Below are 115,238 nucleotides of genomic sequence, written 5' to 3'. Positions count from 1 at the left end.
GAAACTATCGGCCGACCTATACCGAATATACCAGAGAAGGGGAGAGCCATTGAGAGAATATGTCAGCAGATTCAATAAGGAAAAGATCTCTATCCCCTCCTGTAACCCTGAGACTGTTGTGGATGCTTTCAGGAAGGGCCTCCTCCCAGACGGAGAACTGTACAAAGAACTTGCAAAGCTGGGTTGCACCACAATGGAAGATGCTCTGGCCCGGGCGGTTATCCAGATAAGATGGGAGGAAGATGAGATGAACCGAGCTACCCATTCTAGATACGAATCAAGACGGAGCGACAAGAAGCCAGAGTCTAGACCGGTAGAGCACCGCTACCAACCCCCAGCACGCAATATGAGCAGAGTCAAGAAGCCTTATGATCGCCAACACACGAGAAATGATAACAGGCAGTTCGGATCGAACCAACACAAAATACCAGAGTACAACCTCAATGTCGAGCCAATCTAGGTCGTAGCAATAATGAAAGGATTGGGATCCACCGTCAGATGGCCTGGCAAGCTCAATCCCGAGGCAAGGAGAGACACAACCAAGTGGTGCGAGTTCCACAGTGACCATGGGCACAACACCGGAGACTATATTGCCTTGCGGCTCGAGGTTGCCGCACTTCTGAAAAGGGGACATCTCCGTGATCTGCTTACTGACAAGGGGCAGAACACAATTAGCCAGAAAAGCTCCAAAGAACCATCACCCCCTCCGCGGGAACCCATACCGAAAGGCTTCTGTTTGCTCATTTCTGGAGGATCAGAGATCAGTGGAGTAAGTTACTCATCAGCCAAGCGATATGCTTGTTAGTGTATATTAGTGTATGCCCTAGAAACCATTCGTGTTGTCGGTTTCAGAGCATTTTGTCTTGTATCTATATATATCATAAATAATAGAAGAAAGAGTTCTTCAATTCATATATGTAAATTGCTTCCTTTATTCAGTCATGCATTTAAAATAAAGTATGTATATGAATTGTCCAGATGATTCATTTAATAGGTAAATGAATTATCGAAAAGGGTTCCCTACGGAAGCAATATAAATTTGGGCAACTATATTGTACAGTAGGCATACCGGATGCTTCCGAAAGATATCATGAGTTGATATAAGTACGGATGACGATGATAGTCATGTCACTAGGGCATTGGTATGGATTAACGGTTGGTGAACTGTTTTTCGAACGTGACCGAATAACGACAAATCACTTGGAAAAGCATGTAGTCAATGATTTATCGTTTGGTTATATCAGTGCACGATGTAGTCCTTTGACCTGAGACATTGTAGTCGGATCCGATATGGATGCGTATGGTTCATACGGTGTATAAGTACGAGACTAATCATGTTTCGTACAATAAAGCCTATTTGGTCATGCGTTGTTCATATGCGGAAACGAACGATGGTCAAGAGGGGATCCATTGACTCGGAAATATAGGATCGGGAGTACCGCTGACTCCATCCGGATTCGAGTTCCTAGACGAACATCGATAAATGTCAGAAAATTGAATCTCTGGCCAGAGTCTATTATTAGTCATACAAAAGTAAGTTTGTGATGACAAGTTCCGGACATATTGATCGACAATTCGGTAGAAGATCGAGTTTAGGATTTTGACGTTCCATGAATCCATACTCGATTAGGATATCTCAATGGAGGGACTTTACCTGCATGGTACGTATGATCTGAAATGGGTTCGATGAAGTATTTCTTCATCGTGGTTTAGGGACTATGGCACATTGCTAGATGTTTACCATAGTCGTTGGGCCTCCGGACAGGTTTCCGGATTCATCCAGAACCGGCTCACGGCTAATCCACGGTGGACCTACATGGTCACACCAATAGCCTTGAGAAGTTAGAGAAGGATGAGAGAGAGAAATGATTATCCGAAGAGGGCTAGCACCTTCCGAGGGTAATAACGGGATTTCTATAGTAATAGTTACATAGAAAACAATTTGTGACATTTTAAGGGTTAAAATGGTCAAGCAATAATTAATTATATTTAATTATTATATCTTAAAGTGTTAAGATTAATGAGATGAACAAAAATAACCTTTTAATAGTTAAAGGGTAAAAAGGGTAAATTTATGGGTTGTTAATGTAAACTAGTTTAGTTTACATGGGCCCTTGAATAATATTGATTATTCAAAGGGTAGCATATTAAATTCGTGGGGTCCCTTTATAAAATAAGATTTTATTGGGCTTGGAAGTGAAAAATAAATAATTGCAAAATAGCCCAAGTATATATAAGTGCAAAAGGTTGCATTTTTGTTCATTATTCACTTGTTCACTCAAACACAAACTAAAAGCTCTCTCTCCCTAGCCAAGGCCACTCTCTAATCCTCTCAAGGTGGTGTTAAAGTGTGGAGGTTTCATCCTTTTGAAGCTAATCTTCATCAATCCAAAGCAAAGGAGTAGGTATAATCTCATATCCAAGCTTTGCATGTAAACCGTTTTTTTTATCCATGCTTTCATGCTTTCATTCTCCATCTCCACCACTCATGCATGCATGCTGATCTTTCAATGCTAGAGCCAGCCACCACCATGAAGTAGAGTCCATCCATCCGGTCTCGCGATCACACTCTCATCAGGTAATTCAGTTTAAAGATGACGAACCGGTCACCCTGGCCGCTCCTCATCACAACGCTTTAGTCGTCTCCCTGCAGACTGCCAACATCCTAGTGAAAAGGGTGTTTGTAGATAGAGGTTCGTCAGCAAACATCCTATTCCTCGAAGCAGTCAAGGCGATGGGACTAGAAGAAGCAAACATCAACAGGCAACCGACACTGCTGGTTGGGTTCAGCTTGGAGCAAAAATACTCTGTCGGAGAGATCATCCTTCCCATCTACGTCGACGGAATAAACAAATAGACCATCTTCCTGGTGATCGATTGCCCATCTCCCTATAACGTTATTTTGGGCCGTCCCTGGATCTATGACATGCGGGCAGTCCCATCTACCTTCCACCAGACGATCAGGTTTCCAACCAAGTGGGGAGTACGGGAGATCAAGGGCAACCCTAAAGCTTCCAGGGACTGCTATAAGAACTCCTTCAAAGGCAAAAGAAACTCTTCATAGCAATTACAGTCTCATCCAACCCCTCGAACCGAGCCTGACCAACCGACTATTAAGGAGATAGATGAAATGCAGATACATCTGGATGACCCAGAGAGAAAGACATATATAGGCTCCTGCGTCGAACCCGAGACAAGAGAGAAGCTGATAGAATTTCTCAAACGGAATGAAGACTGCTTCGCCTGGTCCCACGCTGACATGACCGAAATCAATCCAGACGCAATAGTCCACCAGCTCAAGGCAGATCCAGATCACCCACCAGTCAAGCAGAGGAGAAGAAAATTCACACCTGAGCGAAACCGGATCATCAATGAAGAGATTGAAAAGCTCCTAAGCAACGGCATGATCAGAGAGGTCCACTACCCCGAATGGCTGGCAAACGTCGTAGTCGTAAAGAAAAAGAACGGGAAGTGGAGAGTTGCATCGACTTCACTGACTTGAACAAAGCCTGCCCCAAGGATTCTTTCCCACTCCCACATATCGACATGATGGTAGATGCGACCGCAGGGCACGAACTCCTCAGTTTCATGGATGCTTTCTTGGGATATAACCAGATTCTGATGCATACGGATGACCAGGAGAAGACATCCTTCATCACAGAGAGGGGAACCTACTGTTACAAAGTAATGTCGTTTGGACTGAAGAACGCCAGGGCCACCTACCAACGTCTGGTCAACAAAATGTTCTCTGACCACTTAGGAAAGACCATGGAGGTGTACATCGATGACATGCTCGTCAAGTCCCTGATTGCCGAACAACACCTTGACCACCTTAGCCAGGCATTCGCCGTTCTCCGAAAGTACAACATGAAGTTGAACCCAGACAAGTGCTCATTCGGTGTCTCATCAGGTAAATTCTTGGGCTATATGGTTACTCAGCGAGGGATAGAAGCGAACCCCGACCAGATCAGAGCGGTCCTTAACATACCATCCTCGACTTGCATCAGCGATGTCCAGCGCCTTGCAGGACGAGTAGCCGCCCTGAGCCATTTCATCTCCAGATCAGCTGATAAATGCCACCTATTCTTCCATGCCCTCAAGAAGTCCAAGAAGTTCGACTGGAGCCTTTCCTGCGAATAAGCCTTACAACAGCTGAAAAGGTATCTAACCACACCCCCACTTCTTTCCAAACCTGTGGACGGGGAGAAGCTCTACTCTTACCTAACGGTCTCAGAGACAGCCATCTCGGCAGTGCTAGTTCGAGAAGAAGAATCAAAGCAATTACCAGTCTACTATGTGAGCAAGTCGCTCCTCGACGCAGAAACCCGGTACAGTCAACTGGAGAAACTGGCCCTCGCCCTTGTCCATGCATCCAGGAAGCTCAGGCCGTTCTTCTAGTGCCACCCCATTGTTGTAATCACCTCCTTCCCACTCAAGAAGATACTACACAAACCAGAACTATCAGGCCGACTCATGCAATGGACAGTAGAGCTTAGTGAGTTCGATATAGCCTATCAATCCCGTACCGCCGTCAAGTCCCAGGCACTAGCAGACTTCATTACCGACTTCACACCAAGCGCCACCACCCAGGCCAAAAGAGAATTACTATGCATGAACGGCGTACCACCCTCAAAGTGGACTCTCCTAGTAGACGGATCAATTAATGTCAATGGGAGCGGACTCGGAATAGTACTGATCGCACCAGAGGGAGACATCATCCAGCGAGCAATCCGGTGTAGGTTCAAGTGCATGAATAACGAGGCCGAATATGAAGCCCTCCTAGCTGGACTTTCCTTGGCCAGAGAAATTGGAGCCAAGAGACTACAAGTGAAGTCGGACTCCCAACTCGTAGTCAATCAACTACAAGGCAATTATCAAGCACGTGATTCAAAGATGACATCCTATTTGAGCATGGTCAAAGAGCTGTAGGCCGAATTCGAAGAGTTCTCAATCGTACAGATCCCCAGAGCCGAGAACTACCATGCTGACGCCCTCGCCAACCTTGGCTCGGCACTCCCATGTTCCTCCCAGTCATCCATTCCCCTCTTATTCATGCAGTGGCCAACCAACTGGAAGGAACCACCACCAAACAAGTCTCCCGTAGAGGCCATGGGCATTGAACAAGCCGACCACTGGATGACCCCGATAATAAGATACCTGGAAGACGATGAGCTCCTGGCTCACAAGAACGAAGCTCGCCGACTGAAAGCAAGAGCCGCCAGATTCACCATACATGAGGGCCAACTCCTCAGAAAGTCATTCTCGGGCCTTATTTGAAATGCATAAGCCCAGAAGAAGCCCAAAATGTTCTAGCCGAACTCCATGAAGGCGAATGCGGCAACCACGCGGGGGGGCGCAGTCTGGCATACCGAGTGATCACCGCGGGATACTACTGGCCGACCATACGCACCGATTCGACCGCTTACGTGAAGAAATGCGACAGCTGTCAGAGGTTTGCTCACGTCTCACACCTCCCACCAGAACGACTCTATTCCATTCTCACACCGTGGCCATTCATGATGTGGGGAATGGATATCGTGGGAAAGCTACCTACTGCACGGGGGCAACGAGTCTTCATGTTGGCTGTGACAGACTACTTCACCAAGTGGATCGAAGCCGAAGCCTTCACTCAAGTCAGAGACCGAGAGGTAAAAGCTTTCATCTGGAAGAATGTGATCTACAGGTTCGGAATACCAAAGGAGATTGTCACCGATAATGGGTCCCAGTTCATTAGTTCAGGCTTCAGGGATTTCTGTGACATGTGGGGAATAAAGTTGAGTTTCTCAACATCCCGCAACCCCCAGTCTAATGGCCAAGCCGAGTCATCAAACAAGACCAATACACAGACATTGAAGAAACGATTGCAGAAAGCTAAAGGCGCATGGGCAGATGAGCTACCCGAAGTCCTCTAGTCATACCGAATCACGGCTCGATCATCAACCGGTGAAACCCCGTTCTCCCTGACATACGGTTCCGAAGCAGTCATTCCAGCTGAAGTGTCAGTTCCGTCCACTAGGCTTCAATGGGCGGACGAGGAATCAAACAGTCTCAACCTTTGTCAGAACTTAGACACTATGGACGAGCTACGGGAACGGGCGAGCATCCACAACGCAGTTTACCAGCAACAGGCCGCCCGACATTATAACCGCAACGTGAGGATCCGTACTTTCAAGATAGGCGACTGGGTCCTCCGCAAGGTCTTCCAAAACACCAAGGAGATCAACTCTGGCAAACTCGGTCCCACCTAGGAAGATCCCTACAAGATAATCAAAGCAGTAGGGAAGGGCGCTTACAAACTCCAGACCCCCGAGAGCAAAGACATCAACAACAGTTGGAATGCCGTTCACCTCAAACGCTACTACTTCTAGGTGAACCTTGTCTTTTTTGAGGATTTGTTTTTCGTTTCTTTTAATTTTTAAAAGGATGAGTGGGCCTATCCACCTCCTCTTAGACAGTCGGCCTCATGGCCAAATATTTAATGAAGTATTATTCAGAAGTTCTCATCTTCAAATCGACCCTGGTCAACAAATTGCTTACACCTTCAAATCGGCCCTGCCCGATAAACGTACGGACACCTTCAAATCGGCCTTGCCCGATGAACGTACGGACACCTTCAAATCGGCCCTGCCCGATGAACGTACGGACACCTTCAAATCGGCCCTGCCCGATGAACGTACAAACACCTTCAAATCGGCCCTGCCCGATACATACGGATACCTCTCAAATCGACCCCGGTCGATGAATTACTCACCTTCGAATCGACACCGCTCGACTCACGACAACACCTTCAGATCGGCCTTGCCCGATCCAAGACTTGGCACCTTGGGACCGGCCCCATTCGACCTAAGAACTGAACTGAAGATGCAACACCATTCATCCAAGGGACTACACACTCGGTCGGCCAGACCGAATGAATGATTCCTACACTATTGACAAGCAAAGCATCAACCCAGCCCAACATAAGGCCTACATGCCTTAGCCATTGGGCCACGCGGAGGTAACATACACAAACATAATGCACATACAAGAAGAGAAATAAAAGAATAGTTTATTCATCCAAGGAGACAACACTAGAAATTAGAACAGTCAAAGGTGGTATATATGGCATCAAGCGCCCCAGTTCAGAATACAAAAAATGGCACAGACGCCAGACAAAAGGGCGTCGCAGGCCCTAAAATACAAAAATAAAAGGAAGCGCTAAACATCCTCAACATAAGCCTCATCCTCCATCACCAAATCAGTCGCAATGTCCGCACCGCTAGTGCTCGGCCCCGCAGCCTGGTCGCTCACGTCCCCAACACCCGACTGCCCTGGTTGACCGAAGTCAGGCGCCTGCTCCTCGTCCTGCCCCCCCCGGATGACCAGTTTCTTCTTCCAACAACTCCTGCATGAGCAGAATGTCTTCATTTGGATCCCAATGAGAGGTCCGCCCTTCTTTGAACTCCAGCATGAGCTCGCCTCGGGCCTTAATGATGGCGTCATCAGCAATGGAGATGCACTGCTCCCTGAGGGACTCGACCTCCGCGGTCCTCTCGGCCAACTCGTGCCGTAACCTCTTGACCTCGGCCTCACTATCCCTGAGGCGCTGCTGACTCTCCTGCTCAGCCTTCCGGGATGCTGCCTCCCTCTGGCGTAAACCAGTGTTGGCCTTGGATACATCATGTATCCGCTTCTTCTGCGCCACGACAGACTTCCTCAGATGAAGACTGCTAGTGAGTACCTGCACAACAAAACTCAGCAATGAGAACAAAGTCAAAAATAGGGAAAATGAACAAGTACTGCCATACCTGAACGGTGCGGGATACACCCCAATCGGCGGCGCAACTACACCTATCTGGTTCAGGCGCGCCTCGTCCGCCGGGAACAAGAAAGAGTCGGCCAGCTTACTCATAGATGTCGCGTCGGAATAAGTCAATGTAGTAGCCGGAATCGTGATAGTAATAGTCCCGACCTCCTCATCCACAACGGTAGCCTGGGACGACCCGGCTCCTGCTGAGGGCTGCTGGCTCGGCGGCTGCTGACTGGGCGACGTCGCCAATACGTCCTTAACCCTCACGTCGGCCCTGGCCACCGACTCCCTCCTCCTTTTCTCTCGACGCCTGGCGATGGACTCGCTCGCACTTGGGACGCTCAACTTCTTCATAAGCGACTCTGCAAGTGCAAACTCTCCAACGGTTAGTGGGTTCAGCCCGGACTCATCAAAAATCAGCTGATTGTAGTATCGACTTAGGAGAACATCCCAAGTCTGCTTCAGCGAGGGGAAGGGAGTACCTCTCTGTATCACCTCTACTCCAACCCAAAGAATGCTGGTCCTAAAGTTGGACTCCGCTAGCACTACCCGCTAATCCCTCTGCTCTAATGGGATAGCTAACACCATCTGAGTCGCTACGTCCAAGCCATCTCCGCTCTGCCCAGCCCGATTGAACTCAAGCTCTGCAAACAAAAAATACAATCAAGATTTAGTAATCAAAAGAACGAAAGAAACAAGTTCTCACCAGTAGCTCGCCAGCCGATCGGGATCTCGCCCGGGCCCCTCTCTCCGAAAACGGTCTGACCCCTCAAGAAGAAGTAGCGGTCTTTCCAGTTCTTATCACTGGACCACAGGTCGGTCACCAGGTGAGACCGGTCGTGCCTCAAGTTCAGCAAATATCGGCCCTTCTCCTTATCGTTCTCCTTCAGGAAGTGCGAGTACAGCAGCTCGTGCAACCCGAACATAACTTGGTGCCGAACACACAGATCCTCCAGGGCCATTAGCAATCTCCAAGCGTTCGGCATAAGCTGGAAAAGGGCAATCATGAAGTGGTTCAGCACCTCCCAGACAAGGTGAGGCATAGGCAACTTCAACCCGTCATGAAACCACTTCTCATAAACACAGACCCAGCCCTCAGCTTCCCAATCAACCCGCTCATACGACCGCGGGGTCCGGATGTCGACCGAACCAGGGATATGATACAATGTACGGATGCGCCATACGTCACCATCCTTCAGCACGGGCGGATAATGCCTGGTCAGAATCCCACTGCCCTGCTGGCTCGGCTCTTCCTCGGAGCTACTGCTGGACGAGGATGGACTGCCAGCCCCTCCGGAGTATTCCCCACTCCTCTCATGCCTGCCCGAGCCACTCGGCCCAGCCTGACTCGCCCCTGGAGCGACTACACTAACTCCAGTCGGTACGCCCACCGGAACGCTCTCTTCAGGCATCATCACAATAGTCGGGGCATGCTCATACTCATCCCCAACATCCACCACATCTCGACTCGAACCTGCTGACGTATCGTTTGACATATCGGATCACTCGCCCGTCCCAACCGACCGACTCATTCCTTATTATGGAACTCAAACTGAAAGAACCACTCAAGTATCAACCTAGCTATCGGTCGCCCTTCAACACTACACGATGTCCCCCAAAATCAGCCTCTTCAATCTCAGTCGACCCGTCCTATCGAGAGATGGAACCTTAGATAGCCAGTCGCCCTACCTAATCGACCGACCGAAGGAAGAAGCTCGCTACTAGTCGACCTGTCCGACAATGAGATCGTCCTTACCCTTGGTCGACCCCTCCAACCGACCGACCCTGGAGCCAGATTCAGTAGAGCACTAACTCGCTCGCCCCAGACGACCGACCCACCTCCAAGCTCAAACCTAGTTACCTACTCGCCCTGATCACCAATCCACCAACCTAAAGACTCCCACTCGCCCTAGATGACCGATCGCCTATTCAGTCCACGCCACACGCCTCCTCACCACTCGATCAGACGTACCGACCGAACCAAACAATGCCTAAGTCGACTTCGACTTCCAGGTTCTACCCAAAATATCCAGAGAAACACCAAAAAAACCAGCCAGCTTGCCGGAAAACCACCAGGAATACCAAAAATTCACGCCTATTCTAAAAATCGGTACTCCAAACCCCTCAGAACAAGTCAAAAATATCCAAAACTTAAAAACTTCACCCTATGCTCCCAAAACAAACGCAAAGAAGAAACAAAAAGACGCCTTAAAGGAAGAAAGTTTACCGTGAAAAAGCCGGAGTCTACCGAGAGAAGCTGCCAACGTGAAAGTGAAACCGAAAACGAAAAAGAAAAAGAAAAAAAAATTTGGCTGAAGAAAAACAGAGGAAAACTGCAAACCGGAGGCGAAACTGCAAATGGGAGACGAACGGCCTGTTCACTCAATTTTAAAAGAAAAATTGACAGGTTAGAATGTGTGGCAGCCCACGATTGGCCAGGAGTCAGAGCGCCTTTTCGTTTTCCCTCCTCGAAAACCAGGATTTGATATCTACCGAACACGTGGCAAGCATCCACGGTACCTAGGAATTTGCACAATCAATTTCGATCGTCCTACCTCCCTGACCGATCCAGCCCGCGACCGTCAGTTTAGGACCTAACAGGAGCCCATGATCCTCGAGTTCAGACAAGCATCCCGACCGGTCGAGCAGCTTAGGAATAACCCGGCCCAACCTCTCTTGAGGTAAAAAGATAGGGCACGACCTATTCGTCCTTCCAGAGTGGACGAACCAACATCCAACCGTTAAAGCTCGTATATCCTTTTACTCGATCGCCCGAACACACTGACCGAGCAAGCATCCGGTTTAACCCTCGTGTTCAGTCGACCTAGCCGGCCGAGCGGATGCCTCGACAGTTGAAGCATCTCGCCCCTCCATTCGACACGACGTACCGAACAAACCTATGAGCCAACCCAGTCTCTTTGTCCATTCATTAGGCCCTTCATACCGATCGGGCGTAGCACTCCAATGATGGTATACTCCAGATCGGCAATGGATACCGAACAACCCCGGGACAATCATCTGCAGGATCAGCTACACCAACAACCGGCCATCCCGGAAGGACAACCGAGCACCCATCGATCGCTTCCTACTCTCTGACTCAAGAAACTCTTAACTCAGAGAGTGGGTGGCAAACTGTTAGGGCCAAAAATCGTCCTTGGCCCAAATAGGAAAATAGGCGCGACACTGAAGAAGAAGCCAAGCCCAATCCTGATATGACCCTACCGGGTTAGGCCCATTCGATACAATGTGTAGCCGGCACAGACCACGTGGGCACGAGCCTCCTAATCCCAGCCCATTTTCCAAGTCATGGGTGAGTATAGAGCCCACGATCTCCTCAGAATACTTCCTATTCCTGATCACTTTCCTGCTCGAAGTTACTCTCCTAATCAAAATCACCTTCCTATTCGGACACTAGTAAGACAGCTTAACACGGCCCTAATTCTTCTAGGGTTTGCATTAGAGTCATACTAGGACTCCTACTTCTACCAGGATTGGGAGACCAGACAGTCACTATATAAGAAGAGGCTAGCCCTCTCACAAAGGACATTCAACCTTCACACCGAAAGCTCTGACTTGAGAGCTTCACATCACCGCCGTAGTCACAGTCCCTGACTAGACTTCCGGTAACCTTTTATTCCCTAGCCCTCACTATATTTGCCCTTCAGCCTTGCTGACTTGAGCGTCGGAGTGCCTACGGCAAACACCACACCGGTGTTTCCCGTTCACTTCACACGTGTGTTTCCTACGTGTGCAGGTACAACAGATCGCTAGTGGCCTCAACCTCGCGGGATCAGACCCCCCTTTCCGTACAGGTAGATTTTTACGTCTACAAAGGTTACACAATCTTATTTGTAAATTCAACTAATTAGATAATAATCAATAAACATAAAGAAAAGTGAGTCAAAGAACAATATAAAATATCATATTTCTAAGAGTAAACGACTTTAACCCACTCAAGGTTTGTCTTAATGACCTCTCTCACCCAAAAAATTTCAAAACACCACTGTCTCACCCAAAGTTTATATTCTGTTTACTATCCAGAATATACTTTTCAATTGACGGCTAACGGAGAGCAAACTTAGTCCAAACTATTGAGGTTTTTGAAGAGGGAATGCTGGTGAGTCTTTTGGTGGTGGTAGGTTAGATTTTGGTGGTCGAGATTGGTCGGAATCTGACTTGTGGGGGGTGGCTGCGCGTTTTACAAATCGCTCGATTGCTAGTGATTAACAAGATGTGCGGGAGCAAGATTTGACAAGTTTTGGTGAGTGATGATTGGGAAAGAGAATTGTGGTGTTTTAGGGTCGCAAAGATGCTATAACTGGTCGCCGATTGGTCGGAATATAAACATTGGGTGGAAAAGTGGTATTTTGAAACTTTTAGGGTGGAAAAGCGATATTTTGAAACTTTTTTGGGTGGAAAAGTAGTATTTTGAAACTTTTTGAGTGGAAAATTGTTAAGGCAAACCTTGGGGGGGAAAAGGTTGTTTTCTCTATTTCTAAATATTAAAAATAATTTATAAAAAAAGACATTCCATATTATTACTCTACGTGTCAAGAGTCGGGGCGCGTAGGGCGAAATTTCAGTGCCCCAGGCCCCCAACCTTCCGTTTCTCCTCACACTGCAAAAACCACCCTCTTCAAAACCTCTGCAAACTCTACTACCAACTTAGCAGCTCCTACTGTCGAAAATATTCTCTCTCTCTTTTTTTTTTCTTTTTTTTTTTTTTTACCGAAAATGTCCAGCTCTTTGGACCTGTCTCTGGATGAAATCATCCGTAAAAACAAGAGATCCGGAGGACACGAACGTAATTCCCGCGGAAAAGTTTCCGTTTCCGTTTCTGTCCTCGGCCCTAGCACTGGCCCGAACCGTCGAGCTCACCCTCGCAACTTGACTAGAACGATGCCGTATCCAGCAGCTCAAGTGAGGCTTCTGTTTCAACCAAGAGTTGACGTTTAACTGCTGTGTGAAATTTATGGCTGTTTTTTCTTCTTGGTCACCGTGTTTGTTTGCTTCTCTAAAGCGAAACTGAAAAACAGATCAAATAAAGAAAAAACCGGTTTTCTTTTTTCGTTAGCCAAACACGGTCGTTAAGATTTGGTTTGTTTTCTTTTCCATGACTTTCTATACCACCAAACACGTCTATATTTATTTTTCCCCATTTTATCCACATATTTTCACTGTTTTTGATGGAGTTCTTTTAAGCTACTCAAAAGTGCTTTTTACTTGTGGGTTTTTTATTTTATTTTAATCCGTATATAAATCTCGTTTCTCTGACGTGTTTTTATGACATTCAAAATAATATTTGATAAAAGTTTACTGTGAAGTGATTTATATATGTAGCTCTTTCATAAAACGAACTAATGTCTAAATGCCTATGGGCTGTATTGAAATGCGTTTTTGTTTTGTTTGTTATTCTGAATACAATGAAGCAAATGCAAGCAATGACGGTGCAGAAGCAAATGATGCCAGGTGGAGTGATTAACATAGAAACAGGGACGAAACTTTATTATCAAACTTACACTATGGTGTTACTAATGATGATATTCTGGTGGGTATCAAAATATTGGGTTATATTATGGTATTTTTATTGTCATATTATTATTAATCTATATGCTCTTTTGTGTAACTTTTTGTTTCTTCACTTGTGCGTGTTTTTAATTGTTATACTGTGATGCATTTCTGCCTTGTGTTGTTAGTTTAAATTACAGTGGAAATGGCAACTTTGACGTACCTAGAAAATGTTTTGGTAGAAAATATTCAGTATTGGAAATAATTTATGTAGAAGCATTTAAAAGGTCATTTATTGATCATCCATCTACATTTAAAAGCATTTAATGCTTTTGTATAGAAGTCTCTGTTGAAAATAAATTTGTTGGAACTATTTTAAATTTTTTGTTGTACATAATTTCTCATGGCTGCCCCTTTAATATGATCACCTCATCATGTTTCATACCCAGGAAGTGAGTTTAAGAGCAGCATTGCATCTTCTGTGATTATCCATCTACATGTAATGATTTCATTTTGTTATTTTGTTACAATTTTCATGGCAATAGTTGAAGTCATGTGATTTGCAAGAGTAAACCACCGTGGATACATGATTAACTTGTGTTCTGCTATTTGCAGTTACTCTTCTCTGAAGTTGGTGAGTTGAAAAAGCATTCAATCCATTATGACAAGAGTGGAAGATCAAAGGTACATTCTCAGTTTTAGGTTCTAGCCTCTTTGAAATTTCATGTCTCTGGCATCGCTTTGAATTGGTGCTTCTTTTAGGGAACCGCGGAAGTTGTGTATTGTCGCCAGGCAGATGCTCTAGCAGCTATCAAAAGGTACAACAACAATTTCCTTGACGGGAAGCCAATCAAAATTGAGCTTATGGGAGTTCATATGGTTGCTTCTGATCCTGTGGTTCCAACTAATCCTCGCATTTTGGAAAATCTTAATCGTGGCTTTATAAGGTATAAAATATTAATGGTGTCTTCTGGATTCATCTAGTGATTGGATGATAACTATTTTCCAATCACCATCGTATTTATTTTGAGTGTGTAGTATATGCTATGATTTGTTTTTTCTTTTTCATTTAAAATTTTCATAGCTGCTTTGTCTGTGTCTTTGAATGTTGCATTTTAAAACCTCTGCAGAATAGCAAAAGGTTAACTATAATTACGCAAGTAAATTTGCAAGATATACCTATGTTGGCATGCCTACATTGATGCATGAGTAGCCAACCAATGTTGCAATTTTGATCCATAAGGTGTTTAGGATTACATAGTGCAGAGCTTCCAATAACCTGATGGAAAGAGGAAAAGAATATGAATGTTAGAAAGAGCTCTATCACGTTCCTTGGTAAAGCTGGGGTCGTACTGGATGAGAATTATAACTGTTTTTTTTTTTTTAAAAAAGAGAGAAATGTTATTTATATTGTGTTTTATACACCTTATCTAGGGAACATTTGTTTTGCTCGGTTTCTAAGCTTATGTCCTTCATCTGGTATCATTCACTTTTATAACCATACTTACCAGTTTTATAATCGTTTTATGGACAATGGTCAAACAGTGTTGGTGGGAAGGAAAGGGTATATGGTGCTTATGGTACTGGCGGAGGTCGAGGACCTGCTGCTAGCCGTGGTGGACAAGGGAATAACCATGGTAAGATGGTAACTAAAGAAGATCTTGATGCTGAGTTGGACAAATACCACTTAGAAGCTATGAGAGTAAAGTGATGTCACTTGTTCTTGCAAATTTGTCAGCGTAATTAGTTTTATCAATGTATACGGGGCTATATGTTTAGACAAGGCGAATACAGAGGAGTAAGCCTCCTGGTTATTTGCTATAATCTTAGCAGCACACTTTTTAGAGTGGACACGTAATCGACATAGTATAACTCTACATTTGGGCTGCTGATTTTCCCCTTTAGATAGTTTTTGCATGTATAATTTTGGCCGAGCTATTGATGAATTCCTTAGTTCTGGCATTTTGTTTAACAATCTGGATTCTCTCTCTCTCTCTCTCTCTCTACATATATATATATATATGATCCGAAAAGCAATGTTTTAGTAACCAACCCAGGTTGAAACCTAGCAAAGTGGTCGGATCCCAGGTTGACCGGTGGGTCAAACCGATGTTCAAATGTTTGAAATTCAACAAAGATACCCTTGAAACTTACATAGAAGTCCTTACAAGTTTGAAATCTTGTAAAAACACCTTAAACACCACGTTGTTGTGGACAACCCAAGCCAAATAGAGTCGATTTTTGGTGACGACAACATTCCCCATCACCATGAAAACACTCTTCTCAGCCTCCTGACCAAAAAGCATCTCATCCCTCCCCCGTTTGCTTCGCCAATCGTCGAAAACAGATCATTGTTTTGGTCGATTGATTTTTGCCTTTTTTGGTCGATTCACTTATCAGAAATCACTCCCTTCATCGCCATCAGAAATCACTCCCTTCATCGCCTTTGGATTCATCGACACTTCCTCTCTAAAAACCCCAACATAATTGCCATCGTATGTTCGCCGAGTTCCATAATTCTAAGGTTTAAGGTGAATAGTTGAAAGTAATACCCCGCTTGACAAAGGCCCTAGGTCTCACTTGAATCAGTTCAACCAACCGAATCGGGTCGGGTATCAAAACACAGTCGAAAAGTATATAGTATCTTTAGAGTTGCTACAGTTTGTACCTTGAGGGTTAGGGGATAAAAAGTTCGCTGTAGCTGTAAGGTGTGGAGGTAGAATAAAATTTAAAACATGTTTTGAGCGAGTTGATTCCTTTATTAAAACTAATGAGGGCATTTACAGTTAAATCTTAAAAGGGAGACACGAACTGTTCTTGAATGAAATATTCGTCTCCTGTAGTCTTAAGTTGCAAAAAGTATATATACGTCCTGCTACCAGCACCTGTTTAAAACTTTAAGGTTCAAATAGATGTACATGGACATTGTGGAATCAGTATGGCCACAAATTAATCCTGCGAGCGTAATTTATTAAATCGAACAAATTGAAATTAGGCGTAAAAGCGCACCCACCCATAAAGATCAAGAATTTTATGTCAGAAAACGCGAGATCCATCTGTATCAGCGAACGTTATATGTGCTGATCCTCATAATGCCGAAATAAACCTTCCCATACTAGATACAAAAAATTAAAAGAGAAAAAAAATGTGTTCTCCACTCATTGAAAGAATAATATTACACTAATAACCACTTCTCACAAGTTTTCTCTAACAATTCTAACGTAACAAATCGTAATTAGTCAGTTCGCAATTGATTAATAGGACCTATACAAGACCCATGTAAAACCTATTGTAAACTGATTAATTACGAATTACCACATCAGAATTATAAAATAAAATTTGTGAGAGAAAGTTGTTAGTGTAATATAACCGGCTGTATATAAAGAAGATATTTCGTCAGCAATTTACAACGGAAGAGAAGACAGGTAAAATTACGTTTACACATTTACAAGGAGAAAAAAATAATGAACATAAAGACCAAAAAAACACATACCAGGCACACTTTGAGGATGCCACTAAAATCAGACACCCCCGCTTGCTTGCCCTAACGATGAAGTCCTATCCGCTAAACATACGTAATCCTCAGTCTGTTTTCATCACAAACATGAAACTGAACAGCCTTTGAGTACACAAAAATCTCGAGGTTTTTTTATTATTGAAGGATGGCCATGACAAAAAAGAGCCAGCATTAACGTCCCTCAAAAATTACAGAACTAATAGAAGGTTAAGAGCAAATCTGATTCTGTACAGGTTAAGGGTTTTCCGTGGTTGCCCAAAATGTCTTCTGTCAATGTAATGCACACCTGATTACTGCTTCCACACGAAGGACAAAAAATTTAAAAAAAAAAAAAAAAATATTAGTAAAACGAAAGCATAGCATGAATTGTTTTTCACTAGCAGGTCCTTATAACAAAATGGTGAAAAAACAATTGTATTTCTTAAATTTTAATGAGATTTATTTATGGCCGTAAGGTGTAAGAAGGATTTTAGAGCATAACTTTAGACCTTGGCACGGATAATATTTGACCATTCAAAATGTTTTACAAGCATTAAACACATACATCTTTAAATATTCACCCACAAACTAATAAAGGCAGTGACTTGGTACTAACAAGAAAATATGTTAACAATAAGATGTCACAAGCACAGATAGATAGATGTCTAGCCCAAGAAGAAAAAGAAACAATTACCTTAAGATACATGAATTGCCTTGATCTGCAATGTATAGCATGACGATCGAAGCTAACCAATTACTCCAAAAAGTTCGGAGATGTCTACTACACTGGCTAACCTTTAAATAACAAGCCTTCAACCTGAAAGCTTCAGATGAAAAGCCAAACTTGATATCTTTTAACAAATAAAAGAGTACTGCAATGATCTACTTCAATGTAAAGAGGATGAGGGAAGCAAACATCTATCTGATCGCTTCCATTATCCTGCTGGAACTATAGAGAGGCACTGACAGCTGATTTGCTGCACCTATGGCACAGAGAATTTTTGCTAGCATCACCCATATATGCACCTCATCTTACAACCTTGGCTTCTTTGGGAGATGGGGATCTGAACCACACACTTTTTGGACTTCAATTCAGTATTTTTCCTTCAAGAATCAGATTCCACACTGTCTAATTAAGCATGCTTGCAAACTTAAGCAGATTCCACCAAGGTTTTATCAAAATTTGGCCAAATGTTGCCAGCCACGGGATAGGTCACAACTGTTGGAGTGATAGACTCTGAATTACCCATTGCAGTGTTTCCACATCAAGAACAAAGTACTTACAAAATTGAAAATCAGATTGCAACCGAGCTCAGATATCATTTGACAGGTGAAGTATGCCACGCATCTGAAGATACGGATTCTCTAACAGTTTTTCATTGTTGCTCTGTTAAAAAGCACAAAGTAATCACATGTTAGTGACATGTAATTCTGTTATCACATCTGTGATGGATAAACTTGGGAACTTCATTAGATAAAACAAATTCAAACTGATGTTCCTGTACTTTATGCATGGGCACTTCGTACAGTGTTCTCTTAGAAATCTTAATGGTGTAATAGTAGCCAACCATATGGCAACATAATACACTTAATTAGAGAAACACTAGTAAAGATGCTGACCATTATTGACTATTTCTTAACACGTGAGCTCAAAGAAATTGAACCACAACCATATGGCAATATAGATGTTCATAATACACCTAAGTAGAAAAACACTAATATAGATGCTGACCATTACTGACTATTTCTTAACATGTGAGCTCAAAGAAAGTGAACCACAACCACCTGAAATCTCCCTAAACCATGCAATCTCTGTAAAATGGCGGATCCAGAGCCTCAAACTTTTTTCAAACTCATATTGCACATGCAGGATTTATACAAGTATGACAAAATATACGCACAGACATGCATTCATCTCTGTAAGATGTTAGAAAATGCATTCATTTCTCAGCGTTCCATCATTACAATTTCGTAAACTTGCACAACCCAGTAAATAAGGGCGTACCTGCTGAGCCTTAAAGACGAGATTCTGCAGCATGTGCTGGTACTTCTCAGGTTTCTCTGTCATCATTCTCTGCAACATTCAACGCTTGAATGAGGTAAGCAAGTGATTGAAATTGGAACCATGTTAAAAATAATAATTGGATGAGGGAAAATTGGAAAGCATTCTTGCCTTCAATAGAAAAGCTGAAGAATAATATGCCACCCTCGAATCAGTATCATCTAAAAGTTCCCTGCCAAAGCAGAAAGTGTACAGATGTTTGACATGTTTGCACATAATCACAAGGCAAATTCATTATTAGGAAGCAAACAACCATAAGCTCACCTAAAAAATTCTTCTCCACCAACTTCTTGAAAAGCAGCAGGATCTGCAGTGCATTTACCAATTAGAAGCAACAGAAGGGTAGCCCGAATATCTGACGTGGCACCAGGAAGGTTCCCTCTTCCTTTGCTTCCAACGGCGACACCCAATGCAATATTATCTGTTGCTGCACCAGCAAGTTGAATCAATGGCCAATAAAACAAAGCAGCAGGTACACGTGCAACTAATTGCATAGGAACAACTGCTTGTCCCTGAAGCAGCTGTGCCGCCATTGACGCTGTTTCAAAAATTGGACGGTTCATATTATAACCGGATCTGATCTCAGTTTCCTTGAGGAATTCATCCCAGCGGCCACTCTCTTTTTGAGAGAGACGCTCAGCAGCATCATTTTTTTTATTCTCATCTACAGCGCCAAGAACTTTACTCTGATGCATTCCATCTCCAAATGCCTTTGCAGCTGCAGGGAAAACTTTGAGGCACAATTGAGAGAACAGAATGTCACACATCTGTTTAGAAACAGCAAAAAGATACTAGTAAGGTTGGTGGTTATCCAATAGATCATAAGTTTAACGCAAAAAAGGATGGGGACATATGGTACCATTCAGTCTGTAAACCTTTCTACAAACCCTTTTGGGGAGTAAATGTGTGAGATTAAACATGACTACACTATTTAGAGTGTCCTCCAAATAGTATATTCTACCCATGAAATTATAATAAATGGTTGCATCATGATCTGGAAATAATAATTGATGTCCTTTAAATGGTTAATCAGTTGTCTGAGAACATACCTTCAAGATGTTGATGCGGTCTGTTTCATTAATTTGAGCAACCAAAGACAAAGCACTACTCATGATATCAATCACAGCATTTGCTTTTTCAAGTCGGCTATCTTCGTGTTCATTAGCAACATCACTCATTGGATGTTGCTCCTTCTCATCCAACAAAAACTTACATCGCATAAGAAGTCTTTCTAGAATATTTAGGAAGCCCCATCTGATTAGATTGTTTCTTGACTTCAGGAGCCCACACATAAGCCAAATGGACAAAGGCACATCTGAAGCAACAGAGGAATCATGACAACCAGCATGGGCAATTTTACGTTGCAAGTTTTTAATATTTGACCATACACTTGCCCCCCGTTCCTCACTAATTTCTGCAATAAGCAAATCACCTAACCATATATGCCCATTCTGACGATAAGCAATTCTTTCTGAATGAAGAAGAGAATGTAAAGTGGCCCATGAGAGCTTTACTTTCATGAAAACACCATTTCTCACATCCTCGAAGCTTTCCATAAACTTGAAAGTTTTAGTTATCTGTTGCAGATGGGAAAACTCTTTATCTAAATGAGTAAATGAACTAATTATTATATCAAATTTCTCTGCCACATTCTCCAACAGCTGCAAAGATAAAAAAAGAAAATCAGAATACAGCAGTACTGACTTGAAATTAATGTGTATATAAAGCTCAATTGGCAACCAAATGCTAAATCCAAAAATGAATTTAATAAATTGAAGTACATTAAAAAAAATCATGTACGCCAAACAAAAATCAAAACAGAAACTGAAAAAAGTAGATGTCCTTAACGGGTTATATGTGTTTTTTGTGTAAAAAGCAAATGCACATATTTCCTCCCAAGTCAATACTAAAAACACCACACAGATGCACATGTTCTCACATTCCCAAACACAATTCCAAGACATTACCATATTAAGTCTCTCACTGTTAGGATATCTAGACAATGCAACCGCAATAGATCTTCTCAAAAGCCCCCCAATGCCTTCTACCCCAAGTTTAACAGAGATATAAAAAGCTTCAGGTGCATCTGCAAGACCAAGCAGGGAAGCAACGGGTTGAATCTCATCATCAGTATATTCGGAAACTCCAGCAGCTATACACGTGTTATTTATTTGATACAACACATAGTCAAAAAGCACCACATATAGATTCCGCCTTTCTTCCCTTGAGTTAGCCAGCGCATACTGCAATGACAAGGAGCAAGAAGAAAAGATATTGTTAATACAGCTAGGCTTTTAATTGAACTTAGAGATGAATCTTGGTAATAAAAATATAACGAACATTACAACTTTGAAAATGGATGTGTCATCATAAAATTCAATAAAGAGTAACATGTTGAATATGTTTTAATGTACTTAAGATATATATACAAACTAGAGAAAGGTTCAATAGTTTACAATGCACAATAAACCACCGCACCAAACATTCAAAACAATCTATCAAATTAACCATAATTCCCCAACAGAGACTGAAGTCCACGAAAGGTTTGCTGAAATTTTACAACAGAATGAAGGAATTTAGTCCTCAAAGTTCTATGACTCCAACAAAATACGAAGTCCTTTTGCTTTTGCTTTGGCATCATATATATGTATTAAACCTTATTTCTTTATAAGCATTTATTCAAGCTATCAAGATTTTCTTTCTCTTCAATGCTGATACTATAACAAATAATTTTCATACTCCAAGAAAATATACTCAATTCCACCAATCTGGTCAAGCCATTTCCTTACAAGGTTACCGTATTGAACCCTTATTTCTTTATATGCATTTATTCAAGCTATTAAGATTCTCTCAATCCTTAATTCTGATGCTATAATATAATTTGCATACCTCCAAGAAAATAAACTCAATTCCACCAATCAGGTCAAGCTGGTCTACAAGAAAACTTGGAGTACTTGAGCCACCCTTAGCAGGTCCATCAGGAACATTGTACAGCATGTTTGTTAATAAACAAATAAGTTTGCAATGAACTACTTCTGCCCAAGAATTCTTCCTGCAAGTCTCTAGAAGTGCCTTAATAACCTGAGGATAGACATAGTGGAAAATATATCAATTCCCTAACTAATAAATATAATTGTCATCAAGAATTAAATATTGACAACTAGATCAAATCTCATCAATTAAAAAAATTCACCACACAGAGCTATGTAGTAGAAGTTGCATTCCATGATAACTTAATAAAAAAGTGAGTCCAAGAAGGAAAATCAACTCACCCTTATGTCAAGACCGTTTAATCGATTTCTCCAAATTTTGCCCCTGTCACAGACAAAATAAAGCAAACAGCTTAGAGCAGATGCCCAGACAGATTCTTCCTTCTCTTCAATCTGCAGAGAACATTGAAGGCATGAGATTATTGAGAGCAACAAATACAGTGCAATACCAACAAGGGGGTTAATGAAGGCAAAACCATAGTGGGAAGGTCTTGCAGTATAAATTAATTGATTATATATGTATGTTTTCCAGATCCTATAACCATATGTACATGCCACCAACTCATATATTTGTTTCTAGTTTAAGTTCATTCCTGGTGCTGGAACAGAATTCTACATCTTGTTGCCCTTATGAGTTCTGATTTCAACTCCTAGATAGTTTTGCAAATAATTCACTGTAAACAAACATCCATTTGCAAGTTGCTATTTCCAATTAATTAATTTATCAAAATCACCATTTCTGAGTAACAACTGTGTCCAATAACTACAAATTGAAATTCTTAAGTACCAGAAGCAGAAAAGCACATTGTCTGAAGCCAATTTCAAAATCTTAAAGGATCAAATAATCATGTGATCAGTGCTTCCATCAGTAGAAAGCAACTCTAAAAACCACCCCTCAGACCCACTCCTTGGAAGCCATTAGTGCAACTGTGCCATGAAGCCATTAGTGCAACTGTGCCATGAAGCCATTGGCAACTTGCTGCTCCTTTAAAACCTTTAAAGCATAATTCTAACAATTTATGAAGCTTCTCACAACGAAAGCAATAGGTACCAAGGTGTTTCCCAATAAACGTAGTTCCAATGTCAACTAGAAAGGTCATAACATGTTGCATAACTAGATAGAAAATGATGTAAAGACATTGTACACTTAAATATTATTAGTTCCTTCAATCATTTAAAAAATTCCCCATGGTTTAAGAACAAAAATAAGGAAAAGAAAATTATATCAACACCATTGAAATTTACTTGAATAATGAATGCTAACTGAAAAGGCAAATGTTGATAGATAAGTTGTACCTGAACAAGAAGGAGGAGTATCTCATATAAAATGTTCAAAATCCAAGACTCAAAATTATCAATAGCTGATGAACTGGACTTTTTAATAGAATCGGTTTTTCTCTTCCCTTGTGACATAAGCTGGTCTTCATTCTCAAAAAAAGAGTCTTCAGAATACTCGTCTTCAATTGTAGAAGTATCATCAGTCATCATTGGCTCCAACAAGTGAGCATGGACCCCAAGGTTCAGAACTAAATCAAAAGCACGAACTCTACAAGCTGTTCTTGGAGAACTAAGCATTTCCTGAAAAATAATCCCTAAGAATAAGAAGCTTTCACCAGGTTCTCATCATGAAAAATCAATATCTAACTGATACAGCACCTGAAGCATTGACAGAGTGAGAGGAGCCGCAGTCCCAGAACCCAAAACATACCTATACAACAGCAAATTTACTGATCTTATACGTACAAGAAATTATATGCCAGTAATAAGAAATTGAATTACAAGTAGATAGTTAAAGTTCAGGTTCATTCAACCTCGGACATGTGAAACCCTATTTTCTTTTCCTTGGCAAGCAGAACCAGTAACCAAATTATCATACAAGTTAGAAAAAGGATTAGGTTCTTGGCCCTTTATTCTGTAGCTTTCGAGGTCCACAAACCCATTGAACCCAAAAAAAAAAAAAAATGTTCATTGTCTTGAATATCGACTTTAGTTATTTACAGAAATACAGCACATTAGCATTATCTAATAATCCTTATCTCCAGAATATCAACTAATTTTAAGGATGAAAAGTGGTAGATACCCATTTTAAGATAAATCAGAAATATCCACCACATTTTGAAGTAGTTTAATATTCAATTGGGACACTAGGTAAAAAACAGTGTTATCCAAAGTCTAAAGTATCCAATATGCTCTTGCTCGAACAGAACATCATAAAAGACCATTCAACGGAACTCTTTCACAAGAAACCAGCCATTTCAAGTCAGATGAATCTCAATTCAGCATATGGATGATGTTCACAATAAAGTTTGTACATATATTACCGGATGTGTATGAAATCAGTATATCAAGTCAACCCAGACACAATCATGAGTGTGCATATTTTTATTGGTGTTTGTGAAGCGAGAGAGAGAAGACATGAAGCATACAACACAAAACAATGTACCAATATAATACTAGCAAAAATAGCATTGAAACATACATGTCGATAACAAGTTTAATAAGCACGCTAACAGCCACATCTATCAACGGCTTTCCTCTGTTGTTGCTTAATCTAGATGATACTGTCATGGAATTAGCATTTGGTGAAGATGTCTCAGAGCAAACTGCAGCAATAACTTCACACACCTCGGCAGGATTCAATCGCAAAGGTTGTTGTTCACTGATTCACATAAAATAATTTGATGAAATAAGATAGTATGCAAATTAAAGAATTAAACTTCCATTTCATAAAGCAGTAGAACTAATTAGAAATTTGAACTCGTGACAAGCCATTAGAACTACACTAACTCATCAGAGACTATGGGAATATAATGACAGTTCATATTTAATACTCTTCCACCCACATGAAAAGTGGAACTTAGGTCTTAGAGTTGATGCAAAAACTAAAAACAGATTTAAATTCGTAAGGGAGGAGGGGAAAGATATAATACAGAGCTGCTGTTGTCGTCAAATTGTCAAATTGAACATTAAAAATATAAAGGCCATTATTTCACAAAAAAAAAAAAGATCATAGTTCAGCCACAAGTTCAAAAGATTTATACATCTATCGAACACAAGAAATACTAATAAAGGAAGAAAGAAAGGTCCTTGAAGACATAGGGAAAAGAAATAAAAAATATGTCTGTAATATCAACCACGTAGTCATGTCACTGAAACATAAAGCAAAACCAATTCCAGTGACCAATAAGTCAAAATTTAAGCACAACATATGTATACCTGGTAGCCATACATAACATATAAAGAATTTTGGGGCAAGAATTGGATCTCTTGTTGAGTACCTGTAGTGACGATATTGAAAAAGTGGACGAGCACGTGGACGGAATGTGTTCACAGGAGAATCCTCCCTGCAAAACAGGAAGTACAATGCTCAGTAATCCATTCAGCTTATTGTAGACAAAGTTGGTTTTCAACTATGCAAAATTAAGTTCTCCATAAATTTTGCGACATCTGAAAATCATTTGAAACAAGACTCCACCGAGTAGCTTCACTTCCAAAAATATAGCAAAACAGTGATTTGAGAGAGAAGCACATGCCAAATCTGGCGAGGTCCGGCTTTAGTCCGCTTAGATGCCGTTATTGCTCTCAAGTGAGACAGAGCAGAAGCTGAATTTGTTACAGTTGTTACTGAAGAAGGTTGCAGCAGTTGGTCAAGATAAGGCATGTCTCTGGTACCAAAATATTTCCAAGGTTGGCCCTTCATTTTAGCTTCCATGTCTCCTACAAGGAGAGCAGCAGCACCTACTTCTACGAAAGTATGTGTACTCATTTCTTGAAGAGTTATGGCACGATCACTATATTGAATAAAAAAAATATATGTCAAGCAACAAAGTTATTATTTGAAGAAAAATATAACAGAAGGAAAAATCTATAGCAAAAAAAAAAAAAGGAAGAAAGAAAGAAAAGAAATAAACACGCAAACTCAAGATACGTGAAAAAATCAACTACCTTTCTGTTGACATAGATGATGACTGATGTTCTTCTAGCCAGCGCCATTTTAGAACATCACTTGCAATATATTCAAGATCTTCCATTCCATCAACTTCTTCAATATTGGATAGATTGGAAACAGATAAAGTTGTCGAATCTTTGTTCTCCGAAGATTCTACAACATTTGCAGGGCTTATTTGGGAATTGAAGGATCTACTCAACAGTGACGACAATGTTGGAAGGGATTGTCTTGATGCAGGGGGAGCTCCAGCAAAAGCAGCTGGTTGGAATGACCGCTTTGGAATATGTTGAACCACTAGGGAACGGACATAATTCAAAGATTTTACCAGTGCTCCAGAAGCAAAACTAGAAACAGGCAACGAAGGAGAAGCATTTGCAGATACTGTTGATGCACCAGATTGTTGGGTTAAAGATCGTGACCATGGAGACACTCTTCGATTTGGATTAATATCACACTCGGCAATTGTGTTCAAACAAAAGCGATCTATCTGCAACAAAGTCTCCTCACCAGGCTTATATCTGCAGCAGTAGAATGATGTAACTCCAGAAATTAAGAGAAATAAACTCATAAAGATGGCTAATTTATTGACAGAAATTCTATGATGGAAAATTCCATCAGGCTATCATAAATTCTAGAGACCTCACAAACCTAGAATTTTTTATTGTATTGAACCGATGAGGAATCACAAACCTCAAATTTCTTTAAGACAAAATCTTCTTCTATAACACAGGTCAAAATGGCTAAATGAGTAACCAATAAGGAGACAATTCATGGATTAAATCAATGTTTTCTCCCTATATGCCAAAATATTGAGAAGCTAGGTTGAATAGGCCGTCATCTGACTGTAATCTAAATGAAGGATTTCATGGTGGAACAACAAATGGAAACCAAAACACAACTTGAAAAGCAGACACTAGTACCAACCAAAATTACATGGTCTTTGTCTTCCCTAATTACAAACAAAGTTGAATGCGAAAATACTCCTAAGTTTTGGAGCAGTAACACATAAGGATCTACTTGCCCTATTTTAGACCAAAATCCAAATAAATCCAAAGAATATTGACCTGGAAATAACTCTACAGAAGCAAGAATATAACTCTGTCCCACAAGACAACCCTACTATTCTATGGAAGCTATTATAATAATGATCCAGAAGATCATGGACCGGAAGATGTCAATAGCAGGTTCAAACTTTGAGCAAAACAGCAAAAAGTTGGAAGGCTGTTATATACAATGCTAGAATGTCAACTGTAGTTCACAAATCAAATGAGTTTACCATTTGATACTCGGACAATCACAATCAACAAAAGCTAATAAAGAAAACATGTTTATGCTCGGAATAACGAACCTTAGAAGGTATCGTTTCAAAAGTGCCACACACCTTGCAACTACTGCTGGGCTGTTACAAATTGAAGTGCAATTATCAGGAAAAGAGTTACCACAAACATAACTGTTCAAAATATACTTACAGAGATAACTAGCAGACAATTCATTGCATACTATGTATCACAAACTCAAAACATAATAGCAATATCTTTTACTCTCTTTTTTCTCCATCACAAGCTTTTTACCAGCTAGACCATTTTTTTTCAAAATGGAAGGGGCCAGTCCATCAAAGGCTACACTGATTTTTATTAATATCATTTTCCATCAAAGATTACAAGAAATGGTAAGTATTAAACTAAAAATCCTAGTGTCCTATAGCAACACAAACAAATTGGAAAGTGTTAAAAATATAAGAAAACAATACTAACACCACGATAATCACAACATTACCACCATCAATAATAATTGTATGTACAGTTACCTCCGCTCCCTCTCTGCAATTGTATGCTCTATAATCACACAGTAAGCCATGTCAGTTGTTCCAGGGGTTGCCAAATAGTCCTGTCATTAAGGTTCAAACATGAGATTTTCTTTCCCATCAACTATGTTCTAACGATATAAATGCAAATTCAGCAATAGAACGATAACTCAAGGAATTACTAGGCCATTAGTAACAACACAAAAGGAATAGATTATTATTATTATTATTTTAATATTAAACTTTAGCATTGCTTGAATATTCCTTTATCTTTTCTCCTTGTTTCCAATATTTTAATAAAGGGCAAGTGTACGTTTATACAATAATGCATCAACTTAGACACCAACCATGATATTAATAGTTACAACTTGAGAAGGAAAATAAACATTCAGCACATACAAAAGACTCTCAGCCAGTGTATGCCAAATCAATTAATTTGACCTCTAATAATGAGTCACTACATGGGCAAAAGAAACTATAAAGATACTTGCTGTATGTACTCGAGTTCTATAGGAGTGGTTGACCAGATGATGTGGCAATTTAACATAAGTGTCATGTGACAGCATACTGCACATGCCAACTTCAATTGCCAAATTTAAATGGTAAACTTAAGAATGCAAGAGAAGATATAGTTCTATGTTAAATTCTTCCCTTAAACCAGAAAAAGAAAAAACAATAGATACAAGAACTAATTATGCTTAGACTTACATGAGGTATAATCATTCAAATAATTAATCAGCATTAGGCAAACAAAGAAAAAAACACATCAAGTTCATGGAAAAGTCTAACGTGAGACTGCATAATCGTCTATATGCCACCCCAATAAAACTCCACCACATACGTGTTCAGTTTTTCCCCTACCTAACAGCTAGCATAATAGTAGTTTTTCAAAGTGAGTGAAAATATTGTGAGATTTTATTGGATTGGTGGATCACGGAAGGCTTTCTTTACATTCAAAACTAGCTAGTAACTAACGAAGAATCCCAACCTCAAACGTTGGAACAGGAATTACATAATGTATCACAAATCTCACTAAAAAGAGCACAGAACAGTATTGGATTGAAGATGTTCAACAAAATTATGGAATATATGCATTTGTTATCTTTTTCAACTACATAATCGTTAGTTTTTAAAATGAGAAATGTGGTAGAGTTTTATTCAACAAACATAGAACATAGTATTCTATTCCTAAACCTCATTTCCATGTTAATTTTCTAATAAATTGATTAACTAAACCAAATTAAGCCAAAACTGCACCATCACTTTAGCTCATTCAGCTCAGTTATTCACAATTTGAATTAAAAAAAAAAAAAAAAAAATAAATCGCTCCTTTCTTCAAATTCAAATCCAAACCACGAGATCCAAACAAAATTGACCAAAACGCTCACCCGAAGAGTCCTGGACGCCTCAAAAACGACACCAGAGGGACTGCCAGGGTGGAGCAAGGTAGGCGCGGCGGCTGTAGACGAGGAGGACAAACAATCAGCGACGGCGCGGCGCAGAGGCTCGGGCGGCTTCTTCATTGATGAAGATCTCAATCTGGAGACCCCACCAAAGCCACCACCGAATCCGAGTTGCTGTAGCCGGTTGCTCCCCGGGCTCCGCCCCGGACTGTAATTAGAGGACATGAGTAAGTGAAGTGAGCGCAACGAATTTCTGTGCAACTGCAAGTGAGATTATAATTATTGTTGTTATGATTATTAGGTTTGAGTGAGTGAGTGTTGAACTTGAGGTTATGGTGTGTGTTCTGGTAATCTACATTTGGAGAAGGAATATAATGAAATTATGAAATTGAAAAGAGGGAGAGAGGAGATTGTGATGTGGAATTGGGAATTTTTCTTTGCTGATTGTTCTTGAATTACGGTAATATATGCGGACTTTTATGAGGGTATAATTAGCTGGCACCCGCTAAATCTTGTCACTTTCACTGAGGAAATTATAAGTGTGACAGTGCAACTGTGCAAGTATCAACTATCAAAGAAATTTCTCTCTTTATTATTTTATACAGTAAATTTTCATAAAAACCCCTCTTTTCTTATAATATTAAATTTGTCCTTAACGGGGTACATTTATTATTTTGAGTAAATTTCTGGGATGATTTGTAATTTATCTTTTCATATAATAGTTCATGAAATTTTTAGACTTCGATATTTTAGATAATATATTTTTAAAAAAAAGCTGTAAAACATTCACGACAACAATATTAAGAATTAAGCTTCATTTGCAATAATTATTGTCACACCTTATTTGCTCTAATTGCTCACAGCCAAACATGAACATAATAAAACAATATTGATCCTCTCGATTTGACCCAACATGATCCGACCCGACCGTCCGTCCCAAGTGTCCCAACTCCCAATACAAGCCAAACGGTTTCTTAAGCTCAGCCTCAGCCTGGTCAGATAACGACAATCACATCACGATTAGCCGGCCTTCTCTTTGAAACGTTTTGTTCGTTTGATCAAAGTGTGTTCTGGTTTGATAAATTTTAATCAACTTTCTTTTTTAACGAGAAAAAGAGAAAATGTGTACGCTAGAGAAGCGAGGAAGTGTCTACATTCTAACTCTAGCCGGCCCAGGCGAGCACCGGCTCAGCCCCGCAATGATCGATTCGATTCAATCCACTGTGCGTCGAATCAAACTGGACCCCACCACCTCGTCATCGGCTCTCATCACTACCGCCCAAGGCAAGTTCTTCTCCAACGGTTACGATCTCGCGTGGGCCCAATCAATCCAATCGAATTTCCAGCTCATGTCGTTGAAGCTCCGTTCTCTCATCTCCGATTTGATTTCGCTTCCAATGCCGACGATAGCCGCCATCTCGGGACACGCGTCAGCCGCCGGCTTGATTTTGGCTTTGAGTCACGACTACGTTTTGATGAGAAAAGATCGAGGATTTTTGTACATGAGTGAGCTCGATATTGGGCTAAAGATTCCAGCTTGGTTTATGGCAATTATTAAGAGTAAGGTCGGTAAGCCGATGGCTCGACCCGAAATGGTGTTGAGAACGGCTAAGTTGACGGCTACGGAGGCGGTGGAGAAAGGAATTATCGACGCGGCATATGACAGCGCAGAGGAGACGGTCAGGGCTGCGGTTGACTTGGGGGAGGAGTTAGTTAATAAGAAGTGGAATGGACACGTGTACGCCCAGAATCGGGTGGTGATGTTAAGAGAGGTTTTGGATGAAATGGCGACGGATGAGACAGTGGATGGGTTCACAAGCACCGGATCCAAACTCTAGTACGTAAATCAATTCAACCTTTGATGAACACAATTTCGTACTTTTCATAAATTATTATCAAAATTTTCGTGATCAAATTTTAACGCTACGACTTAACACGTTGACATATTTAAAGACACGTAGAAGTTAGAACTTCCAATCTCATCAAACACAAATAAATATTAATAGTTTATTAATTGTCAATTTGAATGGTGTCAAGAACAAAATCAATGTAAAACTGTTGCGGATTATTTAGCATACCAAATTATACTGACGATTGCTTTAGACATGGATGTAGAATGGTACGTGGAGACTTTCCATTTTTCTTGCAAAAATATATCCAAAGTTAAATTGGAGAATAAATGTTTAATTGTTTAGTCATTTTATAGAAGAGAAAACAACATATTCCACCCGAGGTTTAGTGAAATCCCAAGATAACACCATTGGATGCATTTATTCCAAATTCTCACCTTTAAAGTAACGTTGTTTTTTTTATTTTAACAGATTTTTAACTTGTCACTGTAGCGTGATGCACGTTAGTACGCTAAGATAGACTTTTGTTATCAAAAAATAGCTCACGTTAACAACATCCAAGCCAACGATTTTAAGCTTTTGTGTGCTGATTTCGAAGTTCAAAATCACTTCCTATGTCATCTTTAGACTCCCACAACTTCTTCTACAAAATTCATACTTTTACTCACCAACCTAACTTACCATTTTCGACTACCTATAATAATAACTAACGATATTAGTTTAAGAATGAGAATGAGAATAAATATAATCAGAGGTATCACCTTGAGATTTCGCACCTTTGTGCGGGAATATATTGTTTACTATTTTATATAATTATCAAGCTTTGGGTTAATAACAATATCTCCTTATGAATAAGTAAACAACAAAAGTTTTTTAGAGTTATAATAATAAAAAATATATCTTTTTTTTTTTTTGTGTTAAAATATACTATAAAAAATAATTATTTATTAATCATAAGTTTAATAAATATTAAGTAATTATTAATAATAAGAAAATGCATTTGTTTCAGTATTTTTGCACTGTCATATCCCTATTCTACCCAAAATACACATTTGTTTCTCTATTATGAAAATCCTATTTTATTTTATTCAATTATTTTTAAAGCACCTAGGTTTGTTAATTTAACTAAACACCCCCTAAAAAAAAGTTTAGAAATTAACAAAAACACCCCCCACCCACATTTGCTAGATTTTGGCCACCACCACCAAAAGATGGTCGGAATCTGATATAATGGCGTACTACCGACTGGATCTGACTGGTAGTGCGCCGATCTAGCATTTTCTGACCAAATCCACCGTGGTTCTGACAGGAAAATGGTAGATCTATGGCCAAAGATATGGTTGTTAACAGTTAGATCTTTGGTCATAGCTAGTCGTCAATGATGGTCATATTTTTTACAGTCGTTGATGAGCAAACGCGACTAGATCTAGCATTTTCTGGGTAGATTCACGGTAAATTTAGCTGAAAAATGTCATATCGGCGCACAACTGGCCAGATTCAGCCAGTCGTGCGTCGATACGACGACTCCGGGCACCCTCTGACGGTGGTGGTCGGGTGTCGATATTTAATGGGTAGGTAAGAATGTTTTTGTTAATTTTTAATGTTTTATTACAGGGGTGTTTAGTAAGTTAACAAACCTAGCGGGTATTTTTGTTAATTTTTAAATCATACCTCGTAATAACCACTTAACTTTTACTTTTTCAAAAATTATATCCAAAATAATAAAACAAACACACCCATTTTTTAATTTTCATGAAGGATTTTATTATTTTATTAAATCTAAAGGGTCAAGTAGAACTAGGGGTGCAGTTGAACCGAGTAGCTCGTGAGCTACTGGGGATCGACTAGTGATGAACTTAGGCTCGACTCGTCAAAGATCGAGTAATTTACAAGTTCGAGCTCATCTTCAAGCTCTTGAAAAACGTCTAGCTTTTCGGGCTCGATTCAAACTACTCACGAAGTTCGGAGAAACTCGAGCTACACGCTTTTCCCCAAAGGCATCATTCTGTTACGGTTGACGGAGTGAGGCTTTCAGTTCCGAATCTTTTCTTCGGGACTGGTGTAGCGGTGCATGGACTCAACGGGATTCTTGTTTCTAGGTTCGATTCTAAGGATGATTAAGAGGATTACGCTGACAATCATCACTACGGCTTGTGTCACTACCGACGAGTTGTCCTAACTACGAGATTGTGGCTCCAACCATACCGTCGGTGAGGCTGAAACGTTTCTTGAGTTCAAAGAATCGACAGAATCCAAGAGGATCTCACCATAATAGCGATAAAACTGGTCATGGAATTTCGAAGTTCAAGAACCGGATTGGTCAATGATTTTCTCAATTAAAGTGCTGTTTGTTTACCGAGAAAGTGGAAGGAAAAAATAGAGAAAGTTCAAGAATCCTTTACAGTTTTCTTTATATTTCCTCAGGAGCCAAAGGGAGAAGTTGTAGAGAATGAACGTGTTTACGTGCATTGCTTAAGAGAAATTCTCAGCTTTTCTTAGACGAGCCAAGCTTGAGCTCGAGCTTGCCTCCTACCAATACATCTGAGCCGAGCTCAAGCCAGCCACTATTTGGCTCGGCTTGGCTCGTACGCACCCCTAGGTAGAACCATTGCTATTAATTTATAAATAGTATTTTTTAAAGGAAAGGAGTTACGTTTCAAATTTGTTGTCAAAGTTTGACACCGGCAGCTGGCAACTCTATACAACTATTGGTTTACTCAAACATGTTTTGGACTATAAATCAAGCTTATCTTTTCGAGAGGGATCAACAGAGAAATTTTTTCAGAGATCGTCAGATCGATAGCCAATTTTTTTTTATAATTATTAAAAAAAATATGTGTACATTAGAGAAGCGAGGTAGCCTCTACATTCTTACTCTTACCGGCCCGGGAGAGCACCGGCTAAACCCCACACTGATCGACGCAATTCAATCGGCTTTGCGCCGAGTCAAAGCGGAGCCGACCACTTCGTCGTCAGCTTTAATCACCACCGCCCAAGGCAAGTTCTTCTCCAACGGTTTTGATCTCGCCTGGGCCCAATCAATCCAATCAGATCTCCTCCTTATGTCGCAGAAGTCACAATCTCTTATACACGATTTAATTACCCTTCCCATGCCGACAATAGCCGCCATATCGGGCCACGTGTCAGCCGCCGGTGTGTTTTTGGCTTTAAGCCACGATTACGTTTTGATGAGAAAGGATCGAGGGTTTTTGTACATGAGTGAACTCGATATAGGGATAACAATCCCGGCTGTTTATATTGCTTTGATTGAGAGTAAGATTGGTGAGCCGATGGCTCGACGCCAGATGTTGTTGGGAGCGGCTAAGTTGACGGCTAAAGAGGCGGTGGAGAGGGGTATTATTGACGCGGCGTATGATAGCGTTGACGAGACTATCAGAGCTGCGGTTGAATTGGGGGATGAGTTGGTTAAGAGGAAGTGGGATGGACACGTGTACGCTCAGAATCGAATGGTGATTTTAAGAGAGGTGTTGGATAAGTTGGAGTTTGATGAGACTGGAGGTGGGATCACAAACACCAAATCAAAACTCTAATATGGAAAAGGAAGTGATTTGGAATAGTTTCATACTACTTAAGCAAAATCAATACAAAATTGCAGATTGATAGTAAAACTCTAGTTTTGAAGCGTTGTAATGTTGTGTATACATTACTTACAAAAGAACACTAAAATGAAGTCATTCTCCATAACCATAACTAATCAATGCATAATCAACCAATATTATGACTAAATATGCAATCACAATGGATTAATTCAACCCAGTAGCTGTTTTATATCTCCGCAGGTAGGCCGTGTTCATACGTCCGAGCAGATGGGCACACATAAGCTTGGTGACCCCTCTCACCACAGTTGTTGCTGATAAAAATTGATACACAATCAGTCAAACACGGCTAAAATGGCCAGTCTGCCCACAATTATGGCAAATGTTGTCGCGACATGACCTCTAACTTCAGGCGCCAGGCCTGATTTGGGGCATTGACGGGCCATATGACCTGATATATTGCATACGGGCTCGTTTAGACAGTCACGAGTGGCGGCGCCAGTGACGGGGCTAAATTAATCCGATTTTCAAAGATCAAAGTTTCTGTAGAAACTAAAAAAGTAAAAAAAAAAATCCTCTCACCCCGGCAATCCCCAGTTGTTGCATTAGCATACAGTTACATTTGGACAATCCCTTGCAAAATGCCCAGGACGTTTACATTTATTGCACAGATTATCTTGCCTGGAACTGGAAGTTGCAGCATAATTAATCACAATTCAAGCCCAAAGTTGAAAGTTAGGATTAACAATCTTATTTCTCACTCAAGTCCCAGCATTTGTTACTACTATAATTAAAAAAAATATATATAATATCAATTAGCAAACAAGATTTCATCCGAAAACATGCATTTGTGACCCATATTAAAAAGTACTGAGAAAGATTATATCCAGTACCAAGGATACTTCAGGTATCTTTAAATGGTAGAAAAAATCAGGTGAAGATGTATTCAATTTTACAGCTTTATAATTGAAAGAAGCTATTTCAGATTCTGTTATTGTGGACTTCATAGTTCATATCTCTCCTTTAGCGGTTCATGCTTTGAATACGTATGTTTTGTGTTCCCATTACATGAATATTAACAAAAATGGACAATTTGTGTACCGTACTATTAAGATTAAGGCGCAAAGACATTAACAATGATAAAAACTACAGGGCAGGGAAGAGAATTTAACTCTAACAAGAAAGAACAAAGGATGTGTAGTTGTAAAATGGATTTATCTCCAAGAAGCTTTCCCAAACTATACACATGTTCAACATGAATGCTGATTTTTATCTTATGCACAAAACCAAGTTTGATATTGGATAAGCAACATACACATATGGAACTATGTTACAATATTCAGAGCCTACAAAGGCCAAAAGTGCCAAGTAACTTCAACTTAGGAAAGTTTCAAATCATCAAAATCTTTTGGCTGCGTGACCAGAGATTTTTTGAATCCATACCACCAAAACTGACACACTCTTTATACAGAGAGACTCAATCTGGCTGATGAACAACCAAGAGATAGCGGTGAGAGAAAAAAGGAGTTGAATGTAATATGAAATGGTTTTCTGCAGATATAAGTTAACATAGATCAGCAGGCAGCTCACCATCCCATCAATGTTTTTCTCACTCTTTCCACAACAGGTCACCATCCCATCAATGTGTTTCTCACTCTTTCCACAATCTGATTTCTAGCTTGCTTGCTTGCTAATGGTAACTCAGGACTTTCGTCCAGAAGAAATCTATAAACTTCCCACTGGCGTTCAGAAGTTGAATGTCTTCCGATTTCAGCCTACAAATAAGAGTGAACAGAGGTTATTTTGACATAAAGAGAGTGAGATAATAGCTCAAGTAAATATAAAAAAGACCAAGAAATCAGAGTCTTACTGAGAAAATACATATTCCTAACATCTTTAGGGCCAATGTAACATCATAAAAGACGCGGGGCCTTCCCTTTCCAGATAGTTCCACAGGATTAGCAACCAGGAGTTCGGTATCTGGGCCTCGGTTGGTTACAATCACTCGCAAGGGAGGAAGCATCTCCTCCTTCAAATGAGAACACAAAGCAGTCTGCTGCTTGGGATCCACAATTTTCTTCCCATCTGTTTGCTGAATAAATAGATCCATATTCCGGTAGCCTTTCACACTTGAAGAGATTCTACCATAAGCGATCTAATGAGAAATTACTTTTGATGAGAAAGGAGCGAGGGTTTTTGTACATGAGTGAACTCGAAGTGGAATGGACACGTGTACGCCCAGAATCGGGTGGTGATGTTAAGAGAGGTTTTGGATGAAATGGCGACGGATGAGACAGTGGATGGGTTCACAAGCACCGGATCCAAACTCTAGTACGTAAATCAATTCAACCTTTGATGAACACAATTTCGTACTTTTCATAAATTATTATCAAAATTTTCGTGATCAAATTTTAACGCTACGACTTAACACGTTGACATATTTAAAGACACGTAGAAGTTAGAACTTCCAATCTCATCTAACACAAATAAATCTTAATAGTTTATTAATTGTCAATTTGAATGGTGTCAAGAACAAAATCAATGTCAAACTGTTGCGGATTATTTAGCATACCAAATTATACTGACGATTGCTTTAGACATGGATGTAGAATGGTACGTGGAGACTTTCCATTTTTCTTACAAAAATATATCCAAAATTAAATTGGAGAATAAATGTTTAATTGTTTATTCATTTTATAGAAGAGAAAACAACGGATTACATCCGAGTTTTAGCGAAATCCCAAGATAACACCACTGGTTGCATTTGCATTTATTTCAGATTCTCACATTTAAAGTAACACTGTTTCTTTTATTTTAACATATTTTTAACTTGTTATTATAACGTGATGCACGTTAGTATGCTAAGATAGACTTTTGTTACCAAAAAATGGCTCACGTTAACAACATCAAAACTAATGATTTTAAGCTTTTTTGGGCCGATTTCAAAGTTCAAAATCACTTTTGAAATCATCGTTAGACTTTCACAACTTCCTCTACAAAATCTATACCCCTTCACTTGCCGACTTAACTTTCCATTTTTAACTACCCATAGCAATAACTATCTATATTAGTTTAAGAGTAAGAATTTGAAATAAATATAATCAAAGGTATTACCTTGAGATTTTGAACCCTATTGCGGAAATATATCGTTTACTATTTTATAGAATTATCAAGCTTTGGGTTATTAACAATATCTCCTTATGAATAAGTAAACAACAAAATTTTTTTAGAGTTATAATAATAAAAAATAAAAAATATATCATTTAAGTTTTTTGTGTTAAAATATACTATAAAAAATAATTATTTATTAATCATAATTTTAATAAATATTAATTAATTATTAATAATAAGAAAATGCCTTTGTTTCAGTATTTTTACACTATCATATCCCTATTTTATCGAAAAATACACATTTGTTTCCCTATTTTGAAAATCCTATTTTATTTTATTCAATTATTTTTAAACCACATAGGTTTGTTAATTTAACTAAACATCCCCCGAAAAAAGTTTAAAAATTAACAAAAACACCCCCACCACCCACATTTGCCAGATTTCGGCTACCATTGTCAAAAGGTGGCTAGAATCTGATATAATGGTGTACTACCGACTAGATCTGACTAGTACCGATAGTATACCGATCTAGCATTTTTCATTCAAATCTACCGTGGATCTAGCCGAAAAAAGCTAGATCTACGGCCAAAGATATGGTTGTTAACAGCCAGATCTGTGGCCGTAACTAGTTGTCAACGACGACCATATCTTTAGCGGTCGTTGATGACCAAACACGACTAGATCTAACCTTTTATGGCCAGATCCACAATGGATTTAACTAGAAAATGTCATACCGACGCACAACCGATCATGTGCTGATGCGGTAACTCTGAGCACCCTTCAACAGTGGTGGTCAAGTGCCAGTATTTAATAGGTAGGTGATGATATTTTTGTTAATTTTCAATGTTTTATTATATGGATGTTTAGTAAGTTAACAAATCTAATAGGTATTTTTATTAATTTTTAAATCATATCTCGTAATAACCACTCAACCCTTATTTTTTTAAAAGTCATATTCAAAATAATAATACAAACGCACAATCCAAAGGTTCAGGTAGAGGTTACGTAGAACCACTGCTATTAATTTATAAATAGTATTTTTTTAAATCAAAATATTTTTCATTCAAGAAAGGAGTTACGTTTCAATTTTGTTGTCAAGTCGACGCCGGCAGGGCGGCAACTCTATTCAACTTGTCGTTTAGTCAAACATGTTTTGGACTATAAATCAAGCTTATCTTTTCGAGAGGGATCAATAGAGAAATTTTTTCAGAGATCGTCAGATCGATAGCCATTTTTTTTATAATTATTTAAAAAAATATGTGTACATTAGAGAAGCGAGGTAGCCTCTACATTCTTACTCTTACCGGCTCGGGAGAGCACCGGCTAAACCCCACACTGATCGACGCAATTCAATCGGCTTTGCGCCGAGTCAAAGCGGAGCCGACCACTTCGTCGTCAGCTTTAATCACCACCGCCCAAGGCAAGTTCTTCTCCAACGGTTTTGATCTCGCCTGGGCCCAATCAATCCAATCAAATCTCCTCCTTATGTCGCAGAAGTTACAATCTCTTATACACGATTTAATTACCCTTCCCATGCCGTCGATAGCCGCGATATCGGGCCACGTGTCAGCCGCCGGTGTTTTTTTGGCTTTAAGCCACGATTACGTTTTGATGAGAAAGGATCGAGGGTTTTTGTACATGAGTGAACTCGATATAGGGATGACAATCCCGGCTGTTTATATTGCTTTGCTTGAGAGTAAGATTGGTGAGCCGATGGCTCGACGCCAGATGTTGTTGAGAGCGGCTAAGTTGACAGCTAAAGAGGCGGTGGAGAGGGGTATTATTGACGCGGCGTATGATAGCGTTGACGAGACTATCAGAGCTGCGGTTGAATTGGGGGAGGAGTTGGTTAAGAGGAAGTGGGATGGACACGTGTACGCTCAGAATCGAATGGTGATTTTAAGAGAAGTGTTGGATAAATTGGAGTTTGATGAGACTGGAGGTGGGATCACAAACACCAAATCAAAACTCTAATATGGAAATGGAAGTGATTTGGAATAGTTTCATTCTTCTTAAGCAAAATCAATTCAAAATTGCAGATTGATAGTAAAACTCTAGTTTTGAAGCGTTGTAATGTTGTGTATACATTACTTACAAAAGAACACTAAAATGAAGTCATTCTCCATAACCATAACTAATCAATGCATAATCAACCAATATTATGACTAAATATGCAATCACAATGGATTAATTCAACCCAGTAGCTGTTTTATATCTCCGCAGGTAGGCCGTGTTCATACGTCCGAGCAGATGGGCACACATAAGCTTGGTGACCCCTCTCACCACAGTTGTTGCTGATAAAAATTGATACACAATCAGTCAAACACGGCTAAAATGGCCAGTCTGCCCACAATTATGGCAAATGTTGTCGCGACATGACCTCTAACTTCAGGCGCCAGGCCTGATTTGGGGCATTGACGGGCCATATGACCTGATATATTGCATACGGGCTCGTTTAGACAGTCACGAGTGGCGGCGCCAGTGACGGGGCTAAATTAATCCGATTTTCAAAGATCAAAGTTTCTGTAGAAACTAAAAAAGTAAAAAAAAAAATCCTCTCACCCCGGCAATCCCCAGTTGTTGCATTAGCATACAGTTACATTTGGACAATCCCTTGCAAAATGCCCAGGACGTTTACATTTATTGCACAGATTATCTTGCCTGGAACTGGAAGTTGCAGCATAATTAATCACAATTCAAGCCCAAAGTTGAAAGTTAGGATTAACAATCTTATTTCTCACTCAAGTCCCAGCATTTGTTACTACTATAATTAAAAAAAATATATATAATATCAATTAGCAAACAAGATTTCATCCGAAAACATGCATTTGTGACCCATATTAAAAAGTACTGAGAAAGATTATATCCAGTACCAAGGATACTTCAGGTATCTTTAAATGGTAGAAAAAATCAGGTGAAGATGTATTCAATTTTACAGCTTTATAATTGAAAGAAGCTATTTCAGATTCTGTTATTGTGGACTTCATAGTTCATATCTCTCCTTTAGCGGTTCATGCTTTGAATACGTATGTTTTGTGTTCCCATTACATGAATATTAACAAAAATGGACAATTTGTGTACCGTACTATTAAGATTAAGGCGCAAAGACATTAACAATGATAAAAACTACAGGGCAGGGAAGAGAATTTAACTCTAACAAGAAAGAACAAAGGATGTGTAGTTGTAAAATGGATTTATCTCCAAGAAGCTTTCCCAAACTATACACATGTTCAACATGAATGCTGATTTTTATCTTATGCACAAAACCAAGTTTGATATTGGATAAGCAACATACACATATGGAACTATGTTACAATATTCAGAGCCTACAAAGGCCAAAAGTGCCAAGTAACTTCAACTTAGGAAAGTTTCAAATCATCAAAATCTTTTGGCTGCGTGACCAGAGATTTTTTGAATCCATACCACCAAAACTGACACACTCTTTATACAGAGAGACTCAATCTGGCTGATGAACAACCAAGAGATAGCGGTGAGAGAAAAAAGGAGTTGAATGTAATATGAAATGGTTTTCTGCAGATATAAGTTAACATAGATCAGCAGGCAGCTCACCATCCCATCAATGTTTTTCTCACTCTTTCCACAACAGGTCACCATCCCATCAATGTGTTTCTCACTCTTTCCACAATCTGATTTCTAGCTTGCTTGCTTGCTAATGGTAACTCAGGACTTTCGTCCAGAAGAAATCTATAAACTTCCCACTGGCGTTCAGAAGTTGAATGTCTTCCGATTTCAGCCTACAAATAAGAGTGAAAAGAGGTTATTTTGACATAAAGAGAGTGAGATAATAGCTCAAGTAAATATAAAAAAGACCAAGAAATCAGAGTCTTACTGAGAAAATACATATTCCTAACATCTTTAGGGCCAATGTAACATCATAAAAGACGCGGGGCCTTCCCTTTCCAGATAGTTCCACAGGATTAGCAACCAGGAGTTCGGTATCTGGGCCTCGGTTGGTTACAATCACTCGCAAGGGAGGAAGCATCTCCTCCTTCAAATGAGAACACAAAGCAGTCTGCTGCTTGGGATCCACAATTTTCTTCCCATCTGTTTGCTGAATAAATAGATCCATATTCCGGTAGCCTTTCACACTTGAAGAGATTCTACCATAAGCGATCTAATGAGAAACACAACAGGCGTATATTGGTAAACTACTGGTTGCAAGCACACATGCAAGTACTAAGGTACTTTCAACAAAAAATAAAAAATAAAACAAAAAATAGAAATAGACAAAGAAGTGATTCCTCACAAGCTTTATAAAAAAAATCAACACAATTAAGAGACAGTAAAGCAGCCCAATGCTGCTGTTGCCCTGGACCTAAAAGCAACTGTTGGCAAAAAGTTTAGCTAAATCTAGTCAAAGGACAGGTGCACACCAAATGAGCCAACTATAAATTATAACTTCCTAACTATACAAGCACCTCACAACAGGAAGCGTGCAGTACAACCAAATCCATTATATGAGACCTATACTCGACACTTTATATATTTAGATAAGAAGAGTTGAACATAAAAGAAAGCTCATAACTGAATACCCGAATATTTAAGTCCTTTGAAGTCCTCAAAATGTCATAAAACAGGCCTTTTTGATCTGCACACTTTATTTGTAGCAAGGTATGAGCTGGGCTTAAATGATTATCCACTGTGATAGTGGCCATGTTTACTGTCATCGTTTGCATGCTAAGTGCTTGTGAGCAGTCTTCTTTGTCTGGAAGCTGGTAGAATAATTCTTCTGCTATTGCTGGCGGGAGGGAAGAGAACCCCTGCAGACTTTCATATTCAGGCCCAGCCAACTGAAGTTCACAGCTGATAGAGTACTCGCCTAAAACAGTCATTAGAAGTTCACAAGTATCATCGCGTCTCTTTTTTGTGTGCAAAAGCTCCCTGAAAAGTGTCAGCACATCGAAATAGATAACTTTGCCGCCTATAGACTTCAACATGAAGCATACTTATGAATCTACTATCTTTATATCAAAAAAAAAAAGCAGAATGAAAGTTCAAAAAGCTTGTTATCCAACCGGCTACAATCTAGAAACCAGGAAATTTCGAGAAACTGCAAAATAATCACAGCATGGCAACAGGGAAAGAATAGAATACCATAAAATCAAAATTCAATTGACCCATCACTCTATCAAAGACACCGATTGTTAACTAGTATTTCTTACATAAAATTCTTGAGAAATAGCTCCAAACGCAAACTATCGCACTATATACTCAGCATAAATAAATAACTCACATTCCATCTGTGATAAAGAATAAGTCCACCACTCTGCCATCTGGGGTTGTCATCACTTTGACTCTTTGGATTGTAAACTCAAGCTCACAGAGAGTTTTAGTAACATCTACACAAGAATCACAAAATATCAGTCCAATTTCATACAAAAAGTAAGATACCATTTCATTACTAAAACTGCTTGACTACTGACCACGTTAATAAAACAGTCCTATCTATTTATCAAATATCCTCGTTTTTCGAAAGACCATATCAATTTTAAAATGACCATTTTTTTACTAAACACTGAGACAAAATAAAAAATAAACAACATCGTTAAATTACCATGAAGTAATCCTTTGCGGTCAACGGAACAATACTTGAGCAAATACAGAGAAGGCTGCGAGGAATTACTGGACGGCTGGGTAAAATAATACGAAACCAAACACGAAGGGCACACAGATAACAAACGATTCTTCAAGCTTTCCCAATCAACTCTACAGGAACTCGAGTTGGGCTCAACCCACAACACTATATAACACCACCTTCCATCAGTAGAAAAATCTACATTTAAAACCAAAAAAAAAAAAAAAAATCAATCTCACCCGGAAAAAAATAAAACGATTTTAAAAAAAAAATCAATATATTTTTTTTTTCATAAAAGAAGTCTACCTACCTCCTCGTATAATGCAGAGACCGAACTCGAGAATGATTCGACAGAGATCGCAGCCGAGGCCGGGCTTGTCGGGACAATTAACGGTGATGATACTGGGCTGACCGGGGTCGTTTCCCAGCTGGATTAACACGACATCGTCGGAGAGAATGCCCATTATCTCAGGCGCGGCCAATGGGATAGCGTCACGGAGATGAAAGATTCAGTATTCCGAGGCGGGCGTAGGTGAGGGTATTTTATTTTTAGGGATTTACATGGTTCCGGCGGGCGGAGATTGGACAGAATTGGCGGGTGAGTGTCTGGTGCGTGCGTTGTTGCGGCACAACAGTAGTGAGATTAAACATATTTATTTCTCTTCCGTTGGTAAGAGAAGAGGGGAGTGGAAGATATGGGAGAATTTGATTTTAGGCTGTCGGTTAAGATGGGCCCACAGGCTTGTCATTCCCACGTCAGGGTTTTACGTGGGGCCACGTGTGGGGGTCTCAAGGTTGTTATGGTAATTTCATTTTTTGTATTATTGTCGTTGAAAAAGCTGTTTGCTATTAGTTTTGCCAAAATGATTTGGACAATTTGTCACGATAATTGCGCTGTGCTTTTATTTTTGACATTAATAGTGTTACACATAAATCGTAACACATGTTTACATATTTTCTAATGAATTAACGACTTTTACAACTTAAATAATGATTTAATAATATTTTTTTATTCATAAATTTATAAAATATCATTCTATTATTTAAATTTATATTTTAACTATAAACAAAGAATAAACTCGATCCAGATTATTGAGGTTTTTAAAAAGAGAAGACTAAAGAGTATTTTTGTGGTGAAATATTAGGTTTTAATAGTTAAAATTGATTGAAATTTGACTTAGAATGAGTGATTGCGTAAATCTTAATAACTCAATTGTTGACAATTGATGGAGTCGACAGGCGTAAGGTTACAAGGGTTTTAATGAATGATGATAAAAAAAAAGAATAATAGTACTGTAGAGGCACAAAGATATCGGAATCAGAAATAGAATATAAATTTAGATAATTAAGTGGTATTTTAAAAGTCTACAAATAAGAAAATACCATTAAACTATTATTTGGGTGAGAAAAAATGGTTTACTCTATTCTACTCATATGCATATGATTGGTTTCCCCTTTCCAAATTTCATAACATTTGATATTTGTAGTCGTGATAAGATCATATCATATGATATATAATAATATTAATATCAAAAATTAAATAAATAAAGTGATTTGAGGTTTAAATTTTAATGAATAAAGGGAGGCATTAAAACTGGAGAAATTTCTAGAGAAGCGAAAAGCCCAAGATGATGACAAAACAATAATAATAATAATCCCCATTGATGTTTTGGAAGAAACCAGAAAAAAGTATACAGTGGGTGTCTACAGTCTGCTTGCAACAATGATTGAGGTTTGATTTTTGGGTAACGCTCCTGTTCCCACCCAATTTCATATTACATTCAAACCACAAAACCATTAGCTTTTCAACTTCACTTCAGTTCACTAGTAACGTTTAAGATTTTTGATTGAGTAAACGGACCCAAGGTTTGCCTTAACAACACTTTTCCCCTAAAAAAGTTTTAAAATACTACTTTTCTATCTAAATTTATATTTTAATATTCTATTGATATTCAAAAGAATAATATTAGCGTTACAATGAGGCATACAAAGAATCATATAAAGAGACAATCTCTATCCTTAAAAGAAGAGAAAAAGAGAGAGAGAAGGATAATCATGAATTTTAAGAGAGACAATCTCTATCCTTAAAAGAAGAGAAAAAGAGAGAGAAAGAGACAATTATGAATTTTAAGGGTGGAGATTGACTATTTGTATGCATCTTTGTAAGGCTAGTGCTACTTTATCCAAAATACGTTTCATTTTCTCAGTTGACATTCAACAAATTATCAAAAGTCAGAGTAAGAGGGTCTTGTAGAGTGGAGGTTAGTGAATCAAATAGTAGTAACTGATTGAATATTCGCCACTGAAAATTAGTTAAGAACAAAAAATCATAACTTTGCGATGATCGATAATCGATGAGAAATTAAGCACCGAAGTAAAAGAAGTTTGTAGAGAAGAGACCATAGGTTCAAATGGTGACGATGGAGATAATTTTCATCACCATAATTGACTTTAGATAGTAATAAAATATAAACGTTGGGTGAAAAGTGGTATTTTGAAACTTTTTTAGTGGAAATGTTAATAAGGCAAACCATAGGTGGGAAAAGGTATTTACTTTTTTTCTGATATTATTCAAGGAGATTTTAAGGGTCAGTTTGGTTCTTTATTTCCTACCATATTCCCAATCATATTTCCAAAATAACTGTTTGTTTCATTATTTAGGAAATATTATTATATTTTATGTAATTATTTAGACCTCTTAAGTTTATTAATTTAATTAAACACTCCTAGAAAAAAATTTAAAAAAAGCTAAATTCACTTTTACCCCCCAAGGCCTTAAACACAAGTCTCATTTCCAACCATACAAACAACCCAAACTTTTCACTACCCTGTCTATTACTCCACCGCCTTCCACAGATATACCAAACAACTGGTTTCAAACTGTTCAGCTCAATCCCACACAATTTCCTCAAATTTCTGGCCGATTCCGGCGGTGGTGCCGGAATCTGGCCGCAGGTGGTGGGGGTATTTTTGTTTATTTACAAACTTTTTATATATGGGGGTGTTTAGTTAAATTAGCAAACTTAGAGGGTTTTTTAGAAATTTTTAAAAAATAAAATATCAAACTTCAAGGGCATTTTAGTATTTTCACTGTTAACAAATAGAAATCACTAACACATGACGGAAGGTACCTGTTTGTCGTTTCAAAACCTTTGGGTACCAACTTGTCGTTTCGATAAATCTTGGGTATGCGCAAGTCGTGTGGCCTACAAAAGAAGTCTACCTACCTCCTCGTATAATGCAGAGACCGAACTCGAGAATGATTCGACAGAGATCGCAGCCGAGGCCGGGCTTGTCGGGACAATTAACGGTGATGATACTGGGCTGACCGGGGTCGTTTCCCAGCTGGATTAACACGACATCGTCGGAGAGAATGCCCATTATCTCAGGCGCGGCAAATGGGATAGCGTCACGGAGATGAAAGATTCAGTATTCCGAGGCGGGCGTAGCTGAGGGTATTTTAGGGATTTACATGGTTCCGGCGGGCGGAGATTGGACAGAATTGGCGGGTGAGTGTCTGGTGCGTTGTTGCAGCACAACAGTAGTGAGATTAATTATTAAACACATTTATTGAAGAGGGAGTGGAAGATATATGAGAGAATATGTTTTTGATTTTAGGCTGTCGGTTAAGATGGGCCCACAGGCTTGTCATTCCCACGTCAGGGTTTTACGTGGGGCCACGGCCACGTGTGGGGGTCTCAAGGTTGTTATGGTAATTTTGTGATTTTTGTATTATTGTCGTTGATTGACGACAACTAAAAAAGCTGTTTGCTATTAGTTTTGCCAAATTGATTTAGACAATTTCTCACGATAATTGCGCTGTGCTTTTATTTTTGACATTAATAGTGTTACACATAAATCGTAACACATGTTTACATATTTTCTACTGAATTAACGACTTTTTCTACTCAAATAATAGTTTTATGGTATTTTTTTATTCATAGATTTTTAAATATTATTTTATTATCTAAATTTATATTTTAACTATGAAAAAATAGCAAACTCGATCTAGATTATTAAGATTTTTAAAAAGAGAACACCGAAAAGTGTTTTAGTGGTAAAATGTTAAATTTTAGTAGTTAAAATTGATTAGAATTTAACTTAAAATAGGTGATTATATAAATCTTAATCACTCGATTGTGATGATTGACGGGCCAACAAGCGTAGGGTTACAAGGGTTTTAATGAGTGATAATCAGGGAAAAAAAAATAGTGATATTATAAGATTTCAACGATGTCAAAATTAGAAACTCTGTGAGGAAGAAAATAGCATTAAACCATTATTTAGGTGAGAAATTATACTAATATGTATATGATTGGTTTCTCTTTTTCAAATTTCATAACATTTGGTATTTGCAGTTGAGATAAGATCATATCACATGATATATGATAATATCAAAAATTAAATAAATAAAGTGTTTTGAGGTTTAAATTTTAATAAATAAAGGGAGGCATTAAAACTGGAGAAATTTCTAGAGAAGCGAAAAGCCCGAGATGATGACAAAACAATAATAATCCCCACTCATGTTTTGGAAGCAAACGGGAAAAAACGTACATAGTGGCCAGTGCGTGTCTGCAGTCTGCTTGGAACAATGATTGAAGTTGATTTTTGGGTAACGCTCCTGTTCCCACCCAATTTCATATTACATTCGAAAGGAGAACGCCTTAGACATACCCAAAGTTTGTCAAAACAATAAGTTGATACCCAAAAAATTTTAAAACAATAAATATATACTTTTTATCATGTTCTGTTAGTGATTTTCATTTGATAATAGTGAAAATACTAAAATACCCTTAAAAGTTTAATATTTTAGTTTTTTATAAATTTAAAAATTTCTGAAAAACCCTCTAAATTTGCTAATTTGACTAAATACCCCTATATATAGAAAATTTATAAAATAACAAAAACACCCCCATCACCCCCGCATGCCAGATTCCGGCCACCACAGTCGAAATCTGGCCGAAAAATTGTGTTACGACACAGACCTGTCAGATCTGTGTCGTAACGCGCCGATTTGGCCTTTTCCGGCCAGATCCGTGGCTAATCTGGTCGGAAAAGGCCAGATCTGGCCGTCGAGGCAGCAGATGGAGTTTTGCGGCCTCGACGGCCAGATCGGGCCTTTTTCGGCCATTTCAGTCACGGATCTGGCCGAAAAGGCCAGATCTACTACTAGATCTGGCCGTCGTGGCCGCAAAACTCCATCTGCGGCGTCGACGGCCAGATCTGGCCCTTTCCGGCCAGATCAGCCACGGATCTGGCCAAAAAAGGCCAGATCGACGCGTTACGACACAGATCTGCCGCGGTTGTCTATTAACGCCAGAATATTTTTGTGATCCTGGATGCGGCAATCTGTGCTCTCCATCTCCGCTGGCCCGTATTGTTACACGGTGTCAGTTCAAGTCCCCATGGTTGAACTTACACTCTACTTGCATTCTAAGTTTGACCTTCCAATCAAGGTCATGGCCTTTTTTGATACAGGTGCCACGTCAACCATTCTCAATCCTGACGTGCTTCCCACTGAATATTGGCATCCACATATTCGTTGTTTACTGCTGCTAATGGTGAACATTTTTCTACCAATCTTATCAGTAAATCCATCCTGATCCAGTTTTTCCCAAACCTTATCCTTACCCATGAATGCCTTGGTTCTCACCATCCTCGCAAAGACATGGTTGTTGGATGGGATCTTCTCAATCAACTCCTAAAAGCTAAATTCACTTTTACCCCCCAAGGCCTTAAACACAAGTCTCATTTCCAACCATACAAACAACCTCAAAACTATTTCACTACCCTGTCTATTACTCCACCGCCTTCCACAGATATTACCAAACAACTGGTTTCAAACTGTTCAGCTCAATCCCACACAAATTTCCTCAAATTTCTGGCCGGATTCCGGCGGTGGTGGCCGGAATCTGGCCGCAGGTGGTGGGGGTATTTTTGTTATTTAACAAACTTTTTATATATGGGGGTGTTTAGTTAAATTAGCAAACTTAGAGGGTTTTTTAGAAATTTTTAAAAAATAAAATATCAAACTTCAAGGGCATTTTAGTATTTTCACTGTTAACAAATAGAAATCACTAACAGCACATGACGGAAGGTACCTGTTTGTCGTTTCAAAACCTTTTGGGTACCAACTTGTCGTTTCGATAAATCTTGGGTATGCGCAAGTCGTGTGGCCTACATTCAAACCACAAAACCAATAGCTTTTCAACTTCACTTCAGTTCACTAGTAACGTTTAAGATTTTTGATAGAGTAAACGGACCCAAGGTTTGCCTTAACAACATTTTCTCCCAAAAAAAGTTTTAAAATACTACTTTTTCATCCAAAATTTATATTCTATTGATATCCAAAAGAGTAACATTAGCCTTACAAAGAGGCATACAAAGAGACAATCTCTACCCTTAAAAGAAGAGAAAGAGAGAGAGAGAGACAATTATGAATTTTAAGGGTAGAGATTGACTCTTTGTATGACTCTTTGTATGCCTCTTTGTAAGGCTAGTGTTACTCTATCCAAAATACATTTCATTTTCTCAGTTGACAATCAACAAATTACCAAAAGTCAGAGTAAGAGGGTTTTGTAGAGTGGAGGTTAGTGGATCAAATAATGGTGACCGATTGAATATTCGCCACTAAAAATTAGTTAAGAACAAAAAATCATAGCTTATCGATGAGAAATTAAACACCGAAGTGAGAGAGGTTTGTAGAGAAGAGACCATAGGTTCAAATGATGACGATAGAGATAATTTTCATCACCAGAATTGGCTTTAGATAGTAATAAAATATAAATGTTGGGTCAAAAGTGGTATTTTGAAACTTTTTTAGTGGAAATGTCATTAACGCAAACCATAGGTGGGAAAAGTTATTTACTTTTTTTTTTGATATTATTCAAGGAGATTTTAAGGGTCCGTTTGGTTCTTTATTTCCTACCATATTCTCAATCATATTTTCAAAATAACTGTTTGTTTTATTATTTAGGAAATATTATTATATTTTATATAATTACTTTTAGACCTCTTAAGTTTATTAATTTAATTAAACACCCCCACAAAAAAGTTTAAAAATTAACAAAAATACCCCCACCCACCCATAGTTGTCAGATTCCGATAACCAACGTCGATGGTGGCCAAAATCTGTTACAACGGTGTAAAAATGATCGGAACTGGTCAGTAATTAACTGATCTCGCCTTTTTTGACCAGATTCATGAGATTTGGCCATTAGCGACGGCCAAAGAAATGGTCGTCGTTAACAGTCAAAGACGGCCAACTCTTGGCTGTTGTTGACTGTCAACGATGATTATATCTATGGCCGTCTCTGACGGCCAGATTTGGCCTTAGATCTAGCCTTTTTCGGCCAGATCTCAACCGGCTAGATTCAATCGATCTGCGTTGTAACACTATATTCTGACCAGATTCCAGCGGTGATGGCCGGAATCTGACACTGTGGGTGGGTGGGAGTGTTTTTGTTATTTTATAAAAAATTTATATATTAGGGTGTTTAATTAAATTAGTAAATCTAAAGAGTTTTTTTTGTTAATTTTTAAATTTTACCTCATAATAATCACTATATTCAACTATCCAATACTATTTCTAAAATCTTATCCAAAATAACAAACCAAACGGTGATACTTTCTAAAAATCACTGTAACGTTTAAGATTTAACAATCTCCAAAGGATATAATTAAATAAACCCTTGTAAGACTAATATTTACTATAATTTGTTTGTGAAGAAAATAATTTGGAGATATTTATGAGGGCAATTAAAATAAGAAGGCAAGTTGTTACATCTCACCTGGTACAGTGTTAACACTCAAGTGCAACTTGACAAAGCAATCAACTTTGTTTTACTCAACTATCGCATATTATATTTAGAAAAAAATGCAACTTGATATACAATAATCCAAATTACATCAATAATTAGCGTTACGTTTATGGTTTCACATTATCTGTCTTTTTCGGAATCAAATTTTTAATTTACTAACTGATGGAAAACTACTGTTTGGCTGCGAACGACAACGTGTCTCACTCACATCACAGGTCAAAATGAGCAGGCGACACCTTGTTTCATTACTCGGAGCCAAGGATTCCGTATTAAACGTGGGCGGGGTTGATTCATAGTCCGATCACCAAACACATCCAATTCATTTTTTCTTAGTTATAGCTAACGAAAGGTGGATGTTTAAAAATATATGTATAGTAAAATAATAATAAGTGAAAGTGACATTTAGCCGCCACTTTCTTTTTGTTTTCCTAGCCTCCAATTTTTTATAATTTTAACCTTAAATGAAATTACGATAAAGGAAAATACATTTTAGTTCTAAGTAGTGATGGCAATGGGCCGGGCCGGGATCGAGTATCTCTTGGCCTAGGCCCAAATCTGACCTTATGACATAGGCCCAAGCCCGTTACGAGTATAATAGGCAAAGCCCAAGCTCGACCAGACGAGTTTTTTTATAACCGCAAACCTGCCTTTTTTAATAATGTTTATTTTTAAATATTAATAAATTTCAATTTTTTTTTATATTTTTAATTTTAAAAATAGTTTTTAAATATTAATTGAAGCTATTTCCGCAAATAATTTAAACAATAAGTGAGCAATTAAAACTCAATAATATTTGATTATACTAACTTTTCAGCTGTGCATAATATGTTATGGTGAAATCCACTTTTATAAGTTGAACCAAACCCATCTAACTTATTTAAAGGTAATTTTAAGATGTTAAACCTTCAATATGGGATGAAAATTGAGGTTAGGGTTTGGGAAAAATAGATATATATAGGATAATATTGTAATTAAATATATAATATAAAGGTAAATTAGTAAAATTAATGCTAAAATTTTTGGGGACGGGTCGGACCTAAAATATACCCATGACGGGCCCGTATCCGAGGTCGGGCCTTAAAATCAAGCCTAGGCCCAAGCCCAAGCCTACCAACCTCAGGTAAAACCCGCCTCTTTCGGGTCGGGCCGGACCAGATACTCGAAAATGTCGGACCCATTGCCATCTCTAGTTCTAAGTAAAACCCTATTATATATGTGTATATATTCATAAATCTTCACTTCTTGTATAAACTAATGTAAAATTAAAAAACAATTAAAAGTCGTTTTCATAAGATTTTATAGTTTTTGATCTTAAAACGATTTTTAAATATCATATCAAACATATTTTCAAATACTAAAAGTATTAAGATACATCTAAAAAATTTGAATCGTATTCTAGTAATGAAAATTATTTATGGATCACAAATTGGATAGACCTTATTTGCGTTAGATGATATAGGAAATAATATTTGGAAATGAAAGGTACGTATTGAGTTACAAAGATATTTTAGAAAATAAAAGAGAGAGTATGAAGTAATGCTATGTGCATTAACTAATTTGTACTAATCAAAGTACTAATATTGAAAATTTGAAATTCTTCTTTCAAATTTTCAATGTTAGTATTTGTACTAAGAATTTCAAATTTTTAATATTAGTACTTTGATTAGTACAAAATGGTTAGTGCACATAGTTTTATTCATTAGGTAACGGGATTGATAGGGTAGGCTAGATAGCTCCACAGATGGGCCGGGCCTGCAGCTTAAATTAGCCCAACCCGTCAGATTCAAAGTTTAAACCGGATCGATCCGACCTGATAGTTTGAGGCCACCTATTACAGGGCTCTCAACAAACATCGTCAACAATTACTCACAAATTATTTACAGTCGAACAACCACGCTTGTGTTTTACGAGATCACAAGGAAAAAAAAAAAAAAAAAAAAAATGAGAAAATTTGATCTGTGGCCCGTTTTCTTCAGGAGAGAATGGAACCGAAACTGGCCATTTCTGGTTGGCTTCGCAATCACCGGCGCTATTATCACTAAATTTTCTCTCGGGTTAACAGGTAACCTCATGAAATCTATTAATATTGATACTGTGATTTTTTTTTATATTTGATATAATTTGATTTACTGTTTTCTCGTTGAAATCACGCGCAGAGGAGGACGCTAAGAATTCTCCGTTCGTGCAGAGGCACAGGAAGTACGCATCAAAACCCTAGATTCTTTTTGTTTAATTGTTATTTTTTTGAGTTTATCTGTTTCCTTAGCTGTAGATTTTAATTTTAATGGATTCATAATTGAATTTACGCCATTATTTGTGGATAAATTCAGGTGTTAATAAAAAAATATTTCAAAATTTTTGCTTAGCGGTTGTTTTGGTTTAGCTGATTATGATAATTTAGTTGAAAAGTTTTGAGGCTCATTTGCTCTAAGTGGATAAATGTCATTTGGGTATTTGATGTGAAATAAATTTGAATAAGATCGGAATTGGTTGGATGGGACATAGTGTTTGTTCTAGTTTTACTCAATTTGGATATGAAAGCTCTAATTTTGTGTTACCAAATAAGTATAGCTCTTTTGAGAGCTTATTTTTGGTGAACAGTATTGAGGGCATTGCATTGCTGGGGTCAAATTTTGTAGGATAGTCTCACTGAATGGCTAAAAATACAAGGTTAGGGACAAAAAATTTACATAATTGGAGACCTTGAAGAAGACATATGATAGTTGTTGAAAACACTGTTTGCTTATAAGAAAGCAGCAGTAAAGCAAGTTGTTGAGGGCTTGGATACGTTGAATATTTACAAGACTAATAGTGATGTATAACTTAATATTAGGTGTTTTTTAGATCTTAGGGTGCCTGGTTATCATCACCAAATTAATTATATTCTCTTGCAAAGTATTCTAGTTATGGAGTCCTTTTCCAAATTTTGTTGCTTTGAAGTGTTAGTTGTGATTGTAGTGCCTTTCGAGAAATGCAAATTGAGCCATTAAGGGTGTCTAAAAGTGGTGAATAAAATTATATATGGTAACTTGGCGAGCTAGGGAATCATTTAGGGATTGAACAGCATAGCAGTGTTTCACTATCATCTGCATGTGATGCCTAACCCGGTCATGGTTTCTTGTTGCAACATTTTATTAATGTTTCAATGTTTGTACAGGTGAATTTGCATATGCTCTGTGGATTGTTGCTGAAAAATCTCTGCATTGGCAGTGCAGGCCTCTTCACAGTTTCACATTTTTTTTTTCTTTTTAGAATTCTCCTGGTTGTCAATTGTCATAAAGAATGATATAGACTGCATTTCCTCAGTTGTAGCCAATGCTCTATTGTTTGGACCTGTTTATTCAAAGCCCAAGGGAGGCAAGGATGAATGCATTTTCCTGAAATAATTCTCTGTAAAACAAGTACCACATATTATCCATTTATCCAGCAAATTTTGAAAATTATGCCTTCTATATTTGTTTCGATGAGCATGCCCATTTAACTGAAAAAGGCAGGAAATTTGAGAATGAATTTGCAGGGACAGTACGATTCAATCGCTCAAGGAACCATTTGCATTTTGGAACTTTGGTGGATTTTCTTTACATGATGTAGTGATCACTGTTTTAAAAACCGGACCAGACCGGGACCTGGGGCCTTCAGCGGGTCGGGTCACTCTTTTTAACTGTTTCAAGTTTAAAATATAATAAACACACTTTTGATTTATACGAATCAGTCCCTGAAGGTTTCAAATCTAGCAAACACACCCTTTGGCCAAATGCAAATCGGCAATGACCTCCCCTTTTTCGGCAACCTTCCACCTTCCCTTACTATCGGAAACCACCCTCTGAGTTCTGACTTTCTTCGGTGCTGTCACGCTTCATCTCCAGCCGCCTCATGATGTTTCGTCGTCCATCTTTGCTGCGTGATTTTTCTTCCATTTCTCGGCGTCGATCGGCCTTCTCCGGTATTGACAGGTTTCCTCAGCCACCGATCTACCTTCTCCCAAGCTCCCTTGTCGTCGTTCACGAAGATCCAGTCATCTCACCAAAAAAAGCCACCACCGATCTGCCATTTTCCTGCGATGCCTACTTACTAGCTGCCGATTTGCCCTCCCCATCATCCGATCTACCCTTCCTGGTGTGTCATCGCTGCTCTCCCAATCGATCTCCGATTTGCATTTGGCCAAGGTTGTGTTTGCTAGATTTCAAATTTATAGGGTTTGATGATATTTATCAGGGATGTTTTTGTTAGATTTTAAACCTGTCAAACCATCGGTTCACCCGACGGTCTAACCGGTTGGACCGGTTGAACCATGACCGGGCCATCAGAGCGGGTTGCCTTCTGGTTCGGTTTTTAAAACAATGATAGTGATGTGGCTTTATTACAGTTCAACTCTCATAACCCTGTGTTCTTGTTGAAATTCTTTTATTGAAGGAAATGATGATTCTTTTCCTGTTTCTTTCCACGAGCTTGCCCCTGCAAGTTGCAACCCAGTTATCACACAAGAAAATGAGATTCAGTTTATCATTTGATAGATTTAAAGGAATGTTATTTTTATAAGGTTCACTTTCACAAGTCGATGGCCTTCAAATATGGATAAAAATTGTAGTAGGAGCCTTAAATACATGATATTTCGTGAAAATTCAATTTTGGCATCTAATTTTCCGTCTGGGCAACTGCAACTGTGCCACCATCGTTTTGAGGCTCAAAACGAATGTTTCCCGGATTCCGTCTCTACCTTACTTATGAAAGTAACTTGTAAAGCACAAATCAAGCACAAGCAGTTCAAAATTTGTTGTACATAGGAGGAGGAACTTCAAATCAAACCGGATTCCTCTCTGCCTTATGAAAGTAACTTGTAGAACACAAAACAAGCAGTAAAAAATTTGTTGTACATAGGAGGAGGAGGAACTTCAAAAACTACGCCTGATGTTTACTTAACAGTAAGTCATGACACTGATGTAGGAAATCGTCATAAACTGCCCCTGAGCCCTAACATCTTCAAAACTCTATTTGCCTAGAATTTTGAAGTCTTTGTAAATTACTTTGTTACCCCCCCTACAGTGGTTAGATTTTCTTATGTGATAAGTTGACTCAGATTTTTTTTTTATTTTTTTTTTTCTCTTTAGAAATGGTTTCGAATTTTTAAGATGACACTGATTGGATTTAATTTTCCTTGTTTTTTGGGAGGACAAAAGTAGCAGTGAACATTTGGGGCAAAGCAACAAGGTTGGATTTGATTGGGCTTCTTTAACCCAACTAGGATGGAAATCAAATTAACCGTGTTCGGGGGTAGTATTTGATAATACCCTGCATAAGTGAAATGAGGGTGAACATTGAGCAAAGGTGAGGGGCAATTTTTTAAATTATGCCAACATCAATTTATCACTTCACGCATATGAACCACAGACAGTGAACAAAATAGAAGCAGACAGTGAAACAGGGCCGAAGGAGAAGAAATGGCAGCAAGAATAAACTGTTCGACTTCGATACAAAACAGTCTCTGGTTATTGAACCCTTTAAATTCCAAAGCCACAACCCATTTCAGGAATCGTCTTAAATTTCGACAAAACCTGTTTTCTCTATCAAAAGGAGCCATGTTCTGTACTTGCTCAACCAATAATGATAAGACCAACACTGATTCTACTGATTCTTTTGTCCTCACAACCCCTCTTTATTACGTTAATGCCCCTCCTCACATGGGCAGTGCTTACACCACTATTGCTGCTGATGCTATTGCTCGATTTCAGGTAACCTTGGGGATTCTATTTTAGACTTTTCTTTACTCGTTTTTATTCTTTTTCTGATTTTGTTAATCGACTAGAAAGAAAATGATATAAGACTTTCATTTTAAGTTCCAAAGGAGTATTAGTGCAGAAAATGAATAATCTTACTGGTGTTAATTGCTCAAATTGAAACTGAATACCTTGAAAAGAAGCAATTTTGGTGTGCTTTTGTAACTTGAATTTAGTTGAAAGTTCAAAAATTTGACTTGAAACTTGAATTAACTTTTGTAGGAAATGGTGTTTTTAGACCATGGAAATTAATCGACACTGCATTTCTTTTGTTGTTTAAGTTAGTGGCATGAAAGTTGTAAACAATGTGAACTGACTTTCTTGATTGTAGTTTGGTTCAAATGGCTAATTCTTATTGTTCATTTTTTATGGCAGAGGCTCTCGGGAAAGAAAGTTGTATTTGTCACTGGCACGGATGAGCATGGAGAAAAGATAGCTGCCGCTGCCGCAGCCTGTGGTTCAAGTCCTAGTGAACACTGCGAGGTTATATCTCAAGCGTACAAGACACTCTGGAAAGATGTAATTTCGTTCTCCATCATAAGATTTCACTCTTTGATAAAAAGTTTTGAATGTTCTAACAGCTGTAATTATTTACATTTTTTGGTGTCTTTTACTTGCTGATTGCAGTTAGACATTGCATACGACAAGTTTATTCGGACAACTGACCCCAAACATGAAGAAATTGTGAAGGAATTTTATTCTAGGGTTCTTGCCAATGGTGACATTTACAAGGCTGACTATGAGGGTCTGTACTGTATTAACTGTGAGGAATATAAGGTAGTAAATTGTGTTTCTGTCTGCTTTGTTTTTATTGCAATCTGGGCCTCTAGGGTAAAAACTTATAATTTATTATTGCAGATTAATTGGTGATTTCCATTTAGTTTTTTGGTTTTTGATAATTTGGGTTCAATTGTCACTGGAGAATGAGAAGATATAATTGAGTATAGGTTTTTGTTATAGCATTCCTTTCAATTTCATTAAACACTTAAATGTAAATAAATGCCCATGTAATATATTATTTGCATCCTTCTTTCTCTAGTTCTGTGAAAGTAGTTTTTTCTGTTTCTCAATGACATGATATCATTTGCTCTTGTATTTTCTTTAGGATGAGAAAGAGCTACTGGAGAACCACTATTGTCCAATACATCTAAAGCCATGTGTTGCACGGAAGGAAGATAATTACTTCTTTGCCTTGTCAAAGTATCAAAAACAATTGGAAGAAACTTTGACACAGAATCCAGATTTTGTGCAGCCCTCTTTTCGTTTAAATGAGGTGAGACTTTATGGAAAATTTTCTGTTTGTTGTTGTATTCAAGATTTTATCATGCATTTGAGTCTAGCATCTTTTATGATACAGATTTCTTTTGTGTTTAGCTATAAACTTCTTTTGATGATAGTTCCTTACTAGAATTTCATTTATGCTCTATCTATTCTCCAGGTGCAAAGCTGGATCAAAAGCGGCTTAAGGGATTTTTCTATCTCTCGAGCATCTGTTGATTGGGGAATTCCTATTCCTAATGACGATAAGCAAACTGTATATGTTTGGTTTGATGCTTTGCTGGGGTATATTCCTTTCATCCATTTATTCTAAATAATATTAGTCTCTCAGCTTAATTCTTAATTAAGATGGTTCTTACTGTTTATGTTAAGCAGTTACATATCAGCTCTATCAGAGAACAAGGATCAACCTAATTTGCAAACTGCTGTTTCTTCAGGTTGGCCTGCATCACTGCACTTGATTGGCAAGGTACAGCAATTTTATTGTTTTTAAGATTGGTTTTCCATTTCCAAGGTATAGTAGATATTGAAACTTCAAATTTTTGACAAATGCAAATGAAAAAAAAACTTGGAATGAATATGGTAGATATCCCATTGTTTCGAGGTGAAAACCCTTCATTTTTGGTGGTGATTTTATCTTAACCTGCTTCTTAGTTTCTTGAAATCCAGTGCTAAAGTCCTTTCTTTTCTTTTTATTCACTTCTTTTGTTCTTTGGTTAACTGTGTGATTCTTCTTTCCCCTTGTACATGCTTGAACAGAATTATGATACTACTCTTATGTTTTGTTGGTCCTTCTGTAGGATATTTTACGTTTTCATGCAGTTTACTGGCCGGCTATGTTAATGTCGGCTGGACTAGCCATTCCTAAGAAGGTGTTTGGCCATGGTTTCTTGACAAAGGTATGTAAATATCAAAATGCAACAGTGGGAACTGGTTTCAAACTTCTAGGTTTGTTTAAAAAAAATTTTTGGGAACTCTCCTAATTATTTTGACAATTGGCTCTCATTGGGTATTCTTTTGTGGAAGTCGAAAGAATTGAGAGGAGCAGCTTCCAATGTTATTCCAAATTGGTTGATAAAGTTGAATTTCTTTCACGATGCACAAGACACAAAACTGATCATGTGTTAGAAATTTTGAAACTCCAAAAGATAGCCATGGTATGGTTCTTTTTTAGGACAATCATATGAGCACTATCAGAGTTACTCTTTTCTTTTTCTTCCCCTCCTTGCATAGACCACCTACTTGTTTCAGTCGTAATTGTAGAATGAAATATCAGTGTGGAGGATATTGACATCCAATATCTCTTATACGTAAGTGTGGGATTCAAAATATTGAAAGGTTGAGTCACTCAAGGAAGGATCTTTGTAATTACATTGTACATCTAGATTTCAGAGTTAAATCTGGTGGGGGATTTGAATAGGGAAAAATGATATGTTCTTCTTATGCTTGTCTAATATGACAAGAGTGAGCAAGTGAGAAATCTTTTAACATTATTTTTTCTTATACACCTGGTTTTTTTGATGCAGCAATGATTTTTATTTTGAAAATTATAGGATGGCATGAAGATGGGGAAGTCTCTGGGCAATACACTTGAACCAAATGAATTGGTCCATAATTTTGGTCCTGATGCAGTCAGATATTTCTTCCTCAAGGAGGTGGAATTTGGTAACGATGGGGACTATTCAGAGGACCGTTTTATCAATATTGTCAATGCGCATCTTGCCAATACTATAGGTATGTTTGAGTTATTATAATTGTGTTTTCTTTTGTACAACTGGGGTTACTTTTCTGTTTATCCTTTGGATTCGTAATCCAAGATTGACGATATGATTGTATGTAATGCAGGAAATCTTCTTAACCGTACTCTTGGGCTTCTTAGAAAGAATTGCCAATCAACGTTGGTGGTTGATTCAACTATTGCTGCTGAGGGAACTGCATTCAAGGACAATGTGGAAAAGCTGGTAAGTTTGCTTAATTTTGATGCCATGTTTCATCCATTAAGTTCCACTCCGTGCTGTACTTTCTTCCTGCTTTTGAACGAACAAGCTAATCTCACAGCCTCAACTATTCACTTAGCTTTTATTTGTTTTCTATGTCAGCATGTCAGGTGATCCTAACTTCTTCTTGTTTTTACTTTTGTAGGTTGAAAATGCAAGGTTTCATTACGAAAACCTATCACTGTCATCAGCGTGTGAGGCTGTGCTGGAAATTGGTAATGCGGGGAATTCCTACATGGATGAACGAGCGCCATGGTCACTTTTTAAGCAAGGGGGTGCTGCTTCTGAAACTGCAGCCAAGGTTTCTATTGAAAATTATATCCTTTGACGAGATGTTTTACATGACATACTTTATGTCTCTTATTTACTCACCGTATAATCATGTCTTCAATTGAGACTACCGGCAAACCTATTATTGCTCACATTTCATATTGTTGAGAACTAGTAGTAAGGCTGAATTAACTTTTCACTTTGGGCAGGATCTTGTAATTATATTGGAAGCAATGAGAATAATAGCAATCGCGTTATCTCCTGTTACACCGAACTTAAGTTGGAGAATATAAGAACAGATTGGCTACTCTAAAGACCAGTTTAACAGTGCAAACTGGGTCTGTCACTCATTCTCAGTAGTAGCTGAAACACAAATTGCCGCTATTTATCTATTTTGAATAACTTGATTGAATGATTTTGTGATGCAGAGTGATACTAAGTGGGGTGGACTAAAGGGCGGTCAAGTGATGGCTCAACCTAAACCGATCTTTGCAAGGATTGAGCAGAGAGCAGAAACGGAAGATAAAAGTGAACCAGCAGCCACACAAGTCGAGAAAAACAAAGGGAAACCAAAGGCTAAAGCAGTAGCAGAAGCTTAAAAAGTACAATCTCTCTGTATTTAAACCACAGTTTAAATTTATAGAAATTTTGCTTTTGGTAATTGTTTGACATTGCAGTACATTATTCTTTGATTTTGGATTTTTTGTAGGTAGTTTAAAGAAAATACTGATTTTATGGTCCTCGAGAGAAATATTATTTGTCCTGTATTTCTTCTCTTTAGTTGGCTTGACAATTTTTTATCACTTGAGGTAAGAAGACACATTGTGAGATGTATTTCCAAGAAGAATTGAATAACATAAATGAGAGATTGCTATAACAAAAGCTTGATTGATGCGTTCAACAGTTAAAAGCACCCAACATAGAAACAAAAGCAATTGATCAAACAGGAAGCTAATCAAAATCAACACAACACACTGTAAAAACTCTCGCCAAGAAATTAAGAAAAGCCTGCTTCTTTCACTATATCAAAGTAAATCCCATCACCAAAAGTACGGAAAATATGCAATGGTCATATGGATTTATAATAAAAAACAACTGGTTCCATTATTGTACTGCATAGTGTATGGTATTTGAAGAAACTCTCAGGAGTCCAGAACTCGAGTTCAGATTTTGACGGAATATAAGCCCGCCTGTAATATTTATACTTTAGCGAAGTTCAGCTCTTTTTGGCAACACCGACACCCAGCCTCAGCCGAAAATCATCCTCCATAAGGGGAAGGCCATCACGCAGCTTGATCTTTGGTTCCCATCCAAGCAACTCTTTGGCTTTCGTGATGTCGGGCTTTCTCTGGCGAGGATCATCTGGGGTGTTTTCTACCATGTTGATCTCCACAGAAGGATTGATAAGCTGTGAAACACATGATCAAGTATTTGAGTCGCCATAGTTACTTGTCAAGTTATTTTCAAGTTTGTTTTATAAGAAATAAATATGTTAACATTTAGGGTGAAAAGAGTCTAGAAAACTGACCTCCTTAACAGTCTCCGCAAGTTCAAGCATTGTAAATTCACCTGAAAATATAGAATACTAAGTTAATGATGGGAACAAAAGAATTTCTAACTAATAAGAACATTTTCTTCTTGTTAAGTATAAAAGAAAGCATATACGATGACCTGGATTCCCAATGTTGATTGGTCCAGTGTTCTCTCCTTCCATAAGCCGAATAAGGCCATCCACCTTCAACATTTGAAATAAAGTTCAGTGCCTATATACCAGTGAAATAGACAAGTCATATGAAAAATTAAACAAATAATTTAATCTTCATACCATATCTGAAACATAGCAGAAACTCCGAGTCTGAGTTCCAGGTGCTTGAACAGTCAAGGGCTCACCACTGCACAAGATGAGCAGGCACAAGAGAGAATTTTTACTATAGAGCTTAAAACTGCTAAAGTGAATAAATGCCAGAGTGATACATTGCAATCAAGAGATGATGATAGAATAACAATATGGTACATGACAAATGCAAACAATGTGGAAAAGAAGAGTAAAAGAATAAATTGCTTGTAGACATCTATATGATCTACAAACCCTGGTGAGGTTTTAACAGAAATTACCGGACTGCTTGAGCTATAAAATTACTGACAACACGGCCATCATCAATATTCATGCGGGGTCCATAGGTGTTGAAAATCCTAGCGATCCGAATCTCTGTTACATCATTAATTTGATGGAAAGTCAGCATTTTTCAAACAAGCTGCAGATGGTAATCAAACATGGCAGTATTTCATTGAGGTGGCAATAGCAATATTACCTATCCCATGCTGCCGATGGTAATCAAACATCAAAGTTTCGGCAACTCGTTTTCCCTCATCATAGCAACTCCTGACCCCTGAAAATATAGACAGAAATCAATAATATGTGATGCTATTTTAATCATTGTGTCACACATATCACACCTAGAACTGTAGAATTATCACTTTTACAAGATGTGAATCTCACAAAACACCATGAAAAACACTAGAATGGGAATGCTACACTGTGCAGAATCTGCAGATCAAGTTGTAATATACACTTATTTTCAAAAGGCATTGAAACCATTTTAATAGCATTGTCCAAGTTTTCCAATTCATTAAAATGTGCCAGCTATTAACAGAGAGAACCTACCAATTGGGTTGACATTTCCCCAATAACTCTCCACTTGGGGATGCACAAGAGGGTCTCCATAAACCTCTGAAGTTGAAGTAAGCAAAATCCTATAACGAATTACCATATTGTGAGCAACAGAATAATACATTATAAGTCTATATCAAAGAAATCAAGTTGTAGTCTCAAACCTTGCTCCAACTCGCTTGGCAAGTCCCAACATATTCAATGTACCAATCACATTTGTCTTTATAGTCTGTCAAATTAAAAAAAATTTTTCAAGTCAAACACAACTTCATGCAAAATATCATAGAAACACACATTTTTACACTAAATACAGATATACACACCTTTACAGGATTGTATTTGTAGAAAATTGGAGAAGCTGGACAAGCAAGATGGTATATTTGATCAACCTCAATCAACAATGGCTCTGTGACATCTGCGTGAAACGAACACATTGTTTTATCAACCGCTGACCTTAATAATCAAAGGCCTGGGCTCGAAATCCGAAAGGACATATGATAAATTCACATGGAAGCACTCAATAGTTTCATATCTACGCCATTGAATATGTTACAAACTATAAGAGGACATACCATGACGAATAAGCTCAAATCTTGGGTGACCTATCCATTTCTTTAGGTTGTCCTTTGAGCCAGTGAAGTAGTTATCAGCAACAATCACCTGATGGCAAGAGCGAAGTGAACGTATAAGTATCTAAACATTGAGTAAGACAGTCACACTGTAGATTGCTATTCATAATTAGGAGAAGAGGCATTTACCTCATTCTTCTCATTTTCCATCAACTTGTCCACTAGGTGAGAGCCAATGAATCCAGCTCCTCCAGTAACCAGAATCCTCATGTTAGACTGCCAAACAAACAAAGGAGAGTACATATTAAATTCACAAGCTGAGCTAATACGACAAAATCTTGTCACTGCTTCTTGGACAAATTGTGCCAATTACCAGTGACACAAAGATCTGCCATTGGAATTTCTCAGATCTCAAGGATCTAAATTCAAAACTTTAAACATAATTAAAAAGCCAAATGCTGTATACTCCCAAAAGGCAATTCAAGAACTAACAATTACACACAGCTAGTGAACACAAAAAACGTTGACCATGTTGAAATCAGTTTAAAATACCAATTGAGAAATACATTAATAAGCAATTAACAGGATCGTCAAACATATTTTTTTTGCAAAATCTGAAACAGATTGTAGCCAAAAATTACCTGGAAAAATTTTGAGAATCTCAAGGGAGATGGAGTTGGAGGTGGTTTAGCGGCGTTGTGATTTCCATTTGAAGCTTCTTGAGCCATTCTTGAATCACTAAACAAAACAATAAAACTCGCAATTAACCATCATATCATTCAAAACCCGAATACAAAACACTCACACAACTTAAATTCAACCTCACAAGCAGATCAATAAAACAACCCAAAACTCAAATCACCTGAGAGTATACCACAAAACTAAAAACACCCAGAATTTTTTTATGACACAAACAACTCAAAACTTGAAGCTTTATATACAAAACTAAACATCACCCATCTAAAATATAAAACAAAATAAAATAAAATTGAACTACCAAACGGCACCAAACTAAGCTGTTAATTCAATGAAATCTTCAGAAGCAAGGAAAGCACAGAAAGTAATGAAAGCTTCACATTAACAAAGTAGACCCCACAGCAACTTTCAGATCTAAATCTAATAGCCACACTCACATTGCTCAGACAACCCAAAAAAAAAAAAAATTAATTAAAGTAAATCAAGAATTAGCGACTAGTTAATCACCTTGAATTGAGATTATGACTTGAAAAAGGTTTGGACGTTTGGTATAAGACAACTACAAGACTTGAAGAAAGTCAATATTTATACTCAATCTGATGATAAAGAGTTTTGAGTTGCGGTTGCGGATGACAACCAAACTCAAGCTTCATTCATAGTACGACACGTCGTATCTCATTACGTAAGCTGTAACAATTGTTGTTTTACATGCAATCCTTACGTGTCTACTTTATCCTTGTTTATTGGATTTGTTTCGGTACGATTGAGTCTCTGTTCTTGCCAGACAAGTTGAGATTGGTCAATTCCGATAGTTGAAAATTATTAAGCTAGAGATAGTTGATTGGAGGTAGCAGGAATTGGGTGTGGTCAGGTGTGCATCTGATTATTATTTCATTAGTAATATTAAATAAGATTATATTATAGGTGGGAAAATTAACTGCCACGCAAGATACAGCTGATATTTAACAAACGAGGAAATTGTAAAATGACGGGTATTTGATGACAGTTTATCCGCTACGTCAGATCCAACACACAGTATTTGACTAATTGACTCGGCACTCTCTCCGGTTAAGAAGTGCCTAAATTAAATCCGAAAATGTCGGATTAAAAATTTAGGATAATTTCATAAACCACCCTAGAGTTCTTAAAAATCACAAATGATTCTAAATCGAGGTGCTTTCATTAAGCATACCCCTGAGGTTTTAAACATTAGTAAAAAGCACAAGCTAAGGAGAGAAGATTTCTCTAACAAAATCATATGAAATGATTCTTTTACCTTCACTTTCGTACATAGGATGAGTATCCTTCACTATTTCTTCATACACATCACCTTAACATATATTGTTTATAAGTAAGTATAATTCATCACAAATACAAAAAAAAGGGGGTTAAAAGAGTCATTTCATAAAACTCTATTACAGAAAATGAAACTATGTCACCAAACTGAGATCCAGTATTTCAGAGAGTACAAATCAGACTCCGAGTAATTGGGCAAATATAGTAAAAGCACAAAGCCCGTCTACATACTTAAGCGGCCCATGATCAAAACGCGGTCGTTTTTTTTTCAAAGCAAAACAAAGTGTTCGGAATTCGGAGTCGCAGACTTCAGCAGTCATTTGTTGTTATTTAGAGATCTAGTCAATACTTCTGGCCTTGGCGCTTTCTCATTCCATCGAAACCTAAAGGTACGCCTCTCTCTCTGTCTCTCCTCGTTTCTTTTTCTATTTACGCCGTGAAAATCAAGATTTTAATTGTACATCTTGAACAAAACCTTTAAGGATCCGTAAATTATGATCAAGATGGGAAGCTTTTGTTTATGTTTTTGATTTGTTCTTTGGAATTTCAAATTGTGTCTGTTGTGAATTTGTTAGAGATCATAGCGTTCTGCATTTTTCTTGAACTTTACGGTTAGTGTAAGATATGAAATGTGTATGACGGAATTGGAAAATGAAACAAATAAGATCGCATAGCGGAGTGGATATCGCGTTAGACTCCGAATCTAAAGGTCGTGGGTTCGAATCCCACTGCGATCGCATTTGTTTTTGTTCTTGTTGTTTGTTAAAATCTTGTAAATAGGATAATGATCATTGTTTTTGCTTTGTAAAAGCTGTTTATTGACTTGTGGCAGTCATTGTTTAGAGGATTATAAATTTCATAGTGTTGTGGTCTTGTGCCATGTGAGTTTTTTTCGTTTTTTTTTTTGGTTGTTGATTAAGTAGTTGAGAGTTTGAATTTCAATTGATTTTGGGTTATGTGAAGTGTGAACCTCAATGGAGATTGTTAGAATGCTTATTCACATGAATAGAAAGATGTTGATCCAGTAATGTGAATTGATATTTGGAAATGGTATTAACGTTTTAGGGTACGCTTTTACTGATATCACCAGTTATCAGGTTTAATTATCAGGAGTCACTGATTCTCCATGTCCATTTATATAATGACTTTGTCTCTGTTGTGAGAAAAGTAAACACAAAAGGCAATTGGAATATTAATGTGATCGGATTAGTAGTTAGCAGATTTTATTGTGGAGAAATATTGAACGAGAAATGTACCATGGCATTCTTGCGAATGCTTCTTTATGTTTAATGTATAGCGTGTTTACGGCAAGTTGTCTGTATTAATAGGTCTTTTGAATGATAGTCTGGATTCACTTTGTTTTCAATAATGGATACGTGTATTTAGATTCTTCTACACGAAATTATAATGACTTAAAAGAGGCCATATGAACTTGAGTTACTATTCGATGAAGTAGAGTATATTATGTCTGTGCCTAAAAGACATAACTTGCCATCATTTGTATCACCTCCTATGGTGGATTCTAGCTGAGATAATTCTTAACTCTTTGTTATACATGGGTATTAAGATTGTGAATTTCTTTAGGTTTCTAATGTGGAAATTATTCTACAAAATCTCTTAGCTGATTACTTATGTTTTTACTGTGACTAAAATATTGANTGTATCACCTCCTATGGTGGATTCTAGCTGAGATAATTCTTAACTCTTTGTTATACATGGGTATTAAGATTGTGAATTTCTTTAGGTTTCTAATGTGGAAATTATTCTACAAAATCTCTTAGCTTATTACTTATGTTTTTACTGTGACTGTTTATATTGAGAATATCTGTTAGAGCAATAGAAATTTTGTTGCCCTATCATGGGGTTGAGGTTATTATTCTGGGTTTAGTACTAATATATTTTGGATATAATTCGTGCTTCTGCAGATGATTGGAGATCAAGAATTGGGATTTTTTGCCAATATGTTGGGCATTTTCATATTTGTAATGGTTATTGCTTACCATTATGTGATGGCTGATGCAAAATATGAAGTCAACTAAAATTTGCCATGTTATGCCTTTTTTTTGAAGATACTGTAACCTAAAGGATTTTTAAACCATGTTAGATTTGGAGTATAATTTTGATTGATCTTTAAGTGACTCCGTGGAATTGGTTAGTACTTTGCTATTCTATTCTTTAACTATAATGGTGGAAGATGTCTTTATATAATGTATTATTAGTTGTGAAAATATCAACATTCTGATGATTATGAAAAAATTGAGCAATATCTTTTATAGATATGAGAACATCATTCTTAAGTGACAAGTAACTTCATATAATCAAATCATTCTAAAGTGCACTCATCATTCAGCATTATCGCCACTAAGTTGTGACATGTCTATAATAATTTGGATACTCACTCGAAATCACCAACCATCAACTTCAAGATTCTCTTGACTCTTCGATTGTTAGTAGGGGTAGATGTTAAAACTTTCATCCGGTCGTTAGTTCTAAGATTCTGATGAATTAATTAAAGTGAGTGTAAATTGACCTAAATACCTCAGTTAGAAAAAAAAAATCAGGATTCTCTGTTCTCTTTATGCATACCTTGTTAAAGTAAATTTAATTACTCAAAACATAGCCCAAGTTTTTTTTTCTTAAATTTTAAATACATGTTTGACCAACCGTGTAACAAATTAATGAATAACACAAATATCTCTATTTTTTTTTCTTAATTTTTAACTAGATATTTGACCAATTGAGTAAAAAATATCTAAACACTTTAGGAATCTAATTAAAAATGATATTATAACAACTAATTAAATTAAGTTAGCAATTACAGAAAAAGAATGCACTCTCTCAATGTACACAGTCGGTTGAGCTCAATCACACAACACATAATCAGATCAGTCCAAATCACCTAAGGTACACAGTAAGTAGCCAACACCTTCACACATCACAAACATTCCCTCTCTTCCCTCACTCACTAAAGATGGAAACGAGAGCCGTTGATTAAAAAACAGACTACCCGAAACCCCGACAGCAAAGACGAAAACCCCAGAAACAGAAACCCAGCAAATCCCAAGGCCACTGAAATATCGGACTGCACACAAAACGCATTTGACGCCGTACACGTGTCCTTGTCTTTCAATGTCCTGGCCAGCTCCGTCCCCGCCGAGTCCGCCGACAGTAACAGGTATGCGAATACCTATAGAACCCCCCCAGATAAAACCCAAAATTTTAGGTTAACCTAAAAAAAAAAATGTTTAAATACTATTGTAATTACTGTTAAAGGTGTTTAATTGGACCTGATCATGACCGAAATCGAACCAGACTTGAAAAATTTCGGGGAAGAATGTTGTCCCTTTAGAAATTTCCCAAACCGAGACGCCCATTTCGAAGAGAGAGTAAATGGCTACTATTGCATTTGCAGCAAAAACAACTCTGCAATTATTTTTTGTCATAAGTTTTTGTGAGCAACCAAAAATAGAAAATTAATGACTAGAGAGTGGAGTAGATAAGGGTGTACCTGAAAGCATCAAAATCAAACCAACGAGGCAATTCGGATCCACGAGAGTTAGTGAGCATGAAAACGGAAGCAGCAAGTGTGAAACAAAAGGTTGCAAGTCGGAAGACGAGAATCAGTGAGTTGAATCGTCTGAGTTTCTGTACGGACAAAGTGGACTGAAAGTGAGAAATTCGAGGGAGAGGAGAGGGAGTGTCGCCGTTGCGAAGTGGGTGTGGAGAGCGCATGATGATGATGATGATGATGAAGGTTGGTTGTTGTTGTGGCTAAAACTGAAGGGCGGTGGTGGAGATAAGGAGTTGCGCAGAGTGAAGAGAGTCATGAGAAATGGTAAGATTGAAGGGTTAAAGAGATGATAGAAGAAGAGCAAGAAGAAGTCACGGGAGAGAAGGAGGTCATGGGATTGGAGAGGAAATGAGAGGGAAAGTGTGAGACAAGAGAAAAAGAAGGTGGAAAGGAAAAAATAGAGGGAGAGAGAGAGATTGAAAGGAAATGAGGGGGAAAGTGTGTGAAAAGAAAGAAGAGAAAAAGAAGAAGATAAATAGAGAGAGAGAGAAATTCCAGATAGGAAAGGAAAAGTAAAGAGTATTCAGATTGAAGTTGGTAACTTGATTCAGAGAGAGAAGATTATGAACAGTTTGTTTACTAAGATTTGTTTCATTTTCATAATTATAATTGAGTTGAAGTTACTGTACAATTCAATCAATGTTTACTAGCAGCCTTGACAAAACATATCATCCAAAATTTTAATTCTATAATTTTTTTATATAATTCTTTTCTCTTTTTTCTTTCAAATTTAGAAAACAGACAGATCGTCTACCAAGAAAAATTTAATGATTTTGTGAAATATTATAGAGGAATTCAAGGAGAAGGTTTTGGTTATTGAACAAGCAACATACTTGGAGAAATAAATAAAGTCTTTCTTCAATTTAATTTAGCAGTTATAATTGATTAGTTGACATTTGATCTGGGATATGTGTTATATAAGATAAATTTATTACGAATTAATATATCGTATTTGTGAAAAAAGTTAACAAATGATAAATTTGTAATTATTTTAATTTTTTTGTTTATTATAAAAAAATTATTAAACAGACGGAAAATACCCAAAAAAAGATAGAAAGAAAGGTATGTTTTGGAGGCTTTGCATGCTTGAATGGTTGTCTCTTTCTTAAACATTTTTGATTTCAAACTCTTTTCGTGCTTTAGTGGTTTCCATTCCTTTCCGCCATGAGAACCCTCTCACGCCCCACTTCCTCTCAAGCCTTCAGTTCTCTCCAAGGCAAATCACCACTTGTTGGTCGGCAATTAGATAGTGTTACACGCGCTTTCAAAGAGGTTGAGTTAGCAGAGCAGAAATAAGATATGTTTGGTTTGGTGTTTTTTCTTATCTATACTCTATAGACTTTTTGTTTGCAAGTGGATCATCTGGAGAAAAATTAACTTGTCAGGCCTCCCAGTTTACATTTAAAAAAATGATCTTAAAGCCTCCGTTTGGTTCAAGATTGGGAATTATTTTAGTATTCTAAAAAGTTAATAGTAAAATACCCAAAATCTCTTTTTTTGGGAATACTATTTTTAATATTATTTAATTTTTTTTAACCTCTAAATTTATTAATTTAATTAAATACCCCAAATATTTTTTTTAAATTATAAAACACTCCAACAATCCACATTTACCAGATTCCGGCTACTACTACTAAATGATCGGAATCTGGTAGGATGGCGCACTACCGGCTGAATCTGACCGGTAGTGCACCGATCTAGCCTTTTTCGGCCAGATCCATGGTGGATTTGGCCGGAACACTCGGTCACGACGGCCAACAACAGTCGTCGTTGACCATCAACGACGACCGTTTGTTGCCGTCGTGAGAGCAAATACGGCCGATCTGGCCGTTGACGGCCAGATCTGACCGTAATCTGGCCTTTTCCGACCAGATCCATCGTGGGATCTGGCCGGAAAAGGCCATATCGACGCATGACCAGCAAGATCCAACCGGTCATGCGCCCATACGGCGACTCCGGCCACCTCCGGTGGTGGTCGCCGGCTGGGGGTGTTTGAGGGTGGGTTAGGGGTATTTTTGTTAACTTTTAATGTTTTATTATAGGGGGTATTTTGTAAAAAAACAAACATAAAGGGTATTTTATTAATTTATAAATTCTACATCGTAATATCCGCCCAATTCAACTTTTTTTTAACTTTTTTAAAAAAATTTTCCCAAAACCCCCAAATTTTGAACCAAACGAAGCCAAAAATATTTTTGAATATTGTTTAATTTAGAAAAGCTGATGTGGCATATTTAGGATTCATTAAACATGTAGAACGGATTAAACTGAAAAAATTTAAACATATGTGGATAAAATCATAATTAACGGAAGTTTGTTTAAATTTTGAAATTTGAAAACAAGCCTCCACCCTTCAAAATCGCTTAATCGAGTCATATACCCAAAAAACGATCGATAAACACATTTCGTTTCTCTGCGATTTCCAACGACGATAGTGCCTTAATTTCGGCAAATATTCGATTCTAAAGTTTCCTTACACAAAACTATGGCTGACATCCACAAAGAGGAAAAAAACTCAACCCCACTTCGAATCCTTGACTCTGGCGGCGCCAACAGTTCAAAGGCTGTAGAAGAAGACGCTTCGGTGGATCATCCAATTAGTCAAGGTAGTCTAGAGGCAGATGAGACAACGGTGGCATAAGAAAAGAAAGAAGAATCGGGAAATGGTTCTGAAGAGGAGGACGCTGACGAATATTCAGGCAATGAGGAGGACAGTGATGAAGAAAGGGTACGAATTTGATGAAAAATTTGATTGATTTGTGCGAATTTGAGGGATATGTAGTTGATTTTATTGTTATGATGGTTGTGACGTTTTGTCGAGCAGTTAGCGGGCATGAGGAAAGTGGCTTTGTTTGGGTTCCAAAGGATGGGGGAAGGCAAGGGCGGCCGTAGGGAGGTTATTTGTGGGAGGTTTGAGGGTTGGGGATGGCAGGAGGTGGCGGAATAGGGGGGCTGGAGATGCAGGGCAACCCCCCAGCCCCTCTATTCTGCCACCTCCTGCCATCCTCAGCCTCCAACCTCATGAAACCTGCCACAACAGGCTTTGTAGGGCTTGCATTAGCTTCTTTGGTCCTATCGAGGCCAAAAACACCCACTCCTCGATGCCTTCGAAGGCCATATCTCCCAAATTGTCAGCCTATTGGTTGTTTTGATCTCTTTTGTTTGCTGGGGGAAGGCGTCTATTATAGGACGCGATTTAGAGGAGAGGCTAGGAGAAGTTGGGTTTATCTCTTCAGAGAGGTTCAAGATGTGTCTGGTATGGTTCGTTCATTCGATCCTAATGGCTTCAGACTCAACAAAAGCCGTTAATATGGATTGGGTGAAGTTTACAAGCAACATGGACTTCTGCAATGCTTATCCATGGAGACGGGTATCATTTCAACTAACCATGAACTCCCTGCAAATACCCAAAAAAGATAGAAAGAAAGGTATGTTTTTGGAGGCTTTGCATGCTTGAATTGGTTGTCTCTTTCTTATAACATATTTTGATTTCAAACTCATTCTTGCTTTAGTAGGGTTTCCATTCCTTTTCTGCCCCATGAGAACCCTCTCACGCCACTCTTCCTCTCAAACGATCGGTTGTTCTCTCCAAGTCAAATCATCGCCTTCAAAGGAGGTTGAGTTAGCAGAGCAAGGAATAAGATATGTTTGGTTTGGTGTTATTTCTTGTCTATAGTCTTTTTGTTTGTCAAGTGTGGATCATTTGAGGCTTTGCTTTTCGTCCTTCCGTTTCGGCATTTGTCAAGGCTTCTCTTGTAAATGGAACTTTAAAGACAGAAAGTCTCTTTTTCTTTTTCTCTTAAAAGAATTTATTTTATTAAATAACTAAACCAATTTATCAAACTAAATAAATAGAGAAATAAAATATGAAATACGCAACCTCAAAAATTCACCATCGCTCATTCTCTAACACAGTTTCTAAGATTCAAAACAATCAGTCAATTCCTGGAAGCCGACAATAATGCTGCCAAAATTGCTAATGTTTTAGACAATTTGGTACGTAATAATTGAATTTTATTTAGACAATAATTCAACAATGGAGGCGTGGCTTGTGATTTTTGATGCCCGTCACATTACTCTTGGAATTCTTTTAGTAAAACAAATTTTATGAATCACTAGAGAAATTGGGGCATGTGCTTATTAGTCAAGACGCCAGTTCATTTCTCACTTCTGACTATGAAAAATAGAGCTATCCAATCAAAATCTTAGAAGTGGAGTTCATGTTTTAATGAATGAAATGCTGAAATTGTTGGAAGAGAATAATGAGATCACCAGAGAAGTAGAGGTTTAAGAACAAACCAGTTACTATAAAGCAACACGTAAAATATCAGAATGTTTATATTGATTAAATGCAAAATGGGTAAGAGTTATAATAGCTAGAAAACAAAAACTTTAGTTTGAGTTCTACACGCTGCATATTATTGTTTGTCTCTGTTGGCCACCAATGAAGAAAGTATGATGTTCTTAGATATGCATATGCATTTGTAGCAACCAATTGCCGCTATGGAATTTAGGTTATAGCATTTCTTGTGATTTTCTCACACAGCGACTTACTTTCTTCTTAAAGTCATCCCTTCTTTCTCTCCATTCTTTCTGCACTTGTCCAATTGGGAAAGAATACAAAGAATCAGCAATGGGGTATGGCAACTTAAAGAGACCAATTCAAAATTAATAAGGCAAATGCATCGGCATAAAGTTTGAGTTGCATTTTTCGTGACTTACCGCAGCATCAACATTTGCGGGAGACTCATCATTGGGGCTGGAAAGCATTGAGATAATACTCAAAACTATGCTCTCAACCTGCATTCAACAGCCATCAGTGAGCAACGTAAAACTAACAAAATTCACACACAAAGTCAGTTAAGCAGCAGAAGAGTGTGAAACAGTTTAGTGTAGGACACAACATATCAGCAGAAATACAAAACTTGCGCATCTCTAGAGGGCAAGAAAACCTGCAACATACTTGAAACAATAGCATGGTAATATTCCTTTAAGTTCAGTAGGTTTCAATCTTCAAAAGGTCAATATATAGTTCCTAAACAGGAAAACAAAATATGTACTGCATATTAGCTGAGACAGTTTTAGCATTTTATGAATTTATAGAAGTGCAGCCTTTTTCCATCTCAACTTTTCTTCTTGCAAGCAACCAACAGAAGTTTAACTGGTGCATTCAGCTGCCCTCCCTTCAGATCAATGCATTTGCTGGTTCTTCGAAATCATGCGCACTTCTTTTCTACAACCTTTCCTTCTTGTGCCTTCATTTTGGTGTTTCTTCTATGATGTATCCAAAATGGCATGTTCTCTACGATTGAGGTCAATGACCTACAACGGCCTATGCTACTATTCTTTGGAGGTCCTTAAATCACTGCCAGCATGTAAAAGGAATTTAAGACAAAGACAAAAACTCAGTTTGCCTGAGGATAACGTTCTTCTCTTTCACTAATTGACACTTGGCATTAAAACAATCCATTAGTTTGTTCTGTGCAATATTACAATCCAACCCAACCAACTCAAGCAATCTCTCCTAAACTAGAGTTGTGCTTGGGTTTAGAAACAAAACCTCAATCTGGGCCAGGGTTGAGCCCGTCATAGCTGTGCAGTGATCTCAAGTTTCTGTTACGGTTGGTCACCACCAAGATTCACTGCCAATCACAACTGCCATCAGATGGCCAAGCCACAGAGTGCACTAATAATAAGCATTAATGCAAAGGGTTACCATATGTGTATCTCTCCAGCACTAATCTTTATCCATGAATCATGGGTAATTCAGAACTCCAAGTGACAATTCCCCGAACACTTGCAGCCTTCAAATGATTAGATGTTATATTCTTTAAACATCAACAGAAAAAAATAGAACTTCACACAAGACAAGGGAGACAACTTCACACACCAATTAAACAGTACTAGTAAATTACCTGGCTTGCTACTATGATACTGTAATCTTTACATCAAAACAAACTAAGAACATAGACAATCAAAAACCAAATAAATGTATACAAATAGAACCAAACAAGCAGAAACATGGAACAACAAGCATTACATTCACAACAGAAACCATAAACACTGGTGACAAGTAAAGAGAAAATTATAACAATTCAATCACAATACCGTATGTACTGGAGTCCAGCGCTCAGTTGCAAGCTCATAGCCATTTGGGTCATCACCAGGTGGATGAAGAATTGATATGCAAACCCTTCCATCAGGGTAAACTATAGTTTGGGACAGCAACCTTTAGCACCTTGCTCAACTCAAAATAAAATCAAATAAAATTCAAACTTAAAAGAGCAAAAAACAGATACCGACCATTAGGATGCCATAACTCGGATGTAAACCTCACGGTTGGAGGGCTCACAGGGTAATTGTAGGGAAAAGTCATTATGGCATTGAAGAAACCCCCCTCACTGCAAAACAATAATTGTTGATAAATAACATAGCTCGCATTTCATTAATGGCATATATTCCGCTCTATTTCTCGGTATGCTTTTATTTTTCAATTCAAATAAACATTTGAATTGAAGCGTTACTCTTGTCTAAAAGACACAATGTTTTTATTTTTCAATTCAAATAAACAGTAGAATTAAAGCATTATTCTTGACTGAAATAAACAACCTAAATAACACGAAGGAAAGTTGAAAAAACCTAAGTTTGCATGTGACCAGATCAAAAAAGATTGAAGGACTCACAACTGAGTCAAAGTTATATCAACCAGAGGATCGTTAAGTCATCCCTATATTGCAGAAACCACAGTTACAATACTAAACCCTACTTAAATATACCACACACCTGAAAATAAAGCATCCTTAAGACCATAAACCAATAACCAATTCTTACTAAGCAAACTTATAAATGAAGATCAAACAAAAGACATTCCAATGATAGCTTATTTAATAATCAATCAATTATCTCCATAGAGTGCCCAAGGAAAACCTATAACTTGGAAAGAATCACACAGAACCAACACCAAATTCAATCAAATAGTGATATCAATAAACATATCAATTACCAAAAACACTACAACAATATATTCAACAATTAAATAAATTTATCAAACCAAAAGAATCAAAAACTATTCATCAAACACAAAAGGGCATGCATTCTTGAATCAAATTTACTTGAAACAAAAACTAAATCAGAAACATGATAAAATAACAAAGCAAATCATCATCAAACACAAACCCACAAATCAAAATCAAATATTTAACCTAATAATCCAATCTTTAATCACAAAACAAATAATTAAAAAAAAAAAAAAAACTCACTATAAAGTATCAGGAGGTCCCATAATGGACACGCTCCATTCGAAAATATTGGACTCGTCAACCAAACCAGCAGAGAATCCATCAACTGGGTTCTTACAAAGATCTGCAAAAACAATCAACCGTTTTCAATAAAAAATAAAAAGAAATGAAAAACAAAAACTTGACAAGTTTTTAAGCAACAAATACAGATATTTGGTGGGTTTTTGACCTTTGAGTTGCTTCTGAAGGAGGAGACTGGCTTGAGTCTTGGCCATTGAATATCAAAAATGGGTAAAAGGAGAAGTCTAGAAGCCGCAAGAGGAGATAGAATTTATAATGGGAAGAACTAAAATGAGCTAATGGTTTTTGTTTTTGCTCAGCTCTGCTTTATATAGATGGCGGTAATTAATTTTTATAAACATTAAAAATTCTAATTTAATTACAAATTAAGAGATTGTTTTTCTTTTTCTTTTTTTTTAAAAAAAGAAGGATAGTTGAGTTTGACACTTTGGATCCTTATAAGAATGTTTGACACGTAAGATTTTCCTTTTTTCCACTATATATGGAAATAATAATTATTATTATTTTGATTAAATTGGAGAAGTTATTACTCTAATATTGAAATTTAGTAAACCCTTTATCAAATATATTTCAATCCTCCTAATTCGTTTTACAAATTCTGAATTCGAAATTAGAGTATCCCTCAAACCCTGTCATATTTAAAAAACATAAATTAATCTTTTCGATCCTTTTTTATTCGATTATAAATTTTTAAAAAATGGAATAATTAATTGATATTTGCTTTTGGAATAGGATCTTGGATATGCACCACTCAATGAGCAAAGATATGAGGACGTGGTAGATGGTTGGACAAAACTTATAGAAAATGAATTTTGATGAGATTCTCAATTGGGTTTATGCATGGAATTTTATTCACTTTATTTTGCTAGAGTCAATAGCTAAGGCATGCCTCCCTTTATTCCTTTATTTTATTTTATTTTATTTATTTATTTATAATAAAGCCATGTTTGGTTTGGTTTTATCATATCTCACATGGGAGGAGAATTGCTACAAATTATTAAGCATATATGCAAATCATGCCAAGAACTCCTTTACTTATTTTATGCCATAATTTTTCACTTTTGCTTTTTAGAGAAACAATAAACTTTTATCAATTTAGAAATGGAAAAGTTGCTTCTGAATTAGAGGTCATTATAATGCCCATTTCTTCACTTGTTTTGAGCTTTTAATATTAATTAATCTTCAAATTTGTATTTGATCACAAAATGAAAAGTCACATTTACAAAGAAAAAAAAAAATTTGTTTTAGAGGTCATATAGTTTTGGTATACTTCTATACAAATCCACTATCAAGTTTAAGGTTTATGTTTACACAAATAGTAGTCTTTTAATTTAAAAAAAAAAAATCAATTTTTTATTATCTATTTATTGTTATTATTATTTTAACTTGAGAGGTAAACGGATGATAAGATTGATTTGGGTTTAGTGTTTAGTACTCGGTGCATCTACATGTGTCAACCAATAAATGAAAAATGCCGTGTATGAGTAGTGCACCAATGGCACTTCTATAAAGTGTTGTAGGTTGTTGCAAGGGTAGACAAAGTTCGTCCAATATGGGCTGATGTTGGGCAAGGTTTTAGGTTGTCCATGTTGACTCTTTGTAACAGGTCTTTGGGAGAATATCATTTTCCCACCCAAGGTTTGGCATAAAGACACTTTCTCACCCAAAAAGTTTCAAAACGACACTTTCCCACCCATATTTAAGATATGCTAATAAAATCCGTTAACTGACATGAAATAAACAGTGTAAAGATGAAAATACCCTTCTCTCTTTTTCTTCTTTGTTCTTCTTTCTCCTTCGCCACCTCTTTTCTCCTTCTGTTTTCTTCTTCACCTCTGCCTCCACCGACTCCAAGCCCACCACCATGACCTGAATCCTCACCTATTCCTCGTCTACCCTCGCTTAAAGCTACTCCTCCGCCACCTATGCCTCTACCAACTCCACATCTTACACCTCCACCAACACCAAAGCCACCCTCATGTCTAGATCCTCCACCTAATCCACACCTAACTTCTTTAGCTTCTCATTTTCCACCACCACTACCCACACCTCCTCCATCACCAAAGCCTCCATCATGGCCAGACCCATCACCAACTCCACCTCCACCTCCTCCTACTCCACCACTACCACCTCCACCTCTAGCCCCGCCACCATTACCACCCCCAACTCCAAAGCCTCCACCTTTACCACGTCCTCCACCCCTGGCTTCAAATTACCAGTTTTTTTATAGCAACCAAAACCCATCACAATCCCCCTTTCACAAACAAAAATCTTCGTCACCAAATATTCAACAATTCATCTCAATTTTTTTTCCACAAACAACTCATCACAAACAATCAAATCAGGTGACCATGATCTAGCTTTCGCTTGGCCACATCATGCCGGAATGATCTACACAAGCGGCGGCAAGATTGTGATCGCCACGACCTGGGCAAGAGGCGACCAGATCAGCTCGCCAAAGTTTGAGCAAATAGAGTCTTGGAGAAGAGAAGAGGGAGAGAAAGAGAAGGAGGAGAAAGAAGAAAGAAGAAAGGTGATAAAGAAGAAAATAACATAAGAAAAAAGAAAAGGAGTGAAGGGTATTTTTGTCTTTACACTGTTTATACCATGTTAGTTAACAGATTTTACTAAAATATCTTAACAATGGGTGGAAAATTGTCGTTTTGTTTTCGAGTAGGAAAGTGTCTTTAGGCCAAACCTTGGGTGGAAAAATATCGTTCTCCCCAAGTCTTTTATGTATTTGCTTTGAGTGAGATAGAGCCCAATATCATCTCGAGTTACGTAAATTTTGAGAAAATAGTGAACTAACCCTAAGTCCTTAAGAGCAACTTTTGATTCAATAAGTGAATAAGTTTGTGAATAAAATTATTACCTGTAACGAGGATATCATCCACATAGATCAAGATCAAACAAGTTATTGCATTGTTGTTGAGATAAAAGAGAGATGGATCATCTCTTTAATTTCTGAAACCCCAATTAATTAAGAACACATCGATTTGACATTATTGCTACCTTATACCACCACCATTCTCTTCCCAATCATCACTCACCAAAACCCTTCAAACTTTGCTCTAGCCAACTCGCCAATCGTCGGCAATCAAGCGATTATGGTTTGTGCAGCCATCCCTCTCAAGTCAAATTTTAACCAATCACGAACACCAAAATCCAACCTGCCACCCCCAAAAGACTCACTAACCTCCCCCCTTTAAAAGCACTAATAGCCTAGAACAAGTTTGCTCTCTGTTCGTTGCAAAATATTTTGGGTAGTAAACAAAATATAAATTTGGGTAGTAAAATAATATTTTAAAAGTTTATGGGTAGAAAAGTGTCATTAAGCCATTATTTGGGAGGGAAAAAGTCGTTAACTCTTTTAAGAATTTCAATTTTATAAAGTTTTGCCAAATCATCTTCTTTGTTTTTTTATTCGTTTTGTTTAGCATATGGTTATGTCATAACCTTTGATAAACATATATACTCTATCTCTTTTCAAGACTTGGCTTCAACTCAAGGACGTTAATGATTAACACATATACATATATTAGTTTCTCCTTACGACAGTTTTTTGTGTTGTGATGTTGGCGAACTGAAAAGGTATAGGGCACCTTCAACTTAATGTGTCAGTATTACATTTTTTGGAATTGACGCATTTGTTCGGCATCGGAATAGGATGACATTGATGGACATAATACAATAATTTAGTGAAAAGTGTCGTAACGTTGGTGTACATGAATCATGCGATTGTTGTGTCATGATAAATCATATTTCATTTAGTGATGACTTATACAAATCAATTTACTGCATAAAGGAATTCATATGAAGTAAAACTGAAAATAACTTGTAAAGAAAATAGAGTTTTAGCAATCTCTGCTCCATTATCAACAAAGAAGAACATAAAAAGATAAACTAATTAATTTTTTCTTTGAGACCAAATCTTATTGCAGTACTATGGGTTGTTTTCACCGCTCAGCCAACAGTTCTAAAAACCTAGGGTGAGTTCAACAGTCCATTGAATAGACTCACATCTAATAATAGTAGGGTGAGAACAACATCATGATTGAAATATTGTAACAATTAGGATACATATAATATGACATTGCAAACTATAACATTATAAACAAAACATACAGAAAATTACGTTTGACCCAACACTGCTTTCAACGGAAAGTACGGGGGACATGACGGTCAAGGTAGACAATAAGGTCTTTTGTGTACCCCAATTCCGATAAACGTCGAAATGTCTTCTGGCGTTGAAAGTAATGATCAATTCTGCGTTGGTGGGCTAAGTGACATGTAATTTGTTCATGGCATTGCAAGTAGCTATTGCGATGAACTTGCAGTTATAACCTACAAAATGATTAATACATAAGTTAGACAAATCATACCCTTCAAACCATTGATTAGTTTGCTGGAAGAATAAGAAAATAGTGCATGAGGGGGTTGAATAGGCTTCATCAAGCAAGGAAAATCTGTACCAGTTCCTTGTCCCACGTTATGATCAACTGCAAGGCCACCTCATATAAAAAAATGCAGCATGAATGATCTAAAAATGTTTTGAGACAGATGTAATTTTCTAGTAACATCAATAAATTGCAGCATGAAGGATTTCATCCGTACAAAACTTGAAGAAAGCATCATTAACAGAGATCAGTTTCTCCAAATTAGGCAGCAAAAATAGTACCTATATTAAATAACAATTTCAGTGAGTAAACAAAGCAAAGTACCAAATTCAAACCAACTACTGATAATGTAAATTGAGTTTTTTTCTCAGTCTATATATCAACTTCGCCATAGCAATTAATAATTGTTAAATGTAGCTTTCATTGACTCAACCAACATGGTCCAAATGCATTTATGCAGTAATTATGCATCATAAACACCCTAAACTGTCTCAATTTCACCATATAAAAAATTACAAAATAATCTAATATATTCCATAGGCTTACACAACACATAGCAAAGTCCATTTATCAAGTTTCACAATTATAATATGTTGAATTCATGTTGCAATTAAGTGTTGCATAGGTATTGCACACCATTACGTAAATATATGCTTCATCAATTGGTATTTATAACAATGTATGTCATTGTATTTATTTTTTTAAAACAGTGTATCCACTATATATATAGTGGTTGAGTATATACCTCCCATATTGTTCCCACGTCACAAATTACTATGACAAAGGACTGAATCAAATTAGTCAAAAAAAAAAAAAAAAAAAGGGTTGGAGTTATTCATTCTCTTTCACCTCTTTGTTTAGTTCTTCCAAAAAAAAAAAAAAAAAAAAATTGGGTTGCTAGTATCTCAGAATAATGCAAATCTTGGCGCTTCACTTTAGAAGTCTTAAAGAAATAGCAAAAATTTGATAATCGGACTTAACCTGAAAAGGATTCTGAGTAAAGCTCAAAACTACATATATCTTGTTCTCACCACTCTCGGGCCGATTCTTGAAATAAGATCAAGTGTTCAGTAAAGTTGGAGATTGCTCTGACCCCTACCCCCACTACACCTAATTAATTTTCACCCTAGTATAAAGTAATTAGTTCAAGCAAAAAGTACTCCCATTGCCTCAATTAATTATCTTCAATGGCAGAAATTCAAAGAACTGGTAAGGTGTCAAGTTCGCATCAAATGGGAGATATGAACTGGTCAACTTATAACAACTATTACTGATTTGAAGAGAGACAGAGATGGGAAACTGCGGTAAAAAAACAAAGAGATCACTAACCTGAGAAGAACTAAAAGTTTTCAATTAGGTCCAAATGCAGAATATGAGGTGTTGACGACGAAATGGGAGACGTGAGCTGAGTTGTATCTGGATCTGAAAGGAACTGGAAACGTAAAAACGATTCTTGACGGCAGGATGGAGAAAGTGTTCTATGGGTTTGGGCTGAGTCTGAAACTTTGTTGTATGATCTAAATTTTCAGTGAAGAAGAAGAAAAAGAAAAATGGTGCTCTGTACTTGGTTGATGGACTGAGAGAGGGGAAATGATTCACGGCTCTGCTCAGTAGCAGTGGGCAAGAAGGAGGAAACGTTATTTTAGTGTGTTTTGTGCTTGCTTGTGGATGAGCGAGAGGAAGTCACGGGTGTGTGCAGTAAATAAAAAGAAGAAGATGCATTAAAGATGTCAGTTGTTGTTGGGCGAAATAATAGCAAAAAATTCACAAACGGTCAAAAAAATACTGAGTAATATTGAGAATCTTTGCTGGATATATAAACCAAACGCAACGTTTACTGTTACCTTTATTGAGAAAAGCATTGAAGTTTTTTAAAAACTGAACCAAAGGAGCCATATAGTCTATATCGATTCGAACCCGTCCCATTTCCTTCCTCAGAAACTCCATTCCCATTAAACCTTTGGAAGATAGGGTAGTTCGTATAGAACCTTATGATAAAATTATGAATTACACAACATGTCATAACAATGTTAGCTTGCTTCTGCAACGGGTAATTATTCATGCCATCAAGAATGCGGAACCTTTTTTTAAAAACACCAAAGGTCCTCTCCACAACATTCCGAAGCGATGCATGTTTGTATTTAAACAACTCCATAGGTCCCAAAAGGTTACGACAAGCATCGGGAACATGATAAGGAACCCATCTCTGTTCGCATAACCCGCATCTACTAAGTAATATTTGCCTATAATGAATAACTGAATGTTATTTGAAGAATCAATAAAAAAATGTTTATAGTTTAGCTATAGTACATAAACAAGTTAGTTATACCTGGAGGAGGATGCAGGAAACCCGAATCAGGATCATCTAGAACTAAATTTAGAATCCTTATGTCATGGGCAGATCCTTCCCAACCAGTGACGACATATGTGAACAACATATTGAAGTCTCAGATGGCCATCACATTCTGTGACAATGCCCCTTTACGATTTTGATACGTATCAGTTACCTCAACTGGCGTCGACCCACGTATATGTGTACCGTCAATCGCTCCAAGACAGTCCTGTTGACAAAATTGCATTTTAGTAATATGTGAAGACGAACAACAATTATGAAACAATGAACTTAACTATCAACTAATTAAAAATAATTAAGTACCTTAAAGAATGGGTAGAAGTCCTAAACCGTCATCTACGTACGACGGATATCATTATAAACCCAAAATTCCCTGTTTGCATGTGACATGTTCACCATAAGCTGACGCCACTCTGGGTTGACAATTAAGTACTTCACAACATCTAAATATAGTTGTGGTGGAAGTTGCATACTTTCCAAAATTGCCTGACAATTTTCCATGGAATATCGATCCGTCCTATCACTTGTGTTCTCTTGGGTCCCATCACCGCCACTGCGAGTTGATATTGCAGATCCCATAGTCTTATTGGAAATAGCTTCTGCCAACTGAGTCATCACACCCAAAAATGGGTTTCCCTCCCCGTCTCTCCTTCTCCTCCTATTTAGGATCTACTATCTCCAGACCTATTTGATCGTTTTTTCTCCAGTTGATCTTCTGGATCAGGATCGAAGTCATCTTGATTCATGTCTGCCTTGGTAGGATCAGAAAAACACATGGTGGATGCCGCAGGTTCAGATGCAGATGTGAAAGCAAATCCGCCAGATGCATTTTGCTTTTGGAATATGACCTCATATAACTCTCTATCAACACGTCCTTTATGTAGGAATTGCTGTGCACCAAGGTTTTGCTGTTATTGAAAAACAAACATACATTAATTTATATTTTCCCAAAACAAAAAGTGCATACCGACTACTGCGTTATAAGAATTGGAAAAAAGAAAATGTTGTTTACCTTTATATATTCTTCCCATATCTCTTTAGGACATTTGGAGTTTGGGACTCATGATCCCAACTAAACCCTGTATGTTCTATTAGCATACGCCAAGACCTGTATGTCGATCGCAAGCGTTGGTACTTAGAAGCCAACTGTTGCACTTCCAGTTTCTTCTGCGCTACATTTTGTAATTGTTCACTAATCCTCATATGGTCAGAAGCAATGAATAATTAATTGATTTTGCTTTGAATAGGATCTTGGATATGCACCACTCAATGAGCAAAGATATGAGACGTGGTAGATGGTTGGACAAACTTAAGAAAATGAATTTTGATGAGATCTCAATGGGTTTTGCATGGAATTTTATTCACTTATTTTGCTAGAGTCAATAGCTAAGGCATGCCTCCCTTTATTCCTTATTTTATTTTATTTATTTATTTATTTATATAAAGCCATGTTTTTTTGGTTTTATCATATCTCACATGGGGAGAATTGCTACAAATTATTAAGCATATATGCAAATCATGCCAAGAACTCCTTTACTTATTTATCCATAATTTTTCACTTTTGCTTTTTAGAGAAACAATAAACTTTTATCAATTTAGAAATGGAAAAGTTGCTTCTGAATTAGAGGTCATTATAATGCCCATTTCTTCACTTGTTTGAGCTTTTAATATTAATTAATCTTCAAATTTGTATTTGATCACAATGAAAAGTCACATTTACAAAGAAAAAAAAAAAGTTTGTTTTAGAGGTCATATAGTTTTGGTATACTTCTATACAAATCCACTATCAGTTTAAGGTTTATGTTTACACAATAGTAGTCTTTAATTTTAAAAAAAAATCAAATTTTATTATCTATTTATTGTTATTATTATTTTAACTTGAGAGGTAAACGGATGATAATTGATTTGGGTTTAGTGTTTAGTACTCGGTGCATCTACATGTGTCACCAATAAATGAAAAATGCCGTGTATGAGTAGTGCACCAATGGCACTTCTATAAAGTGTTGTAGGTTCTTGCAAGGGTGGGCAAAGTTCGTCCAATATGGGCTGATGTTGGGCAAGGTTTTAGGTTGTCCATCTTGACTCTTTGTCACATGTCTTTGGAGAATGTCATTTTCGCACCCAGGGTTTGGCATAAAGACACTTCCCACTCAAAAAGTTTCAAAACGACACTTTCCCACCCATATTTAAGATTTGCTAGTAAAATCCGTTAACTGACATGAAATAACAGTGTAAAGATGAAAATACCCTTCTCTCTTTTTCTTCTTGTTCTTCTTTCTCTCCTTCGCCACCTCTTTTCTCCTTCTGTTTTCTTCTTCACCTCTGCCTCCACCGACTCCAAGCCCACACCTGACCTGAATCCTCACCTATTCCCCCTCTACCCTCGCTTAAGCTACTCCTCCACTACCTATGCCTCTACCAACCCCGCATCTTACACCCACCAACACCAAAGCCACCCTCATGTCTAGATCCTCCACCTAATCCACACCTAACTTCTTAGCTTCTCATTTTCCACCACCACTACCCACACCTCCTCCATCACCAAAGCCTCCATCATGGCCAGACCCATCACCAACTCCACCTCCACCTCCTCCTACTCCACCAACCACTCCACCTCTAGCCTCGCCACCATCACCACCCCCAACTCCAAGCCTCCACCTTTACCACGTCCTCCACCCTTGGCTTCAAATTACTAGTTTTTTTATAGCAACCAAACCCATCACAATCCCCCTTTCACAAACAAAAATCCGTCACCAAATATTCGACAATTCATTTCAATTTTTTTTCCACAAACAACTCATCACAAACAATCAAATTGGGTGACCATGATCTAGCTTCGCTTGGCCACATCATGCCGGAATGATCTACACAAGCGGCGCAAGATTGTGATCGCCACGACCTGGGCAAAGAGCGACCAGATCACTCCCAAAGTTTGAGCAAAATAGAGTCTTGGAGAAGAGAAGAGGGAGAGAAAGAGGAGGGAGAAAGAAGAAAGGTGATAAAGAAGAAAATACATAGAAAGAGAAGAGGAGTGAAGGGTATTTTTGTCTTTACACTGTTTATACCATGTTGTTAACAGATTTTACTTAAAGATCTTAACAATGGGTGGAAAATTGTCGTTTTGTTTTCAGGTAGGAAAGTGTCTTTAGGCCAAACCTTGGTGGAAAAATGTTTCTCCCCAAGTCTTTTATGATTTGCTTTGAGTGAGATAGAGCCCATATCATCTCGAGTTACGTAAATTTTGAGAAATGTGATTAACCCCAAGTCCTTAAGAGCAACTTTTGATTCAATAAGTGAATAAGTTTGTGATAAATTATTACCTGTAACGAGGATATCATCCACATAGATCAAGATTAAACAAGTTATTGCATTGTTGTTGAGATAAAAGAGAGATGAATCATCTCTTTAATTTCTGAAACCCCAATCAATTAAGAACACATAGATTTGACATTATTGCTACCTTATACCACCACATTCTCTTCCCAATCATCACTCACCAAACCCTTTAAACTTTGCTCTTGCCAACTCGCCAATTGTTGCAATCCATGCATTCTTGAATCAAATTTACTTGAAACAAAAACTAAATCAGAAACATGATAAAATAACAAAGCAAATCATCATCAAACACAAACCCACAAATCAAAATCAAATATTTAACCTAATAATCCAATCTTTAATCACAAAACAAATAATTAAAAAAAAAAAAAAAACTCACTATAAAGTATCAGGAGGTCCCATAATGGACACGCTCCATTCGAAAATATTGGACTCGTCAACCAAACCAGCAGAGAATCCATCAACTGGGTTCTTACAAAGATCTGCAAAAACAATCAACCGTTTTCAATAAAAAATAAAAAGAAATGAAAAACAAAAACTTGACAAGTTTTTAAGCAACAAATACAGATATTTGGTGGGTTTTTGACCTTTGAGTTGCTTCTGAAGGAGGAGACTGGCTTGAGTCTTGGCCATTGAATATCAAATATGGGTAAAAGGATTAGTCTAGAAGCCGCAAGAGGAGATAGAATTTATAATGGGAAGAACTAAAATGAGCTAATGGTTTTTGTTTTTGCTCAGCTCTGCTTTATATAGATGGCGGTAATTAATTTTTATAAACATTAAAAATTCTAATTTAATTACAAATTAAGAGATTGTTTTTCTTTTTCTTTTTTTTTAAAAAAAGAAGGATAGTTGAGTTTGACACTTTGGATCCTTATAAGAATGTTTGACACGTAAGATTTTCCTTTTTTCCACTATATATGGAAATAATAATAATTATTATTTTGATTAAATTGGAGACGTTATTACTCTAATATTGAAATTTAGTAAACCCTTTATCAAATATATTTCAATCCTCCTAATTCGTTTTACAAATTCTGAATTCGAAATTAGAGTATCCTTCAAACCCTGTCATATTTAAAAAACATAAATTAATCTTTTCGATCCTTTTTTATTCGATTATAAATTTTTTAANAAAAAAAAAAAAAAAAAAATTGGGTTGCTAGTATCTCAGAATAATGCAAATCTTGGCTAGCTTCACTTTTAGAAGTCCTTAAATGATAATAGCAACAATTCCTGATAATCCTGGACTTAACCTGAAAAGGATTCTGAGTATAAGCTCAAAACTACATATTTATCTTGTTCTCAACCACTCTCGGGCCGATTCTTGAATCATAAGATCAAGTGATTCAGTAAAGTTGGAGATTGCTCTGACCCCTACCCCCACTACATCCTAATTAATTTTCACCCTAGTTATAAAGTAATTAGTTCAAGCAAAAAGTACTCTCCATTGCCTCAATTAATTAATTCTTCAATGGCAGAAATTCAAAGAACTGGTAAGGTGTCAAGTTCGCATCAAATGGGAGATATGAACTGGTCAACTTATAACAACTATTACTGATTTGAAAGAGAGACAGAGATGGGAAACTGCGGTAAAAAAACAAAGAGATCACTAACCTGAGAAGAACTAAAAGATTTTCAATTAGGTCCAAATGCAGAATATGAGGTGTTGACGACGAAATGGGAGATCTGAGCTGAGTTGTATCTGGATCTGAAAGGAACTGGAAACGTAAAAACGATTCTTGACGGCAGGATGGAGAAAGTGTTCTATGGGTTTGGGCTGAGTCTGAAACTTTGTTGTATGATCTGAAATTTTCAGTGAAGAAGAAGAAAAAGAAAAATGGGTGCTCTGTACTTGGTTGATGGACTGAGAGAGGGGAAATGATTCACGGCTCTGCCTCAGTAGCAGTTGGGCAAGAAGGAGGAAACGTTATTTTAGTGTGTTTTGTGCTTGCTTGTGGACTGAGCGAGAGGAAGTCACGGGTGTGTGCAGTAAATAAAAAGAAGAAGATGCATTAAAGATGTCAGTTGTTGTTGGGCGAAATAATAGCAAAAAATTCACAAACGGTCAAAAAAATACTGAGTAATATTGAGAATCTTTTGCTGGATATATAAACCAAACGCAACGTTTACTGTTACCTTTATTGAGAAAAGCATTGATAGTTTTTTAAAAACTGAACCAAACGGAGCCATATAGTCTATCTCTTTTCAAGACTTCGCTTCAACTCAAGGACGTTAAGGATTAACACATATACATATATTAGTTTCTCCTTACGACAGTTTTTTGTGCTGTGATGTTGGCAAACTGAAAAGGTAGAGGGCACTTTCAACTTAATGTGTCAGTATTACATTTTTTGGAACTGACGCATTTGTTCGGCATCAGAACAGGATGACATTGATGGACATAATACAATAATTTAGTAAAAAGTGTCGTAACGTTGGTGTACATGAATTGCGATTGTTGCGTCATGATAAATCATATTTCATTTAGTGATGACTTATACAAATCAATTTATTGCATAAAGGAATTCATATGTAGTAAAACTGAAAATAACTTGTAAAGAAAATAGAGTTTTAGCAATCTCTGCCCCATTATCAACAAAGAAGAACATAAAAAAGATAAACTAATTAATTTTTTCTTTGAGACCAAAGTCCCAATGCATCTGAACTCTCATCCAAGTTTGGCCAGTTCAAGAAATAAACATATGTTAACCTTTCTTTTCCTTTTCAACAGAAAATTTTCATTTAAGCTTATATAGAGTGATTTGTCAAATTTAAGCTTATATACTCTAAATTCATGCTTAAATTTGACAAATCACTGAATTAGCAATTAGTACATAGTTCACTGATCAACTATTAGAGATTATAGTATATACATCAAATGTAGTTAGTGAAGAACCATGAATTGTAATATAACAAGATTGAGGAAAATGTATTACAAATTTCATGAACCACTTAATCGATCTTTCCTTTAATCTAATAGACCAAACCTAACTCAGGATAACACATTCCTTTTGGAAATAATTAAACATACCTCTTTAACCCAAGCTTAAGAAGAGACTTCTCTATTGGAGGCGCTCTCTTAGCCTTCTGCATACTAGAGTTTAATAAACTTATAATTCCCAACTCCAAACCTTCTTAGGTATTCGTTTAATTTCTCAGTTTCTCTCACTCTACATTCACTATTTAGTTATGAAGGTTAATTTAGTTCAAGATTCTTTCAATTTTCTCACTTACTTGAGCTTTTCTAAAGCCTGAAATGCATCAAGATTCCAAGATTTACGCTGAAATCTTTCACTCAGTGGAGGTTTTCAAGCTCAACTACAAGCAAATGGGAGGGAATTTAAGGTGTTTATGCACCTAGATAGGGATCCAAATTCTTATTACCAGACGCCAAGTAATCTTACTGGGAAGTATGCAAGTGAAGGTTATTTCTTTCAGAATATCAAAGAAAGTCAGTTCTAGACTAATGGTCCCAACAAGGCTCATCTTTTCTTTATCCCAATTTCCTATCATCAAATGAGAGGCAAGGTATGAATTCATCTGGTCTTATTGTAGTTCAAGATAGGAATTGAAAATTAATCGATTTTAATGTGAGCATTGAATGACAAAGTATGACATTGCTATTAGTTTTTGCACTGATTTTTTGTACGTTAAATCTAAATATGAAGTTATGATTTTGTAGAAAATAGAAACTTATAAGAGGTCATGAGTTCTTGTAATTAGATTAAAGAATCATCTTCATCAAATAGTAATTAGATAACATAAAGAAATGTTCAATGCTTATCCTTTTATGAAGTTCCTGATTTTGTTCAATTTTGCCCAAGTTTGGTGGTTTTTTTTTTTTTTTTTTAATCACATATGTTGTGTTATTTACTTTTTATTTCTATAATGCATCTCATTGTTTTCTACGCAGCTGAGAATTTCTATCATTGTTAAAATGTATGTGAAGAAGTTGATTTCCAAGTACCCATATTGGAACAGAACTCAAGGAGCTGATCACTTTTTTTGTCACTTGCCATGACATTGGTGTCAAGGCCACCAAAGGAGTTCGTCTTCTGATGGAGAATTCAATTTGAGTTGTTTGTTTGTCTCAATATGATCCACACAAGGATGTTTTCCTCCCTCAAGTTGCTGGAAATGGCTTAAAGAATAGGTAATTTCATATGGACTAAATAAACACTTTACATATGTTTGAATAATACCAATGTTTTTATAACCAACCTGGTCAATGAACCAGTTAGATGATTGGGTCCCAGGTTAATCGATTCAATTGGCGAGTCAAACCGGTCAACACTCTTATTTGAATATACAATATTATGTATGTGCAAGTTTACAACTCTTCTATTTTCTTTCTTTCCATTGGGACAGTGTCTAGGAATATAGTGAGTTAAAATTAGCACACCCTAGAACTAATCTTCGATCCCATGTTTTGATCAAATAAGCAAGAAATATATTTATCATCATCACCAAACTTATAAATCACTGTAATTATTATTATGTAAAGGAACCTCAATTTCGCAAAGTTATATATATTCTCACTTTCGATAATAAAAAAACTTTGTGAAGAAGAAAAAGAAGAAGAAGAAGATGAAAATCTGAAGAAAATCTGAAGAAGAAGAAAAAAGGGATCTAAAGAAGACGAAGAAGATCTAAAGAAGAAGAAGAAGATGAAGATTTGCAGAAAAAGAAGATGAAGATGAAAATCTAAAGAAGAAGAGAATCTGAAGGAGACCGAAGTTTGATTGTGGTGGAATGGAAGTGGGGAGGTTGATTGAATTCAAATGAAAAATTGAAAATGGATTTATTAAATCACTGTAACCCGGTTTTAGCCCTAAATCGGTTGGACTGGTGGTTTGCTATAGTAAACTTGGTCCAACCATGGGTCAACACAAGTAAACTATATTCTCCGGTTTTCTGTCATGTAAAACCTAGCTTAGCCCCTGGGTCCATGTTCAACCGGTTGAACAGGTCAGGCCAGATCAGGTTTTAAAACATTGAATAATACCACCTGATAAGACAATGTGTTCTGATTATGAAACGGATGACAAATTATTCAATTGAGGCCCCATTACATCCTTAGTAATGGCATGCCAAAGTTTTTATTATTGACCATCTAAAGGCTAATTAATCATCATGACATGAACTAGTTGGACATGGTTTTGTATTTTGATATGTATTTGGTTTAAGCATTTTTTAAGTATCATAGAGTTACTTGCATAATCATATCCTAATGATTGAAACATATTATAGGACTATGCTTGCATTCTGGGAAGATAACCACAAATCAAAAGTAAGAAAATAACAAATGGGAGAATGACAAAGATTATGCCTTGATTGAGGCTTGATTCTAGGCAATTACATCTCAAGTAATCTCCCTAAAATATGTAATCAAGACATTATTACAGTATTCTATTTCCTAATTTACATTGACATTTTTTGTATAAATTGAGCAATATACAAAGTATACAAACGCAATATATAGAAACATATTTTGCAATTTTCTTCTCTTTAGCCATACTCTAGCATCTTTATTTCTTGTCTTGCCACTCTTGCCTTTCTTCCAAACTCTGACGAAATCTTCTTCACTCCTGTTAGAAGGAGGGTCTTCATTTACGATTGAATTTGTGCCAATTTCACTCTTGGTTGCACTACCATCATGAATTGTCATTCGGGAAGACAATTGTACTTCTTCTTCTTCCTCTAGGAATAGCTCCTTATAAAACTCATCATCATTCAACTCATCATTTTCAAAATCTTCTCTGTTTCCATTAGAAGGAGTGTCTTCACCTAAACTTGAATTTGTAGCATTTTTAGTCTTTGTTCCACTACCATCATCAATTATCTGAAAAGAGGTTGTACTTGTTCTTCATCAAGAAATAAATCCCCAAGGTGAACACACTCATTATCAGTACTTAGACTAGGAAAAGTGCTTCCATAAATGTTGAATTTGTTGCAATGTCTTCAGTAGCATCATGATCATTTACAGGTGTTGTGGCTTTCGATTCTACCAGTTCTTGATAATATTGAACCTTGAAGCACTTTTAGACTTAAGGTTCTCATCAAAATGCTCAATTTCATGCGACTTCCTCTTTTTTTCCAAACCCTTCTTCTTAATTGGCCGATCATTCTTTCAAATTCAACAAATAATGTACTCATCATGACCCAATAATGAATACTCATGCATCATCCACTCTCCATCATGTTTAGACCCTTTCTTTTCATATCTATATTTTTTTTGGGACCTAATTACCGTATCATCATTAGTTTGAATATCTTTGGCAGCATTTTCACCTTTCCAAGAACTAGAACCAATTCTCCTACAAATTGGTTTGCTCTTAGTAAACTTTTTCTTCAAGGCAGTGAAAAAGAAAAGATCCTCATCATCCTTCGACTCTCCTTTATAAAACTCCTATATCTCCCAAGGTTCATGAGTACTAAAAAGATCACAACCTTTGATATTGTCAGTGGCCAATTGTAAACCAAAAATCTTGTTGTACAAATAATAAGAAATTAATTGATGATCAGTTTGGTGAAACTTAAAGCCGGGAAGAGTATAAAATCTTAGATAACCAAATTATGAAACTAAGCTCAGTAGAGGAGAACTAAAACTTCAACATTCTCGCGTTGACATATATATAAGCGAATAAAATGAATAAAATATCTCAATTCTCAAACCTTAAGAATTGTATCAGCACAGAAGACCAAGTAGGTAGAAGGCCTAGCTTCATAAATTGAAATGAACTTTCTAGAGATCCATACTTTTTTCATATCAGTCAAAATTGTCAATTCACCTTGTAAATGACCAAAACTCTAGAAGTGTTAAATTAGGGGAAAAAAAAAGAAGAAGGAAAAAGGTATTAAGAAGTGAAGAAAATAGATAAATAAATAAACAAATAAAACACACCTCGTCTCTAAATTTATCAATGTCCCACTTAATAGGAGAGAGATCCATAGCTTCTAAGACAAAATCATGAGTCCAATAACTCTGGTCCAAAAGAAAAAGTTTAATTAATTTCCAATCATTCCAATAACTCTGTAAATTAAAGAACTTAAAGGATGGCAAACTGAAATTGTCACTTAGCAGTCAGAAAAATTTGTAGGAGGCATATTGGTGAATAGCCTGATTGAAACAACCATAGTATGCTTATTCACCCCCATATATGGCAGCCAAAGAGTAAATAGCAAAGCTAAAAACCTTAGAACCAAGTCAAGCATAATTTCATCAACAAAACCTAACTCAGGATAACGCAACAAAAGAGAAGATTTGTCTTGGTCACTTGACTCTCATGCATAATTTCATCAACAATAAAAGGTGCTCCAATAGGTTCTTTGTTGTCCACTGCGCTCCATGGGATTTGTAAAAAAGCATTTCATCAAGAAAACTTTTCCCTTGTCTAACATATTTTCTAGTATGATTGGTGTCTTTTTCACCTCAACCAATTCATAGATGACAAACTTCTCATTCATCCACCGTATAGCTGTCCTCCTAGTAAACATCTCCACTACCATACAACCAAGACACCATATGTCCAATGAAGTGTCAATCTCACCAAAAGCAACATATTCCAATGACATATAAATAGGTGTACCTCTAAACCTAAACTTGTGATAATTTGGATTTAGTGTCTCATTAGGCTCTATTGTTAATCCAAAATCTGCGAATTTAACACTATTTATCCCCTTTTTTTGGGAAAACCAAAATATTGACTAGATTAAAATCGCAATGCACATAAAGACCCTTTAATATTAAGCGAAATAGTGTAGAACTTCAGGTTTAGATGATTTACCACCACACCTCCTTATCATACCTAGCAACCTACCTCCAGCTGCATATATAAGATGTAGATTGTAAACAAACTCGACTCCATGTTCATAATCTAAATTCGCTCCTAAACATTACACAATCTCTGTTAAACTAGAAAGCTTCTCAAGAACTCTTCTTTCTTTTAAAAGTGAAGAAGAATGTTATAAAATTTTTGATTTCACAGCAAAGCAAGGCAAATTACGGATGGTGGGGATTGCAAGATAGACTACACCAAAGGAACCCTTACCAAGAACTCTTATTTTAACCCAATCCATGGATGCATAATAATGATTATGACTTTCTAAACTTGCATAGCCGCAACAAATTCTGAAGTTAGAGGGAAAATGTCAGTAAGAGGTAAAAAATAAGGGTGCTGCATTTGGAAAGAAGTTGTATCAAATCTATTTTTTTTGTTTGGATGAGCAAAAAGTAAACTACAATTTATGGCACTTGAGAGTTTCTTGGATAAAAAAAGTGTTGTGTTGAATTTGGAAAGTAGAAGGGGAAAGCGAGAGAATCAGAGTTTTTTAGTGGAGATTTTGTAGTATATAGATTATAGAGTTTGAATCCAAGTTGCATCAAGAATTTGTTTCCTATTTTGGTTTCTATTTGGCTATTCATTTATTGTAAATATTATCTATTTAATCAGTCGAGTATCATAAAGGATATTGAAGTCGTGTGTTGAAGTTGGGATTGTTTTCGTATTAAGGAGAAAGTTCAATAATTTTTTCACAATTCGTAGGCATAAATAGTCAATATACAAGCCTAGATCCTAAAGTGTAGGATCCTAAATGATGTTGTAATTATCTAAATACAAAATACAAAACAAATAATTACAAGAATTCTAGTCTATCAGCAAGTTGACATAGCCTTGGTGAGTATATCAGCAAGTTGGTCTTGAGATCGAATAAGAGGCACTTCAATGAGCTTTGCTTCCAGTTTCTTTTTAAAAAAGTGTCTATCGATCTCAGCATGCTTAGTTCAATCATGTTGAATTGGGTTATGGGAAATATCATATGCTGATTTATTATCACAGTATAATCTCATAGGACTGACCTGCTCAACATGTAATTCCTACATTAGATTTTCGATCCACAGTAATTCGTAGACTACCTTAGCCATTCTGCTATGTTCAACCTTAGCATTGGATCTAGCTACTACCTCTTGTTTCTTTCTTCACCGAGTAACTAGATTCCCTCCTACAAATGTGAAATACTTAGGCATATAATGTCTATCATTAATCAACCTAGCCTAATCACTATCGATATAACCTTCAACCTTTAAGTTATCTCCTTTTATAAACACGATTCCTTTTTCCAGGAGTTGACTTCAAGTAGCACAGGATACAAATGATAACATCATATACTCTTCGCTTGGAGAGTGCAGAACTTATGAATGTTATCATTTGTACATTGTCAATATGGCACGGGTATGAGAAAAATTCAGATATGAGAAAAATACGGTATGGGTACAGGTACATAAGGTTTTAATATGGTACATTGTCAATAATACGTTTAGAAAAAAATATGGCAATATCAATTTTAGTTTTAGCACTTTTATGGACCACCTGGTTAAAATCAATATAGCATTTCAAATGCAAAGTATTCAATTAACCAATAAACATAAATACACAATATATAATTGAGATTCAAATTATAGTCTCCAGACTCAAACATAATATTTAGTCAAGATTCAACTACAGTTTCAAACCAAACACATAAGTCATAACAAAACCAAAATTCAAAGTTGAATTAGAGCTCAAACAAATCAAATACTCAAAAAATACAACCAAGATTTAAATTATAGTTTATAACAAAAACTCACAAAGTACATAAACAATAATAACAACTTAAAAAAAAGACAAAGTACATAAACAATAATAACAACTTAAAAAAAAGCATCATCCAACCAAGAAATGTCATCATTATCCATCAAGTCATCCATGTAACCCTCAACCATTGGTGTAGAATTAGCATCTTTGTCCATATGAATTTCTTCATCTTCATAGTCGGAAGCTCCCTCAATTTCTCAAGATCTATAGGTTCCAAGTCAAAACTCATCGTGGAAGTGAACTTATCCATCATCATTGTGTTCAACCTCACATGCACAAGTGTGTTTAGCATTTCATGTGACAACCTATTCCTTTGTTTTGTTTGAGCAGCTTCAAAGGCACTCTAATTTCTCTCACATGATGAAGCGCTACAAGGTTAATTCAGAATTCAAATGGCATACTTCTTGGGCACAGGAAGATCATCCTCATTGTAATCCTACTATATTCCTGCAAATGACATAAAAAACTTTCTTGAATATAAAGAGAAAAGCAATGTACAAAAAAGATATTGAATTTTTTTAAAACACTTACAATGATGACTTGTTTGTAATATCGTTTTTGTCGTTGTAGTAAATAAGGTAGCTGGCCTATTACGATAAAACTGAACCTCTCTCATAAGCTGATGCTTTTCTTCTATTAGAAGCAGGTTTTCATGAATGAAATTGGTGTCATCTTTCATCTCCCTATCCTCTCAAAAATTTTGTAAGAAAAAGTAAGATGGATGGAGAAAGGCAGCTGCAGCATGTATCAGATGAATGATGTTTACTTAGAGAAATGCCATTAGGAATGAAAGAATTGACATGTCTTAGAACATTACTCAATTTTATTCTAGGCAAAGGTGTAGGCTCTGATTTGAAGGATTTGGAAAACTTAAAGTTTCTTCGTGAACTTTACATTTCAAGATTACATAATGTAACTGTTTCACAAGATACACAGGACTCCGTATTAATTGATAAGAAGGATCTGAAAGTGTTGGTACTAGAGTGGGACTCTCAGTTGGATGACACACGAGATGAGTTAGTGGAAGAAAATGTACTGGATACTCTCCAACCTCACCAAAATCTGAAAGAACTCACAATCAAAGGCTACGCCGGCACAAAATTTTCATCTTAACTTGGAGATTCAACATATTCAAACATAGTGGTGTTTAACACTGGAAAGATGCGAAAAATGCATAGTATTGCCTTCACTTGGAAGCTTGGGCTCGCTTGAACACCTTACTATTAAAGGAATGACAAGAATAAAAAGGATAGGTTCTGAGCTTCTCGAAAAAGATTGTTCAACTCCTTTTAAATCACTAAAGACTCTTTGTTTTGAAGATTTTCAAGAATTGGAGCGCTGGGATCCTGTTGAAGAAAATGAGCATATTGAAATATTCCCTAGCTTGGATGAGCTATCCCTTGTGAAATGCCCCAAACTCCGTGGAAAATTACCCAATTTGGGCTTTACGCAGGGAGATCTGAGAATTGAGGAACGTGGGGTGTTAAGGTTTTGTTCACAAGACTTCCATGGTTTTGCGAAGCAAAAATAGATGGATGCAAGGTGCAGTGCGGTACTTAAGTCTCTTACATATATTTCAGATTTCCGTAACTAATTAAGGTAAGGTTTTCATTGGCCCCAAGAAGAGAATGTATTATCTGGATCCAGTCATTACATTGTGATCTCTTCAACCATGTTTTGTTTCTTCTCGACCTTGAAATAACAGCAACGATTCATATCTTATATTTTAATCCATAATCTGTAATTTAACTATCTTATTATTGTTTGTTTATGCAGGCCTATCTTATTGAAGACGCAGAGCCAGGATATGAAGTTCAACCAGAGTTAAGATAACTGGTGTCTAGTGATAGCTAATGTCTGTCTATTTTTCCTATTTGATGAATAAACTTATAAAGCACTTGTGATGAAATATTGTTTGTTTTTGTATTTGTCTTAATATATTTAAAACTTTAAAATAGAGATGGTAATGGGCCCGATATTTTTGGGTACCCGGCCCGTCCCGAAATGATCGGGCTTTACCTGATGTTCGCGGGCTTGGGCTTGGGCCTAGGCCTGATTTTAAGGCCCGACCTCGGGCACCCAGGCCCTGCCCGACCCGACCCGACCCGATCCAACAATTTTCGTATTAAATATATTAAATTACCCTTATACTATATATTTAATTACAAGATTCTCCTACATATATATACTCATTTTTCCCAAATCCTACATGGATAGATGGATGCACTTTGTAGAAAGTATTTATATATTTGGTGAGTATTCAAAAATAAATTAATATTTAAAAATTGTTTCTAGAATTAAAAATATAAAAAAAATTGAAATTTATTAATATTTAAAAATTCACATTATAAAAATGGGCGGGCTTGGGCCGGGCTTGAGGTGGCCTTTACTTGTCATACCCGTGACAGGCCCGGGCCAGGCTTGGGCCTGGGCCAAGGGGTATCCGGTCCCGGCCTGACCCATTGCCATCACTACTTTAAAACACTCTATTCTTCATTTTCACTTCACTTTAGCTTTCTGAAATATTAGAAATGTATTCATATTATATTATGACGTTTTGTCAATATGCACATTTAATTCTTTTCCTAACAATTTTAAAGTGAAAATATCCATAATAAACTGTCTAATCAAATTCTCAATTATTTCTCTTATTCTCTCTCTCATCATGCTCGTACCAACTCTCTTTGAAACTCTGCTCTTGTTTTCTCGGTGTTAAGGTAAACACACTGCTGGAAAATTTATTTCTCTTTAAATCTGTTTTTCGAATTTTTATTTGCATATTTACATTTTGATGTGTGTTTATCATCATCTTCATACCATTTTATTCAGTTATCATTAATTTGAACTTAGATATATATGGTTACAGATTCCTGTTAACTAGATCTTGCCCCATTTTACACTTATGAGAGGATAGTTATTCAGAACCTATAGGCACAATCAAATTATATAAATGACATTTTTCATAGTAAATTAATAATCATAGACTGAGACGGGCTTGATTAATTTTATCAGCCATTTCTTAAAACATCAATTAAATTGATGAATTATAAAAAATAAATTATAATTTCTTGCACCATTTTAAGTGATTATTGTCTGAGTGTCATTTCACATATCATCATTCTCTTTATATGACAGTTCTCAACCATGTTTAACTCGCTCCATAATACACTCGGTACATTGCTGGAAAGAATGAGGCTGAAGTCGTATGAGATGAAGCAGATTGCAGGTCAAGAGCAATTATGCTGAATTCTAGAGAAGGGGCTGGAAATCTTGAACAATTTATGAAAGTAGTTCCCGAGGAAAATACAAGAAACCAGACCAATGTGGACATGAAAGTGTGGCTGTACGATCTATAAGATACCGTTAGAAAGCTCATTCAAAGGCCGTCAGTAGTCCATCAATGAGGACTAACGTAGAACGTCTAGCGGATGAATTCATGGAGCGGGCTGAATGTCAGAACTCCGTGCGTAAAGCCTAAATGGCTTAAATGAGCATGTCATATGCAGACAGCTATAACTTTTCATCCGGGTAGAGTTATGGGGCCTGTAAGATACCGTTGTAAATCTCATTCAGAGCCCGTCGACATGGACTAATATAGAATGTCTGACGGATGAATTTATGGAGTAGGCTAAACATTAGAACTCCATGCGTAAAGCAGAAAAGGCTTAAATGAGCATGCCCCATTCAGATGGCCATAACTTTTCATCCGAGAAGAGTTACAGGGCCTGTAAGATACCATTGAAAATCTCATTCAGAGCTCGTCGATGTGAATAAATATAGAATGCCTAATGGATGAATTCATGGAGAGGGCTGAACGTCAGAACACCATTTGTAAAGCCCAAAGGGCTTAAATGAGCATGCCCCATTCAGATAGCCATAACTTTTCATCTGGGAAGTGTTATGGGGCCTGTAAGATACCACTAGAAAGCTCATTCAGAGCCCGTTAGAATTTGTCAACATGGACTCATGTAGAATGTCTGCTAGATGAATTCATGGAGAAGGTCGAACGTCAGAACTTCGTGTGTAAAGATAATTCTCAAACAATTCCCAAATTCTCCTATACTTGCTTGCCTCACTATTACATCTTTCTTTGATTGCAACTTTTGCCCTTATCATTGCTTCATGTAAGTAACCAGTAGTAGCTCTATCACCATCAACGAAACGAAGAACTCAAACCAATGGCTCAATAGTTCTTTATAACCTCCATTCCTCTAGCCCAAAAATCACTCTAAACAACTTCAGTGACCCTTTTACCTAATTCAATCTTTACAATAATCAAAACCCCTCCATTCAGATGAAGCAACAAAAAGTCAAAGTTCATTCTCCAAATCCAACACAGATTGAAGCATTAAAAAATTTGAAGCGAATCTTGTGGCACAAGGTTATCTCATTGTCTATCTTTGATGTACTATTTCATTGTTGCATGAAGAACTGTGTACTGTGTCATGAACATAACTATTATTCTTGCTTCATCTATGGCAACTTTTACCCAATTAACTTCTTCATATATGTCTTTCAAAAGAAATTGAATTCCATGGGCAACACACCTTGTCTTATACATTCGAGGATACAATTCAATGAGCATGTCACCAGCAGATGTGAAACTGCTACTATTATCAGTTATGAATTACACAACATGTTCTTGTCTAAATCATAGAAACAACAATTTCTTTCAGATAAATCCCAATTTTTCTTTCTCGGGAAACATCCAATGATTTTATAAACACTGCACTGCTAGGTGAATATGCCACAAGATTAATGAAAGATCAGTGCCTTATATCAGTCCATATATCAGACATTATAGTGCAACCAGATCCAAATGTATCCCAAGAATGCTTCACCATAGCAACATACTCATCAACACCTTTTCTAGATTCTGGAATTAACTTAGTTCAAAGAGTTGAGTAAGATGGAAGCTTGTATGCTGCACCATATTCAGCCACTGCCTTGACAAATTCTCCAAAAGCACCAGTTTGAACAACATTAAAAGCGATATTGTTCACCACAAAACACTTACCAAGCATTTTATCAACAAACTCCTTGTCTTTTTCCTTATTCATTTCTAGTAAAAATGCTTGACTTTGACGTATTTGGCTACCTTTAGAAAGTAGTGAAAATGGTGAATCTATTTCTTCCTCATGATCATTAGAGTTTAAAGTAATAGAAGAACCGGATGAACTTTTTAATTTTTTGTTACTTCCACTTCCAGACATAGCTAAGATTGCACATGCTTGTATCTCATGATTGACTTTACCACAAATCTCAACATCATGGCCAGTAATTCTCGACGAGTGTGCTTTAATTCTATAAGCCCCACCACTAAATATTTTTTGACAAAATTTACATTTCCATTTATTCCTTTGAAGCTCCTCAACATGCCCCCAAATTTTATCTTTTTTTCGTACCATATTGGTTTGAGTCTGTATTTACAAGAATATGAAAGAGAACATCATCAAATACAAAAGGAAAAAAAAAAATACCATTATTTCTTCGATTTGCTTATTATCAATCTCTACATCTTACTTAGTGTCATAAGGATAAAATATGATTTTGTAAATTATTTTCATGAAAACACCGGATTTATATAAACTGTGTGTAATCAAAATGTCTTTGAAAACACTTTCAGTGTTCGAATGTATAAGTTAACTAGAGAACACATCATCCCAATTAATACACCCCATCTCAACTCCTAATTAAATAGCCAAATAAGGGCATTAAACCAATGAATTACGTACTCTTTAATTTCTTCTTTTTAATCACCAGTTTTCCTTGAATTCATTTAAAAGAAAAACTAGGCAACTAGCTAAGTAGTGGCTTACGTTTCACATTTAATTTCTTTTTTTTTAATCATCACTTTTCCTTACATTCATTTAAAAGCAAAACTAGGCAACTAACTAATTAGTAGCTTATGTTTCATGTTTAATTTCTTTTTTTATAATCATCATTTTTCGTTAAATTCATTTAAAAACAAAACCAACTAAGTAGTAGCTTCTGGCACCTCTACAACACAAACAAAAGTCTAATAAGAACTGAAGCAAAGTACAAGAAGCCTTACTCGCAGGAAGCACGACAATGGTGTGCACAAAGGAGGAGCTATGGCAGGACCACAGGAGTGGACTGGATCTCAGTCTGAGAGACGGCATGAGGAACTTTGTCAGTCTGGTCAGTCTGATTTGGCTCACTAGCAGGGACAACACTTCTTTGAGGGATTGCCAAGCAACAAATTGAGTTGCCTTTTTCGGTTTGCTTGATCCCTTTTACTTACTGGCCTTGTCTGCGCATGTAAAATCACAATCAAATACAAATATGACTCTCACAAGCATTTCATCAAACATGTTTCAAACAAATCCATCAATCCACCAACATAACAAATCCATCAATCCACCAGCCCCTCCTACTGCTACTACTCACATACCAACACAAACACAAGCAATCAAGCAACATACGAGATTCAAAGAGAAGAGAAGAAGTGTGTACCTTGAAATCCCGAATTTGAAGCTTGGAAAAGGGAGTTAAAAAGAGAAGAGATCAAGAGATCAAGACTCAAGAGATGAAGAAAACAACTTTAAACTTTAAAGAGAGCAATCCATTGAACTATTGAAGATTTGATTTTGATTCATTTGAATAAAAGTTGAAGATGTCGAAGAGAGTTATAGAACTGAGGAAGATGAGAAAAGAGATTTTGTTTTAATTCAATTTTGAGTCAAACCCCACTAAAACGAGGTCGTTTTGGAGTGGTCAATCAGCTTTTTTTGTTTTTTTGGCAAAAATTCATGAATTATATAAATATTCATATTATATGCGTATAATTTGGTAGCCTTTATAAAATACGGGAATCCGCGTATAAAATGCGAATTTACTAACTAGGGTTTGAATACACACCTAGTTTCAGACTTTCTTCCATAGGAGTGCTAACCGGTCTGCAAGTTGGCATACTAATTTCATTCAACAAATCTAAGGTATATTTCCTTTGAGACAAGAAAATACCTTTCTTGGATCTTAGCGCTTCAATTCCTAGGAAATACTTCAACAAACCAAGATCTTTCATTTCAAACTTACGGGCAAGATGATCTTGCAATGACCTTTTTTTTTCTTCCGGATCATTTCCAATCACCATCATATCATCAACATACACAATAAGAGCAGTGATATTTTCTTTATTATTCTTCAAGAAGAGAGTATGATTCGAGTTACTTTGTTTGTATCCAGAACTTTCATAGAACTTGTCAATCTTCCAAACCAAACTCTAGGAGATTGTTTCAAATCATACAAAGACTTCCTCAATTTGCAAACTTGTTTGCTTCCCTCAATCTGCATAGTACATCTAGGAGGCAATTCCATATATACTTCCTCTTTGAGATCTCCATGCAAAAATACATTCTCACATCGAATTGTTATAACGACCAGTCAAGGTTGACAACCAAAGATAGCAAGATACGAACACTATTAATTTTGGCCACCGATGCGAATGTCTTCATATAATCAATTTCATAAGTTTGAGTATAACCTTTGGCAACAAGTTCTTCACTATCTTTTCTATCGTTTTCCAATTCAATTATGAATATATATTTTTTTTTTTTTTAAGTGGAATTACTTCTTGAAATTTGCTTTTGGAATAGGATCTTGGTATGCACCACTCAATGAGCAAAGATACGAGCACATGGTAGATGGTTGGACCAAACCTATGAAAAATAAATTTTGATAAGAAAATTTTGAGATTCTCAATTGGGTTTAGGCATGGAATTTAATCACTTTATTTTGCTAGAGTCCATAGCAAAGGCATGCCCACCTTCATTCCTTTCTTTTTTTAATAAAGTTATGTTTGGTTTTATCATATCTCACATGGGATGAGAGTAGTTAAAGAAACAATACCCATTTCTTTCATTTGTTTGAGCTGTTAATATTAATTAATNCTAGGTTTCTCTATGCTTTGGTAGGCTTAAATTACCTTCTTAACTCTCTTTTGTTGAGTTGTTTTTCTAGAACGTGGTTCCATGGTTGCTACTTGGATGTGTTCGAGCTGCTGAAGTCAAAGTGCTCTTTTGACGTTGAACCTTGACAAGAGCTCAACGGTGACTAGGTGGTCTTGTGGAATGAAGCTAGTTATAGTGGCTTGATGTTTAACCAAAGAGTGAAGATCGAAGTATTGACTAAATAGGGAGTGTTTTGCAACTGTACTTATATTTAACTTTGTATTTGAACACATAAGTATTTCATAGTGATTTGCTTCTTCTGGACTTGGTCCCATAGATGTAGGCAAGTTGTCGAACCATGTAAATGAGTTGTGTTCTTTATGTTCTGTCATGGATGATTTTCATATGTTGATTATCTTTTAAACAACTCATTAAGCACAAAATGAACAAGTAAACCCATTCCGCTTAAGTTTTAACAAACTTGATAATGTTTTAAAACTTTCAACTTGTATGCTAACTTGTCATAAAAATCTCTAAATGGATCTCTTTTATTAGAGATTGGAAATCTAAAAGATAGGTGTATATTTATCAGGGAATCATTTATCAAGTGATATACTGTTCACCATTGGAGAACTTAAAGATTAACATATTCTCAACTTAAGACTCAACAATTTACGTGAACCAATTCCAAAATTATTTGGTGAATTGTTAAGCTTGGAGTTCTTGGATATGTCTAATAATAAACTCTCAGGAGCAATTCATAGGTCTTTGGAGGTACTCTCATATCTCAAATATCTAAATTTTTCGTTCAATTGACTACAAGGAAATATTCTGAGAGGAAGGGCTCTTGCAAACTTCTCAGTCAAATCATTTATGGAAAATCTTGCATTGTGTGGTTCAATATTCCTACCACATGTCCCACCCTACAAATCTACCAATAATTGGAAATCAAGGAATATTTTTCACTAGTAATTGTTTTGGCACTCATGATTGCCCTACTACTAGTTGTTGTGATCTTAATACTCGTGTTGAGAAAATGTCAAAATCAAAGCAAAGAGCTACCGAGTAATGATGTTGGGATCTCACAATGGAGAAGAATTTCTCGCCGTGAACTTGTACAAGCGACTTATACTTCAGTGAAAGTAATAGGTTGCAATAAAGTTGTTTCGCCTTCAACTTGAAGGAGCATTTAAGAGTTTTGATGTTGAATGTGAAATGATATGCATTATTTGCCACCAAAACCTTGCAAAAATCATTAGTTGTTGTTCAAATGAAGATTTTGGAGCATCTATGTAGGAGTACATGCCAAACAGAGGTTGAACATAATGATAGACATTGCATCAGTCTTAGAATATCTCTATTTTGGTTACTCTATCCCAACAGTTCAATGTGATTTGAGGCCTAGCAATGTATAGCTAGATGAAAACATGGTTGCACATTTAAGGGATTTCGGTATTGCAAACCTCTTAGGTGAAAAAGAGTCAATCACACAAACAAAAACCCTTGCCACAATTGGTTATATGGCTCTAGGTTTAATCCAAACTTACTTTTTTTTTTCCTATAAAACCGTCTTTGTTATTAATTTACACTTAACAACAAAACTAAATACAAATGCAAAGTATGGAAGAGAAGGAAAGGTATTGAGAAAAGGCAATGTGTACAGCTAAGGTATTTTGCTGATGGAAACATTTACAAAGAGTGATGAGTTTAAAGCGTTTGATTATTAACTTAATACATAATAAAATAATAGAAGTTGTGGACACCAACCTGCTGAAAAGAGGGGATGAATATTTCGCTACAAAAAAGCAATGTGTGTCATCTATCTTGAGCATGGCGATGGAGTCTACAAGAGAATCACGTGAGATGAGGATTGATATGAAAGAAGTTATGGTTAGACTTGTTAAAATTATAGTCACTTTCCTTGAAGATATTCGAAGGGATGGACGTAGGAAGTGTTTTGTTAAGCCCAACTAACACGACCTTTCCCGACCCTCCCTATCCCACAGGCTCCAAGCGAACTCATGAGACTCAAGTGACCGAGACGCGCCATGTTAAAATCTGTATTTCTGAAATAAACATCATAATACGTTTCCTCATTTCATCATCATAGAACATACACAAATAAATCTTTCACAAAATAAGAAAAAGAAACATATGGTATTAGGTTTTATATACTTTTACAATCCAAATATAACATGAAATGATACATGATGATAAAAAACATAAACTTTTGTGGCAGGAAAATGAAACCGAACAATTACACACTTGGTAAAATGAAGTCGTGTGGCTTAACCTCAAGTGGATTCACTCATCTGCACGATCTTCCTGATGACTTGGAAGGGGGGGCATTTAAAAAGTGAGCTAGAAATACTTGATGAGAGGGGGATTGGAGAAAACATTTCGATATGCAACAAAACATTCATGCTTATAAAATCTCATTTCCCATAAACATATTTTATAAATATGAACGATATCTCATAATCCATACTAAAATCTCTCACCACAACTAGTACCCAGTGGAAAGACCATCCTACCTGGCAAGATCTAACATCGCACGGGTAGAGCCACTAAAATTATCTTGTCGAGCGGAATCATACACTGCTCAAACCTTCAACCCACTTGGCCGACACATTAAATCTTGCCTAGCAAAATCTTACCTCGCTCAAGCCTTCGACCTTATGGCATCTTACATCACTCGGGTCGACGATATAACAAATCATACACATGCTCAAAGTCATAACTAATATAGGGGGATAAGTACTTCGTATGGTGGTTTGAAAACCACTATCACCATGTACATAATTCCAAGCCATCATTTTTCATATTTCTCATGCTTGTATTCATAACGGAAACATATACCATAGCATTAAAATATCACATGTAGCATAGGAATAAAATGCAAGTTTTCAAACATGATTTCAAAGTGGTAATTTAATCCAATTTTTGCATTTATCATCAATCTCGCCCAAAATAGATAAAAAATTTGATCTTTCTCATATCAATCAACAAATCCCAACAAAATAATGTATATTAAAGCTCATTCCCATAGAGAAATCAAATGATTAAACTAAATAAGACAATAATTATGCCTGATAAACATTTGAAATAACTTGATTGAATGCGGAGAAAATTGTCATGGCATTAATGACCCAAAGACAAATTCATGTGAACATGGTCTTTGTGCTATGGAAGCACTATTTAAGCCACCATTTCAACACGAAGCTTTGAAATTTAAATTAAATTTGATCTTTTCTCTTCATTGATCATATAGTGTTGAATGTACTGGGTACATGTTGGTTCATTTAGGACTTGTGTATGTGATAAATGGGAGTGAGGGAGCATATTGTAAATGTGATTGAATGGAAATATATAAAATTGTTGTGTTGTAGAATAATTTCGTGTGGGAAACTTTTTTTCCCAAAAAAATCATGACATATATAATCTTCGAAGGGCTTGATTCTTGAATAAAAGCTTAACATATTTTTTACTAAAGTAGTGCACCTTTTTCTAACCAGCTAGCCCTTACAACAACTCATTTCAAAACTTGAAAGAAGAAAAGTTTGTCACGATTCCATCGAAGGTGTTCTTACAGAGATGCATTCTCGTTCATTGATTACTCGGTTGACTCTTCTTCTCTCTCGCTCTTGAATCCACCTTTCTAAATTAAGCAATTTTTGTTGTCTCGTTTCATCAGTTGAATTTCACAATTTCGGAATCAGAAAAAGTATGGATATTTGTTTTGAAGAAGGCTCTTTTAATATAATTGTAGAACCCTTTTTTTTTTTTTTATTTTTTTTTTTGGTAAAACCACTTTAACCACATACATTTGGTCCTTTTTGTGAGCACCGCCTGGTTTTAAAAATGTGATCGTAATTCTCATTTTTTACAAACCATTAGGTTATTCAGTTTAAATTTGAAGGAAATGATTTTTTTTAACCAAAATTTTTCAATAATGTTAAAAGGTTAATATTTGTTGAAAATTTTGAAGGTTGAATTGATGACATTTCAGAAACTAGTGAGTACTCATTACAAAAAAGGCAAAACACACGAGAGCTAGACATATTTCTATAACCGACAGGTACTCACATAGATAGGTCAAACACCCGAGGTTTACTATTAAAAAAGAAAAAACCATTGTAGAATATATGTATTGATAATATTTTGAACATAGTGGATTAAGTTATAGTGTGAAAGAACAAAAGTGTGAAATGGATATTTGTTCTGAAAAGGGTGCCCTTGATATATTTACAAAATATAGAGGACCCACATTATTTTGAACATATAGGTATTAATTGTAGTTTGGAAGAACATAGGAGAATAATGGATATTTATATAGAAAAAGGGCTTCTTTAATATCTTTGAAGAACATAGGGGTCAATTAATACTTTGATCAAAAGGGTAACTTGATTATGTGAAGAAGAGATTTGTCCCTAAAGGGGTTCCTTTGATATTTTAGAAGAATATAGGGGTCCATTATTTTAAACCAAAAAGGGTAGTTTGATATATTTGAAAAAAATAGGGGTTTCTTTGTTATTCTGAACATAAAGGGTCAAACAAATATACACCATGTAAAAAGTACAGGGGTTCAATTAATCTTGAATTGAAAGGGCTTTTTAACAAACTGGAGGCTTAGTGATATTACTCAAGGAAGGTCGAAATTGATAGCATTACCAAATACAGGGTTCTTCCAAATATTTGTAGAATTAATGGAGCATGACTAAAATTGGATTTTAAAATCCCTAGCCCCTTTTTGTTTAGGTTGACACTATTGAAACTAGAACGAAAAAAGATCTCTTTTTTTATTTGCTCAAAGATGATTTTGTTTGTTTCAGCTGCAAATTTCTCTTGTTTTTCTTCAACCCACTGAGCTTTTGTACCAGGAAACCAATGGCGAAGAACCAATTCGAAATTGCAAACTCAAATTCAAACTCCCATTGATTGAAATTGTGGATCAGTTCTCATGTTTCGAAGCATCAATGTCGTTTCCAGAATTTTCGACCGCCAAATTCACACTCCCTCTCCCGGAACCAGCGTAAATGTTTTTGCCCAAATTTTTCTTTTCGAAATAATTGAGAACCCCTTTGCATTTTACTTCAAATGTGTATGCTTTGTAGGTTCATTGTGCTCGTCGATTCTATGAGAATTTAGTCCCAAGTTTTACCATTTATGATGTGGAATGCCCCGACCATTCGTTTCGCAAGTTCACTGATGATGGTCAATACCTTATAAGTTTTAGCAGGAACCATCAGGATTTGATTGTTTATAGGCCAACTTGGCTGTCCTTTTCTTGTAAAGAAGAATGTACCAGTCAGGATCTTCCTCCTAAAGCGCGGAGGTTTGAGAGTTTCTTCACTCAATTGTATTGTGTGACTCTTGCTTCCTGCAATGAGCTTATTTGCAAGGACTTCTTTCTTTCGGTGGAGGGTAACCAGTTCGGACTGTTTGCTACCTCTACTGCTCAAATTCATGATGCTCCTGCCACTGGAGAAGCTGTTCAAGGAGTCCCCTTTATAGAGAAAATAACATTTCACCTCTTGAGGTTTGTTTCTTGATTTTTAAATGCGACGATTTATATTTAGAAAAATATTACATATTTAGGAGGTTAAGTATAAGATATTCTTCATTTTCTTATTTATGTATATGATTATGATTAGGTTGGAAGATGGAGTTGTGATGGATGAGAAGGTCTTTCGCAATGATTTTATCAATTTAGCTCATAACATGGGAGTATGCTTGTATGATGATTTACTTGCAATTGTGTCCCTTCGGTATCAAACTATACATGTTCTACAAATCAGGGACTCTGGAAGCCTTGTTGATGTGCGGGCTATTGGTTCATTTTGTCGTGAAGATGATGAACTTTTTCTCAATTCCAATTCTCAGGTAAGATACATATCAGTTCAAGCTTTTGAAATGACCTCTGTCTTCAGCAGCTTGTGTGTTGTGTTCACTATTCAAATTCAGCATGATTGTACTGTTAAGTCTTGGTTGATTATCAATATACCCTGTCTATGTGGTTTATGACGTTATTTTAGCAGTATAACAACTCTACTTTCTGCCAGTATAACAACTCTACTTTCTGCCTAGTGATGGATATTGGTCGCTCAAATAAATTTTTTACATGCTGATTGGGTATAGAAAATTTTACCTTATTGGTTGCCAAATTATTAGAATTACTGCTATTTAGTTGATGGCTAGTGTAAATATTCGAATTGATTACTGAATCATCTAATCTGTGTTTGATGACCATAGTACATGTTGGTAATTTGCAAAAGATTATGGTCCCTCAAGACAAGCATTCATATTCTTTTGCCTAAAGACTGATGACTTGACTTTTCTTTGATGATTCCAATGTTTTTATTGTGGAATATTGTAATTTGATTGTATCTTTTTTACAATTTGAAGTATGTGGCTGCTTTGGCTTGTGTCTATTCTGTTTTGTTAATTGTTTTTGTTTGTTGCCTTAGGTTTGTATTTTAACGTGAAATCTCTTGGTTACAACTTGAACTTTTCAACATATTTACTCTATGAATCAGTAGATCTTTATACATGGCACTCAGTCTGTTTACAGAAATTAATGTTCAGAGTTTAGGGGTTGTTATGAATATAATGGCATTCATATTGATAGTTATTCATGATTGTTATGTATTTATCCATAATCTTACAATATATATAGATATATATATATATATATATATACAGACATTCATTGTTTGCTTTTTGTGGATCTATCGACCAACAAATTAGCTTCTGTATGCAGTATATGACTACTTCTGACAGAAGTAGGTTACATCACCTGCCTGGGAATAACATTGAGAATGGTTCAAATCATGACCAGCCCAATCAAGATAATCCCTTTTTGAGTGGCATCAAACAGCGATTGCTTTCATTTATATTCCGAGGAATATGGAACGAAGAAACAGATCAAACAACGGTTGGTCATTTAACTTCTTACTTTATGTTATATATGGGGTCTTATTCTTATTTCATTGGAGTATGTATCAAGTAATTACTATATAAGGGAACAAGAAAATTTATTTGGCAAATCTCCTTCAGTTCTTTCCCCATGAATTCCCCAATACAACTTGGGATAGAGCATATGATATGACAAGCCCCTAAGTTCAACACCAAATATAATCTTTGCTTCTCCCATATGCTTTTTTCTTTCTTAAATAAGAAAAGGGAACTGTTTTTCTTGGTAAAGAGGAGGAAAAATAAATCAACAGAACAAAATCCTCCTTGTGTTTTTGGAGAAGTGATCTAGGTGGACTAATACACCTTCTATTAGTTCTGACATTTCACATGTATTTTTCTGTGGAGGGATTTGTGTGCTTTAGTGAGTACTTTATGCCGTATTTTGTTTTTCTCCTTGTGAACCTAGTCTGTCTTGAGATTTTTTTATAGATACCTTTTTATGGTATGTGAGGCTTTTAAGTTTACAGTAACTTTCATCTAATCTGACTTGTAGATTTTTAAGAAATTTTAAAACATTTTTATTTTAGTGAAACTATTAATCTAATAAGTTTTTTTTTTTTTTTTATATATATATATATATATATATTTTATGACCAGAGGATCCAATGCCTTAAGAAGAAATTCTACTTCCATTTTCAAGATTATGTTGACTTGATCATCTGGAAGGTATTGGTTAACTTCTTATTTTATCCTCATATTCATATTGGTATTTCTCCCTTTACGTGAAATTTGAATATCTCTTACATATCCCTTCTATGTTTTCCGTGGCGTAGTACTGTACAGGTTTTTTTGGGGATCATCTGCAGACATAAAAACTAACAAGTTATTCAATCACAACTATTGGGCAGGTACAGTTCCTGGACCGACATCACCTGCTAATCAAGTTTGGTAGTGTAGATGCAGGGGTGAGTCATTTACTCTTTCTAGCTATGTTATAAAACCACACCTATGTGATAAGTACTGAATAGATACATATGGGGACTACCAGAATCTAGTGGCTTGAGGGAATGAGCTTCCTCATTCAATGTACTTTATAAACTCCTACTGTGCCATATCCAGATTTCAACATGATATGGTTATATGATATATGCCTTTATTGGCAATTTCCTGCTGATTACCTTTCAAACTGCTTGATACTTTGTTTATAGTTATGGATTGTGGATTCATGTATTCTTCCTTTCAAATGTTTATTAAATAGGCTACATTCTGTTGAAATTCAGTCTAAACTGTTTTATTGTCATTCTCAATATGTTGTTCATGGAATCATTGGTTTATGTGTTCATGACCATATGCTACTAAAAAATACTCACTTTTACCTACGGTTTCAAGAAGAAAATATGCTGCCAAGATTTCTTACACGTATTTAGCCACGAGGGTGTGTGGAAAGGTACCCAATTCACTGATTGTTGAGATTTTATTTTGGATCTTTAATTTCAAGCTTGTACCTCTTCACAGATTATTTTCATTAACTTGAACCCTGAAAAATCCACATTTTTGTCAGTTTACTGAACCTAAAAAAGGGATTTTTTTTAACCCCCTTGTAAAATGTAAATACAGGGGTAATAAATCTTCATGGACTTCTCTCTTGTCTTAGTCTAATACCTGATAAATTCTTCTTATACAACATGGCAATTCTACAAGCTTTTAAGAAACATATGCCTAAACAAATGAGATGAAGTTTATTGTTGTGTGTTTATCTATAAACTCTTTTTTGTTCAGTGTTTTCAGCTGGATAATTTTTGTCCTCAATACCAGAGTGTTTTTTATGAATTATGTGGTGACTGACATTTGTGATATTTAGGTATCCCGAAATGCTGATCACCATACTGCATTTTTTGTTGTATATAATATGGAGACAACTGAGGTCATTGCATTTTATCAGGTATTTATTTTTAACTTGAGTTCAATTTCTTATACTATTAGTGAACCTCTTTGGTCTTCTGACATGCATATGATTTGCTACTTCCTGTAGAACTCAGCAGATGAGCTTTACTTCTTGTTTGAGCAGTTTTGTGATCATTTCCACGCAACAACTAGAAATTCATTGTATATGAACTTCATATCATCTCACTCAAACAACATTTATGCTCTTGAGCAACTAAGGTCCATGAAAAATAAAGCTGGTAGTTCTCCACAGGTTCAGGTTTCTCTATCTTTTTTAACTTATGCTTTCTTATTCTTTCTTTTTTTTTTTTTTTTTTTCCCCCCACTCTGTTTGCATCTTCTCTATCTGACAGTCTAAACAACTGATGACAGTTTGTGAAGAAGATGCTGGCTTCTTTGCCTTTTAGTTGTCAGTCACAGAGTCCTTCCCCCTATTTCGATCAATCTCTCTTTCGCTATGATGAGAAGGTTTGATTCCTTTTCTCTTATTTATGGTTCGTACTTTATGATAGTAGATCTTTTTCATACTTATGTTACCGACTATAACTGGTACACTAAATTTCTATTTGTAGTCGAGAACAGCAGTTTGAAAGTTATGTTAGCATAGGCTTATGGGAATGGGCCTGATTATTGTCTGTATCAATTTGAGATTTGCTTCTTTTTTTTGTCAGAAGCCTGTCTGTTTTGAAGATTGACTTGACATGTATTGTCCCATCTGAAACGTGTTTTTAGGTTTTGGTTTGTGATGTTATGCAAATATTGGCTACAACAATTGTGTCATTCTATTGCATTTTTCACACTATGAGCAACCATGCAATACTCAGATTTTGATGATTTATAACCATGCTTATGTCATGTTGTTGCAGCTGATTTCTGCAGCTGATCGGCACAGACAATCGACAGATCATCCCATTAAATTCATTTCCAGAAGGCAACCACAAACCCTCAAATTTAAGCTTAAGCCAGGTATATAACTCTACCTCACTGCAATGCAATTTAAACGAATTCAGAGCAATGCATTTTGCTTCATTTCATATCCTATCTTCTATTTACATCCTTTTATGAGTTCATGCTTGAATTTGCTCTACTTTAATTGGTTAGCTTGATTTTAGATTGAGTGTATGGTATTGACGTTCCTGTTTTTATTTAGGTCCTGAAGCCGGTACTATAGATAGTCGGACAAAAAGGATTTCTTCATTCCTATTCCATCCATTTTTGCCGCTTGCGCTCTCCATTCAGCATACTTTGTTCATGCAGCCATCAGTTATGAATATTCACTTCCGGAGATGAGTTTCTTTGTACCTGCCTTTACTCATTTTCCACTGCATCTGTACATTTGATATTTTATTAATTTTTGTACATCCATAATTATACTATTAGCTCTGTGTGTGGGAAGATCTTGTAACACTCGAATGAAGATAGGAAGAAGTCTTTGTATCTTTGGTTAGGCATTAGTTTCTTCGTTTCGCCCCATTTTTTGTCGACTTTAGCAGTATGTTTTATGCTTATCTATTGGAAATTTTATGTTTATTAGCTTAAATTTGGAATATGGAACAAAACAATGGGAAATTGTATTGAGATTTGTAATATGATACCTACATAGTATTAGTCAAGCGGTCAAGTTTATGGTTTGTTCTTACATCTGCATTATCAAAAGCCATTTTTTTCACTTCTTAGTTTGGTGGGAGCTCTAGTTTCGAACTTGAGTTTGCAAAATGTATTCAGGTTTCTAAATCTTTTTATTGCCAAAAAAAAAAAAAAAAAAACGCTTTTAAAATGATAACCAGGTGATTTAATAAGCACTGTTTTAAAACCCGAACCGGACCGGTCCAATTGGGACCAGGCAACCTCTTTGGTCCGGGTTACCATTTTTCACTATTCACAAAATCTCTAATTTGATTGCTGGCAAACAGAAGGTTATCAAGTATCGAGGTTAGAGGGTTTTTGTAGAGTAGAGGTTGGTAGTTCGACGGGTGGTGTCGATTGAATTTTGGACGTGAGAATAAGCTAGAATTTGGTCGGAAAATTCAACCCAATATGCGAGTCACAATCGAGCCAGAAAAATCAACCCAATTGTGGCAGTATATACGAGTCATAGTTGGCAAATGAGGGGCTATCGAGTCTCGAGGTTAGAAAGGTTTTGTATGGTGGAGGACAAAGATTTAGGTGATGAAGTCAGATTGAATTTTGGTTGTCATAATAACTCAAAATTAGGTCGGAAAAGTCAAAATCCAAACAGATTATAGGGGTGTATTTGCTAGATTTCAAACCTGTAGGGATTGATTGTATTTTTTAGGGGTGTGTTTACAAGATTATAAATTTTTTGGATCACAAGTAGGTCGTTAGTTTAATCAGGCGAACTGGTC

The 115,238-nt window shown here is 36.9% G+C and overlaps 14 protein-coding genes, 1 non-coding gene and 1 pseudogene across 21 annotated transcripts; 9 read left to right on the top strand and 7 right to left on the bottom strand.

Annotated features, from left to right (window-relative positions):
• The first annotated feature begins 12,523 nt into the window (after nucleotides 1-12,523).
• Nucleotides 12,524-15,250, top strand: LOC116128884 (annotated as a pseudogene).
• A 1,425-nt stretch (nucleotides 15,251-16,675) lies between these two features.
• Nucleotides 16,676-29,481, bottom strand: LOC116128797. The gene is made up of 18 exons (XM_031414552.1): nucleotides 28,987-29,481; nucleotides 27,602-27,681; nucleotides 27,143-27,193; nucleotides 25,791-26,312; nucleotides 25,379-25,636; nucleotides 25,124-25,189; nucleotides 24,325-24,504; nucleotides 23,502-23,553; nucleotides 23,142-23,423; nucleotides 22,128-22,238; nucleotides 21,745-21,936; nucleotides 20,823-21,098; nucleotides 19,905-20,516; nucleotides 19,120-19,622; nucleotides 18,967-19,027; nucleotides 18,799-18,867; nucleotides 17,488-18,180; nucleotides 16,676-17,107 (listed from the first exon to the last, which is right to left on the bottom strand). The coding sequence occupies exons 1-17, from the start codon at nucleotides 29,224-29,226 to the stop codon at nucleotides 18,106-18,108; spliced, it is 3,630 nt and encodes a 1,209-aa protein (XP_031270412.1). The 5' UTR covers nucleotides 29,227-29,481; the 3' UTR covers nucleotides 16,676-17,107; nucleotides 17,488-18,105.
• Nucleotides 29,482-30,116: 635 nt separating this feature from the next.
• Nucleotides 30,117-30,839, top strand: LOC116128862 (enoyl-CoA delta isomerase 1, peroxisomal-like). Its single transcript, XM_031414633.1, has one exon. It carries the CDS (start codon nucleotides 30,123-30,125, stop codon nucleotides 30,837-30,839), a length of 717 nt encoding a protein of 238 aa, XP_031270493.1. The 5' UTR covers nucleotides 30,117-30,122.
• A 2,829-nt stretch (nucleotides 30,840-33,668) lies between these two features.
• Nucleotides 33,669-34,402, top strand: LOC116128883 (enoyl-CoA delta isomerase 1, peroxisomal-like). Its single transcript, XM_031414651.1, has one exon. The coding sequence runs from the start codon at nucleotides 33,686-33,688 to the stop codon at nucleotides 34,400-34,402; it is 717 nt and encodes a 238-aa protein (XP_031270511.1). The 5' UTR covers nucleotides 33,669-33,685.
• A 1,269-nt stretch (nucleotides 34,403-35,671) lies between these two features.
• Nucleotides 35,672-36,560, bottom strand: LOC116128852 (ACT domain-containing protein ACR9-like). The gene is made up of 2 exons (XM_031414620.1): nucleotides 36,279-36,560; nucleotides 35,672-36,183 (listed from the first exon to the last, which is right to left on the bottom strand). The coding sequence occupies exons 1-2, from the start codon at nucleotides 36,516-36,518 to the stop codon at nucleotides 36,037-36,039; spliced, it is 387 nt and encodes a 128-aa protein (XP_031270480.1). The 5' UTR covers nucleotides 36,519-36,560; the 3' UTR covers nucleotides 35,672-36,036.
• Nucleotides 36,561-38,609: 2,049 nt separating this feature from the next.
• LOC116128846 (enoyl-CoA delta isomerase 1, peroxisomal-like) lies at nucleotides 38,610-39,592 on the top strand. The gene has a single exon (XM_031414613.1). The coding sequence runs from the start codon at nucleotides 38,777-38,779 to the stop codon at nucleotides 39,491-39,493; it is 717 nt and encodes a 238-aa protein (XP_031270473.1). The 5' UTR covers nucleotides 38,610-38,776; the 3' UTR covers nucleotides 39,494-39,592.
• A 1,170-nt stretch (nucleotides 39,593-40,762) lies between these two features.
• LOC116128843 (ACT domain-containing protein ACR9-like) lies at nucleotides 40,763-46,505 on the bottom strand. Of its 3 annotated transcripts, none has more exons than XM_031414609.1 (6): nucleotides 46,343-46,505; nucleotides 43,095-43,313; nucleotides 42,774-42,879; nucleotides 42,073-42,421; nucleotides 41,370-41,654; nucleotides 40,763-41,274 (listed from the first exon to the last, which is right to left on the bottom strand). In XM_031414609.1, the coding sequence occupies exons 1-6, from the start codon at nucleotides 46,494-46,496 to the stop codon at nucleotides 41,128-41,130; spliced, it is 1,260 nt and encodes a 419-aa protein (XP_031270469.1). In that variant the 5' UTR covers nucleotides 46,497-46,505; the 3' UTR covers nucleotides 40,763-41,127. The 3 variants fall into 3 exon arrangements, with proteins under 3 accessions (XP_031270469.1, XP_031270468.1, XP_031270470.1); XM_031414608.1 differs by lacking the exon at nucleotides 46,343-46,505 and adding an exon at nucleotides 43,426-43,786; XM_031414610.1 differs by lacking the exon at nucleotides 46,343-46,505 and adding an exon at nucleotides 43,426-43,786 and having other exon boundaries at nucleotides 43,095-43,280.
• A 6,299-nt stretch (nucleotides 46,506-52,804) lies between these two features.
• On the top strand, nucleotides 52,805-54,375 carry LOC116128850. Its single transcript, XM_031414619.1, has 3 exons — nucleotides 52,805-52,997; nucleotides 53,092-53,134; nucleotides 54,093-54,375. Exons 1-3 carry the CDS (start codon nucleotides 52,877-52,879, stop codon nucleotides 54,094-54,096), a joined length of 168 nt encoding a protein of 55 aa, XP_031270479.1. The 5' UTR covers nucleotides 52,805-52,876; the 3' UTR covers nucleotides 54,097-54,375.
• A 1,751-nt stretch (nucleotides 54,376-56,126) lies between these two features.
• Nucleotides 56,127-61,090, top strand: LOC116128770 (methionine--tRNA ligase, chloroplastic/mitochondrial). Its single transcript, XM_031414521.1, has 12 exons — nucleotides 56,127-56,664; nucleotides 57,085-57,228; nucleotides 57,337-57,486; nucleotides 57,815-57,982; nucleotides 58,148-58,272; nucleotides 58,363-58,456; nucleotides 58,788-58,886; nucleotides 59,541-59,721; nucleotides 59,833-59,948; nucleotides 60,130-60,285; nucleotides 60,464-60,592; nucleotides 60,683-61,090. The coding sequence occupies exons 1-11, from the start codon at nucleotides 56,374-56,376 to the stop codon at nucleotides 60,545-60,547; spliced, it is 1,608 nt and encodes a 535-aa protein (XP_031270381.1). The 5' UTR covers nucleotides 56,127-56,373; the 3' UTR covers nucleotides 60,548-60,592; nucleotides 60,683-61,090.
• A 303-nt stretch (nucleotides 61,091-61,393) lies between these two features.
• Nucleotides 61,394-64,726, bottom strand: LOC116128772 (UDP-glucuronic acid decarboxylase 5-like). 3 transcript variants are annotated; one of them, XM_031414522.1, is made up of 13 exons: nucleotides 64,698-64,726; nucleotides 64,136-64,232; nucleotides 63,684-63,770; nucleotides 63,498-63,585; nucleotides 63,249-63,340; nucleotides 63,090-63,154; nucleotides 62,920-63,008; nucleotides 62,567-62,644; nucleotides 62,370-62,463; nucleotides 62,080-62,146; nucleotides 61,926-61,989; nucleotides 61,783-61,823; nucleotides 61,394-61,662 (listed from the first exon to the last, which is right to left on the bottom strand). In XM_031414522.1, exons 2-13 carry the CDS (start codon nucleotides 64,220-64,222, stop codon nucleotides 61,471-61,473), a joined length of 1,044 nt encoding a protein of 347 aa, XP_031270382.1. In that variant the 5' UTR covers nucleotides 64,223-64,232; nucleotides 64,698-64,726; the 3' UTR covers nucleotides 61,394-61,470. The 3 variants fall into 3 exon arrangements, with proteins under 3 accessions (XP_031270382.1, XP_031270383.1, XP_031270384.1); XM_031414523.1 differs by lacking the exon at nucleotides 64,698-64,726 and adding an exon at nucleotides 64,492-64,644; XM_031414524.1 differs by lacking the exon at nucleotides 64,698-64,726 and adding an exon at nucleotides 64,369-64,391.
• A 1,017-nt stretch (nucleotides 64,727-65,743) lies between these two features.
• LOC116128853 (dolichyl-diphosphooligosaccharide--protein glycosyltransferase subunit 4A-like) lies at nucleotides 65,744-67,720 on the top strand. The gene is made up of 2 exons (XM_031414621.1): nucleotides 65,744-65,875; nucleotides 67,412-67,720. Exon 2 carries the CDS (start codon nucleotides 67,412-67,414, stop codon nucleotides 67,523-67,525), a length of 114 nt encoding a protein of 37 aa, XP_031270481.1. The 5' UTR covers nucleotides 65,744-65,875; the 3' UTR covers nucleotides 67,526-67,720.
• TRNAR-CCG lies at nucleotides 66,151-66,223 on the top strand. The gene has a single exon. It is a non-coding gene; the product is annotated as a tRNA-Arg (tRNA).
• Nucleotides 67,721-68,254: 534 nt separating the features above from the next.
• Nucleotides 68,255-69,464, bottom strand: LOC116128832 (CASP-like protein 4C1). The gene is made up of 3 exons (XM_031414594.1): nucleotides 68,995-69,464; nucleotides 68,774-68,909; nucleotides 68,255-68,673 (listed from the first exon to the last, which is right to left on the bottom strand). The coding sequence occupies exons 1-3, from the start codon at nucleotides 69,216-69,218 to the stop codon at nucleotides 68,452-68,454; spliced, it is 582 nt and encodes a 193-aa protein (XP_031270454.1). The 5' UTR covers nucleotides 69,219-69,464; the 3' UTR covers nucleotides 68,255-68,451.
• Nucleotides 69,465-73,343: 3,879 nt separating this feature from the next.
• On the bottom strand, nucleotides 73,344-76,644 carry LOC116128857 (ubiquitin-conjugating enzyme E2 7-like). 2 transcript variants are annotated; one of them, XR_004127822.1, is made up of 7 exons: nucleotides 76,525-76,644; nucleotides 76,317-76,419; nucleotides 75,361-75,458; nucleotides 75,166-75,266; nucleotides 74,774-74,861; nucleotides 74,618-74,699; nucleotides 73,780-73,857 (listed from the first exon to the last, which is right to left on the bottom strand). XR_004127822.1 is itself a non-coding variant. In XM_031414629.1 (6 exons), the coding sequence occupies exons 1-6, from the start codon at nucleotides 76,568-76,570 to the stop codon at nucleotides 73,573-73,575; spliced, it is 504 nt and encodes a 167-aa protein (XP_031270489.1). In that variant the 5' UTR covers nucleotides 76,571-76,644; the 3' UTR covers nucleotides 73,344-73,572. The 2 variants fall into 2 exon arrangements, 1 of the variants encoding a protein (XP_031270489.1); XM_031414629.1 differs by lacking the exons at nucleotides 74,618-74,699; nucleotides 74,774-74,861 and adding an exon at nucleotides 73,344-73,650.
• A 1,755-nt stretch (nucleotides 76,645-78,399) lies between these two features.
• Nucleotides 78,400-83,211, bottom strand: LOC116128882 (glycine-rich RNA-binding protein blt801-like). Its single transcript, XM_031414650.1, has 3 exons — nucleotides 83,103-83,211; nucleotides 82,618-82,761; nucleotides 78,400-78,581 (listed from the first exon to the last, which is right to left on the bottom strand). Exons 1-3 carry the CDS (start codon nucleotides 83,209-83,211, stop codon nucleotides 78,400-78,402), a joined length of 435 nt encoding a protein of 144 aa, XP_031270510.1.
• A 25,511-nt stretch (nucleotides 83,212-108,722) lies between these two features.
• LOC116128876 (light-mediated development protein DET1) lies at nucleotides 108,723-114,412 on the top strand. 2 transcript variants are annotated; one of them, XM_031414645.1, is made up of 11 exons: nucleotides 108,723-109,045; nucleotides 109,128-109,552; nucleotides 109,668-109,896; nucleotides 110,774-110,947; nucleotides 111,586-111,654; nucleotides 111,837-111,893; nucleotides 112,790-112,870; nucleotides 112,961-113,131; nucleotides 113,245-113,340; nucleotides 113,739-113,838; nucleotides 114,023-114,412. In XM_031414645.1, exons 1-11 carry the CDS (start codon nucleotides 108,974-108,976, stop codon nucleotides 114,160-114,162), a joined length of 1,614 nt encoding a protein of 537 aa, XP_031270505.1. In that variant the 5' UTR covers nucleotides 108,723-108,973; the 3' UTR covers nucleotides 114,163-114,412. The 2 variants fall into 2 exon arrangements, with proteins under 2 accessions (XP_031270505.1, XP_031270506.1); XM_031414646.1 differs by having other exon boundaries at nucleotides 108,724-109,045; nucleotides 112,961-113,125.
• The last annotated feature ends 826 nt before the right edge of the window (nucleotides 114,413-115,238 follow it).

This window comes from Pistacia vera, unplaced genomic scaffold (assembly GCF_008641045.1).
Source record: "Pistacia vera cultivar Batoury unplaced genomic scaffold, PisVer_v2 Contig204, whole genome shotgun sequence".
Classification (NCBI taxonomy): Eukaryota; Viridiplantae; Streptophyta; class Magnoliopsida; order Sapindales; family Anacardiaceae; genus Pistacia; species Pistacia vera.
Note: the sequence above shows the minus strand (reverse complement) of the source record. Positions and strands in the feature narration are given on the sequence as shown.

Coding starts and splice junctions, on each gene's coding strand:
- LOC116128797 (XM_031414552.1), bottom strand. CDS start 29,226: ATGTCCTCTAATTACAGTCCGGGGCGGAGCCCGGGGAGCAACCGGCTA. Junction 27,194..27,601: donor ATTGCAGAGAGGGAGCGGAG/GTAACTGTACAT, acceptor AATTTGTAACAG/CCCAGCAGTAGTTGCAAGGT. Junction 21,937..22,127: donor TAAACGGTCTTGACATAAGG/GTGAGTTGATTT, acceptor GTCTATCCTCAG/GTTATTAAGGCACTTCTAGA.
- LOC116128862 (XM_031414633.1), top strand. CDS start 30,123: ATGTGTACGCTAGAGAAGCGAGGAAGTGTCTACATTCTAACTCTAGCC.
- LOC116128883 (XM_031414651.1), top strand. CDS start 33,686: ATGTGTACATTAGAGAAGCGAGGTAGCCTCTACATTCTTACTCTTACC.
- LOC116128852 (XM_031414620.1), bottom strand. CDS start 36,518: ATGGATCTATTTATTCAGCAAACAGATGGGAAGAAAATTGTGGATCCC. Junction 36,184..36,278: donor TAGGAATATGTATTTTCTCA/GTAAGACTCTGA, acceptor TCTTATTTGTAG/GCTGAAATCGGAAGACATTC.
- LOC116128846 (XM_031414613.1), top strand. CDS start 38,777: ATGTGTACATTAGAGAAGCGAGGTAGCCTCTACATTCTTACTCTTACC.
- LOC116128843 (XM_031414609.1), bottom strand. CDS start 46,496: ATGGGCATTCTCTCCGACGATGTCGTGTTAATCCAGCTGGGAAACGAC. Junction 42,422..42,773: donor TTCTTTATCACAGATGGAAT/GTGAGTTATTTA, acceptor GACACTTTTCAG/GGAGCTTTTGCACACAAAAA. Junction 41,275..41,369: donor TAGGAATATGTATTTTCTCA/GTAAGACTCTGA, acceptor TCTTATTTGTAG/GCTGAAATCGGAAGACATTC.
- LOC116128850 (XM_031414619.1), top strand. CDS start 52,877: ATGAGAAAATTTGATCTGTGGCCCGTTTTCTTCAGGAGAGAATGGAAC. Junction 52,998..53,091: donor ATTTTCTCTCGGGTTAACAG/GTAACCTCATGA, acceptor AATCACGCGCAG/AGGAGGACGCTAAGAATTCT.
- LOC116128770 (XM_031414521.1), top strand. CDS start 56,374: ATGGCAGCAAGAATAAACTGTTCGACTTCGATACAAAACAGTCTCTGG. Junction 57,983..58,147: donor CCTCTTTTCGTTTAAATGAG/GTGAGACTTTAT, acceptor TCTATTCTCCAG/GTGCAAAGCTGGATCAAAAG. Junction 59,722..59,832: donor GCATCTTGCCAATACTATAG/GTATGTTTGAGT, acceptor TATGTAATGCAG/GAAATCTTCTTAACCGTACT.
- LOC116128772 (XM_031414522.1), bottom strand. CDS start 64,222: ATGGCTCAAGAAGCTTCAAATGGAAATCACAACGCCGCTAAACCACCT. Junction 63,771..64,135: donor GATTCTCAAAATTTTTCCAG/GTAATTTTTGGC, acceptor TTTGTTTGGCAG/TCTAACATGAGGATTCTGGT. Junction 63,009..63,089: donor GCCAAGCGAGTTGGAGCAAG/GTTTGAGACTAC, acceptor AATTCGTTATAG/GATTTTGCTTACTTCAACTT.
- LOC116128853 (XM_031414621.1), top strand. CDS start 67,412: ATGATTGGAGATCAAGAATTGGGATTTTTTGCCAATATGTTGGGCATT.
- LOC116128832 (XM_031414594.1), bottom strand. CDS start 69,218: ATGCGCTCTCCACACCCACTTCGCAACGGCGACACTCCCTCTCCTCTC. Junction 68,910..68,994: donor TTTGATTTTGATGCTTTCAG/GTACACCCTTAT, acceptor AAATAATTGCAG/AGTTGTTTTTGCTGCAAATG. Junction 68,674..68,773: donor TCGATTTCGGTCATGATCAG/GTCCAATTAAAC, acceptor GGGGTTCTATAG/GTATTCGCATACCTGTTACT.
- LOC116128857 (XM_031414629.1), bottom strand. CDS start 76,570: ATGGCCAAGACTCAAGCCAGTCTCCTCCTTCAGAAGCAACTCAAAG. Junction 75,267..75,360: donor CGAGTTATGGCATCCTAATG/GTCGGTATCTGT, acceptor CCCAAACTATAG/TTTACCCTGATGGAAGGGTT. Junction 73,651..73,779: donor CCGCAAATGTTGATGCTGCG/GTAAGTCACGAA, acceptor GGACAAGTGCAG/AAAGAATGGAGAGAAAGAAG.
- LOC116128882 (XM_031414650.1), bottom strand. CDS start 83,211: ATGTTGTTCACATATGTCGTCACTGGTTGGGAAGGATCTGCCCATGAC. Junction 82,762..83,102: donor TTTCCTGCATCCTCCTCCAG/GTATAACTAACT, acceptor TTTTATCATAAG/GTTCTATACGAACTACCCTA. Junction 78,582..82,617: donor CAATGCTTTTCTCAATAAAG/GTAACAGTAAAC, acceptor GGTAATTTGAAG/CCAGGGGTGGAGGACGTGGT.
- LOC116128876 (XM_031414645.1), top strand. CDS start 108,974: ATGTTTCGAAGCATCAATGTCGTTTCCAGAATTTTCGACCGCCAAATT. Junction 109,553..109,667: donor ATAACATTTCACCTCTTGAG/GTTTGTTTCTTG, acceptor GATTATGATTAG/GTTGGAAGATGGAGTTGTGA. Junction 113,341..113,738: donor TCTTTCGCTATGATGAGAAG/GTTTGATTCCTT, acceptor ATGTTGTTGCAG/CTGATTTCTGCAGCTGATCG.